The sequence below is a fragment of the Parasteatoda tepidariorum genome, chromosome 5, assembly GCF_982258835.1.
Source record: "Parasteatoda tepidariorum strain Cologne lab strain chromosome 5, Ptep-v5.0, whole genome shotgun sequence".
In the NCBI taxonomy this organism is placed as follows: domain Eukaryota; kingdom Metazoa; phylum Arthropoda; class Arachnida; order Araneae; family Theridiidae; genus Parasteatoda; species Parasteatoda tepidariorum.
This window is the reverse complement of record NC_141759.1, coordinates 4710143-4849842: the sequence shown is the minus strand read 5'-3', so window position 1 is coordinate 4849842 and position 139700 is coordinate 4710143. Positions and strand designations below refer to the sequence as shown.

At 29.8% G+C, this 139700-nt stretch overlaps 7 protein-coding genes across 17 annotated transcripts; all 7 read left to right on the top strand.

The window, feature by feature from the left end:
- The first annotated feature begins 14519 nt into the window (after positions 1-14519).
- LOC107446738 (uncharacterized) lies at positions 14520-30730 on the top strand. Of its 3 annotated transcripts, none has more exons than XM_087163189.1 (3): positions 14520-14830; positions 21901-22042; positions 28926-30730. In XM_087163189.1, the coding sequence occupies exon 3, from the start codon at positions 29203-29205 to the stop codon at positions 30286-30288; it is 1086 nt and encodes a 361-aa protein (XP_087019315.1). In that variant the 5' UTR covers positions 14520-14830; positions 21901-22042; positions 28926-29202; the 3' UTR covers positions 30289-30730. The 3 variants fall into 3 exon arrangements, 2 of the variants coding, with proteins under 2 accessions (XP_087019315.1, XP_042910650.1); XR_015433595.1 differs by lacking the exon at positions 28926-30730 and adding an exon at positions 23378-23703 and having other exon boundaries at positions 14527-14830; XM_043054716.2 differs by lacking the exons at positions 14520-14830; positions 21901-22042 and adding an exon at positions 25968-26367.
- Positions 30731-35626: 4896 nt separating this feature from the next.
- Positions 35627-46069, top strand: LOC107446733 (uncharacterized). 3 transcript variants are annotated; one of them, XM_087163184.1, is made up of 4 exons: positions 35683-35976; positions 38891-38978; positions 41210-41302; positions 44506-46069. In XM_087163184.1, the coding sequence occupies exon 4, from the start codon at positions 44949-44951 to the stop codon at positions 45891-45893; it is 945 nt and encodes a 314-aa protein (XP_087019310.1). In that variant the 5' UTR covers positions 35683-35976; positions 38891-38978; positions 41210-41302; positions 44506-44948; the 3' UTR covers positions 45894-46069. The 3 variants fall into 3 exon arrangements, with proteins under 3 accessions (XP_021000517.4, XP_087019310.1, XP_087019311.1); XM_021144858.4 differs by lacking the exon at positions 38891-38978 and having other exon boundaries at positions 35627-35976; XM_087163185.1 differs by lacking the exons at positions 38891-38978; positions 41210-41302.
- A 37306-nt stretch (positions 46070-83375) lies between these two features.
- LOC147808508 (uncharacterized) lies at positions 83376-91397 on the top strand. 3 transcript variants are annotated; one of them, XM_087163187.1, is made up of 3 exons: positions 83376-83522; positions 86501-86628; positions 89907-91397. In XM_087163187.1, exon 3 carries the CDS (start codon positions 90390-90392, stop codon positions 91269-91271), a length of 882 nt encoding a protein of 293 aa, XP_087019313.1. In that variant the 5' UTR covers positions 83376-83522; positions 86501-86628; positions 89907-90389; the 3' UTR covers positions 91272-91397. The 3 variants fall into 3 exon arrangements, with proteins under 3 accessions (XP_087019313.1, XP_087019314.1, XP_087019312.1); XM_087163188.1 differs by having other exon boundaries at positions 83445-83842; XM_087163186.1 differs by having other exon boundaries at positions 83452-83652.
- Positions 91398-93261: 1864 nt separating this feature from the next.
- Positions 93262-108707, top strand: LOC110282118 (uncharacterized). 5 transcript variants are annotated; one of them, XM_021144867.4, is made up of 2 exons: positions 93262-93698; positions 104204-108707. In XM_021144867.4, the coding sequence occupies exon 2, from the start codon at positions 104688-104690 to the stop codon at positions 106041-106043; it is 1356 nt and encodes a 451-aa protein (XP_021000526.2). In that variant the 5' UTR covers positions 93262-93698; positions 104204-104687; the 3' UTR covers positions 106044-108707. The 5 variants fall into 5 exon arrangements, with proteins under 5 accessions (XP_021000526.2, XP_021000524.2, XP_042910649.2 ...); XM_021144865.4 differs by having other exon boundaries at positions 93692-93922; XM_043054715.3 differs by lacking the exon at positions 93262-93698 and adding an exon at positions 93705-93844.
- On the top strand, positions 101915-103240 carry LOC147808507 (uncharacterized). Its single transcript, XM_087162590.1, has one exon. The coding sequence runs from the start codon at positions 101915-101917 to the stop codon at positions 103238-103240; it is 1326 nt and encodes a 441-aa protein (XP_087018716.1).
- Positions 108708-115726: 7019 nt separating the features above from the next.
- Positions 115727-117361, top strand: LOC147808506 (zinc finger MYM-type protein 1-like). Its single transcript, XM_087162589.1, has one exon. The coding sequence runs from the start codon at positions 115727-115729 to the stop codon at positions 117359-117361; it is 1635 nt and encodes a 544-aa protein (XP_087018715.1).
- Positions 117362-122609: 5248 nt separating this feature from the next.
- Positions 122610-128980, top strand: LOC107446735 (uncharacterized). Its single transcript, XM_043054713.3, has 2 exons — positions 122610-122982; positions 127537-128980. The coding sequence occupies exon 2, from the start codon at positions 127917-127919 to the stop codon at positions 128724-128726; it is 810 nt and encodes a 269-aa protein (XP_042910647.2). The 5' UTR covers positions 122610-122982; positions 127537-127916; the 3' UTR covers positions 128727-128980.
- The last annotated feature ends 10720 nt before the right edge of the window (positions 128981-139700 follow it).

Here is a 139700-nt window from a genome sequence, read left to right as displayed (position 1 = left end):
GACAATATGGGTGTCTTTAATTAATTGTTTTTGCTTTCACTTTAATCTTAACATTCAGTTTATTCTTAACTAATCACATGAGTTTTTGGCATGTTTGCATGATTTTTATTTCAAATTAGGCAATCGTAAATAAAATAAAGCAAAGATTTATTAGTTCTAATTTCTATTAAGTTGATAATAAATTAATTCGGATATGATTTTTTCTTTTCGTTCTGGAAATGTCAATTAACTGATTCTTTCACTAAGTTTTTCAATTAATATAACTAAAATAATTAATATAGCTTTTTTAAAAATTTAAATAATGTATGATGCAATTTTCAGTGGCTTTATGATATTGAAATAAGCAAAGCTCTTTTTTTGTAGTTCATACCATTGGAATAAAGTTCAAATATTTTTAGCACCATTTGGCATGATGCTATTGCTCTCTGATAATTTTAATTAAATTACAGATTCTTAATTTTTTTAGTATCGGTGATAACACCATTATTTTTTATTTATGTTAAATTGAAATCGTGACGCCATGTAATTTTGCGTCTCAATTTTAATAAGAGCAGGTGGAAACCTAAAAAAAAAAAAAAAAACTCTTATTCGAAAAATTTATCCCAAAACTTAAAAGAACCTGAGATCGTCAATATACATTTTTCCCGTAGCATATTAAACAGTATAAAACGTGAAACATCGTCATAAAAGACATTGCTATTCCATGAGGATAGCATCGATAGATTAGGGATAAATATGTTCCGTGTAAAAAAAATTATAATATTGAGAACAACCCTAGTTACTTCGGACTGAAAAATTTCCAATCCTAAAGGATTTTATTTACTTCATTTTCTTTTCCTTTTAAGAGTTACTGATTTTTCAGATTAAACTATTTGTATGTAAAATCTTCGTACGGTCTGGCGACGGTCTGGGAAACATCCCTTGAGGTTTGATCCTCTGCAGAGAGGATGGCACCCCCGGTTCGGTAGCCCGGTGACCTGCACGCGAAGTCGAGCACTTTATGGTAGAACAGTTTAACGAGGACCAATACCGCACACCCTCGGTCCCTACGCAGACTGATCCAAGTGGTCACACACCCGCACACTGACAGCAGCCAGTGATGTTTGACTTCGGTGATCTGCTAGGAGCCGAGTCTTAACGATCAGTCCACTACGGGACAATAATAGTCTGAAAACTTTTGAATCGTAAGGCATTTTTTTTTGTATCATTTTAAAGTATCTAATTCCACATGGAAAATACAAAATTTGAGCGAAATTGGTTGATTAGTTCTTGAGAAATTGAGTTTTATAAGTACGACTTTTTTAAAATTTAATTTCTCAGGATTAATCGATTTCGCTGAAATTTTGTATTTTGCCATGTGGAAAACTTACAATGTTTTGTTATTCAATTTATATGCGAACAAATAACTTGTTTTCATAAACATATTCGCTAACATAATACATAAATAGCGAAAATGACGATTAGAGATGGAGTACTGAAAGTTTTTGAAAGGGCCTCCGCCAAAAATTTTTGCCCCAGGGCCCCGAGGGGTGAAGTTACGGCACTGGGCGTAAGCATTTGTTAAAGTCGGTGAGCGATAGTGAACAGGAGATGCAGGCTTCAGATGGATGAGTTCCAGTTCATCGTAATGTTGACCACATGATCGTTTTTCACGAAATGCTGTTGCGGGAATGCCTTAAAATGAACGGAAAAAATTATGTCAGAAATAACTTTGACAAAAATGTAATTTGTATATGACTGAAAACTTTTGTGTTAATTTAAATGATAGATGTTGAAAGCACAAAAAATGTCTTTTGCAGTTAAAAATGCTTCATAAAAAATAAATATATAATATTTCATGAAACTGAAGTCGCAAAAATGTCTTAATATCCCTCAGAACAGATCTAATAGACCCAAATAAAAATTCTCAAGTCCTTGAAAAGTTTCTTTTTAATTTTGTTCTCAGTTAAATATATATTTGGCGATTCCAAATATATTTTTTACATTATTCGTTACAAGAATTTTAAGAATACATATTAATGATAGACTGTAATAAGCACCTTATCATAAAAATCTGAATAAATCCTATAATAAATAAGTTGTATTTAATTCTAGTCTCATTGAAAGAATATACAATTATTGCTCCATTTTTTTCTGGAACATATTAAAGGGACGAAAATCTGATATACCGAAATTTATACAATAAAAATGGAATTTACGGATGCTGCACCCAAAGTACCGATATTTTATACCATATTTTTTTTACCGTTTAGTAGGTAAGGCTCTGAATCATCAATGTGAAGAACTAGGTTCGATCACCAGGACTGCATAAAGCTCATCCATTTTCAAATCGACCATCATGCCTTCAAGTCTTAATCTCCGTAACTCCCCTGCCTAATCTGAGCTTTTGCTTTATTTTACCCGAGCAACACAAATATTCATAAAATATCTTAGTATCATTCGAACATTAAAATATCTATTTAATATCATTACGATATTCTACAGTCATTTGTGTTACTTGGGTACTTTATAAACAAAAGCGTGTTTTCATTATAATTTATTAAGTTACATTAAAAAAAAAATTCGTTTCTTTTTGTGCGTTTAAGACATTTTGTATTATTTCTTAATTTTTATTTTCTATATTCCAACCTTTTTAAAAAACAATTTTTCTGTTTATTATTATTTAATCTATTTATTTACATGAAGTGTTATTTAAATATAATGAGAAAATTTTTATATTATGTATAAACGATTTAATACTTTGTTATAATTCCTGACTCAAAATTGCACTTTTAATTACACAGAATTTAAAAGAATTCAAAAAAGTCCATTGAAACTGATACCTATGAGTTCCAAAGTGAAATCTTTAAAAATAAATTTTAATGCTACAAAAATGCCGAAATATAATTCACACGGAAAATATAATACAAGTATCTCTAGTATTGAATTAGTATCAAATTTTTTTTGTATTGTTGAAAGAACAAACTTTAAATATTAGCATTCATTTATTAGTAAGGTTAAGACTGCAAATGTAAAATTTGTATTATTTCCTCAGTATAATTATTAAGAAACGATGTAGAGTAAAAATTACCAAACAGATATAAGTTATGATTTTATTAAACTTCATTTTTTTTTGATATAATAGTTTAACATTCAATAAAGTATCAAAATTGATCTAATAATAATTATAATATAATTTTAGATCACCAATAAGTAATTTAATCCCCAATAACACAGTAATCAATCTTGTACCGTACGGCAGTGGACTGATCGTTAAGACACGGTTCCCAGCAGATCACCGAAGTCAAGCATCACTGGCTGCGGTCAGTGTGCGGGTGGGTGACCACTTGGATCAGTTTCCGTAGGGACCGAGGGTGTGCGGTGTGGGTCCTCGTTAACCCTTTAACGAGCCATTTATTTCTAGTAAAGGCAAATTAAAGTATTTTTGGAATTGAAATGGTTTTAAGAACAGTAATTGATATATAAAAAAAAATTTAGTTTATAAAAATGCCATTTTTTTTGGTGGTAAATATATTTAACATGACCTATTAGGAACTTACTGACTTTTATTTGTCTTTATTTATAAAATAAATTCCTTAAATGCTACAAACTTCAAAAGGAATTATGTATTCATAACTTTTATACGTTTTTTAAAAGTGACAAATGGTTACCAATTTTATTCAAATTCACTTCAAGAAAGCTGAAGTTACTGAAAAATGGAAACCTAAATTAAAAGTGGTAAAACGTGGTGGTAAGTATACTTACCACGGCCTTGAAAAGGGTTAAACTGTGCTACCGTAAAGTGATCGACTTCGCGTGCAGGTCGTCGGGCTACTGAAGCGGGGGTGCCATCCCCTCCGCAGAGGATCAAAATTGTGATGGCATGTCTTTGGATCATCCTCCGGGATGTTTCCCAGACCGTCGCCAATAGCCCATAGACAGGGACAGTGATGACGTATTTCACCCCGCCTCCTTCCAAACGCGTTCCAAACATCTTTTCGAACGAACCATTTCAATGGCATTTCCTATGTGAATTTTAAGACGGCAAGATTTTTAGTTTATTATTGAAATAAATAAATTTATATAGCGCTTCTAAGGGACATATTCCTAATTTAAGTAGTTTTCTTTATACGGAGTATCAGTAGATTTTACGAGTTAAGCGCATTAAATGCTATAAAAAAAAGTTTCAAAATGGTCAAGTTATCTTCAATTTTGATGTATAAAAATCTAAGCGTCAATATTTTTAACTCCTGTTTCATGTTTAAAATAATGTCTTATTTTATTTAGAATTTGTTACATATTCTTGACCTACATCTAATTTTTTTCTTTAGTTATGGATAGGCATGCATTGTTTTTAAACGTTTTGTAATTAATTTTTAATCTATAATTAGATTGTATTTATCAATACTAATATGTCTGTTTATTTAATTATGTCTGATGATAAAATTTGTAGTTATTGTAAACTTTGTTTGCTTAAGATTTTCTGATTATTGATGCTAAATCTCATAAGCTTTAGTTTTTAACTACTAAATAGGAATAAATTATGTAACTAACTTATTTAATTTTAAATCTGCACAGAGTTTTAGTTTAAGCTCAGATTTATTTTGACTTGAGATTTTATCTTGTTTATATTTGTCAACATCATCATTAATTAGTTTTTAACTATAGTTTTATGCATTAATTATTTGAGAAAATTAAGTTACCTTATTATTAGATAATAAGGTATCTATTATCTAATAATAATATTAGATTATTTCTTGACGTTAGTAGTGTAGTGCTATATTAATGTGTAGTGTTATCATAGTACAGTGTAGTGGTATGTTAAAAGGGTCAATATTATGTTTAGTTTCCAGAATTTTAATATATAGAATAGCTAAATTATTTTAAATTTCTAATTTTCATTTTAAAATGTGAGAGGAACAATTTTTTTTAGGTGTTATATATGAATTTATCTTAAAATCTCAGATTCCTATTTTATTCGATAAGAAAGTGCAACATGAATTTTTTTAGAATTCTTTAAAACATACTTATCCCATACATAAACTTTTATTTAACATTCATATTTATTAATCTATGTATTCACATAGATGTTTAAATTTTACTTATTTAATAATATTAATTTCGCATGCATTTCAAATAAATATAATTCAAATTTTTAAGAAATTTTTTAATTTAGAAACTTAATTCTTTAATGTATGTATGCATATTTAGTTATAGGGGAGAGTGGGGTCAATTGTAACAGGGTACGATTTTAACAGAGCAAAAATTTCGAGTGTCGGGTTCTAGATTTGGTTCCCTAGGTGGCGCACAAGGTGTATTTAATAAATCTACATGGACACCCCTGCTGGCAACCATTTTTATGTACTTTTGAAAGAGTTACTTCACAAAAGATATTTTCACGCTACGTAAGTACTTTTTTTTGGTATTAGAATATTATATTGTAACAAAGTAATTTTGTTTAAACAAATAAAAATTATTAACCGAATAGGTAAGTAGACACCTTAATTAACATTTCAAAAAAAAAGAATAGTTTTGTTAATTAACCAGCATTGTTTTTAACAAATGAAGCTGAAATGGCGTCTTGGGGACGATTGTAACAATAAGTAAAGGGACGATTGAAACAGCTGAAAATAAATAATCTTTTGTTTACAAACCATTACTTAACTCCTTAAGAACCACCAATAGTTTCCTATATCATTTATATTATGTTGCATGTGCAGTATTTTATTTGTCACCTTTCACAGCATGAATTAAAATTTTTAACGCCTTAAAGTTGAAAGTTTAACCCTTTGGGTCTCTGCTCATTATTATTTTTACTCCTAAAATATCACTACTATTTTGATCAATAAAAAAATATCTAACACAACTATGATAATATGTATAATTAACTATGTTTTAGTTGAATTTATGAACTGTTACAATTGACCCCGTAAGTGGGGACAATTGTAACAAGTGCACGACTGTCAAAAATTGTTAATAACTAATATAATAACATTTAAAACAAGGTATTTATTTTTTTCTCTAGTAGAGGATAGTCTACTTTACTTTTCTGTCAATTAATTCTAATAATATATTGGTTTTTTTGTCAGTTAAAAATAGTTAAGTAAAAAATGTTACAATTGACCCCACTCTCCCCTACAGCTTTTATTTTGGCAAATGTTACTGTTATCACTTTTTATAGAATAAAATTTGCATTTGACAGTCTAAATCAAAATTTTTTAAATTACCTTCATAGTAATGTACAGTCCGCAAAAAAAAAAACGAATCACCCTGAATAACTTTCGTTCTAATGATCGGATTTTCACGAACTAAGTGTCAATCTTAATGGTTCCTGGGGGTGACCTCAAATATGTTAATTAATTAGTGCTAACTATTAATTAAGTTACGAAATCAGACACAAAAACGTACTTTCTCTGAATAAACATATAATTTTTTTTACATATTTGGAATCTAGACCCTTGAATTAGTGGGGGTAGACAAAATTTTAAAAAAATTGGGTGGTAAATTGGGCCGCAATAAAGGTTTATATATTTGGCGATAGTCCAGAAAACCGCCAAAAAAAGTCGCCTGCGCAAATAAATATTTTAAGATAACCCATTGACTAATTCAAAAGAGGAGTGCTTAATTTTACTAGGTTGCTACGCAACCAAACTCTAATAGTAAAAAAATTGAAATAATGTTCAGTGATTGCTCGGAGGGGCTTAATTTATTGTTAATAGAAAATAGCTCGAAGTTTCCAGGCCATAAACAATTTTTTTAGGGGATTTCTGTCCAAAAAGCAAAAAAAATATTATTTTAATCTCCTTTGAAAAGTAAATTTGAATCGATTTATAAATTATTTATGATAGTTTTTAGAATTTAAATACATGAACTTTTTATCTGATATTATTTAGATTACACTGTTTTTACTATATTTATTCGAGGATTTTATACTAAAATAAAATGAGCATAACTTATTATAGCTATATACAAAATTTTAGGGATAATCATTTTTACAGTTTTAATCGAGTCTTCTAGGCAAGAAAGTTTGAGGAAAAAAAAAGTGCTTGAAAAATAAAATGTAGATTGTATAATAATTCTAATGCACATTCACAGGGCTTTCTATAATATACGATATTTCTTTTTTCTATAACTCAAGGAATTGCTGAATGCATTTAAAAACATGGCATTTTAAAAACATTGAAATATGTTATGTTTAAGAATAAGATATTGAAATAATATGTTGCAAATTGTAGGATTCATTGCTTAAAAAATCGCTTCATTCTACTAGATATTTAGGTTACATCGTTTCCTTTGGATAAAGATGATTAGCAAATAGCATCCTCATGTTTCGATACATTCTGAAACTTATACGTTCGCAAATTCACCATAAAATGTCGCACAGCATATTCTTCAATTACGATAAGCTACATTTACCACCAAATACTGCTACTATGGTTATTTTTGCTTTCTTATATATATCTGATGATCTCTTTTTAAACAGAGCTCGTAAGATCCTTAAGATACTGAAATAGGGGCACAAAAACTTAAGAGATAAAATATTTAATTTCATTAACTCAAAATATCTGGTGTCAAAATGTTAATTTTTAAGTTAAATATAACTTTTACAATATTGATGTTCTTACATTTTTAAAGACCATATGAATCCTGATAAAATATTAAAATGCATATGTTTACTTTAACTAGTGTAAAATCCTTATCAAAATAATGATCAAGACCCAAGTGTAAAACAGTATAATTGACGATAAAAACTCAACTGGCTTCAAAACATATGAAGAGGGAAGTAAAAGTCGACATGTTTTGAGTTTTCAAATATAATCGCCCATTCTCAAGACTTGTCAGGCTTGGATAACTTGTGACTTTTATTATTGGACGCTCAAAACATGTCTATTTTTATTATCATCTATTATTTTTTTTAAATCAATGAAGTTTTTATATTTTCGATTCAGTTTCTTGGGATTATCCATTTAGTTACACAACATATTAAATTATTTCACTCGATATTAAAATAAGTTTTACATATGTTATAGGCACAGGTTCTTAGATTGAAAAAATTATAATTCACTACTTTGTAAAAAAATTAATGCAGTAAAAAAAAATTATTTTTTTTTTGCTGCAAGCCTTAACATTTTAGTTTAAGGTCATAAAAAAATTCCGTTTACAATTGAAATTTCAAAAGTCGAATGTGAAAATGGAATGTCCCCTAGTACCAGGAATCGAAATTAAATAGTAACAAGGACAACTTTTTTAAACAAGTTAGCGTTTCCGTCCTACTCGAAGTTGTTTGAAAAGGTATTTTTTATATATCGATTCCAAAGTTTATTCTACATATATTTCAGGGTATAATTTCGGAGTATTTCGATCGAGTTTATTTTTACACCCTTATTTGCTTAAAATTATTAAATAATTTACTTAAAATAAATTATTCAAGCTACATGATTTAATGCATTTATAGTATAATAATAAACGGAGCTTCCGACGCATATCCTTAACCTTAATACCGCTATCATTAAATAAATGGAATAAGCTTGGATAAATAATAAAAGTTAATTTTTCCCTCGTCTAATTTTCAAGGAATAATATGTTTCGATCAAACAGATTTCATTCTGGAAATAGCGAAATTATTGAGTAGGTCTCTTGGAGCAATATCATTCTTATCCTCTTTTGACGAAATATAAGAAAAATTAGTTTTCACAGTTTCTGTAAAAAGTATGTTAGCCTACTTGCCACATTTTTTTTTTAAATTTTTTTTATTAAAATAAGGTCGGAAATTGTGTATTGTGTGCACAGCTTCGGAATCCTTACAAATTTCAATTTTTAGTATTTCCTGATTAACAAAATAAGGCATTTTCCTGATAACAAATTATACTACAATAATATCTTGGAAATCATGCTAAAGTAAAAAATTAAACTAAATAGTTTAGTGTATTATCAGAAAAAAAATCTACTTGGTATCATAAAGAGTAAAAGATATAATGAAATAATTAGTGAATCACACGTGGTCAGAAAATTAAAAATTTAATTTCACAACTAAGATAGTAGGACGACATTTAAGATACTGAGATATTTTAAGACACTAAAAAAATTGGCTACGTATTCCACAGCTTTTTATGTTCGGTATCTTTATCCTCTTTGTAGTGACTTATAAAACATCAACACTATTTTAGATAATCTAAGTTGAAGTCACAAGAAACAAAAAAAAAGACAATCAATAATTTATATTCTTTTTTCAAAAAAATAGTATGCTAAGTAAATAATCAGCTGTTTTGCATTAAATAATTTTAAACAGCTGAATGTTTTTAATTTCTTAACAAGGTTTTATTCTTAGCTAGCAGACAATAATTCTTTAAAAAAAACTTGACTATAATTTGAAAAGGAAACCTAAATTAAAGAAAATCTAAATTAAAGTTCTAAAACATTATTAGTATATTAATGAAGAAATAATAAACGTAAAATGGAAAAGAATAAGAATTTTAAAATGCTAAAATTTTATTAAATAGTTGGTAAAATAGATCTGCAATACACTTCCGGAAATTTCTTTTAAGATTAGGATGATATAGGGTAAACCAACAAATGAAGGAGCATTTCATAGATATTTCTTAGAAATAAGATTTTAAACGTTTTAATTTAGATTGATTGGTAAGAGTAGCTTACTACCTAACAATAGGAAGTTCTTTAACAATGCATTTAGTTCTCTGGTCTTTGAGTCTTCTCTGGAAAAAGTTTTGAATTTGTTAGTATCTGTTCAACGCCTTGTTTCTTTGACAAAATTATAAGGTCAGTGTTTGTTGTTATCCGTTTAAACTACAATTAATTGCATATAATAATGCTTTTTCTTTTCATTGTGAAAAAAAGAATTCAAAATATGGTCATTGAATTTACGTTTTATTTATTTTAAGCATCATAACATAAGCAAGTACTGAGATTAGGGGGTGTTTATTAACTGGATTACAGAACGATGAAAAACCAATGTATAAACAAGTGTTCCTTTACTGGGATTTCTTCAAGTTAATGAAAATAAAAGAAAAATTTTAATTTTCTTGTACCTTTTGTCATATTAAAAATCAAAATTATGTTAAAAATAAAAAAAAACAACTTCTAACCAGTGAAGGAACAGGCATGTTCCTTCACTGAGAATAGATTTCCCAGTGAATGAATAGTATGTGTGAAATATGATATTACTTGGATAATTAGTAGTTCAGCGACATAGAGGACTCCTAAAATTCAGTTAAATGTTGTATGAATAGTTCCTATAACTATTTCATTTAAATATGCAAATTTAATTGCTAAATTTATTTAAAGAATTATAATAATAATTAATTTATTATTTATCTTTATAAATGTAGTGATTAGTTATTACATCATACTTTAGACTCCTTAATAAACTATGTTTATTAACTAAATATAACAACTGAATATAATAATAAAAGCTTGAATGGAATCTCTGCAGGATTTTGTGCCAATAATTAGCTAAATTATTATCCTATTGCCGTCTTTAATGTCCTAACGGGAACTGGTAGGAAAAATCCATTTAAAGACAATTATCTAGGTGAAAAATGGGTGAAGTTTTTTTAAGGTGACATCCACCGATAACTCAGTGCAATGCGAAGATAATTTCAAAAGGCAAAACTTCCCTTAGAGAATAATATTCGAAATACTGGTTTTAAGAACTTCAGAGAATCTTTAGGAGGGAAGTAGCCCTGGCATCCTTTTATAAAGTGATTGCATTTACAATGCGAATGAAACAAGAGTTGAATACTGCCCTTAAGCGGGAAAAATCTGCGGCCTTAAAAATTATAAGGATTTATATTCTAAAGTACCTAGGAAAGAAAAAGTACCTCCATTGGTAGTTTTTCCTTACAGAGGAATTCGTAGAGATATTACAGAATCAGTCCCTGCTACATATTTCATTGGAAAAAGCTATTCATGAAATGAAACGATGACCGCAGCAACATTTTACAAATATATTGCAAATGTTTCTACCCATGGCTAATTAAAAATGCAATCAAATTCCTAATTTTGCTTCTTCTGAATAGGTATAAATCTCATATCAATTTGAAACTGAGCAAGTTTTGTTCCTGAAAACAAATTTTCTGGTTTAGTTTTCTACGTAATTCTTGGAAATCTCGTTAGATCTTGAAAACAAAAGAATTGTAAAACAATATGTCTAGAAAATTTCAGATCCATTTTTAAATAAGATTTGAGGCATCAACTGATGAAGTTAAAATGCTTTTATGAAATGCGATATTTTTTCATTCGATGTAGAAAACGTTGACTGTAACAAATGCATGCAAAACAGACACCAAGAGTTAATGAGCAAGACAACTTATCAACAAAACACATGCTTCGAGAGTAACGATGCGCTATTTCTTCAGAAGCTTGAGAAGGAAATCTCACAAGTTATGTTGCAAATTTTTAAAGGAACATTGACAGAAAAGTTTAATCTCCCAAATATCCAATAGCCTGCGCTTTTCTCAATATTGAAGAATTTATTTCAAAAAGAACAATTGTATAATCAAATTTTGGCTCTGAAGCTGAGACAACTAACATTAATAATGAAAGTATCTTGAAAACCGATTTTGAGATAAATCCTCTTGAGGCATTGTTAGTTGCAAAAACGATTGGTTTCATAAGTAACTACTAGATATAAGTCAATGAGAGATGGGTTTTACTCAAACTTCGAAACTCCTTTTTCTCATTTATTATCCAGTGAGGAATTCTTGAAATGGAACTGGAAAATCAAAAGAAATTTCGAAGATACATTTACATTGGCCAAAAATTTGGAAAAAGAGGAAGGTTAAATCAAAAGAAAAAGAAATAAATTACTCATGACGAAGAGAAAAAAATACTTAAAAAGATTTAAAAAAAAGCTTGAAAAATATGAGGAAAAGATTAAACAAAAAAATGATCGAATTATAATAATAATAAAAACATCATCAGATTACACAATGATAAACATTCATAATTTAGAACGGACTATTAAACTGTGAGAAAATTTTTTTTTTAAAATTATGTATTCAAACATATTTTACTTTCCATTCCATGACTGAAAAAAAAGTAAAATTTTCCACATTAACTATGGTTATATGTCGTAATTCCAAGAAAAATCTTGTTTTTAGACATTTGTGTGGACTATGGATTCCTAACGAGCATCAAACATTATCAAAATTAAGTGTTCATTCTTTGGAAAATTTAGTGCTTATTCACTGGTAAGAACTGTTCCTTCACTTGGTCATCTTACTACTTATTATTTAAACCACCAAAAGCTTAAAACAATATTATGTAAGTTATCTAACTTTTTTTACATAATTTGCATTTAATAACAAATATGTCGAAACCATCATTTAGCTAAAATTACAAATTTTGAAATTTTTATGAATTTTTTTTAAAGGCAAGCTAACCTTAAGTGTTCCTTCATTGTTTAGTTTACCCTATAAGATGTTGAGAAATTTGCGATGTTGGGAGAGATGTTTAAAAATGTTGACTACGTATTTTTATTAATATTTATAAAATATATATTCAAGAAATTGATAAATATATTATTCCAAATCTATGCATACGTATGTATATTATTGAAATTGTATCAGTTATTGAAAAACAAAGTAAAAAATAATCACATTAAATAAACACAATCTGGTGTATTCTATCAGAAGCACGCTTTTTTAAAACTAGACATTTGTTGAATAAAGTGTTTTTTATTCAAAATTCTTTACTAAATTGCAAATAAATTATTAAATGACTAAAAAAGAAACATCGTATTTTATAGTGTGAAAGAAATAAAAATAAAAAGATTAGCAAACGGTTATTAGCGAAAAAAATATGAATAAAATTTTACGCTACGCGCGCGAAGTCAAGTTCCTCCCAAGTTTATCACATTTTAATATTAATCGCCCCAATTAGTTATTTCTTTATTGTCGCCAAATTATTTTTTTAAAAATAATTAATTTTAATTTTTCTCAGCTTCTAATAAATAAAAACAGTTGAAACTTTAGATTTTTCAATTGAAAAATATGTAGATTAATATGGTATAAAAAAATTCATACCTTATAATTCAATATTTTTTCATCCTCACTTTAATTAAATAATAAAAAATAATAAATAATTATTAAAAATTATTTTTTGCATGAAATTATCTTTGGGTAAATGAGTTTTATGAGTGGGTGCAATTTTTTTTGAATTGCTTCATTAGTTTTGAAAATATGACTGAAAACGCAAAAAGCGAAATTAACATTAAGGGGTACGAACTTTGAATCACTCTCCTGACCAAACTATGGGGACCACATTTCCCAGATTGCGGCTACCCCCTATATTTTGAAGATAAGAAATCCAAATATGTAAAAAAAAATGCATGTTTATTCAGAGAAAGTACGTTTTTGTGTCTGATTTCGTAACTTAATTAATAGTTAGCACTAATTAATTAGCATATTTGAAGTCACCCCCAGGAACCATTAAGATTGACACTTAGTTCGTGAAAATCCGATCATTAGAACGAAAGTTATTCAGGGTGATTCGTTTTTTTTTTTGCGGACTGTACCTATTTGTTGCAGTGAACGTAACATTCAAGTCATCCATATTTATTTCATAATTTGGTTGTAAATATGTTTTAAGACCTGTCAACTCTTTTGTTTATATATATATATTTTTTTTTACTTCCTATCATTTTAGTAAATTTACCAATTAATTTGAGCTATTTTAAAAACGTGTATCTAAAATGCTTTATAATTTTCACTAATTTATCTGACTTTATTCATGCTTCTTACATAACTTTTTAATTTGTTTTAAAATTCTCATAATTATTTACAATTAATAAGTTGTCTCAATATTATAAAAAAAATTGATTTAATATGATATACATATTTTAAGAAAAATTAAACATAAATTAGAAATAACTTTTTCCAAATAATAAAATTCACAAATTTCCGATTTCCAGATTATAAATACAATTTATATGGAAAATATTAAATACAAATTCTCTCAATCATATATACGAAAAGTTTTCATAATCATTTGCAATTAATAAGCTATTCCAATTAATATCATAAAAAGAGATTAACGTAATATTAATATATGCAGCACTTTTTCTTGCCATGTCAGTGGTTAAATTCGACTCTATATTAATATATTCAAAGATTTAGTTGACCCACTTTTAACTACATGAGAAACGCCATATTGTTTGCTCCGTTCAAAACTTTGTTTAGAACGAGGAGAGCTAGTGACGTCGTTGATGACGTAGGACTAACCCTGTCTATTGTGCAGCTCTAGTGTGACGTAAATTAACAACAACAACAATCTTGTACCATAGGGAATAAAGAGAATATTTATTTTCGTTAGTTCTTCTCCATTATGTGGGGAAACGAAAATTATAGAGCGTTTTATATTCGCATGATAAATCAGGGAAATACACTCTAAAATCATTAAGTTATTTCACTTGCTAAATGTAAAACTACATTGCCCCGCCCTGGGAATCTGCAACACTTTTTTTTAAATAACAGTCAATAAATAGGAGTGGCAGTAACAAAACGCCATCTATGATTACCAAGTCTCAGATCAATCTTCGAAGTGCTAGGCGGGTAGAAATGGATAGCAATAGACGTAAACAAATTCTAATTCGAAAAATATAACCGATTAAATGTGTTATGTTTTAATAATGTTAAAGTTTTCGTTTTTTTTTCTTCCTAAAATTATGTGAAGTGGATTCATAGAAAGTATTTATTTTTTTTAAAGATGATATTATTTTATTACGTTATCTTCTTTATATTGAAAGAAAGCTTGATTATCATTGGAAGGAGGTAAAAGAAGGAAACAAATTCTTTGTAAAAGTGGATAGGATTCATGTTGCATAAGTAATTAGGTACATTAATTATGCTTTTCTCTTCTAACATTTAAATACTATGCAGTTGGTTAAATCTCCCCCCCCGACAAAAAGTGTTTATTACTATCTCATTGATGGAAATCGAAAAATGTGTCATCACATGCCAATAAATAAAAAGTCATTAGTTACCATACTATAAAACGGTATTTCTTGGTTTGTAGGGTGTAAACTCTGGTTTCTTTTTTAATATTATTTTATTTAGTTTGATGCGATTAAAAAAATAAATTTATAAAAAAGTCGATGTTTGTCTAAATTTTTTGGCGATTTTTCGCTTGCGCCATGCAAACCAAAAGTTCCGATAAAAGGAGATATTTCCGTATCTTGACCTGTCGCGCCAACTGCAATCGCCAAGGTGCCCAATAGATTTTAAACTTGCAATTTTTTAAAATGAAACATGCAGATGTCTGCTCGGTTTGGCTAATACTTATACCTTTCGAGTTGGTCTCTTTCTGTGAAGTTTTTTTTTAGTTTCTTGCGGGCCGCTTTCCGGAAGTTACCAATATGCGGTGATTTTTCTGCCACAGATCATGATATGTAAATCTCATTGGATAAAACATAGACACATATTTTAACTTATACTTTCTAATTTTTCTTTGTTTTTACTGGCAATAATTATTTGCTGTATAAAATAATTGTGATTCTTTATTTCAAATCATTGTTTTAAATTCGTATAACGCAGAACTCAAGTAGGTTTCGTATCAATTTCTATACACAAAAATGATCGCAAACTTTTGATGACTTCTGGGCCGTGACTAACAAGAAATTATAACAATTATCCCAGAATGAGGCATATTCAAAGGGTTAAATTCATGTGCAAGTAAACCTCACATTTTCATAAAAATAATTTTGGCAAGTTTAAAACCTCTTTGACGCTATAACTGCTGTAGCTAGTGGGAACTGATACTGTTACATTTCCTTGTACTATTCCTTAATCTGTGTCAAGTAAATTCTTTTTAATAACAACGAAATATTACTTTTCAACTGTTGGTATCATATTTTAATAATTTTCAACTCATTATTAGCAATATTTAAATTTAACTCCTTATTTACCAAATTATTTGAAATTATCAAAACTGTGCAAAAAATTTTTTTTTCCAATTAAGTAATGTCAATTATACATTTTCACAAATATTTTTTTATTATTCAATATTTCCTATTTATTCTAAAAATTTTAAATATGTGACTTACTACACTAGTGCATTATAAAATGATAATTAAAGTTTAACGTGTCATAATTTGTTTTAGAACTAATTGAAAATGTTTATGAATTAATAAAATAATAAAAGTTGATCAAAATCGAAAGCAAAAAATTGTAAAATGTCATTGTGGAATAATAAAATAACATGCTCGATAAACATACCAAAGAGTCAATAGACAATGTTCGACATCAAATAATCGTGGGTTGTTGCCTAGTAATGATAAACGGAAAAACTGAGAGATAAGTTACAAAAGGGTATTTTGTTGTTTCATTTTAATGCTCTGTAAAAAATCTCATTAGAAGGACTTAAACTTATCAACACATAAAGAGTTGACTAATTTTTCTCTAAAAATTTTTTTTTCCTTCGGAATATAGACTACCAAGTATTGCCGCATTGAAAGCGAAAAACTTAATTTTATTTCTTTCTATATTAATAAGATAGTTAAAGTTAGATTATAAATCAGTTTTATTAAAAAAAGAGAACATTAAGAAAGTAATTGATAATTTAAATCAGGGTTGGGTTTTTGACAACAAAAAGAGGTTTTTGACATGACAAGGGTATAATACTGGTTTAAACCTTCAAAAATGTCAAAAACTAAAGTTTGCCAAAAAAATATATAAACTTCAAAACTACCAACAGTTGCCATGCATTATATTGAAATTTAATTATACTATAGGTAAAATAACAGAGGTAAAATTAAGGTAAAAGGTAAAATTAAGGTAAAATAACAGATAATGGTAAAATAAGGTAAAATAACAAAATTAAGGTAAAATAACTATAGGTAAAATTAAGGTAAAATAACAGATTTAAAATCTTAGAAATTTATATTCAAATGCATGTGCAGAAAAATTTTGCACAAAATTTTTTTAAATAATTATATTTTGAAAAAAAAAATTTTTTTTTTGATACTTAAGAAAATTAAAAGTTTATTACTATGCATTTTTGACATATAAGGAACATGTAACTAATATTTATAAGGAACTTACAAGTTATGTTGTATAAATACAAACTTGATACAAGTGTATGAAAAAAAATTTTAATGTTATACCGAATATCTTTATTATCCAGTATGTTAATTTGAATTTAAAAGTAGTTATATTTGGGAATAATGATAAATATAATTCATATTGCTTATTATATTTATTTATAATTATTACACTTACCATTTTAAAACAATTTTTACCTCTTAATTTGTTTCCCCCACTTGTATTAAGAATACAAATAATGCATATCTTGAAAGCAAGAAGTAATTATTCAACAGCTGAATATTTAGATATTCAACAAAACTATGTATATAGTATTCAGCAAAATGAAATTCACAAGTATTTGGATAAACTAAATTTTCAGCATAGTAAATGAATAGGCTGAATATACTGTAAATCGACACTAACTACTCTGTGTATTTAACAGAAAGCACTTAAATTTGTATTGTCTTATGTTAAAAAGATTATTAAGAAGATTTAAAAGAATATTAAAAAGATTTTTCTTTAAAATATGTCTAATGTACAAAACTGCTAATGTTTATCTTTAAAAATGTCTAATTTTTAGTATAATCTATACCAGGGGTAGGCAACGCGGCGCCCGCGGGCGCCATGGCGCCCCCGATCGATTTTTAATGCGCCCTCGCTGGACTAATGTAAATGTATGATAGCCAGAGCGATTTACTTAACTCTTGTCAAACGGCGATATACAGCAAGTAGTCAGTTGAGTTTAGGATTGTGCATGATTATCTGTAAAATATGCGCCCTCGGTGATTTTCAAATTTAGTATTGCGCCCTTAAGGACAAACAGGTTGCCGACCCCTGATCTATACTATACACTAAATTTGGTTATAAATAAATTTCTTAATAATATCACTGCAGATTTTCAATAACACATGAAAATGAATACATAATATTACAAAAGATGTGAGCTTTCAAAAGTACAAGATTTTGGTTACTATTCAAAATATAAGTGTTTCTTCAAAATTTTAAATTTGTTTTTTCTAGAATATATTTAGAAACACTATCCTTTATAAAAAATATATAAATTTTATGTATTAATTAAATTTCACATATGAATATAGGTTTTTGACATTTTCGACATTTTTGACAGTGAGGTTTTTGACGTGACGGTTTAAACCATGGTTAAAATTTTAAACATTTACAAACATATGAACACAGAAAACATGAAGAACAACATGCTTCCTAATCGGAGTTTCAATCAATTCTCATCTAAGCCAGAGTGTCGGTGTGTGTGAGATGAAGCGGGATAAACCTTGAGCACGTGATAATTAAGTGATTACGAGTTGAAATGAAGTGAAAAGACTAATGAATTAAATTGGAATAATGAATGAATTCCTAACACATTTATTAAATTTAAAGGGGAAAAAGAAATGTCATATTTAAGATAGATACGTATTCATCTGACAATGTTTTTCCCGAGAGAAATGAAAATTCCCCCTTGTGGCTCATTCTTTGTCTATCACACGTAGCAGGCAATTAGAAGGACTGAAAGAAGAGGGAAAATGTCTGTCGCGCTAATTTTTTCGACTGCGCTGTTAACGTTCTCCGCCTATTGGATGCGGATCGCTGGGTGAAATCATCTCTGGTCGAAGGGAGTGGCTGTGGCGCTGCTTTTCAATCTTAAAAACAAAATGATTTAGCTAAGAAATCTCAACTTGACAGGGGTTGATAAAAATAAAAGTGCCATGGAATTGGGGTTTGATTAAAGGGTCTAACAATCAAAATGAATAAAATACATTCATGAATATAATAATTATTAAATCATTGGCCATATTTCAACTTAATTATTATCAACAATTGACTATATTATTTACACATAACTATATATATAATATATATCTATAATATATGTATATTAATATATACATATAATATGTTAGAAAATGTATTTAGAGAATTCAAATGTGGTTAAGAGCTGTCTAGATGCTAGAAATTTATGATATGTTTATTTTCTATTAATCTCACCCTATCTTGATTATTTTGTTTATTTCTATCAACAATATATATATACATATAACTTCGTTGCTGAGTAAAAGGATAAAAACAGGTCTTAAGCAGGGAAAGAAAACATAAAATTTATTTAATAATTATTAGACAGAGAGCAGTTATCAAAAGTGATACAAAATCGTTGTGCTCCTCAATAAAGGTTGAAAATCTTGCAAAGTAAATCCGTAAAATGTTTCATTTTAGGGAATAAGGGTTAATTGTAATTGGTCTATTAAATAGGTCCAGGGAAATAGTCTTTCACACAAATTAGTTAAAAGGATAATTGCCAAAATGGTAATTAATGCATACTTGAACTAAAAATAGATTAAAAGACAGGATGTGAATATTAAAGTGTGAGACGGAGCATTTCATTTTGAATAATAAATTAGGAAAAAGATTTTCAAAAAAAGAATAACATAAAAAGATTAGTTGAAACTTTTAATGTTACACAGACATACACACACACATATATATATAACATATAAATTTTCCGATAAATAAATCTGGAATGATGAGGAATTAAATTTTAACAAATTATAGTTCCCAACTAATGTTGACATTTTAAAATGTGTTATAATAAGAGCAAAAAATACTGGGGATAATATGATAAGTAGTTTAGCGAAAGGATTAATTGATATTAGGAATGCATATGATTGTTGCCAGATCATCACACCTTATAATTGAAAGAAGAAGAAGAAAAATGTTAGAAATTGTATAAATAGTAATGACTAATGATAGACAAGAAGAAAAATGAATGGCAGATTCTTGATGGAAAACTTTTCAAAATAGTTTTTTTTTCCTTTCAATATAGAGTAGGAAAAATATCAAGGAAACTAATCACTGCACATTCAAGTGACTTAGTCTTTGTTAATCACCAATAAGCTAAAAAAAAAAAGGAAAAAATAAACAGATTTATTTAAAATAACTTGAAACATATCTTGGCACAGTGAAAATAATACCAAAAAAAGTTGCTTACCTTAAAGAAAGAATTTACACTTAAATCTATATAATTCCAACTAACTATGAAGAAATTGTGAAAGGTAAGCAAGTGATAGATAAATCTCATAAATAAAGCTACAATTGAGGTCATAAGAGCTATAGCGTGCAATACATTAGCCATAAGCAATGAGTTTTTAAAAAGATGACTTATTGATAGAAGTGCATGAGAATAGATGTACTTCAGAGTGAAGAGTAGAGGCAAATTTTCAACAGAACAGATAAAGACCAGTTCAAATATAGGATAAAATATGACTGAAGTTAAGAATGATTCAAACTGATATTGGATATTCTGTACAGAATGATGCATGCAAAAATGAACACCAACAAATATTTCCGGCAATGATAGATGTTTTAGACAATGTTTTCTTTTTAAAAAAACCAGCTATTTATGAGTTATTTAATCATTCTTAAAAAAATAATATAGCTGCTGTGGATAGAGATATGTAATTTATGTTATATTATTAGAATTTAAAAACAATAACTACAACATTTTGAATATCTAATGGTCGTGTAGGTAAGGAAAAAAATAAGAGAATGGAGTTAAAATATGAACAAGAAACAGAGTTTGGACAATTTTTATGATATTCAAATAAATTGGTGTTTGGTGTCATCTTTCTGTGACATAGCATTATTTTAAGTGGTCCAAATTTAAAATCTAAAAAATAAAACAATTTCTTCATAGCAATGATCCTCTTCGCTGGTGTGGAAAAAAAGATACGCCCGCAGCTTGATATGATGGGCAAGATTATCTACTCACCAGCATTTGTGAAATCCCACATCTTATTGAAAAAAATCATTTAGTGATTGACGAAATTATTAAAAAGTACTGCACACAAAGTTATATTCAGTTTCCTTATCTAATTTTGCAAAATATTTCACTTACATATGTTTATATATACATAACAGAGTCTGTTTAGGCACATTTAACTTGTACTATTTCTTAAGTATTTTTTTAACACTAGAAAGACAAACTTAGTATACACCTATATTGCCCAAAAAACAATCAAAACAACTGGATTGGGAAAGAATAATTAATGTGTAAAGAAATTTGTTTAAAATTCATTTTATATTATTTACAGTTATGTGACAAGTTATTAGTAAATATTAACTATATAAAAAATTATATATTGTGCAAAAAGTCACAAAATTCTAAGAAATAGTGTCATTATATACATCATTGTTTTTCTAATTGAAATTAAAAAGCAGTCAAAATTACTTCCTTGGTCAATCTAGTGTTAAATATTCCAAAATTGAAATTGGTCTCTCGTCAGTGCAGATTGTAACAGGCGAGGAAGCTAAAATTTTAAAAATTTATGGATATTCTAGAAGAATATATATAGGCCGAAGCACTTTTTTAATGTGAGAATATATATATTTTTTATTCTTTTTAGCAGGGATAGGTTTACAGAAAACTTGTTTTCTTTTAATTATGAAAAATTTGACCATAATAAGGTACAAAAAATCTTTCTTAGGTTTAGAATATTTGAATTTAGAGAAAAATCTACATATGTCTCTTTCCATTCTCCATAAATATGCCACTGAAAACTTATTCAGTTGGTGGTAAAGTTAAAATCTAAATTCTTTGTATGCAAATTGTATTTTTTCCTTGCTTAAACTTAACCATTGTATGATATCATACACTTTTATATCTGTATTGCAAATTCATATGTAGTTAAAATCAAAATCTTTATAAATTCAAGGAGTAATAAGAAAACATGAATTTTGAAACCACTTTGAACAATTTAAAATCCTCCAAAAAAGTCTGAAAAAAATTGTCTGCGATGTTGATAAAAAAATATTTCATGTTCTAAAATATGCTATACATTATACAAAAATTGCATATTATTATTATTTTTTTCAGGGTTGCCCTTCTAAGTTGGATACACTGCCCAGTGTTCAATAAGTGTATGTAATTAGAATAGCCATGGAAATGTTGTCTACCATCTTAAAATTACTTTCTACGGCCACTGTATAATATTGCAAATAGGCTTTTTAATTTAAAGGTTGGCTATAATAATATTACATAAAATTTTAATATAATGCTTACATGTTATTCATTCATTCATTTTATTGTATAACTTTGCTGAATTGTTAATAACTTCATTACTTCTCTTAATTATTGCTAACAACTTAAATTCAACTTTCATGGTTTTTTAATATAATATTTAGTAGTATTTGCTTTCATCAATAAAAAAAAACTAAACTAACTCATAAAAACTAAATCAATAAAAAAAGCATTAGTTTTGTAAATTTTTTATTACAGTTTTTCTAAAATTCTATTTTAATCTGGCGTAAGAATTACAGTTTATGTAAAAGTCTTCAATAAGGTTATTAAGCTGTACAAAAGTTGATAAAGGAATGCAGTTAGTATGAGCTTAGAAGACAGCGAGTCGCTTAACATTCATGTTGATGGGAAACCTTATTCTTGTCGTGTATGTAATAAAAGTTTTTCTAAAAATAATAATCTAATTAGGCACAGTCACACTCATGCTGCTGAAAAACCATATTCTTGTAGTGTGTGTAATAAAAGTTTTTCGGATAAGAACTATCTAACTAAGCACAGTAGCACTCATACTGGTATAAAACCTTATTCCTGTAGTGTATGTAATAAAAGTTTTTCACGTAAGCAATATCTAACTTTACACTATCGCACTCATACTGGTGAAAAACGTTATTCTTGTAATGTATGTAATAAAAGTTTTTCATATAAGCAATGTCTAACTATGCACTATCGCATTCATACAGGGGAGAAACCTTATTCTTGTAGTGTATGTAATAAACGTTTTTCAAAATTAGGACATCTAACTCAACACAGTCGCAGTTATACTGGTGTAAAACCTTATTCTTGTAGTGTGTGTAATAGAAGTTTTTCAGATAAGAGCTATCTGACTAAGCACAGTAGCACTCATACTGGTGATAAACCTTATTCTTGTAGTAAATGTAATAAAAGTTTTTCACTTAAGCAATATCTAACTGTACACTATCGCACTCATACTGGTGAAAAACTTTATTCTTGTGGTGTGTGTAATAAAAAATTTTCACATAAGCAATATCTAGCTATTCACTATCGCATTCATACCGGGGAGAAACCTTATTCCTGTAGTGTATGTAATAAAAGTTTTTCAAGAACAGGACATTTAACTAGGCACAGTCGCATTCATACTGCTGAAAAACCGTATTCTTGCAATGTGTGTAATAGAAGTTTTTCAGAAAAGCACTGCCTAACTAAGCACAGTCGCACTCATGCTGGTGAAAAACTTAATTCTTGTAATGTATGAAATAAAGTTTTCAGACAAGCAATATCTAACTCTACACTATCGTTTCGTTCTCTAACTTAGCACACTCTTGTTCATACGGAAGAGAAACATTATTCTTGTGTTGTACATCATAAAAGTTTTTCAAGATCAGAAGATCTGACTATGCACAGTCGCTTTCATGCTGGTGGAAACCTTTATTCTTTTAGTAAATGTAATCAAAGTTTTTGCAATATTAAAATATAATTATATGTGACCACATTCATACTGGTGAGAAACCTTATTATTGTGGATTGTTTTAAAAAGTTTTTATTTTTTCCACGAAGGTTTATGTTAACTGTCAATAGTTTTGTTCTTACTGCCAAGTAACTTTACTCTTGTAATGGATGAAATAAAAATTTTTTGCATTATATAGTGATATAGTCTATTGTTCTTTTCATTGTGCTAGGAAGTATTTTTGCAGTTTATGTAAAAAGTAGGAAAACTAAATAATGTAATTAAACTGTTAAAAACAGTGATTAGGTCAAATACCTAATATTCGACTTCCAACAACTCACAGTAATTAAACACACACAAAAAAAAAATTTAAAGCGTATGAATAAATATACAGTGTATTATGTAATTTTTTAATATTTGGAACAACACTGATAATCTATATGCTGCCAAATTATATTGATGATATCTTGCAAGATTTATTGCATTATATTATTGAATATGTATCTGCTTTTGCGATTTGTTCAATATATTATAAATATCACACCAATTTGGCATCGTTTGTCTTAGCATCCTAGCCGCTGTTTTTTATTTATTTATTGTTTTATAAGTCTTCACCAATTGAAAATTTGTTGTTGATCTGATAGCTTGAGCATGCTTGTAGCACCGATGAAAATAAAATTCAATTTGAGCCCTTAGTATTTTATTCACTTGTTATCAAACGAACCAGCATGGATATCAATTCAATTAGTAACAAACTGTAATTGAGATTGCTAGCATAACGTCGAGTTACAAAACTTTGAATTCGGATGTGCGAGTTTTATAACTTTTAAAATAAATTTTAACAAAAATAAATTCAAGATTCAAATGTTGAAATTATTGGGATTTCAATTAAAACATTACAGAGAATAACTAAATTACTATATGCAGGTTAAAATCTCGTGGATGCAATTAAATATTTCCTTTCATTTTATATTAGACAATTACTGACTTCAATTGTATATTTTTATTTTATTCTGAATTTTTTTGGATAACATAAGGGAATATGCTCCTACTTCTGTAGTCACTTAAAATTATTTTTGTGAAACCAATTTTCATTTGATAAAATTTTGCTATATTTTGTTAAACTAATTTATAAGATAGATCAAATTTATTATTTAGATTTTTTCTCTGATTATTGGTTCCAAACTTTTGAATTTTTATGTCTGGAATTTTTCTTTCAAATGAATTATGAATTGAACCTGTCGATCAGTATTAGAAATACTTTGTTCGTGTATAAATCTATTGAAGACTTCTTTACGTTCTGCAGGAAGAAGTTGCATACATTTTCATTCCCATTAATCTAACTTGGTTGGTAGGGCACTGGGCCAACGTCCAGTAGGTCATGGGTTCGATCCCTGCCTGCCAAAGACTCTGAGTGTAGTGACTGATGTACGTTAAATCTGTCGGGGTCACAAAGTCCTCCAAGTTCCCATTAAAAAAAAATCAAAACCTCTGGGGGTACGGATCCAGGAGCTCCATTGTCTTCTGGATTGGGATCAAAATTACAAGGCTACGGAGTTGAACATTGGTAGTCGTAAACCCAGAATTGGATCGGCTGTTCAGCAACGGTTCTTAAAAATATTGCATCCTTAAATAGAGTGACTCTAAATATACTAATTAATGCAGATAATATTTTAAGTTACGAAATCAAACACAAAAACATTCTTTCTATGTATAAACATACCTTTTTTCCGACCAATTTGGATTTCTGAACCTTAAATTATAGCGGGTAGCCGCAATCTGAGAAATATGGTCCAAATTTTGAACCCCTTAATGTTAATTTTACTTTTTGAGCATTACGCTATATCTAGAGACCTTAAGTGAATTTTTGCACGCAATTAAAGAATTCGGTGATCCAAACACTAAACTATCCAAAGAATAAAATAACTTTAAATAAATATTTTTTATTTAATAACTGCCGAAAAAATTTTCATATGTAAGGTATAATTTTACATAGCAAAACACAGAGTTTTTGAATAGCTAATGAGAAATCGAAATTTGAAAATACAGCATTTTTAATTCGTTAAAAGAAAAATTAATATTAAATGGCTCAAACTTTGAACCTCTCTTCTGACCAAACTATTTCCTAAATTGCTGCTACCCCCCTCTTATATTTTGGGGGTAAGAAATCCGTCGATGAAAATGACTGCTCGTTCAGAGAAGTTCTGTTTTATTTCGTAATTTAAAATATTCTCTAAATTAATTAGCATATTTGAGATCGTGCCCTCACACCATTGAATGGGAAGATATGATCATTGGATCAATCATCAGATTTGTCCGCTTTTGGTGTAAATTATCTTGAAATCAGGTCAATTTTTTTTTCGCTAAGTGAGAATGGCTCTAAAATATCACCATAAAATGTACAGGAGTTGCAAAAAAAATTTACAGAGTAACGCCATCTATATACAATTACTAAGACTAAGATCAGCCTTTGAAACACTAGACGGGTAGAAATGGACAACAATAAACCGATTCCACTGTTAAAGGAATTATAAATAAAAACACGAATTCCATTATATTTTTGGAAATCCCTTATTATTTTTAACCAACTTTGCGTATCTTCTTAAAAGATATTTTCATGGTGAAGTATTTAAGCAGTTTATATCGTAAAAGTTTAGAAATTATAAGTGATTTGCTTATGTAATGTTGAAAAATGCACTTATTTGGACAAAAATAAGAAGAATGATCGTGGAAAATATTCATTTTCAGAAAGAGTGTTCTACTTTAAAGCACTGTCTTTTTTATATCGAAAGAAAGTCCTATTCTTAACTGGGTGCTTCAAAAAAAAGGAGACATCTGGTTGATAAGATTTAGGTTGCGTAAGTAATTAGATACATTTAATAATAACTCATTATACTTAATCTAACATTAAAAATATGATAAGTTTTTTATGCAATGTGTGTTCAATATTCCCAGTCAGAAGTGTTGGTCCCATTCATGGGAATCTAAAAATGTATCACATGTTAATAATAACCTTAATTTTAAATTCTAGTTACTAATTTTTCTTTGTTTTTCTAACAATAAATATTAGTAGTATTAGTCGATATTGAAAATAATTGTCTACCATTGATATCCAATTTTTATAATTGTGTTACAATTAATATTTCAATATGTCACCACAATATTGTAATTACTTTGATATCATTATTTCAAATTTCTATACCATTGAACTCATAGATTTCCTTATTGATTTCTACATCAAAATAAAATTGGTGTCTTCCAAAATGAAATGCGATGGCAATTACAGTTGATGGGAGCAATATTGAAATACTTTATTTTCCTCTTTAACCTGTGTCAAACAAATTATTGTTAATAAAACTAAAATATAATTTTTCTTTATTTTATATCATTCTTTAATAATTTTCAAATCATTATCAGTTTCTAAGTTTGACTCATTTTTCTCTTAAGTGTTCTCATGCTGAAAAAAAAATCAATTTTCTTCTTGTTTTCCAGATGAATAATTATTATTAGTAAGTGAGGACATTAGAAAAGCAATAAACAGTTTAATGTTTTTTTTAAAAGAAATTCTACAAATATATATAATGGAATTTTTTGCGAAAATAATAAAGTGAGGAAATAAATAGTTTATGTAAATGAAGATGTGAAATAATAAATAATATCTTAATTGGAAAACATGGCAGTAATGAATGTCTCAGCTTACAGGTTCAATAAGATGGCATGAAAGGGTAAGATTGATTAATTTATCTGATGGCCTTTTTTTTCTCACTGGCCGATTATTAAAAAGAATTTATTTTTCTTAATTTAAAATAATATTATTAATTTTGTAAAATATTATTGAAAAAATATTATGACTATAAATGTAATAGTGATTTGGCTGAATAGCCAGTTACCAAATACTCAGCCAAATACCATAAGCACGGCTCGGTTGTTGTAATAAATAATATTAGTTAAAAACAGCGGATTTTAAAAGCCATGGGGAAAATCAATAACAATAACAGAAATAAAATTCGACAGAATCATAGTGTTAAAAAGTAAATACACAAACTTGTGATGCGAATTTTTATATATAGTCTAAAATATGTCGGAAGATTTTTAAAAAAGCATGAAAGCTAACATTGATAACTGCCAAAAATACAATTAAAGTTGTGCATAGGTTATCGATACTATCAATGTAAATTTATCTCATCAAAAAGTGATTATTTAAATGCGCAAGTCAAAATTTTATGTGAGAAATAACTGGAATTTTAAAAAACCTGAGGAAATTTGTAGCACTAGCAATAACTGCAAATAAGGCAAAAATCTGGGTTTTTTTTAACTTTTGAAAGAAGTGTTTTTAAAATTGTTATATCAGTGAAATAAGCGACCTCGAGTATAAATTAGGTAGGCCATTCAATTTTGTTTCTGATCCTGACTCTAAACTGAAATAAACCTTATTCTTACCTATCAATGCATAATATGCACTTACAGTACGGAAAATAAAAAAGATATACCCCTGAATATTTCAAAATCAAAATATAAAATTTTCACGTAGGTAAAGCCGCTTATAATGGCTCAAAAGCTAACCTTAAATATGTTAATTAAGTTCAAGAATCAAGCTGAAATAAGTACTTCCTCTTCATAAAGTAATGTTTTTTCTTCTTCATATTTTGATTTTTGACTATCCAAATATGGAGTTATTTTATAACCGATTTTGAACCACCAACCCAATTTTGGGTTTACTACTACTAATGTTCAACTCAGTAGCCTTGTAATTTTGAACCCAATTCAGAAAACAAAGGAACTTCTGGATCAAGAATTGGGAGAAATTTTGCTTTCAGGATTTTTTGATGGAACTAACTCGCATTTCCGTTATATAGACTGGAAAACCTCCCACAGTTAACCTGACAGCAAGTTGACTCTATCCCATGATCTGTCTACCACTGAGTATATTTTACGTTAGCCATGTGGTCAGTACAAGCCGGATGCAGAATTTGTACCGACCAGCTCTTTCTGGGATTTGATGGAAAGTGAACGCTTTATCCCCTGAGCCATCAGAGCTCAAAATTTGGAGTCAGTCTCAATCTGCAAAAATATGGTTGCAGTAGTTTTGTCTGAAGAGTGGATTAAAAGTTGAACCCTCCAATGTTAAATTTTTCTTTTACCCATGTTTCCGTGTTTGAGCAATTTATTTAAAAAATCAACAAAAAAATAATTTTTTTTTTTCATTTTATAAATTTAGTTTGTCCAAACCATTTAAAAAAAGTTTTTAATACTGACTTGACAGGAAAAAGTCAACATGAATTGCAACCACTATACATAGAACAATGCATTGCAGCTACTTTAAAACTTAGGTCTTGAAAAATTCATCTATACTTATAAAAAATACTTTTTCTTTAAGTACAATATGCTATATATTAAATTAATGTTTTCTTTTCAGATTTTTTTCTGCTGAAAAGCATACACTTCCCAGTTTTTCATGACACTTGAACTTAACCAACCATAATAGCCACAAAAAGGTTGTCTAACATCTTACAAATAGTTTCTACTGCTACTTGTTGAAGTAAAGAAGTTTCATTGCAAATGACTAATAACAATGAATGGTGCTTTAATATGATGTTTCTATGTTATTCATTCATTCCAATGTAAATCTTAGATGCATTGATAACTTAAGATAATTTATTTTACACTTAAGTCAATATAAGTTTTCAATCACTATGAGTTTAAAAGTACTTAATGCTCATGCTGATCCCAAACCTTATTCCTGTAGTGTGTGTAATAAAAGTTTTTCCTTTTGGAGTTATCTGACTGAGCATATTCGCATTCATACTGGTGAGAAACCTTATTCTTGTGGTATTTGTGATAAAAGTTTTTCATTTAAGAGTAATCTGACTGAGCATAAACAGGCTCATGCAGGTGAGAAACCTTATTCTTGTAGTATATGTAATAAAAGTTTTTCATTGAAGACAATTCTAACTAGACACAGTCGCACTCATACTGGTGAAAAACCGTACTCTTGTAGTATATGTAATAAAAGCTTTTCATTTTGGAATCATCTCACTGAGCATAATCGCGTTCATACTGGTGAGAAACCTTATTCTTGTAATGTATGTAATAAAAGTTTTTCATTTAGAAGTGTTCTGTATGAACATAAACGGTTTCATACTGGTGAGAAACCTTATTCTTGTAGTGTATGTAGCAAAAGTTTTTCAAAAAATAGTGATTTAACTAGGCACATTCGTACTCATACTGGGGAAAAGCCTTATTCTTGTAGTGTGTGTAATAAAAGTTTTTCAGAAAATAATGATTTAGTTAGACACAGTCGCATTCATACTGGTGAGAAACCTTATTCTTGTAGTGTATGTAATAGAAGTTTTTCATGTAGGAGTAATTTGACGAAGCATAAAGACGTTCATACTGATAAGAAACCTTATTCTTGTAGTGTATGTAATAAAAGTTTTTCATGTAGGAATTATCTGACAAAGCACAAAGGCGTTCATACTGATCAGAAACCTTATTCTTGTTGTATATGTAATAAAAGTTTTTCATATAGGCGAAATATGATAAAGCATAAAGACTTTCACACTGATAAGAAGCCTTATTCTTGTAGTATATGTAATAAAAGTTTTTTATCTAAGAGTAATCTGACAAAGCATGAAGGCGTTCATACTGATAAAAAACCTTTTTCTTGTAGTGTATGTAATAAAAAGTTTTCATATAGGCGTAATCTGATAAAGCATAAAGATGTTCATATTGATAAGAAACCTTATTCTTGTAGTGTTGTAATAGAAGTTTTTCACTGAAGAAAATTCTGACTGTTCTCAGCTGCGCTCATATTTGTTAAAAACCTTGTTCTTGTAGGGTATGCAATAAAGATTTTTTTATTTAGGAGTAATCTGACTCAGGAAAGTCACACTCATATTGGTGAAAAACCTTATTCTTGAAGTGTATGTAATAAGACTTTTTTGCAGAAGCCGCATTTATGGGCATAATCTCATTTAATCTGGAGAGAAGCCTTATTCTTGTAGTGTGTGTAGCAAAGTTATTTGGGAATGTTTACATTATCTGTTTACAGTTTTGTTCATACTGCTAAATAGTTTTATTTTTATAAAAAAGTGTAATAATAGTTTTATTTAACATTATAATGGTCTAGCTGTCCACATTCCTTTTCATTCTGCTTAGATATCTCACTCTTGTAGTTTTATGAAGAATGTTATGTGATGAATAAAAATGTTTCAATTGAAACGTTTGAATGTTTAACAATCTTATTTTTTAAGTTGGTTTTATGAAACACGATTAATAGGAAAGATTCTATTCAATCAGGGTTAAGAAGGTAATAAATACTGAGTATGCCAAATACCGAACATTGGGCGTCAAGCTGATGCTGAGTGTTCTGAATGGGGGGAAAAACATTGTTAAAATGCCTAAGCATTTACGTATACTATAACTAACTCGACTCAGCGGCGTCAGAGCTGTTGAGAGGTCAAGATTTATTATCGCCCTTCCCCTCCCAGCTTTGAGGTGCATGAGCAAATGCCTCTGGTTTGTTGTCAGTGGAATGCGAAATCCCCAGTGTATATTCCAAAAGCATGTGTGGTACTCATCTTATCGATCCATTTATGGAAGTCAACCGTACCTCGCCATACGATTGGCGATCGCAACGCTCGAATACGCCATCTGGGGAGAGATGTGCAACTCGGCTACGTTTTGCAAAAGATTCTCAATTTTCGGCCTTTTTTTCCGCTCTATGAAATCGAACCGAAACATTTCTCGGAATTTTCGCTGATCAAGGGGATCAAATAGCAAATGATAACTTTATTTCTCTTGCTAATTTCGTCGTAGGTGTAGTGGCTTCGTCATTGGCTAGCTAATGGCCTTCTCGCCCTGTTCTATAGGTTCCTCAGCTATATAGTTATATTCCCCAGTTGCTTAATCATTGAACTTAGCTTGGAGATCATTCACTAATTACGTATTTTCATATGGGTCTCCAGAGAAGTCACAAATCATAAAGCTTCTTCACCTCAAAATTTCAATCAAGAAGAAAGTTCTTTGTCAGTAAATAGTTATTTTATCATATGATCATATTAAGTCCTGGATAATTATTTTACCTTTTTTCAATGTATACCTAAAGAACTCAGCAATAGGACACAAAAAAAGTAGTATTAGAGCTAATATCGTAATCAGTGGCGTACGCAGAATTTTTTCAAGGGGGGTGTTCATAATTTTCTGAAACTACTAAAAGAAATTCGAGTTTGTAATAAAGCACTATTATTTCCCTAATTTAGACAGCTAGACAATTTCGACTTTTTATTTAGACAACATTGTTTAGTTAAAGTTTGATTTGATTTTTTAAGTTTAAGAACGTAATGTAATATCTTCTAAAAAAAGTCCAATGTCATATGGGTGGGAAGTAACACTTTGAGGGTCACTTTCACATTCATCAGATTTTGTTATGCCAGAAACGTTTTCTTCAACGGTATCACATTTCTGTTCAACAGAAAAACTTACATTGGTACTAGATGCTGTTACCTCCCTAATTTCAGGTCGCGGTTTATTATCAAAATAATTACAAATTGTTAAATTCTTGCGTTTTGACATCCTAAAGATCCAAGAACAGCAAATATATATATATATATATGGATTGGTACAGAAATATCCGCTATGCCACGATCTCAAAGTTTCGAGCTGGAATGAATAACTTCAACGAGCACTTTATCTCCAATGGTATTGTTACTGATTTCTTCACTAGTCGAAATAGTGGCGACGACGGGTTCGGCGATTGAATGAACTTTTTGTTGAGATAAATCAAAACAGATTTAGCGACAAGCTCCGAAAGACAAGCGGCAAAGATAACTCTTAGTCTGACTAACTCCACTGTACTCCGTTCCCACTTTTACATAATTTTTCACCGCATCTCCAAAATTCTCGAATTGTCCCAAAGATGACTAAACGTCTAGGATTCCAGAATCATTGCGTAAAGACCTCGCGAATGACAGCCAGTCTCGAAAACTATACTGGTAGGACAGAAAGGAACCAGTCAGTAACAGTATCACGTGAATTTGGTTTCAAAAGTACAACCCTATTGTAGTAAATGTTTTTTCAGTATTCTGAGAAATACCGTGAGAAAAAAAAAGTAGGCATAAGGCAGATAAAACTATATGGTCTTAAAAAATAATAGCTCGCATAATTTCTTCTAAAATTTTTATTTTTGCCATTTTGTCTGAGCTCAAGGGGGGTGTTTAAACCCCTAAACCCCTCCCTTGCGTACGCCACTGATCGTAATTATATATTTTATAAAATGCCTAAAAAAAATTTTTGAGTACTTAAAATGTGCTTATTTTTGATGAAAAATTTGGCTAAGCATCCTGAAAACTTAAGAAAATAAACAAAAAATCAGATGTGGAAAATATCCAAAAATTTATGATTTTGGGAAAGGTTTAAAAATAAATCTATGGATATTGGGAGGAATGTGGGATTTCTCCCCTGAATGGGTGGAAATTTTATCTCTAGATCAAACGAGATTTTTTTCCTTTCAAATCTCTATTAATGCCGACCGGCTTGTGTAGAGGTCAGGGAACCGACCTTGCATCCGGAATTTCCCTAAGGAAAACGCCGAAAAATTCGAAAAAACTCTCCAGAATATTGGTAAATCTTTCAGAAACCAAACATTTGAAGAAAAATTCCTCAATAATTTTTAACTTCTATTATCAACAAACTTGCAACTGATGACTTCAATTTCGGGATGGCATGCTGTTACAGATGTGTGTAATACGGTAAAATAAATTTTTTCTGTCTTCTATTCATTATACATCAAAGTGAAGTCAACATTGCTTTCTTCATTGCAATGAATAAATGTGAATTCAGAACTATAATAGTTATAGAATATTCTTCGTTATATAATAATATATATATTTCTTTATCAATATAATTCGGAAAACAATAAAAAATCAATCCAAATTATTTGAAATAGTGTCATTTGTGCTGATTATTAAAATTTTTTTATCGTTTTCTTGGTAAGTATTTTTTAGTTTTGAAAGAATAATTTCAACTAGAATTCAGCTATTCTGTTTTTAAGCTACATACAAAAATTCATTCCTAGAGATCTTGCTGTGTGGTGTGTTATCAAAAAGTAATACAGGGATAATCTATGTAGATATAATTTGAAAATAAAATTTTAAAACGAAAAACATTTCATTTGGAATTCTTTGGATTTATCAAGAAGGTGAGTGTTATGATTTTTATAATAAAAAATTTGCTTGCAATTAGTTTTTTGGTCCCGCAGTGGACTGATCGTTAAGACACGGTTCCCAGCAGATCACCGAAGTCAAGCATCACTGGCTGCGGTCAGTGTGCGGGTGGGTGACCACTTGGATCAGTCTGCGTAGAGACCGAGGGTGTGCGGTATGGGTCCTCGTTAAACTGTTCTACCGTAAAGTGCTCGACTTCGCGTGCAGGTCGTCGGGCTACCGAAGCGGGGGTGCCATCCCCTCTGCTGACTGAGGATCAAAATTGTGATGGCATGTCTTCGGATCATCCTCAGGGATGTTTCCCAGACCGTCGCCAATAGCCCATTGTGCAGCTCTAGTGCAACGTAAATGAACAAAGCAATCAATCAATTAATTTTTTTCCTTATTTGATGATAGTGCTCTACAGAATGGTTTTTTCTAAAATTTTTGAGACAAATCATAAAATAAAACACTTTATTTAAAATCAAAGTAGTCTATCGGATTTCCGTGGGAAATGGGCAGATATGAAGTTTAACATAGATTCAAAACAAACTCTTATTTTCGCTCACCTGATGATGTCGTCATAACTCTAATAATGAGATAACATTTCCAAAACGTACGTTTACCAAGATAAAGTTTCAAGTCATGGGAATTAGTACATTTTTGCTTTTTTGGTAAAATATTTCGCTCCTGAAAGAATAAAATTGCATCTTGTTTTGTTTTTGGCAAATCCCAAAGACGAATTTTCATAGCATTAAAAAATGGCGACAGAAAAGAATTGTTTTTGTTTGTTTCGTAAGCATTCTTTATTTTACGTTTCTTAGTTTCTAAATAATGATTTTCATTGAAACTTGAAATTTTTTGATAAAAATTGTTGTCAAACTTTTTTTACGAAATTAAATTTCATAAAATTATGAGGCTTATGTATACTTTTTTTTCATTTTAATTTTTGAAGTAATATGATTCTTAAAACTATGGAATGTAAAGTTTAAATAGGCCTTTCATGTTATATCATTAAATTTAGTAAAACTATTTCTAGGGCATTAAGTTTTAACTCTTATAAGAATATACATATTTTTTTCTGTTTATGTACAAATATTTTTCCGATGTGTTTTGGATGTTCCTCCTCTAAAAAGAAGAAATACCATTTTGTTTTCGTTTGTATAAGAAAGAGTGTCAAACATTTTTCTTTTTTAAATTGAATAAGCCGCAATAAAGAAGGATTGTTGCAATGCTACACGCTACATTAAAGACGTATCTAGAGTGACTAAATGACTGTGCATATAGAAATCGTAGGTATTCGTCTTATACAACAAGCCCCCTATAGGGGGCTTGTTGTATAAGACGAATACCTACGATTTCTATATATAGTTCGTTGCGATCGCGAATCGTAAATATCACCATTGCCGTCATTATTCGCACTAAGAAAAAATTCTTTGCATAGGTTTTAATAATAAATTAAAATAAATATGCTTTAAAAAGATGTTAAATTTACCAGAGTTTTGCCTTTTTGAAATTTTAGTCACCAGTAGCAGCCAGTTAAATTAGATTGGCGATTAAAATGGGCTGCAGGTGGCGTAAGGCAGCCCTACCTATGGCAACACTTCGCATGCTGTCCCCATTAGCGTGTGGAGAGTCATAAAGGAAGGAAGGAAGTCAGTTTCTCTCTTTATTTTCATATAGATTAAAACCTTTAAGTTGGAAAACTATATGGAACTGAAAACTACATTAAACATCGTTCTAAAGAAAAGCATTACAGAAATTTTAAAGAATGTTTTTATTAAATAAAAAGGGAAAATATCGTAGTACATGGCATGAACCGGTCTGTCCCCAGATGGCGTATTTGAGCTTTGCCATCGCCAATTCCTCTTATCATGTTTGAATTCACACCCGCATTATCTTGCGTGAGTGAGAATGACTCTTAAATTTGCAGTTAAAAAGCGCCACCTATGATTACTGAAGCTTTAATCTTCGATATGTTAGTCAAGTAGACATGGACAAAAATTAGCGTAAACAAACTGCTATATTGGTTTACGTTATTATATCTAACTTTTTATTTGTTATGTTTAAAATACTCTTAATTTTGACTAAAATGATGAATAGTGTATTCATAGTTCAATATTAAGTTCATTTTCATAAAGAATGTCTTATTTTATTGCGCTATCTTTATATTCAAAGAAAGCCTCATTATTAACTGGGAGAATAAAAAGCAGCAAAAGAAGGAAACATTATCTTCGTAGTAAAAGTGGATAATACTCATACTGCGTAAGTAATTAGTACATTAAAAAGACCCTTTTTTTCCTATTTAAGATCTAAATTATACCATTTAAAACCTAAGTTATGTTGCAGTGCGTTTAATCTTCACTGACAACTGTATTTGTTACTGTCCCATTTATATGTCATCATATGCCAATAATCAGAAATTCATAAGTTGACATATGATAAAACAGTACCTTTTGGCTTGCAGGGTTTAATCACTATTGAGTTTTTAAATTTATTTAATTTTTATTTTTAAAAATTAAAATGATATTTTCTTTTTTTTTTAAAAAATGGGGTATAAATTTGTGGTGACTTTTCTTTTGCTAACCAAAAAGTAACTATGAAACATTGTTAGGAGTATTTAAATTACACTTACAAATTTTTCTTTATTTTAGCTAGCAATAAATATTTACAGTAATTAATAAAATTTCGAAATAACACCTACAGATGTTACTCCCCTTGAGTTTTCTGTGAGAACTTTTTTTTTCTTTTCAAATTTGTGTACCATTCAACTCTGGTAGATTTCGATATTGATTTCTGCATTGAAATAATCGCCAGGTTTTGATTACTTTAGACAGTGACTCGCTAGAAATTATAAAAATTCCAGAATGGGGGGGGATTTTTGTATCATGATCTGTTGCAAATGAGTCGCCAAGTCTTGGCAACTTCTGGGTCCTGGCTACAAGAAACAAAAAAACAAAACGAAAACACAGAAAGGAAATTACTTAAAAGGTACAACTCGCAACCACCCTCGATTAAATATCTACACTTTTTTTTAACCAATTTCCAAGTTTAAAATCTATTTGGAAGCTTGGCTACTGTAATTGGAGTGACAGATTATGCTACAAAAATGTTCCCCCAGAATGAGACCCATTAAAAGGGTTAAATACATGTGCAAGTAATCCTCAATTTTTTTTTCTTCAACATAATTTTCTCAAGTTGAAATCCTTGTATCTGTTAATCTTTGTCAAGTAAATTCTTAATTAAACCAATATATAATTTTTTATCATCTAGTTAATATCATTTTTTAAAATTTATTTCCAATTCATTATTAGAAGTTTTTAAACTATTGTAAAAACAAAATTATAAATCATTTTTATTGAAAAAGCGTACAATAAAAGATTAAGAACTGCATTTGAAATTTCAATAAGTATAATTTTCAAGTATAATTGTGGAAATATTGATGATATAAAATTCAAATATGTGTTATTAGTTAGTTTAAAATGATTCAAAAATATATATTTATTAATGTAACGTTTTGAATTATATTATGCAATATTCTGTAACAAATAACTTAGGTACAAGTTAATAGATTTAGAATTTCATATAGTAATTTTTTAAAAATGTCTAGATTTTTATATATATATATATCAGGGGTCTGTCCAAATCCGAATTTACTACCGTTTAGCGGTATCTTCACAAATTCAGCTTTAGGAAAAATAGTAGTTTCACAAAATATTTTTCTTAAAACTTTATTTTTGTATCCCTTAAGAAACGGCAAATCCATATTGTGAGCATATTTTTGTGTTGATTTTTTAATGTAACTAATCGGCTGCGCCCCCTGCTCGCTAACGCTCGCCAACCCCCGAAAATTGCTACGCAATCTTATATGGTTTGCTTCGCTCGCGACTAACTTAGCTCCATTGCAAATGCACAAAATTCTAAGAATTCTCAACAATCATTCAAATCCATATAACAACTTTTTTTTGAAAAAAAAGTTGCATCTTTTTAATAAATACTAAGTCATTAAAATAAATTTGAATTCAAATAAATGACATGTAATTCGTTAAACCTATTAGAAATGTGCTGTAATATAAAATCTTAAGATAAAATTTCTGAAACTGATATCTCTTTAAAAAGGTTAAAATTTTGGCTATAATTAAGTCTATTAAAAATTGAAATAAGTGAATTGCAATGGAAAAACCTACATAAACGAATAAATTCTAGTAAAAGAAATAAATTCGTGATATAAATCAAAAATCGTCAAATAAATTCGTAATATATAAATTCGTGAAAAAAAGCGCTTTCGACAAAATACTAAAATAGAGATCTATCGACAAAGACTACTCACTTCTGCCTAGCTTATGCTATCTCTGGTTATTTCAGTTTCCTCTTTTAAAAGCGCTATCTGTTGAGCCATCTCAGCTAGATTTGGCATGTGACATTTTTAGCGGCAATCATTGGTCGATTTTCTAGCGTTGCCGTTCGGGGATTTGTAATGAAGCTTTTTTTTGTCGCCGTGTGAGAGAAATATATATATAGATTTTTAATTTTTCACAAATTATGTCTACATTTTCACTAAATAGGTACCTCTCTGAAAAACCTAGACAGACCCCTGTATATGTATATATATATATGAGATATTTGATGATTTTGCAGTTCTTTATGCATTCAGTTTATACTTTAATCACAAATGTAATAAACTTAAAAGTTTAAATTTAGAAATTAAAGAAATTGCAAAATTAATAATTTATTAAAAATGCTTATTTGTTGAGTTTTTTTTTTTTTCAATTATAGTTGCTAACCAAATTTTTAATCTTTATATATCTGTCTTTTTATGAATTTTGATGAATCACAATAAAGAATAATCAATAACTCATAAAAATGAGGCTAAGAATTAAGAAAGAATTAAGGTTTTCATACAATCTGGCTATTATAGCTTGCAGTCTGTCAAGAGTTCCTCTAAAACTATCTGTTCGTCATTTCTCTTTAATTACGTCACATTATATATTTTTCTTTGTTCCGAATCAGAGCATAGGGCCTCTATCATTGCTCTCCATCTCGTTCTATTTGTGGCCAGATATTTTGTCTCTCTCCATGATTTTTATATTGTCCTGAGGATTCGAATCATGAACTTGAATTTTTCAGGTTTGCGTAGAACATGAACAATATATTTCCTTTTGTGGTTTTTAATTTCCAGATCAATGGGTTTCTGTATTTTTCAAAGGATTTCTGTTTTACGAATTCTATAGAACCACTTGACGCAGAAGATTCTTCATAAGCAGTTGGTAATAAATACTTGAAGTTTTTTCATGTTATAAATATTGCAGTGCCCTGTCTCAGATCCATGTGCAGGGGTCTGTCCAGGCTGAATTTACTACCGTTTGGCGGTACCTTCACAAATTCTACTTTAGGAAAAACAGTAGTTTCGCAAAATACTTTTTCTTGAAATTTTATTTTTGTATCCCTTAAGAAACGATAAATCCATATTTTTACCATATTTTTGTGTTGGTTTTTTAATATAATTTTTAATTTTTCACAAATTATGTTTAAATTTTCACAACCTCTCAGGAAAACCTAGACAGACCCCTGATATAGTAAGAAAGATTTAACATTAGTATAAAAAGTTCTACTTTTTGTTGAATTTGTTATATTTTTCCAGAATTTATTGAGAATAGCATAACTGCTTCGGGCTTTGTTTTATCTATTTGGCATATCTTCATAAGTTCCTCCTTTGTTGTTAATCTTATTTCTGAGATAGGTGAAACTTCTTTTAATTTTTTATTTTCCAAGAATAAATAATTTAATTGTTTAGTATTCATTTTCAAAATTTTAGTTTTATATTGGTTGTTAATGACCAATTTTCTTTGCCTTATGTTTAAAATGTTTATGTTAATTTTTTTTCATGTCTTGAACGATGTTGGATTAGTAAACATAAGTCATCTGCAAAATCAAGATCAGAAAGATATTGTGCATGGTTCCATCTCGCTATTATAGCTCACAACATTCTAGCATCAAACAATCTGGCTATTCTAGCTTGCAGTCTATCACGAAATCCACTAAAGTTATATGTTTGTCATTGCCTTGCAATTATGTTTCTCATATTACATAACACAAAGCTGTTTATTTTTGAAATGATCTATCCATTACTCGTGAAAAAATTCGAAAATTGGTGATAACTAGAAAATATTGCCATCCATCAGACAAATTTTAATTCTTTATTTTACAACTTAATGGAATCATAATGAAATGTAATAGAATCATAATGAAGTAGCTGTGTAAAGATATTTTAATAAGCATTTTGCACTTGTGTCTATTTTCTTAAACACGCATTTTTAATTATGTCCAGAATAAAAATATAACTATCGTTATTTCAATTTTAACATTTCAACTTCATTTTCAAAAAGAAATGCACATCTAGAAATAAAAATAGAAATTAATAAATGGCAGGCTGAAATTAAAGAGTTGCCAATCATTTCGAAAAATAACTGTTTAAAAAATATTAACAGTGATTTTACTTATGTGTAATAACTTAGTCTTATTTGATCACCAATGAACAAGAAAAACAAAGAGTTTAAAAAAATAGTTAAAAAATAAACAGGTGATATAAATTTGCATCTGATACTATCCATGTATGACAGTATTATTTTAAGCTGTTCAAATTTAAAATTAAAAAAAAGAAATTTCTCCATTAGCAATGCTTCCCTCTTCCAGTGTGGAAAATAAACGTGCCTGTTGAGTTCTGTGAGCAAAACTGTAACTAAGCTTTAAATATGAATGTATAAAAATATTTATTTTTTTTACTTTCTATTTGCTGAGGGAAAAAACTTTAATAATTTTGATTAAGAAAGTACAGTTTTACTTGAAACAGGTCTCTGAATCAGTCCCGATTAAAGGCGTTAAGTCCTTTATCAGTTAAAAAAATAATTAAAATGTATTTCAGTTTGCACTAAAGTTTAGTTTCCTTTTCTGTTTTTGCAAAATATTTCATTTCTTCAATTATACATAGTAATGAGGAACCTGCATGCGTTGTTTAATCGCAGAATGTTGACTATTTTAAATAGTCTATATCTTAAAACTCTCTAAATCAGTTTAGAATTAAAAAAACCTGCCCCGAATTTTAAAAAATATTTAACTTAAAATTAGCCCAAAACGAAACTAACTTCAAAATGATGCGGGGTTTGCTTATGATGTCAAAGTGAACGGGGAGGGGGGGGGTGAAACCAAACTTCCTATCGAGCAAAGCAAAAGCATTTAATTTGATTTGTATTTTTAATTTTTTTAAATTTCTTTCATGTTTATATCATATAAATATAGTTTAAATATATATTTAGTGTATAACAGTTGCATCCTCCGTCTTGCGAGAGTTTTTGTGGGTACCTTTCAGCATAATGAAATAAAATTGAAGAATGAAAAAATAAATTCTGAAACTACTTTATTTTCAATAACTTTTGAAGTAAATTAATTTTTCTTTATTTATACTGGTTCATTTTTACTAATATTTATCTATTTATTAAAGGTTAAACTGTTGTGAAAGTTTTCATTTAATGAGTTGATCCCAATTAGAGGGAATGGAATGAATGGTATAAGACCTGGAATTACAAGTTTTTAGGTAACTAAAAAATTTTTAAAAATTATTTTTTATTATTAACTTCTAAAATATGGTCTTGAATTTTTTTTTGGAAGAAATGTAAATAATGCTATACCCCTATCATTTTTTATTTTAACTTTGCTAAGTTTTTCTTTTAGATAAAATTAATTAATAAAGGGTTTAGCTCAATACCCTTCAACATAATGAAATAAAATTGAGGAATGAAAAAATAAATGTTGAAACTACTTTTTTTTCAATAGATTTTGAAATAAATTCATTTGTACTTATTATCTGTTAACTTCTATTTGTTACTATAGTATCAACTTCTGAAATATTTTATAATTTTTTTTTTTGAAAATATTTAAATAATGCTGAAAATCCCTGTCATTTTTTTATTTTAAATTTCATAATTTTTTCTTCTAAATAAAATTAATTATTTTTTAACTTTAAAAACTCTTGTATACCACTGTTCTCTAATAATATAATCCTTTCATTTTAAAGAATAAAAAAAAGAAAGAAAGTAAGTGATCTGAACAGCATTTCATGAACATTTTAATTCAGTATATTTAACTATTCATTCAGAGAAGAATAGAATTAAATTAAGTAATTAAGTAACCTACTGTAAAATGGTCTTCGCAGCAATATAATGCAGTAATTGCAGACAATTTGCGATTTTATTTCATAGCGTTTAATGGCTTTTCACCAAATTTGTCTTTTTTCTCCTTTTATTGCACTAAAAATTATTTATTTGGCGTGTTTAACGTAGAAATATTGCAATTTGGTACAATGCAACCATTATAGTTTTTGCTTCAAGCCTTTTTTCAGAATTCGTACTCAGCACAGCACATACTTTCGTTGTTTCTAAACAGGACGAGAGTCGTGGTTGTACTATATTGTGACGTCATCAGAGCCGATTGGAAATCTAACAGCGATTTACGGGGCGGGGTTCATCGAGCAATTTTAATTATTAATAACAAAATAACTAGTTATTGCACTGGCCTGAAACAGGGTGTAAATGATTTTAATCAAATGATTAAAATCATTGATTAAAATCATGATTTAAATCAAATGATTTTTTTAAAAAAATCACTGATTTTAATCATATTTCCGAAATCATCAAATAATTAGAGCTAAATACAATGAGCTTAAAGGTACTGGATTAATTCGGCCAACTGAAGTGCGCTGGAATTCTATGTGTGATTCATTAGAAAGCTACATCAAGAATTGATCAACTTTCATGCAAGTTTGTGAGGATAATAGGGATGATATCGACACCAATATCAGGTCAAAAGTCATGAATATGGCAATTAAAAGAAATGCAGAAGATATGCTTTTAATGTTAAAACCCATTTCTGTAGCATTAGATAAAATGCAAAAAGATAATTGTAGTTTATCAAATATTGTCAACATCTGGAAAAATTTAAAGGAAATTCTGAAAGATTCTAATAATAATTGCTGCAAAAATTTTTTTTACTAAACGATATGATCAAGTGTTAACACCAGCTCATTTCCTAGCTTACCTCTTGGATCCTAATTCTGAAGTACAATGTTTAACACTAAATGAAAAAGATCAAGCTGTAAACTTTGTTAAAGAAAAGTATGGAGAAACCTCCTTATTAAGTATTTTGCTAAAATTCATTGTACGCTCTCCTCCGTTTAATGGAACTTTGTTTGATAAAGAATCTGTAGAATCTTTAAACATCTTGGAATGGTGGAAATCAATTGCGCTTCTAAAGAACTGTGTAGGTCAAAAAGAGTTTGATGCAATACAGTTGTTATGTACTGCAAAAGGAACAACTGCAGGGATAGAGAGGATGTTTTCCACTTTTGGACTTGTACATACTAAACTACGGAATCAATTGGGTGTAGAAAAGGCAGCTAAATTAGTCGTTATGTTTAAATCTTTAAATAAAACTAATTAAATGATTGTTTAAATAATTTGATATTGTAGATGTAGAATTAATAATTATCACATATTGTTTGATAAACAATTTCTTTCTTGATTTGTAGTTTGAAATCACTTTGTTATTGTTTATTTCTTATTTCACCTTTTGCTTTTAAATTATTAAGAAATATTTTGTTGATAATGGTTAGTAATGTTTATTTCCAATGTATACCATAAGTAACAATAGTAATACAATACAACTTTAAATATATGTTACACAAAATTGATTATATTCCATAGAATTGAAATTATAAAAAAATCATGATTAAAATCAAAAAAATCCGATTAAAATCAAAAAAATCCGATTTTTTTGATTTTTTAAAAAAAATGATGATTTTTATACACCCTGGTCTGAAATTGGTGTCTGTCTTAATAAAATGGCATGATGTTTCATCTTAAAACGCAAAAAAAGGCAGGGTCCCCACGCATCAGGGAGAACAAAAAAACCTGGAATTGTCAGGGAATTTTATTCCAAATATCAGGGAAAGTTGCAATTTTTTTTTACAAAAACCTGGAATATTCCTGTATCATACCTGGAATTTAACCAGTCTTAAAATTGTCAGTAACAGTAATCAGTTACTGAGATTACAGTTAAATAATTCTTACATCTATTACAATTATTTGTTATAAAAATTTCACATTTTAGTCAAACTGAAATGTTCCCATCCTTATTTAATATTATTTTTTTACACAGAAAATCTAATATTTTTCGTATTAAATTTTTAAAGAAATCAAAGTGTTCTATTGAAAATATGGTCTTAATTTTCATTGAAATTTACCTGATATACCTAGAAAACTCAGGGAATTTATTTATTTATTTAGTGGGAACCCTGTAAGGGAACAAAATTTCTTTTTGGGGCTTACAATATCAATAATAATTTAATAAAAAAGCAATTGAATTTTGAGAAAAATCATGGGGTGCATATCTCTCTTTTCACTCCCCCCCTGAATAAGCCACGGATTACTTATTCACGGTTGGTAGTAAAACGATAACCAAAATGTTATTATTTGACAAAATATTTTTGTTTGCATTTTGACATCTTTTAACTTTCTATTGTATGATATCATACATTTTTGTAACTGTATTTTAAATTTATATGTAGTGGTAATCAAAAGCATTATAAACTTAAGTTGGGGAAAAACAAATTCTGCAATTACTTGAAAAATATTAAAATCTTCCAAAAAATCTGAAAAGAATTGCTTGCTTTGATATCTGACAATAAAAAATTACTTTTCAAGATGTGCTATACATTATATAAAAATTAATTTTTTTTTTCAGGGTTGTACTTCTAAGCTGGATACACTGCCCAGTGTTTAATAAGTGTGTGTTAAAACAACAGCTACACAAACGTTTTCTAACGTTAGTTTCCAAAAATTGTGGAACGGCCTTTTAATTTAAAGATACATAAAAGCAATGTTGTATAATATTTTTGCATGACGTTTCTGTGTAATTCTTTCATTTCTTCCATTGTATAACTTAAATACTTTTGTTGCTTAATTATTGCCAACAACTTTTAATGTTATGTATGTGAAGTAATATTTGCTTTCATCAATTACTAAATCTACATTAGACTTTTAACCTGGTAAAATGTATATTGCAGTTTTTCTAAAAATCTAACCTTAACCTAAGTCTAATTTTAACCTGGTATAAGAATTACAGTTCATGTAAAAGTCTGCAAGAAGGTAATTGAGCTGTTCAAAAGTTGATACAGGGTGGCAGTTATGATGAGTGTAAAAGACAGTAAATTGCTTACTGTTCATGCTAATGAGAAACCTTATTCTTGTAGTGTATGTCATAAGAGTTATTCACAGAAGACCTATCTGACTAGGCACACTCGCATTCATTATGATGAAAAACCTTATTCTTGTTATGTGTGTGAAAAACGTTTTTTATTTAAGCATCATCTAACTCTACACTTCCGCATTCATACCGGAGAGAAACCTCATTTTTGTAGTGTGTGTAATAAAAGTTTTGCAAGATCAGACAATCTAGTTAGCCACAGTCGCACTCATACTACTGAAAAACCTTATTCTTGTGGTGTGTGTAAAAGAAGTTTTTCTGATAAGACCTATCTAAAAAAGCACAGTCGCATTCATACTGGTGAAAAACCTTATTCTTGTAATGTGTGCAATAAAAATTTTTCACTTAAGCGATATCTAACTATACACTATCGCATACATACCGGGGAGAAACCTTACTCTTGTAGTGTATGTAATAAAAACTTTTCAAGGTCTGAACATCTAAGTGAACACAGTCGCACTCATACTGGTGAAAAGCCTTTTTCTTGTAATGTTTGTAATAAGAGTTTTTCAAATAAGCAATATCTTACTCGACACAGATTCACTCATACTGGCTTGAAACTTTATTCTTGTAATATATGTAATAAAAGGTTTTCATTTAAGAGAAATCTGACAGATCATGAAAGCGTTCATTCTGATGAGAAACCTTATTCTTGTAGTGTGTGTAATAAAAGTTTTTCGCTGAAGAAATTTCTAACTAGACACAGTCACACTCATATTGATCATAAACCTTATTCTTGTAGTGTATGTAACAAAACTTTTTCATGCGAAAGTACACTGTCTGAACACAGTCACGTTCATACTGGTGAGAAACCTTATCCTGTAGTGCATGTTATAAAAGTTTTTGCCGAAAAAACATCTAACTAGAGACAGTGGCACTCATATCGTTACAAGATAGGAATCAGAAAAAAATCTTATTCTTGTTACACGTTTTAAAAGAGTTTTCAGAAAGTTTATATCAACTGTCCACGGTTTTGTTCAAACTGCTAACTAATTTTACTCTTGTAATGGATGTAATAAAAGTTTTTTACATTGTTTAGTGATATAGCTGTCTCTTGTTATTTTCATGGTGCTTAATAACCTAATTTGTAGTTTATGTAGCAAAATTTAATGAATTATGTAATTAAACTGTTACTGATAAATCACCACTTACTACTGAAAATTATCACAACTTAAGAATCTTTATGTTGTAGACATAATTTACATGAGGCTTAAATATGTAACAAATAGTGGTAAGGTTAAATACCGTATATTTGACTTCCAACCAACTGACAGTAATCAAAATAGAAAAGAGAAGAAAAAATAAAAACCTGGTTAAATATCTAAGTTTTCGATTATACAGTATATTATTTTTCAAAAACTACTTATTTGAAATCTCAGGAACTATTTGACCGATATATCTCAAATTTTGTATTTTGCCTTGTAAAATTATATTCTTTAAAGTGACATAAAAGATTATATACCTTACACTTCAAATTTTTCCGACTTAAAATAAAGTAATAAAGAAAGGTAAATATTTACTAAAAATTAATTTTTGCTCGGAATTATCTTTGGATAAGGTAATTTTATAATTGAGTGTAAAAAATTTTCTATTCGCTTAAGAAGCTCTCGAGATATGGCGAAGTGAACAAAAAGTGAAATTAACAATAAGCGGTCCTAACTAGTCAGTTCTCCTGACTAAATCATTGGGATGTCGACAGGGTCATTTCATCGACACATCATTTCGTCAACATGGTTATTTTGACGACAGGTTCATTTAGTCGACAAGTCATATCGTCAGCATGGTCATTTCGTCTACGGCAGTGTTTCTTAACCTTCTTGATATAATGGACCCCTTTTAAAAATTTTTAAGAAGTCACGGACCACCCCCCCTGTGAAAAAAATAATTGTAAAAAACATCAATTATTAGAAAACATTTAATTTTATTATTTTAATAGTATAAAAAATGTTTAAAATTAAAATTTTTAATGTGAAGGTTGCTGCTGCTTTTCCTTAATTAATAAATTGAATTGGGGGATGGTTATCGATAAAGCAACGTGCGTATCATGCTCAACATTCAATCGATTTGGATGTTATGTTTTTATTGTCACAAGTGTGGAAAGATACACTATAACAAACGGAATTATAGCTGCCATAGCTCGCTTTACAAGCAATGGGTAGGCTTCCAAACGTTTTAAAAATTAGGAGTAGTCAGCGGACCCCCAAGATATAACTCATGGACCCCTTAGGGGTTCATGAACCACAGGTTAAGAAACCCTGGTCTACGGGGTCATAACTTTGCCAGGGTTATTTCATCGACATGATCGTTTCATCGACAAGGTCATTTCGTCGACAGGGTCATTTCATCGGAACATTTCGCTGACAGGGTCATTTCGTCCAAAGGATCATTTCGTCGACAGGTTCATTTAGTCGACGAGTCATATCGTCAACATGGTCATTTCGTTGACAAGTCAATTCGTCGATAGGGTCATTTCGTCGACAGGGTCATTTCATCGACAAATCATTTCGTCGACAGGGTTATTTCGATGACAAGTCATTTAGTCGACAGGGTTATTTTGTCGATATGGTCAATTCGTCGACATGGTCATATCTTTGCCAAGGTTATTACATCGACAGGGTAATTTCATCGACATGATCGTTTCATCGACAGGGTCATTTCATCGACACATCATTTCGTGGACAAAAATGGCGCATAAAGAAACTATGCATAGCGTTCTATTTCACTTCTGATCCCCGCACGAAACTGGGAGTTCTGATTCAATTCGCTTTTCGTTATTCAACATAACGAAACTAACATCGTCTTCGTAACTAGACGCTATCAACAGCTCCACAGGGGTCGCATTCACTTCATCGACTAGGTCATTTCGTCGACAGACCCTTTCCTCGACAGGGTCATATCTTTGCCAAGATTATTACATCGACAGGGTTATTTCGTCGACATGATCGTTTCATCGACAAGTCATTTCGTCGACATGATCATTTCGTCGACAGGGTCATATCTTTGCCAAGGTTATTACATCGGCAGGGTAATTTCATCGACATGATCGTTTTATCGACACATCATTTCGTCGAAAAGGTTATTTTGACGACAGGGTCATTTCATCGACACATCATTTCTTCGACAAGGTTATTTTGATGACAGGATCATTTCGTCAACAGGGTCATTTCGTCGACATGGTCATTTCGTCGACAGGATCATTTCGTTGACAGGGTCATTTCGTCGACAGGTTCATTTAGTCCACAAGTCATATCGTCAACATGGTCATTTCGTTGACAAGTCAATTCGTCGATAGGGTCATTTCATCGACAAGTCATTTCGTCGACAAGTCAATTCGTCGATTGGGTCATTTCTTAGACAGGGTCATTTTGTCGACAATGTTAAGAAAAGATTATTTTGTAGGCAAAGTCACGTGTAATTCATTTCGTGTAAGGTCATTTCGTCGACAGGGTCATTTCATCGGAACATCATTTCGCTGACAGGGTCATTTCGTCCAAAGGATCATTTCGTCGGCAGGTTCATTTAGTCGACGAGTCATATCGTCAACATGGTCATTTCGTTGACAAGTCAATTCGTCGATAGGGTCATTTCGTCGACAGGGTCATTTCATCGACAAATCATTTCGTCGACAGGGTTATTTCGATGACAAGTCATTTAGTCGACAGGGTTATTTTGTCGATATGGTCAATTCGTCGACAGGGTCATATCTTTGCCAAGGTTATTACATCGACAGGGTAATTTCATCGACATGATCGTTTCATCGACAGGGTCATTTCATCGACACATCATTTCGTGGACAAAAATGGCGCATAAAGAAACTATGCATAGCGTTCTATTTCACTTCTGATCCCCGCACGAAACTGGGAGTTCTGATTCAATTCGCTTTTCGTAATTCAACATAACGAAACTAACATCGTCTTCGTAACTAGACGCTATCAACAGCTCCACAGGGGTCGCATTCACTTCATCGACTAGGTCATTTCGTCGACAGACCCTTTCCTCGACAGGGTCATATCTTTGCCAAGATTATTACATCGACAGGGTTATTTCGTCGACATGATCGTTTCATCGACAAGTCATTTCGTCGACATGATCATTTCGTCGACAGGGTCATATCTTTGCCAAGGTCATTACATCGGCAGGGTAATTTCATCGACATGATCGTTTTATCGACACATCATTTCGTCGAAAAGGTTATTTTGACGACAGGGTCATTTCATCGACATATCATTTCTTCGACAAGGTTATTTTGATGACAGGATCATTTCCTCAACAGGGTCATTTCGTCGACATGGTCATTTCGTCGACAGGATCATTTCGTTGACAGGGTCATTTCGTCGACAGGTTCATTTCATCGACAAGTCATATCGTCAACATGGTCATTTCGTTGACAAGTCAATTCGTCGATTGGGTCATTTCTTCGACAAGTCATTTCGTCGACAGAGTCATTTCTTAGACAGGGTCATTTCGTCGACAATGTTAAGAAAAGATTATTTTGTAGGCAAAGTCACGTGTAATTTTGAAACTAGTTTTATGATTTTTTACATTAGACGTTATGCCTCTTGCACTTCATTGTAATTTAGTATATTTATGATGAAATTTTTTATACCTAGCCTGATGATGCAAAATCTTAATAGTATGTTGAAGTTGCCGGAAAAAAAGCATTTTATATGAAAATTGCCTACTCCTCTATTCACATCACGTTACAAAAACGAAACATTAATTGTATTTTACACATCTAAGTTGTATATAACACAATTTTTTTCCTAGTCATATGTAACGCATTTATTTCTAAGATTAATTTTTTATGCACATTATTGTAGATTATCATCATAAAAGCAATTGCAATAACTATTGTGAATGATTGTTGATGTAGGGAGTGAATGACGGGTGAAATTAGGAAGGAAAAAAAGACGGTATATAATGAATCTGTGAGATAATAAAACCATGTGGTCGATAGGTAATTTCAATGACAAGCTCTTTTCGTTAACAGGCCATTTGAGCTGCAAAAATTTTCTGTCGATAAAAAGAAAATTATACTTATATAATGTTCCCCCACAATGAGTAATACGCATTAATACAGTTTAAAATCTTGTCAAAAAAAAAAGAGAAAGAAAAGGAACAAACTTTTACAATGATAGCAATGGTGATGTTTACAAAGAATTTAATCTGAAAAACACAAATCTTTTAGATAGTTAGCTAGTAAAATTACTTCTTGTTTTATCAAAAATTTATATACTCCCGGCGTTTAGATATTTACTTTTTTGATGATCGGTTGATTTTTTTTCATATGCAAATAATCGCTAATTTTGTTACTATTGACATGTTAATAAAGTTTTCGTACATAAAATTTCAATATTTATATATTTTCTCTTTAAAAATAATATCGATAAAAGGAAAAAACAAACTAAGTTGTATGAGTGGCTATTAAGAAGGTTAGTGAGCGAAGAGAGAAAGGGGCAGAACTTCCTAGTCTATTATATATAATTCTCTTACGTGGCTCCCAAAGTTTGGCTGTATTTCTTTTCCGCCGGTGGCAACGTTTGCTTTGTTTTGTTTGCGTTTTGAAAGCACCAAAGCATTCTGCCTTTTAATGATGTGTTTCTGATCTAATATATATAATTCTCTTACGTGGCTCCCAAATTTTGGCTGAAGTACTTTGTACAGCTAAATAAGATTCTTTTCACCACACTTAAATATTTACTTTATTTTCTTCATATATCAGTCGGCAAAGAATTCTGTTAGGTTAAAAAACATTTCGCTAAAAAAATAACGAATTCTAAAAGAAATAAAAATAAACAACTTAAAAAATAAAAATGCTGTTGCCAGCCATAGAATTTTTTGAAAGTTAACTTAGCAACATAACTCAAAATGACATAGAAGCGTAACTAGATCAAAATTATGATACATGAGCGCTTGACGTGACAAATCCTTCAATTCTATAAGTGTTGTATCGCCAAATGCCCAAATTAACAATTGTGTTTTTAAAGAAGTTCTATAAAAAGTTTTAAATAAACAACCTACTTCTACAACTGTTTCTTGAAGAACTTGGCTCATTGATTAAAAATATTGTTTTAATTTTACAGTACTAACTTTACTTCTACTTTTATTATTGCTATGAGCCTGTTTCATTACATTTTACAACTTCATGCTAAATTTGAGGACTTTAAGTTGTTTTGTGGTTGAATACTGACGTTTAGAAATGTGTTCATAAAAAAAGTAATATTTAAGGTCTGGTTTCTTAGGACAAGCGCCTTATCTGGGCGTCAGCGTGACGTCAACGTCCCGCTGACGCCAACAAAATACTGGTTTGTTAGCTCAAGGCCTGGTTTCTTAGAACTAGCGCCTTATCAGGGCGTCAGCGGAAAGTTGACGTTGATCTGACGCCAAAAAAATACTTTTTTGTTTGCTCAGCGTGAGCAGTCGGTCCAACGCAGACATTATCTCTCATTGCGCATGCGTTAATAACGTAAACAAATATTTATTTTGAATTTATATTGATTTTGTTATTGTCGACCAGTGTTTTAGAGAGCAAATAATGACTTTGTCCAAGAAAAAACACATTATAGCTGAGCTAAATGAAGAGTGCTATGTTTAATGAAGAAGCTATGTTTAATGTCAAAATCAAAATCTTGGCTGATTTCAATGTGCTGTTGGATGTTGTCCGCCATTGCTTCTGTGGTTAACGTCACGTTGTAATCCAACTGCAGTTGAGTTGGACGGCAATTGTAGTTCAAGATGAGCGTTCGATGACGTATACTATCAAACTCACAAATGGACCAATCAAAGGTTAGCGCTGATTTCCAGCTGACGGCGTCCTGTCCTAAGAAACCAAGCCTTTAGAGGTTAAGAGTTGCCTCAGAAAAATTTGAATTGTTGACATTGAACTTAACAATGGAAGCAATCGTTTTTGTGAAAATTAAATTGTATTGTTGGCATCAAAACTAAAAATATTGTGTTTCAACTTAACAATACTACCTTAATTTATACTTTAGAATTGCCTCGGATAAATTTGAATTGTTAGAAATGACTTAAACAAAAAGTTTTATTTTAACTGACAAATACTATATTATAATTTTAACTTTTTCTATGACTATACTCATTTTCTTACTCTTTTCTTTGTTTTTTATACATTTTATATTTTTGTGATAAAATAAAAAACTTATAGTTGTTCTGCTTATGAACACTGATGAAAACACAAAATGATGGGCTTCATCAACAATCAAAAATATCTACATTTATTTTACAAAATCCATATTATTAGGGCGGCGCGCTTCAGAGAATTAAAAATACAAAATTATCTTCATCAAAGCCGATGCTTTACATCCGGCGTTCAGTGACAGACTACCATTTCATATTGTTTTACAACACATGGCTTTAGCCCTCTGGTGGGAAAGACTTTGAAACAAAACTTACAACAGTTACTTTCCTCAACAACTGAAATTTAGAATAGTGTGATTAAGAAAAATATGTGAACTGCTTGCATTTTCAGATTAATATTGAAATGTACGGGTTTAGAACTTTCCACAGTGAAAGGTTTTCGGAACTTCAGTATTCAAAAAAGTATGCAAAAGCTAGACGTTAAGAACGTATCCAATGAGCGAGCAAAGCGAGCTTTAGATTGCGAAGCAATCCGAAATGAACTGCTAAAGCAGTTCCGAGGGTTGGCGAGCGCCAGCGAGCAGGGGGCGAAGCCTCCTAGTCTATATATATATTTCTCTTACACGGCACCAAAAAAAAGCCTCATTACAACTCCCCGAATGGCAACGTTAGAAAATCAACCAATGATTGTTGCTAAAAATGTCACATGAGGTGGCTCAACATATAGCGCTTTTAAAAACGGAAACAATAACCAGAGTGAGCATTATCAGGTTGTTCAATTCAGATTCATGCCCTAAAAACATGATAATATTTAATTTAAACTGGCTCAACATATAGCGCTTTTAATAACGAAAACAATAACCAGGGTGAGCATTATCAGGTTGTTCAATTCAGATTCATGCCCTAAAAACATGATAATATTTAATTTAAACTCAATTAGAAATTAAATAGGCTGGCCTTCTCCATGACTATGAATAAGTCACAAGGCCAGACTTTTGAGAAAATCAGTTTAGTATTGAGTAAACAAGTTTTTAGTCATGGACAACTTTATGTTGACCTGTCAAGACTTAAGTCATTTGACAGCCATTCAGTAATTGCTCCAAGATGCCAAATCTATAATTGTGTTTTCAAAGAAATTCTAAATGCTTAGTGTTAATTTCTTAAAGCTTTGCAGAAAAAAATGTTTTTTGGAAAAAAATTAATTGAATCTTCTATTGGCGATCGAAATGGGCTGCAGGTGGCGTAGAGCAGAACTCTTTTCCTATGGCAACACTTCACATGCTTTCCCCATTAGCGTGTGGAAAGTCATAGAGGAAGGAAGTACGTTAGTTTCTCTCTTGATTTTCATATAGATTAAAATCTTTCAACTTGAAACACTATATGAAACTGAAAACTGCATTAAACATAGTTCTAAAGAAAAGTATCATGGAAATTTTAAAAAATATTTTGATTAAATAAAAAGGAAAAATATTAAGAAAAGGGAAAATATCGTAGTACATTCCTATGCAACTGAAAAGAGGAGGAGAGGGAAGGGAGAAGGGCTAAAGGCATGAAACTGGTCTCTCCCCAGATGGCGTATTCGAGTGTTGCGATCGCGAATTAGCAGTAGGCAAGGGGAACTGCCAAAATCAAAACTGCCCGATTAGAAATGCAGTATGGCGACCTCCACGTGGTATTTCTCGGGTAATGCTAACAGCCATGTATTTTAATTTATTGTATGTAAAACATCCTTATTTGAAAAGAGCGGGAGTTTCGAAGACTGTCTTATCAGAAACGAAACTCCCGCTATTGGAGTTGTTCCAGAGAATACGACAATCTGTCTAGAACTCATCGAGCCCTGCTCGAAAAAAGACCACGCGAATAAACTCAAGGAAATTGGGATGAAAACTATCGACTCTCTATCTGGCCTCAATCATGTCAGGGCTTTTACTGATGGATCTTCTGACTCCACCTTCACCAACGGAGGTGCGGGAGTGGTACTGCTCCTTCCTGATGATCAAAGACGAGAATTCGCAACTGGTGCTGGAAAAATCGCATCTAATTTTACAGCAGAATTGATAGCCATTTCTACGGCTATCGAAACGTACATCAATCTTGAACCTTCGGAGCAGCTTAGTGGTATCACCATCTTCAGCGACTGCAGGTCTGCCTTACAGGCCCTCAGCAAAGGTACCTCAAGCCTTGTCCTGAATATCATAGAACAACTTGGACAACTTCAGCGCCTCCGGAAAAATTGCTTCTTGCAGTGGATTCCCGCCCATGTGAACCTAGAGTTTAATGAAATAGCTGATTCCTTGGCTAAAAATGCCAGAGATCTAAATCAAAACTCAATCCCAACCACGTTGGCAGATGCAAATGCTTATGCAAAATCAAAACTATTCACCCCTTTAAAAATCAAAGCCCAAGATCAAATAACTAATCTTGACATCGATAGGAAGACAGCCACTACTCTCATCAGACTAAGAACAAAACATCATAAAAACATGAAAATTTCTACAGATAAGACTAGAAAATATCAAAACTGTGGCAACTGTCTTAATGTGGAACTGACACCATATCATGTTTTTAACTGCCCTGCAGTCGCTGCAGGCCTTCACCTTTTAAACTACCCCACAGAAGAGGATTTGTATTCTTTTAATGCCATAGAAATAACAAAAACTATTCAAGCACACCATGAAATATGATTCTATAGAGGATACGACACCAACCAACCAACATCCTTATTTTGTTCTAAAATGTTATGTACTTTATCACAAATGTTAATTAATATAGAAATTGATTTCAATAATGATGATCACCAAAAAATATTTCATTTGGCGATAAAACAAATTTTTGTGTTCTTGAAAATGAAAGACTTTTTGAGGGTTATTATCTCACAAGGAAAAGTTAAGGTTTAAAGTTTATATTTTTAAATAATAAATTTTTTTCTAAAACTTCCAGAATTTCTAGCATTAACTAATTTATTATACACATTTAGTTGAATTTAGGTGAGTAACTGCAATATTTGATAATTTAGTTTGCTAATATGTTTCTCATTTAGCTAATGTTTTGATTTTTTCACCATGTACAATCTAAAGAGCTATTATACTTTTTTAAAAGCCAATAAGAACATTGATAGAATTCTTCTACCTAAGTACAATACCATGTCTTTGATGATAAAATACTATGTCTTTGATAATATGCAATGTCTTTGTGCTAGAACATTGTGTTCATTGGCGAGCGAGCGCAGCGAGCCATGGTTCACGGCTTGAACCACATAGGATTGCGTAGCAATTCTCGGGGGTTGGCGAGCGTTAGCGAGCAGGGGGCGGAGCCTCCTAGTATTATAAAAATTTTGAAAAAAAATGAAAATCCTACTTGGAAAACCTATTGGGAAGTATTGTTGATAAAAAATTTTGTTCTAACCCACTTCCTCATGTCTTTGTCAGCTATGCTGCGGAAGAGGGAAGTTTCTGACAATACTTATGAAATTTAAATGAAATATTATTTGAAGCAAAAATCTTGTTCTCGCATTTCCAGTTTATTTTATTTCTTATTTAATTAATTATTTATAACGTTTTGATGTTTAATAATTTAATATGTATTTTATCCTATGTGTTCCCCAAACATTTATAAGTTCTTTTACCTTATAAAATAAACTTTGTTTATAAAAAAAAAAAATAAAAAACCCGCAATGACTCCACATCCTCGTTATGCGATGCAATCGAAATGATATAAAAAATGGTTCCAAATCAGAGGAGGGGAGGAAACCTGTCAAATGGGTTTTTATGATTTAAAACATTTGGGAAAAAAACGCAATTTATTACGATATAACAAATAAATTGACTTTTGAGTTTATAATTAAGGAGAGGTATCTATTTGCATCTGATTTTATTCTCATTAAAGTTTTATTAAAATAAGTTTAGCAAACTTGTTTTTTTACTCAAATATTAAAATGTTTTTCTTTTCGATTTGCCAGAGAATAAAAATTTACTTAAATTAATAAAATTTGCAGTGAGAGTATATATTTTAAAGGCGAGAACTAAGGAAAGTCCTTTAAAAAGTGTAATCGGAAGTGGAAATGTTTTTAAATATCATGTTTGATATGTGTTCTGAAAAATAAATGTGAATTTTTGTTACCAAAACGAAAAAAAAGGAATTTTGAATGTTGATAGAAATTTATTGTGAAATTTGGCCCTTGTAGTTTTTGCTATGATTGAAAATTTTTATAAATTTTTTTCTCATTTGTAGTCTACTGGACAAACTTGATATTTTAAATATATATACATTTTTTCTACATTTCAGTTTTGAGCCTCCTGGCTTGTTCAGGCCGAAAATAATCAAAATTTTGATTTGCGATAAGTCGTGCTAATAGTGGTCAGTAAGCGTTTGAAAATTGTGTTTTCATCCTGAACAGAAAAATCAGTTAAAAATTTCAGCAACTAAACTAGTAAAAAATTGGTCAAATTTTAATTGCAAGATTTTTCTTTTCTTTTCTGTAGAGAAAGAGTTATTTATTCTTACGTTTAAATTCCAGGCTTGCAGGGCTGATTGTGCTCCGGAAAAAATCTGGATTTCCGGAATTTTCGCTGACAGTGATCCGGAAGTTTCCGGAAATCGAAGGCCCTGAAGTTTCAAAAAATCATTGATCACAGAAGTTTCCGGAAATCGAAGGCCCTGAAGTTTCAAAAAATCATTGATCACAGAAGTTTCCGGAAATCAAATTTTCAAAGGTGGAACTTAGAAACAAAGTTTATTTTATTTGTTTGTAAGGGAGAGCCAGAGAGATACTTTAAAGCTTATATTCATGATTAATATTAATTTTTTATCAATAAATAGTTGTTATAATCATAAACTGAAGAAAGAAAGACATATTTGTAAATTTTAATTACTTCTCCAGGTCATCCTAAGTATGTTAAAATGGTATAGGTATGTGTAAAATTTTAAATATAGTTTAAGTAAACTAAGAAATATTGAGAAAAAAAACCTTGCTTAAATTTTTTCTAATTTTTCAATTTAAACCGTTTTTTTTTTTAACTCGAGAAATTTTCCGGAATTTTAACTTGGGCTCACAATCACCCCTGGGCTTGACTTTTTGTTAATTTTTTTTTTAAACAAAAACTAATTTAAATCCTGCAATTAAAAAATGAATTAATTCATCATTTATTTACTACTATTATTATTCTTATTAAATTATGCTAAATAATAATTGTATAATCCAAAAAATAGTATAATTTGATAGTATTAGATCAGAATTTAATAATTAATACTATTATTAAATTCACTATTCAAAGAAAAAACCTATTTTGGGAAGAGCAAACACTAACACGCTTGCAATGTTACGCCTGTGCTTCTAAACATTTTTGGTAAGGTCAGTAGCACTTTAAATATTGTAGGAATGTCGACGAAATGACCCTGTCTACGAAATGGCTTGTCGAAGAAATGACTTGTCGATGAAATGACCCTATCGACGAAATGACCCTGTTGACGAAATGACTTGTCGACTAAATGACCCTGTCGACGAAATGATTCTGCCGATGAAATGACCATGTCGACGAAATGACCCTATCGACAAAATTATCCTGTCGACGAAATGACTTGTCAACGAAATGATTTGTCGATGAAATAACCCTGTCGACGAAACGATCATGCCGATGAAATTACCCTGTCGACGTAATAACCTTGGCAAAGATATGACCCAGTCGACGAAATGACTTGTCGATGAAATGACCCTGTCGACAAAATAACGTTGTCGATGAAATGACCCTGTCGATGAAACGATCATGTCGATGAAATTACCCTGTCGATGTAATAACTTTGGCATAAGTATGACTCTGTCGACGAAATAACTTGTCGGTGAAATGACCCTGTCGACGAAATGACCCTGTCGATGAAATTACTTGTAGACGAAATGATCCTGTCGACGAAATGACCCTGTCGACAAACTGGCCTGTCGAAGAAACGGCCTGTCGACGAAATGGTCTGTCGATGAAATGAACCAGACCCCACCGGACGAAATCAAAATCGCCTCCGTCAGCGCTGTGACAGCGTTAGCGTAGGCAAGGATTCGCACATGTTAAACCGCGATAGCGTTGTCTTACATGACGATGGCTTAAATCAGATTTCTGATGCATCGCCTAAAACGAGAGTCACTCTCGGCAGCTTAAATCAAACTTCTGATGCAACGCCTAAAACGACAGTCATTATATCGGCCTGCCAATATATGCATTAAATCGATATATTTCCCGATACATCGATTTATAGCCCAGTCCTAGTTAGGACACTATGTGGAACTGATTAAAAGAAAGCACCGTGGAAATTGAAAGAAAATATTTTTAACAATTAAATACGAAAAGTATTAAGAAAAGGAGAAATATCGAAGTACATTCCTATAAAACTAAAAGAGGAGAAGGACCAAATACACATACAACCGGTATTCTCTCCTGATGGCGTGTTCAAGCGTTGAGATCTCCTATTTAAAAAAAAAAATAATAATATTTTATTGCACATTTATACAAGGAGTTTGATGAAAATGTGATCCCCTTAGTAATAATTTCATTATTGTGAATTAATTATAATACTATTGTGATAATAATGCCCAGATTGTGACTGTCCCTTATACTTTGGGGGTCAGAAAATTCTGAATCCATCGGAAAAAAAGGTATTTTTATTCAGAGAAAGTACGTATATGATAATTAGTTAAATAAAGGGTCGAAGGAAACAGTTTAATAATTTCTGAAAATTTATCCACATAACAATTACAAAGTACACAGAAAAGTTACAGAGCTCTAAGTCTTTACCTTTACAAAAGAATATCTTCTAAGTGTTAATAGAGGATGCTATTTGTGTGTTGGGTAGTGAGTGAGAGGTCTGACCATTTAGGCAAATTATCAGGTGTGATTTTATTCCGGGGTTTTCATATCATTCTTTTGGGTCTAAAAATTAGAAATCGAGCAAATGATTTTTCTCGAAATTCCGCGTATCCCAAGTCCATTATTTCTCAGACTTCCGTTTATCAAAACCATAATCCGACGAAATCTTCCCAAAATCCCACTATCTAAGATTTAAATTTTGAATATTTCGCTAATTCCGTTAACGAAACGTTTACGTACATAAGATTTTGGCGGTTTCACGGATCTTCGCCATTTTGAATAATTAGAACTGCACCGGAATCTGTTATTATCACGATTCTTATTCACGTGATTTTAAGTATCAAACGTTGATTTCCGTATTTACCAAATTTAAAAGCTACACGTTGCGATTCGTATTCACGCGATTTAAAAGCTCACTATCGCGATTTATATTTAAGAGTGTATAAAATCAATTTCGCGATTCGTATTGTCTCTGTGTTTAAATATCCAGTATAGTGATTTGTATGCACGCGAGTTTAAAATCCAATTTCAGTAATCATAATCGCAATATTGGATTTTACAACAAACATCGATCAAATTGGATTTTTCATCAAACATCGATTTTCGTATTTATGCGTGATTTAAAAGCTACGCATTGGAATTCGAATTCACGCAATCTACAAATCCAATATCGCGACATTTATTCTCCCTATTTTAAAGTACGATATTATGATTCATATTTATGCGATTTTAAAATACAATATCGCGATATTCATATTCACGCGATTTCAAAATGCAATTGTGATTCTTGTTAGAACCAAGAATTTTCGTAAATTACTTTCTATAATGGTGTGATATTTTTTGTCGGTAGATAAATTAATTTTAAATCATATTGCAGAATATTGTGTAACATGCATGCCCTTACGAAAATTTAAGGTATATTTAAGGTTGATTTGAGGTATTTTTGAGGTATTAAGGTTGATTTGAGGTATATTTAAGGTTGCACAGAAAACAGCAATAAAAATTATACCTCGTAAAGGTTGTTATTAAGGTGGACGAGGTAGTTTTATATACACTTCAGCTTACTTTGAGGTTGTTTAAAATTCACTTCAAATCAACCAGACTGATAAGATGATTTTTGAGGTATACCACTGTTATTGTTACACTTGTAACAACAGAGGTATTTTTGAGGTATAAAAATTTTTACCTTGTTTCAACTAAAGAAAGTGAGGTATTTATTGAGGTATTTGAAGTCATTTTATTTATACCTAAGCTTATTTTGAGGTAGTTTTAAAATCACTTCATACCAACCAGACTGATAAGGTGATTTTTAAGGTATACGAGGTTGTTTTTCTTACACTTGTAACAAAAGAGGTATTTATGAGGTATAAAAAAATCGACCTTATTTCAACTAACGAGAATGAGGTATTTACGAGGTATAAAAAAATATACCTTATTTCAACTAAAGAGAGTGAGGTATTTATTGAGGTATATGAAGTAATTTTATTTATACCTAAGCTTGTTTTAAGGTTGTTTAAAGTACACTTCATATTAACTAGCTCACTTCCCAGAGTTCCGTGCGAGCTGGCAAATGGCGTATGTGTTGACAATCGAAAGTGTATTCGAAATTCGGTAAGTGTGCTTGACATTTATTAATTTGGTTTTATCACTTTTAATTAAATATGCTTCGATTTTCAAACTTAAATTTTATTATTTTTGTTTTAAAGATGCTTCCTGATCTTAAATAGTTTAAGTTGGGGGATATTCTTAGAAGCTATTAGTGTAGGCTTAGCAATAAGAGAGAACAATCGAAATATTTCTCGTCGCTGTTTAGGGTAACGTTACTGATGAATCGTTACAGCAGGTTATGCACAGTATATTTTATTGTTTGTAATTTATTCAAATATAACTATTCTTTTATTTTGCTTAAATGTATATGTTTCAACGCTGCAGTATTCAAGCTGATTAGTTGAGTAAAATGTTCATAATTTCTCTTATAAATAAATCATTGAAAATTGAAATAGCTTTAAAATAGCAATTTTGCTTTGAAATTCTACTATAGCTGTATGCTTATCGTTTGCTCGGATATCTGTTGCAAAGTTTATATTGTTGTTCATGAGTCAAAATATGTATAATAACACTGTATTTTAAATCTGATTTTTTTTTTGTTGTTAAATGTGATTAACGTGCAATTTCTTTTTCTTACATACATGTATATATATATATATATATATATATATATATATATATATATATATATATATATATATATATATATATATATATATATATATATATATATATATATATATATATATATATATATATATATATATATATATATATATATATATATATTTACAGAGCTTATCCACTGTTCCCTGATATTGCTCAGATGACCTAGGCTGTAAATAGCACATGTGCAACAGCGATGAAGAAGTGACTAGCAAGTTACTGCTCAGCCTTCTCCTAGGAAATAGTTCTGAATTCATACCATAAAGAAAAGTAATCTCTCCTAATAAACTACAGCATTTATTCAATTGTTGATAACAATAGTTTGTTAGATATTTTATAATTGAAAACTAGTAACTGTACTAGCTCACTTTTTTATGTTTGATCACACTGCTATTTTCACTACGTGTTATTTTTTCTCAATTTACCCACGTTAATTATTTACTAAGCAGATTGTTATTACTTATTAAAATATTGAATAGAATTAAATTTAACTCGATTTCAAGTTTATATGACAATTTGTTTCAAAGTTATGAGCATTTTTATGCAGCTGTTTATAGTTCACTACTTCAAAAATTAGCGACTTTCGGAAATCTTAATTGTTTTAGAAATAAGCCAGTATAGTTTCTTATGCAATTTTAATGCTGAATTGAATAAAATCAATTGCAAATAAAGACATTTATTGTTAAAAGTAATATGCAATTTTTTGAATTTCGTCTTATGAGATGTGTTTTTATATTTAAACAAATGTTTGTAACAACTAGCTATTAGTTTTATTCTGCTTGGTATTATAAATTATATAGGAGATATTATACTCAACTTATTTTAAAAGTATTATTTAAAATCATTCTCTCTTAGACATTTTCCTCACATAAAATTACTCACAACTTTAAAATAAATACTCCTTATCAACTTGTAATTTGTTCTATTCGATTGAGTGTAAAAAAAAAATTTAAATTGATACATAACTTTAAAATTTAATTTATTAGACGATTGTTGAATTTTGATTACATTTATTAAAAAATATTAAAATAACTATTTTTTAAGAAACTCTGATGTGATTGACAATAACGTAAGTCCTTTTCAGAATCAGCGTCTAAAATTTATAAAAAAGCTATTAGTTTCATAAAATCTGACAAAAAGTTTAAAAATATATAGACTAGGTTTATTGAGTTTAAGGATTTGTAAGAAAAGAAAGAAAGAAAATATAATTATCAAACTTACAAGTACCATAATGATACCAAATGTATAGAAAAATACAAAGTGTTAAAATTGCATATTAAGATTGGAATTATATCTTTGAATTTCTGTAAATGTTGTTAATGGGAGTACTGACTTCAGTGTACTTTATTTTGTGACTGTGGTACCTGTCATGCTTTTTAGCTATGAGGATTGAATAGAAATGGCAGAAGAGTACTACTATTTATCTGAAAAAGAAAATTAACTTCATCCAGTTAATTTAAATCATAAAAAAAATAATTTCTAGTATTTTAATAGTTCAAAACCTGCCACTATTATTGTAAATATGACTTACTTACTAATTCATTTTTTTTCTTTTAGGTTCCAATAATTACAAGTTTCAACAGGTAGACGGAAACAGTATTTAAAATAATTTTGTTGATTTGTAAAAAAATTAGTTTTAAATAAAAGTATTTGAATTTCAGCTGACTAATTATTTAAATTTGTAGTTTTATAGCTTAAGAAATTCAAGCACATTAGACAACTATTTTCTAAAAGCATGAGTTCCCATAAATAGTTTTTACTAATTGTAGAATTTGGATAAGTGTTATTTTAAGATGATTTAATTCAATCTATTAAAATTACAGAAGAATTATGTATTTAAAACCTTCTTTTATAATTTGACAAAAGAAGCAATTACTACCGAAGGTTTAATATTAAAAACTTCAGATTGATAAATGAAGATCTCTACTAGTGAAAAAATGTAATGACATACATTATTCTTCATATAATATAGATAATATCTTTATATATATATTATATTTTTTATATAGTGATGTTAAAAATTAATCAACTAGGTGAACACCTCACATTCGTAAGTACTGAAAAAACAGCTTTAGGTTGAGCTACATAAGCCTGAAGTGTAAAATGTCGCATCTTTGGTTGATAAATTAATACTTCTAAAAATACAAAAATATATACTTCAGGTTGCGAAATAATAACTAAAGGTAGAACATGAAACACATGACGTTAATAAAAAAATAACCTTTCCAAGTGTTGAAAATACACTTCAAGTTGATTTATAACAACCAGAAGTGTAAAACGACGCCCTACAGGTTGATAAATATATACCTCTACCCTCTACAAACATAAAATTACATACCTGAGGTTGAAAAATAATCACCTGAAGTAGAGCAAAATGCACCTGAGGTTGATTTATAACGACCAGAAGTGTAAAACGTTGCACCACAGGTTGATAAATATATACCTCTACAAGCATAAAATTATATACCTGAGGCTGAATATTAATTACCTGAGGTAGAACAAAATACACCTTAGGTTGATTTATAATAACCTGAAGTGTAAAATGACACACCTTAGGTTGTTGAAAAAATACTTCCACAAGTGTAAAAAAATATACTTCAGGCTGATAAGTAATAACCTAAGGTTGAAAATGAAACACTTTAAGGTAGTAAATATCTACTTCTCCACAGAAGTAAAATTAAACACCTCAGGTTGAAACATCTGGAGGTATATTTGAGGTTGATTTTGAGGTATTCATTTGCACCCTTTTCAACCTTAACGACGTATTTAAATAACAACCTCCTTTATACCTTTCAAATATACCTCGTTTATACCTCGATTTTTTCTTAAGGGTGGTATATAAAGCGATAGCTTGCACATAAAACTTTCCGGAATAATTACAGTCAAATTTTTTTAAGTTTTAATGCATTCAGACAGAGGCGTATCTATGGAAAGAAGCGCCTATGGCAAATCTCGCCCTTGCGCCCTTCCTAAAATATTCATAATGTCTTAAATAAAAGCATTGTTTGAAGTATTTAAGCCTTTTTGGCAATATTGCAAAAAGAGCCGTGGTGGCTCAAGGGATAGAGCATTCGCCTTCCAACGAGGTGAGCCGGGTTCGATTCCCTGCAATGATTGCTCGACACGAATTCCGTATCCGGCTTGCACCTACCACAGTGCTGACGTAAAATATCCTCCTTGACGGATCATTGGTTACCCTTGCCGTCAGACTAAGCGCGGGAAGCTTTCGTGATCCTCTTCTCCATGTAACGCAAATGCGAATTAGTTCAATCAAAAAATTCCTCCGCGAAGGCAAATTTCTCCAAAATGCTCGATACAGGAGTTCCCTTGTCTTCTGAATTGGGTTCAAAATTACAAGGCTGCGAAGTTGAACATTAGCAGTCGCAAATTCAAACAATTCGATCGGCTGTTCAACAACGGTTATAAAATTTTCCAAAAAGATTGCATTGCATTTTTTTAATAGATTAATAAATAAATAAAAATTAACTATAACAATAAAATTATCTCTTTTTAATTGTGATGCATTCACGTGTGTTCGAAATTAGCATTAGTTAGGAATAAAAAAAGTCTCCTTTATCATATTTAAAGAAGATTCTCTTGCGTTTCTTCAACTGTCAATAAAAATTCTAACAATTTGTTTAATTAAGCAACAAATATAATTAGGCAACAAAAATACTCACACGCAAGAAATGTCTCTGGGTTAAAGAAGAACTGTAACATAACCGGATTATTACCCATTATTTCCAAAATTTAAACTGAATGAAATTGATTGTTTTTAAACATAATCATGCTTTGATAATACCAAAACAATAAAATCATCTTGATATAATAAATTCATTAAAGATCACAGTGTAAATAATTGCGATTTGTTATGACAATTACAAATAAAATAGCTACAATCAAATTTTATAATTTGGTTAGTTTTTTATTTACAAAAAACCGATGCTCTTAATATAATTAAGTTGTACAAACATTATATAATAACCGATAATAAGAAAAAATATAAATATAATTAAATACAGAACTCTAGACAAAATAGCGACAATAATACATTCTTTAATGAGAAATAAATTAGAGGAAATTGTCGTCTTAGTTTAAGAATATCTAGAAATAATTGAAAAAAAAAAGGCAAAAAGTTAAGAAGTAGACCAAAAAAAAAATCAAATTATGAAAAATTCTCTTCGCATCAAAATGGAACAAATTAGAGAAAAAGCAGAAAAAAAATTAAACAGATTTGAATTATAAGTTTTAAGACGTTCAGTGCGCGAAAAAATAAAATAAATAAACGGACTACCCTGATAACTTTTGATATAATAATCAGATCTTCACGTTCTTCTCATGTCAATGGTTCAAGGAGGTGACTTAAAATATGCTAATTAATAAATGCAGGGACAATATTTCAAGTTACGAAATCAGACACTAAAACGTACTTCTTCTGAATAAACATGCCATTTTTTCTACTGATTTGGACTTCTGTACCCCTAAGTATTGGGGGTAGCCGCAATATGAGAACTAACTCGAAAGCTTTCCTATAGAATTTAAAAAAGTTTCCCAGAATTATAAAGGTCGTTTGTTAAAAAATAACTTTTCGTAAATATTTATTATTTTATTTATAATCCTAAAAAAATTAAATTGTAAGGTATACATTTTTTACATCGTTTTAAAAAAAGGTAATTTAACAAGGAAAAATGTTATATTGTAGAAAAGGTAATTTTACAAGGAAAAATACTGTATTGTTTTAAAAACAGTATAACAGTTTTTTTCAAGTAATATAATATGTAGTGATATAAATATAATGTAAGTGATATGTATTGTAAAAGACTTATAAAATTTTTAAAAAATTCTTTAATCTCTTTTTTTTTTTTTTTTAAAGGAAGAAAATTATAATCTGAAATAAAATGAAAGATATAGGGGAAAGTATAATGCATTAGTTTAAATATTTAGGAAATGATTACTTACAATCAAAGAAAATCCTTGTAGTACACGTTGTTCTTTTAAATCAATGAATCAACTATAAAAGCCCAGAAGCTGCATCAAAATAGATTATAAAAATTTAAAGACTTCAAATATTTGATTTTCTTGTCCTAAATTTTGAAACATTAACTAAAACGAGCAGCATTTTTTGTATGAGCGCCTAACTACTTATAACGCCTGTCCTTTATTTTTCAAAATAGTGGGGTGTATTCATTATTAAATCGTTTCATTGGTTTAAATTATTTGTTGAGCGAGGCAGAGGAACCTCCTATTTTCAGTATTTCACACTTTAGTGGAGGTGATTCCCACCATGGGTGGCAAAAATCTCCTGTTGTGGAAGGATTTACGCTAATTTATAGAAGGGGTTCTATTTGAAATCTATTCAGCAGATTCCGAAAACGTTTTTCAAAGAGATTTTAACCCCTGATAAAATTGAAGATTTACAAGCATTTCACTACAGAATAATTAGTCTAAGCTAGACTGGGACACCCCATGGTTTTCACATCTCTCAAGTCATCCCTCTGGTCATCTGGTTTTTCTGCCTGAAGGGGTTCCATCCATTTCCTCCCCAGAAATGGATGGCTCTCCTTTAGAACTTCCAAAGTTTCTTTCGTTCGCCTTTCATTTTTTTAGTCTGTTGTACTACTAATTTTTTTCATATAGATAAATATTTTAAATTTAAAGATTCAGCTTATATTACTATAATTTAATTTTACAGATAGCATTTTCAAATACATAAATAATATCAAATAACCTAAGTAGAAAAGCATTTTTTCCAAGTAAATTATTTTAAATTTAAATGAATGTCTAAGTAAACTAGTTTAAATAAACGAAATCAATAAATATTATTTTTAGGATTTGTTTTCTGTTCTTATTATAAAAAAGGACACGATTTTAAATAAATACGTTATGTATTGCCGAGGAAAAAGGCAGTGACTTATATCAATATATTTCTCAAGAGTTATAACATCATACATAAGTACTACAATACACATTCAACACAATTCTACAATATACATTCTTAATGCTAGTACATAATCTATACTTTTGTAATCTAAATTATGTTATTTAGTTAATTATTTTATTTTTTATATATAACCATGATTTTTTGTGGCTATTTTAGTGGTTTTTTTTTTCATTTGTGCAATATTATAGTTTGACTCTGAGTTACAGTTTCAATAAAGTCTTGTAAATAAAAAACGGATCACGAAAAACGGATCTTTCACAAAATGTCTGGACAGACCCCTGGGTTAAAAGTCTTTTTGTCAAAGGATTTTGATGGACATTAAATGTGAATTGCTTAGGAAATTCTCTGATATTAAAAATATTTTTATTGGAGTATATCAAAAAGTTAGTAAAGAGAGTAAGAGTTGTAATTATTAAAAACTCTGCATTATTCTCTAAATTACGATATTATAATTAAAATTTGGCTTTTGCCGAAATCGTCGTAAATATAATAGTAGAAAAGAAAAAGCTACTTTTTATTACTGATTTATTTTAGTATTTATCGTGAATGTATTCATGAACATTAAAATTTTTTATTTATTGCGAATTGTTGCTTAACTTGAAAGTATAATGAAAGAAAGTGTCTAGTGAATGAATGCAGAAACGTGTATGAATTGTTATCACACAGACGTCAAGTCGTTCAAAAAGAGTTGGTATGTGGAATGTTTTTTTATTCTTATTTCCCCCATTTTTTTTAATGTTGAATATAATATAACAACCGAAGGAGATTTCTCGCGCTTTTCGAGTTATGCAAAAGAGCTGGAAACCTTGGCCCTGCTATTATCCCTAACTGAGGTGGTCTATGAGTTTTCAAACGAAGTTATGAAAAAAAATTAAAACAGTGGGAGACTAAAACTGTTTAACGCTCGTCACCTACTTTGTTTTTATTATTAGCGGTTCCCTTTCATACTTCACTCCCCCAGTTACAAAAAAGAGTTCCTCAAAAGATCTCGATGTCTTCTTTTCGAACCCACGAGGAAAGGTTAAATGTTGTATGCTTTTTTTTTAATTCTGCCATAACTTGAAAAAAAAAATTACTGAAATTTTTAATAAAAAAATAATCGTCGATGTTGATTGATTTTGCGCCTTTTCGAAATAATGCGCCCATGGCATTCGCCATACTTGCCATACCCTAGATACGCCACTGCATTCAGAATCCCTCAAAACTCCCAGAAAACATTTTATTACTTTTCTAAGAAGGCTATTTATTTAGTTATTTCCAATCAAAAAACGCTTACTTTCGTTTTCGCCTGAAACGGGGAGTCACGTGATTATTCACGAACTGACGTCACTCGTGTCCATCTGCCGTTCACTTACAATAGCCGTGCTGTGAAAACCAATACGTTCTTGCTTTCGTTTAAATTTTCTAATTAAATCCAACCGTTTTAGATGGTCTAAAGCTATCCGTATAAAAAATTGCGCCTTAATATCGCTTAATAAAAATGTGGATTTGATATAACGTATTTTTATAATGTTAAATTTCAGTGGTACCCACTGAAACATTGTTAATACTTGACGAAATTTTGTAGCTCAGAATATTTAAGATTTTTTAGTTCAATAAAAAAAGTGCATGGTATTGCTTATAAATGATGTGTTATAAATACAAAATAACTTCGTTTTTTCATTTTTAAACTATAATCTTAATTTTAATGTATACTTCAAGTTCATTTAGAAGATTTATTTTCATCTTAAGTGAAAGAAATGTTGGATCAATTTCTTATGTAGAATAAATAGTTTTAGATTTTAAAATGTAGGACAGCTTAAGTTATTGATAATTTTTATCTATTTATTCTAGCGTGAATTCAAAGCATGTAATTGTATTCATAGCAGTAGCCTCTTAAAAAACTTGTGATCCCAGCAAAACTTTAAATTCATATATATATATATATATATATATATATATATATATATATATATATATATATATATATATATATATATATATATATATATATATATATATATATATATATATATATATATATATATATATTTCTGCAGATTTTATTAACTTTACTTTAATTGCCTTAATCTATGTTATAAGAGCATTTGAAATCAAGCATATGCATTTATTTAGTTCTTTATTGCAGAAATAGGAATGAAATTTTATAAATGCATATAAAAATAATTTTTCGCCATAGCAAAATTCCTATTTACTCAAAGAATAAAAATATTGAGAAAAAAAATCAACATTACTGTTCATTTTTTAATTATTTAATAAATAATAAAGAATGTGCATTAGAATTTCTTCCCATTTTGTGTAAGTTAATTTTTTATTTTTGTTCTCTAGCTTTAGTGAAACGAAAACTTCCAGCTTAATGATATTCGCTGAAATTTTATGGATAAATAAGTTTATTAGATATAGATAAATGAGAAATTAAGTGAAATTTTAAGTATAACTAGATTATGGTGATGATGATGGTCAGATATATTTCAATGGACTAGATTCTTGAAAGTGTTGATACGTTTTCGGCTATACCGTATGCATAACCTGAGATTTTTTTTAAACTACTTTATTAAATTTTTTTTAATTAAAAATGTATAATGTATTAACTTTACTATTTTAGAATTCTTCATTGCAAGCACTGACAAATAGCTTGCAGAAATAAGGAGAGAAATTAACAATAACCATACTTTATTAATACTATATTGCAGAAAAAGGAATTAAAATTTATAAATTTAAAAATAAAAATAATTTCGAACTGTAACGGAATTCCTATTTAAGCTAGGAATAATAAATATGAGCGTTAATGTGCATTTAAATATTTAATACATAGTGAAACAAACAAAAAAAGATGACATAAATTGCATAAGTAAGTATTTACCTAAAAAGAAAATCCTTCAACTCTAGTAATAAATAAATAAATTAAAGAAGCAACATTAAATTACATTATTTGAATTTTTGATCATTAGCACATAGATTGTAACGATGATGGACTGATATTTTTCAATGGACTAGATTTATGAAAATACTGATTTGTTTTAATGCAATTACGAATTATAAAATCATCCATCCTATATCAAAATGTATAAAATTTCTATCCAATCTGCGACTTATTTTAATTAAGTAATTAGGTTGTAATGAAGCATTAATTTAATTTAAAAGTAAGTGGAATGAAATAATATTTTCTATGAACTTTAACACTTCTGATTTCAGCCGAAAAGAAATGTTGATTCGCTGTAAAGAGCTACATAATCATTTCTTCAGATATTTTAATGATAAATAACAACATTTGAAATTTTAAAATCTTTCTTTCATTTTGCACACACTCTCAGAACCGTAAATTTAATTCACAAAATTTTTACTGATAATTTACAAAGGATGTTCATACGGTATACGTGATATCAAAACTAAAAGAGCATTGAAATAGCCTTAGCGGATGAAGACGGCACGTTTCCCTTCGGCACATTTGACGTCATAACCAATCAGGGGTCGTTTTTGATTGCATCACTTACGGAGGCCTTTTGGGGCAATTTAAATGTTTAATAACTAAATAAATTAACATTTGCCGAAAAAAACAATCAGATTTTCGGTTTCAGGGGAGAATTTCCAATAAGTTAGGTATGAAAATAAAAAAATTTATGATATGCTGTAATTGTCCATTACCCCTGAACTATTCATTACCAACTCCCCTCAGTTTACAATAAACGTCCCGTATTTTCATCACTTTTTCTTGGATGACCTCTCTTTTTCAGAGGTGCAACGGGAGTCTTTAATCATGAAATGCGATATGCTTCATCAGGCGTGTTAGGATTGTCCAAACTCGTAACTTCATAATATACTGGAGATCTTTGAGTTAAAATGATAAATAAGGCCCATCACGCTGCGGCATAAATTTTGACGTTTTCTTTCTATGGGCTTTGCTGCCCTAATGAAAAAATCGAGGTATAAATGAGGTATAAACGAGGTATATTTTAAAGGTATAAAGGAGGTTGTTGTTTAAGTACGTCGTAAAGGTTGAAAAGGGTGCAAATGAATACCTCAAAATCAACCTCAAATATACCTTAAATATACCTCCAGAGGTATATATGTTTCAGCCTGAAGTATATTTTTTTTACACTTGTGGAAGTATTTATTCAAAAACCTAAGGTGCGTCATTTTACACTTCAGGTTATTATAAATCAACCTCAGGTGCATTTTGTTCTACCTCAGGGAATTAATATTCAGCCTCAGGTATCTAATTTTATGCTAGTAGAAGTATATATTTTTCAACCTAAGGGGGGCCATTTTACACTTCTGGTTGTTATAAATCAACCTGAAGTGTATTTTCAACAATTGGAAAGGTTATTTTTAATTAGCGCCATGTGTTCCATGTTCTACCTTAAGTTATTATTTCGTAACCTCAAGTATATACTTTTGTATTTTTAGAAGTATTAATTTTTCAACCAAAGACGTTTTTTTTAGCACTTACGAAGCTGAGGTGTTATACGGACCACCTAGTTTATTAATTTTTAGACTCACTATATAAAAAATATAATATATATATATAAAGATATTATATATAGTATATGAAGAATAATGTACATTACATATTTTTTCACTAGTAGAGATCATTTATCAACCTGAAATTTTTAATATTAAACCTTCGGCAGTAATTGCTTCTTGTGTTAAGCTATAAAAGAAAGTTTCAAATGCATAATTCTTCTATAATTTTAATAGATTGATTTAAATCATCTTAAAATAACACTTATCCAAATTCTACAGTTAGTAAAAATTATTTATGGGAACTCATACTCGCATTTTTAGAAGATAGTTGTCTAAGGTGCTTGAATTTTTAAAGCTATAAAACTACAAATTTAAATAATTAGTCAGCTGAAATTCAAAGTACTTTTATTTAAAACTAAAATTTCACTTTTTTTACAAACTAACAAAATTATTTTAAATACTGTTTCCGTCTACATGTTGAAACTTGTAATTATTGGAACCTAAAAGGAAGAAAAAAAATATAAATTAGTAAGAAAGTCATATTTACAATAATAGTGGCAGGTCTTAAAATATTAGAAAGTTTTTTTTTTATCATTTAAATTAACTGGATGAAATTAATTTTTCTTTTCAGATAAATATCTTCTGCCATTTCTATTGAATCCTCGTAGCTAAAAAGCATGACATGTATCACAGCCACAAAATAAAATACACTGAAGACAGTATTGCCATTAACAACATTTACAGAAATTCAAATATACAGGGTGTTTATAAAGTCTCGGACCCATTTTGATGTTTAATAACTCATAAAATAATAATGATAGATTAAAATTAATAACATAAATGGTTAGATAGACTCAAAAACTTTCATGAACCTTGTCAATGAACTTCCACGTGTGCCCCCTTCGTCGCACAGAGAATATCAAGTCGATAGTCAATTTCACGCCAGGTAGCGGCAAGCATGTCGGCATCCACAGAGGCTATTGCGGTTGTAATTCTGGCTTTTAGGCCATCAATGTTCGACGCGATCCTCCTGTAAGCATTGTCCTTTATAAATCCCCAAAGAAAAAAGTCCAGCGGCGTTACATCAGGTGATCTGGGTGGCCAAGGAATTGAACCTCCTCGCCCAATCCATCTTCCTGTAAAATGGCCATTCAAAGAACTATGAATGATGATACCCCAATGAGGTGGTGCACCATCTTGTTGCAAAAAGACATGTGGCTGAAGCTCTTCTAGTTGTGGTAATAGGAAGTTTTCCAACATGTCTAAGTATACGACTGATGAGATTGTCTTTTCTGTAAAAAAGAAAGCTACCTCTCGTGAAATTGACTATCGACTTGATATTCTCCGTGCGACGAAGGGGGCACACGTGGAAGTTCATTGACAAGGGTCATGAAACTTTTTGAGTCTATCTAACCATTAATGTTATTAATTTTAATCTATCTTTATTATTTTATGAGTTATTAAACATCAAAATGGGTCCGGGACTTTATAAACACCCTGTATAATTCCATTCTTATTATGCAATTTTAACACTTTTTATTTTTCTATACATCTGTAACATTATGGTACTTGTAAGTTTAATAATTAGATTTCCTTCCCTTTCTTTTTTAAAAATCTTTAAACTCAATAAACTTAGTCTATATTTTTCTACTTTTTGTCAGACTTCATGAAACTAGCAGCTTTTTTTTAAAATTTTTGACGCTGATTCTGAAAAGGACTTATGTTATTCTCAATCACATCAGAGTTTCTTAAAAAATAGTTATTTTAATAATTTTAATCAATGTAATCAAGAATCTACAATCGTTTAATAAATTAAAATTTTAAAGTTATGTACCAATTTTTATTCTTTTTTTACACTCAATCGAATAGAACAAATTACAAGCTGATAAGGAGCATTTATTTTAAAGTTGTGAGTAATTTTATGTGAGGAAAATGTCTAAGAGAGAATGATTTGAAATAATACTTTTAAAATAAGTTGAGTATAATATCTCCTATATAACTTATAATACCGAGCAGAATTAAACTAATAGTTAGTTGTTACAAACACTTGTTTAAATATAAATACACATCCCCTAGGATGAAACTCAAAATAATGCATATTACTTTCAACAATAAATGTTTTTATTTGCAATTGATTTTATTCAATTCAGGATTAAAATTGCATACTATACAGACTTATTTCTAAAATATTTAAGATTTCCGAAATTCGCACACTTTTGAAGTAGTGAACCATAAACAGCTGCATGAAAAAGCTCATAACCTTGAAACAAATTGTCATATAAACTTGAAATCGGATCTAATTTCATTCTGCCCAATATTCTAATAAGTAATAACAATCTGCTTGGTAAATTATTAACGTGGGTTAAATGCGAGAAAATAACATGTAGTGAAAATAGCAGTTTTGTGATCAAACATGAAGAAGTGAGCTAGTACAGTTACTAGTTTTCAATTATCAAATATCTAGCAAACTATTGTTATCAACAATTACATAAATTCTGTAGTTTATTAGGAGAGATTACTTTTTCTTTTAGGTATAAATTCAGAACTATATCCTAGGGCAGGGATGGCGAACCAATGGCACGCGTGCCATTTATGGCACGCGACACAATATTTTGGGCACTCCACCCGAATACAATTGTTGTTACACTATGAATTTTTATTACACAAATGTTTATGAAGCATATGTAACAATTAGATTAATATTCACGGAAAACAAACAAAATAATAATCAATTATTGATAAAAAAATTAAAAATTAATACTAAAAAAAACAATTAATAACCGTTAAAAACAAGCTAACAATAAATAACTAGGAAAAAAAATCATTAGTCCTGCTTAAACTAGCATCTTACAACCTAATATAAGTTATTTGTCATCTAATCTGCAATAACATAAGTCACACTGATGTTACTTTAAGTTGAATTACGCGTATAACTGAGACATTGCAAAATGTATTTTTTTTCAATGTAAATAAAGAGATTTGAGTTGATAGTATTTAGTATTATTATTTTCCCAATAATCACGAAGTCAAAGTAATTTGACCCCACGTCTATGACCTCATTAAGCAATTTTTTAGAGAGAATGGCACGTTGGTGTATAAAGGTTCGCCACCCCTGTCCTAGGTGAAGGCTGAGCAGTAGCTTGCTTGTCTCTTCTTCTGCGCCGCCGCGCATGTGCTATTTACAGCCTAGGCCAGGGATGGCGAACCAATGGCACGCGTGCCATTTATGGCACGCCACATAATATTTTGGGCACGCCACCGATCACAAAGTTCACTGTGAAGCAATTTACCAATTAAATTAAAATTCACAAAAACAAGCATAAAAAATAAACAATTATTGACAAAAAAATTACAATTAATGCCAAAAAACAATTAATTACCATAAAAAACAAGCTAACAATAAATAACTAGCAAAAAACATTGGCAGACCTGCGTAAAATAACATCTTACAACCTTTTTTAAGATATTTGTCATCTAATCTGCAACAACAGAAGTCACACTGATGTTACTTTAAGTTGAAGAAGTTGAATTACGCGTATAACTGAGACATTGCGGAATTTATTCTTTTTCATAGTAAATAAAGAGTTTTGAGTTGATAGTATTTAGTGTTATTATTTTCCCAATAATCACGAAGTCAAAATTGTTTGATGGCACGTCTATGAACAAGTTAAACAATTTTTTAGAAAAAATGGCACGTTGGTGCATAAAGGTTCGCCACCCCTGGCCTAGGCCATCTCAGTAATATCAGGGAACTGTGGATAAGCTCTGTAAATATATATATAATATATATATATATATATATATATATAAACAATAATATAAACTTTGCAACAAATATCCAAACGATAAGCATACAGCTATAGTAGAATTTCAAAGCAAAATTGCTATTTTAAAAATCTTTCAATTTTCAATGATTTATTTATAAGAGAAATTGTGAACATTTTTCTCAATTAATCAGCGTGCATACTGCTACGTTGAAACATATACATTTAAGCAAAATAAAAAGAATAGTTCTATTTGACTGAACTACAAACAATAAAATATACTGTGCATAACCTGCTGTAACGATTCACCAATAATGTTACCCAAAACAGTGACGAGAAATATTTCGGTTATTCTCTCTTATTGCTAAGCCTACAACGATAGCTTCTAAGAATATCCTCCAACTTAAATTATTTAAGATCAGGACGCGTCTTTAAAACAAAAATAATAAAATTTAAGTTTCAAAATTGAAGCATATTTGATTAAAAGTGATAAAACTAAAATAATAAATGTCAGGCACACTTACCGAATTTCGAATAGACTTTCAATTGTCAACACACACGCCATTTGCCGGCTCGCATGGAACTCTGGGAAGTGAGTTAGTTAATATGAGGTGTACTTTACGCAACCTTAAAACAAGTTTAGGTATAAATAAAATGACTTCAACACCTCAATAAATACCTCACTCTCTTTAGTTGAAATAAGGTATATTTTTTTATACCTCATAAATACCTCAATATCGTTAGTAGAGAAAAGGTATATTTTTTATACCTCGTAATTTCCTCACTCTCGTTAGGTGAAATAAGGTTGATTTTTTTATACCTCATAAATACCTCTTTTGTTACAAGTGTAAGAGAAACAACCTCGTATACCTTAAAAATCATCTTATCAGTCTGGATGATTTGAAGTGAATTTAAAACAACCTCAAAATAAGCTTAGGTATAAATAAAATGACTTCATATACCTCAATAAATACCTTTTTATCGTTAGTTGAATTAAGGTAAACATTTTTATACCTCAAAAATACCTCCTTTGTTACAAGTGTAAGAAAATAAACCTGGTATACCTTAAAAATCTCCTTATCAGTCTGGTTGATTTGAAGTGAATTTTAAACAACCTCAAAACAAGCTGAAGTATATATCAATCAACCTCTTACACCTTAATTACAACCTTTACGAGGTATAATTTTTATTGCTGTTTTCTCTGCAACCTTAAATATACCTCAAATATACCTCAAAACAACCTTAATACCTCAAAAATACCTCAAATCAACCTTAAATATACCTTAAATTTTCATAAGGGGTGCTACAAATCACGGCTGAATTCAACACTGGCCGTGATAGATGCGTGTCCCAGTGGACAATCCGTCGGAACATGTGTGCTCTCGGGTATGAGAGCCGCCGCCTCACACGTGTGCCACTGCTAACCCAGCGTCATCGGACTATTCGGCGTGCATTTGCCACCAATCACCATGGATGGACACTGTAACAGTGGCGTAACGTGATCTGGTCTGACGAATCACGTTATCAACTGTTCCATGCAGATGGGAGGCATCGTGTGTGGCGCACACCGCACGAAGCGATGGATCCAGCATGCCAAGTGGGCACAGTCCAGGCTGGTGGCCTATCAGTCATGGTGTGAGGTGCATTTTCGTGGCATGGAATGGGCCCCCTGGTCGTTCTGGATGCCACATTGATTGGTCAGCGGTATCTTCAACTGCTTGGAGACCATCTCCACCCTTTTGTCATGTTTCAACACCCTGATGCTGTGTATCAAGATGACAACGCAGCACCACATCGCGCCAATATCGTCCGTGCCTGGTTCGACGAGCATGCAGGTGAGATCCAACGACTGAATTGGCCACCTCGAAGTTCTTATATGAACCCCATTGAACATATCTGGGATGCCCCCGACGTCAGGATCAGGGCATTGAATCTTCAACCCACGAACAGCCCTTATGAAAATTTAAGGTATATTTGAGGTTGATTTGAGGTATTTCTGAGGTATTAAGGTTGTTTTGAGGTATATTTGAGGTATATTTAAGGTTGCAGAGAAAACAGCAATAAAAATTATACCTCGTAAAGGTTGTAACTAAGGTGTACGAGGTTGATTTATATATACTTCAGCTTGTTTTGAGGTTGTTTAAAATTCACCTCAAATCAACCAGACTGATAAGGAGATTTTTAAGGTATACCAGGTTTATTTTCTTACACTTGTAACAAAAGAGGTATTTTTGAGGTATAAAAATTTTTACCTTATTTCAACTAACGATAAAAAGGTATTTATTGAGGTATATGAAGTCATTTTATTTATGCCTAAGCTTATTTTGAAGTTGTTTTAAATTCACTTCAAATCATCCAGACTGATAAGATGATTTTTAAGGTATACGAGGTTGTTTCTCTTACAAAAGAGGTATTTATGAGGTATAAAAAAATCAACCTTATTTCAACTAACGAGAGTGAGGTAATTACGAGGTATAAAAAATATACCTTTTTTCTACTAACGATATTGAGGTATTTATGAGGTATAAAAAAATATACCTTATTTCAACTAAAGAGAGTGAGGTATTTATTGAGGTGTTGAAGTCTTTTTATTTATACCTAAGCTTGTTTTAAGGTTGCTTAAAGTACACTTCATATTAACTAACTCACTTCCCAGAGTTCCATGCGAGCCGGCAAATGACGTGTGTGTTGACAATCGAAAGTCTATTCGAAATTCGGTAAGTGTGCTTGACATTTATTAATTTAGTTTTATCACTTTTAATCAAATACGCTTCAATTTTGAAACTTATATTTTATTATTTTTGTTTTAACGACGCGTCCTGATCTTAAATAATTTAAGTTGGAGGATATTCTTAGAAGCTATCGTTGTAGGCTTAGAAATAAGAGCGAATAACCGAAATATTTCTCGTCACTGTTTTGGGTAACATTACTGGTGAATCGTTACAGCAGGTTATGCACAGTATATTTTATTGTTTGTAGTTCAGTCAAATAGAACTATTCTTTTTATTTTGCTTAAATGTATATGTTTTAACGTAGCAGTATGCACGCTGATTAATTGAGAAAAATGTTCACAATTTCTCTTATAAATAAATCATTGAAAATTGAAAGATTTTTAAAATAACAATTTTGCTTTGAAATTCTACTATAGCTGTATGCTTATCGTTTGGATATTTGTTGCAAAGTTTATATTATTGTTTATATATATACAAAGTTTATATATATATATATATATATATATATATATATATATATATATATATATATATATATATATATATATATATATATATATATATATATATATATATATATATATATATATATATATATATATATATATATATATATATATACAGAGCTTATCCATAGTTCCGTGATATTACTGAGATGGCCTAGGCTGTAAATAGCACATGCGCGGCTGCGCAGAAGAAGAGACAAGCAAGCTACTGCTCAGGCTTCCCCTAGGATATAGTTCTGAATTTATACCTAAAAGAAAAAGTAATCTCTCCTAATAAACTACAGAATTTATGCAATTGTTGATAACAATAGTTTGCTAGATATTTGATAATTGAAAACTAGTAACTGTACTAGCTCACTTCTTCATGTTTGATCACAAAACTGCTATTTTCACTACATGTTATTTTCTCGCATTTTACCCACGTTAATTATTTACTAAGCAGATTGTTATTACTTATTAGAATATTGGGCAGAATGAAATTAGATCCGATTTCAAGTTTATATGACAATTTGTTTCAAGGTTATGAGCTTTTTCATGCAGCTGTTTATGGTTCACTACTTCAAAAGTGTGCGAATTTCGGAAATCTTAAATATTTTAGAAATAAGTCTGTATAGTATGCAATTTTAATCCTGAATTGAATAAAATCAATTGCAAATAAAAACATTTATTGTTGAAAGTAATATGCATTATTTTGAGTTTCATCCTATGGGATGTGTATTTATATTTAAACAAGTGTTTGTAACAACTAACTATTAGTTTTATTCTGCTCGGTATTATAAGTTATATAGGAGATATTATACTCAAATTATTTTAAAAGTATTATTTCAAATCATTCTCTCTTAGACATTTTCCTCACATAAAATTACTCACAACTTTAAAATAAATGCTCCTTATCAGCTTCTAATTTGTTCTATTCGATTGAGTGTAAAAAAAGAATAAAAATTGGTACATAACTTTAAAATTTTTAATTTATTAAGCGATTGTAGATTCTTGATTACATTGATTAAAAATTATTAAAATAACTATTTTTTAAGAAACTCTGATGTGATTGATAATAACATAAGTCCTTTTCAGAATCACCGTCAAAAATTTAAAAAAAAGCTGCTAGTTTCATGAAGTCTGACAAAAAGTTGAAAAATATAGACTAGGTTTATTGAGTTTAAAGATTTTTAAAAAAGAAAGGGAAGGAAATCTAATTATTAAACTTACAAGTACCATAATGTTACAGATGTATAGAAAAATAAAAAGTCTTAAAATTGCATAATAAGATTGGAATTATACAGGGTGTTTATAAAGTCCATTTTGATGTTTAATAACTCATAAAATAATAAAGATAGATTAAAATTAATAACATTAATGGTTAGATAGACACAAAAAGTTTCATGACGCTTGTCAATGAACTTCCACGTGTGCCCCCTTCGTCGCACGGGGAATATCAAGTCGATAGTCAATTTCACGAGAGGTAGCTTTCTTTTTTACAGAAAAGACAATCTCATCAGTCGTATACTTAGACATGTTTGAAAACTTCGTATTTCCACAACTAGAAGAGCTTCAGCCACATCTCTTTTTGCAACAAGATGGTGCACCACCTCATTGGGGTATCATCGTTCGTAGTTTTTTGAATGACCATTTTACAGGAAGATGGATTGGGCGAGGAGGTCCAATTCCTTGGCCACCCTGATCACCTGATATAAGGCCGCTGGACTTTTTTCTTTGGGGATTTATAAAGGACAATGTTTACAGGAGGATCGTGTCGAACATTGATGGCCTAAAAGCCAGAATTACAACCACAAAAGCCTCTGTGGATGCCGACATGCTTGCCGCTACCTGGAGTGAAATTGACTATCGACTTGATATTCTCCGTGCGATGAAAGGGGCACACGTGGAAGTTCATTGACAAGGTTCATGAAAGTTTTTGAGTCTATCTAACCATTTATGTTTTTAATTTTAATCTATCTTTATTATTTTATGAGTTATTAAACATCAAAATGGATCCGAAACTTTATAAACACCCTGTATATTTGAATTTCTGTAAATGTTGTTAATGGTAATACTGTCTTCAGTGTATTTTATTTTGTGGCTGTGATACATGTCATGCTTTTTAGCTACGAGGATTGAATAGAAATGGCAGAAGATATTTATCTGAAAAGGAAAATTAATTTCATCCAGTTAATTTAAATGATAAAAAAAAATACTTTCTAATATTTTAAGACCTGCCACTTTTATTGTAAATATGATTTTCTTACTAATTTATGTTTTTTTTCCTTTTAGGTTACAATAATTACAAGTTTCAACATGTAGACGGAACTAGTATTTAAAATAATTTTGTTGGTTTGTAAAAAAAGTGAAATTTTAGTTTTAAATAAAAGTACTTTGAAATTCAGCTGACTAATTATTTAAATTTGTAGTTTTATAGCTTTAAAAATTTAAGCACCTTAGACAACTATCTTCTAAAAATACGAGTATGAGTTCCCATAAATAATTTTTACTAACTGTAGAATTTGGATAAGTGTTATTTTAAGATGATTTAAATCAATCTATTAAAATTATAGAAGAATTATGCATTTGAAACTTTCTTTTATAGCTTAACAAAAGAAGCAATTACTGCCGAAGGTTTAATATTAAAAATTTCAGGTTGATAAATGATCTCTACTAGTGAAAAAAATGTAATGTACATTATTCTTTATATAATATATATAATATCTTTATATATATATTATATTTTTTATATAGTGAGTCTAAAAATTAATAAACTAGGTGGTCCGTATAACACCTCACCTTCGTAAGTGCTAAAAAAACATCTTTGGTTGATAAATTAATACTTCTAAAAATACAAAAATATATACTTGAGGTTACGAAATAATAACTTAAGGTAGAACATGGAACACATGGCGCTAATTAAAAATAACCTCTCCAATTGTTGAAAATACATCTGAGGTAGATTTATAATAAGCTGAAGTGTAAAATGACACACCATAGGTTGAAAAATATCTACCTCTACAAGCATAAAATTAGATACCTGAGGTTGAAAAATAATTACCTGAAGTCGAACAAAATACACCTGAGGTTGATTTATAATAACCTGAAGTGTAAAATGACACACCTTAGGTTGTTGAATAAATACTTCCACAAGTGTAAAAAAATATACTTCAGGCTGAAACACATATACCTCTGGAGGTATATTTAAGGTATATTTGAGGTTGATTTTGAGGTATTCATTTGCACCCTTTTCAACCTTTACGACGTATTTAAACAACAACCTCCTTTATACCTTTAAAATATACCTCGTTTATACCTCATTTATACCTCGATTTTTTCATAAGGGAGGCCACAATTGGCTGCCGCTCTGCAGGATGTGTGGTGCCAACTACCTCCGGACGTGTTCCAGAGCCTTGCAGACTCACTTCCACGCCATATCGCTGCACTCCGCAGGGCCCCGACCAGATATTAGGTGAGTATCCCATGAGTTGTGCTCCGTCAGTGTATATATATATATATATATATATATATATATATATATATATATATATATATATATATATATACATCAATGTTACGTTAAATGCAAAGGAAAACCACGAAAAAGTCTTTTAGATTACTGAACAATAATAACATCACAGCTATATGTTCATTATCGCAATGAATTATTTTTTCAACCATTATTTTTTTTATCTTCCTTGACAGCAATTTGTCATCTTAGTGGATGTTATGAAACACTTTTCTTATATTTTTAACATGACCCAGAAATCAAAGTAACTTGCAATTTAAATAAAATCATATTTATAAAAGCTTTTGTAGTATTCTATATATTATTTAAAATTAAATTAAAATTTAGACAATTCAAATGTTGCGTTAAATGCAAGGGAAAACCACGAAAAAGTCTTTTAGATTACTGAACAATAATATCATCACAGCTATATGTTCATTATCGCAATGAATTATTTTTTCAACCATTATTTTTTTTATCTTCCTTGACAGCAATTTGTCATCTTAGTGGATGTTGTGAAACACTTTTCTTATATTTTTAACTTTTAACACGACCCAGAAATTAAAGTAACTTGCAATTTAAATAAACTTATATTTATAAAAGCTTATGTAGTATCCTATAAATTATTTAAAATTAAATTAAAATTTAGACAAATCAAATGTTGTGTTAAATGCAAAGGGAAAGCACGAAAAAGTTTTAGATTTCTGAACAATAATAAATTTACAGCTAAATGTTCATTATTGCAATGAATTATTTTTTCAACCATTAATTTTTTTATCCTAGTTATTTTGTTATTTATTATTAGAAAAGGTGACATGGTTGCTAGATTTTGAATAACTCGCTTTTTTGGCAGTCTTGATTTGGCCTCTTTCCATAAGTTTATTACTGTTTGTTCTTGTTGCTAGCTGTGCACCATCTTACGTTAGTGTTAACACTTTTAGCATTGTAAGCACAAGCATTGTTAGCAATGTAAACACAAGTAATAAGTTATCAAAGAGATTGCTTGCAAGGATCTCAAAACACAACGATGCCAAATGGCTTTAAAATTCAACGGAAACAGTAACCCGGAAATTTAGTCGGTACCGAGCTTGCAGCGTTCCCTAAGTGTTGAAAACACCATCCATAAAGAATCCCACAATTTAGCCGAAACTTACTATAAAGTTTATTAGAACTCTATTCAACGCGAAAATTGACCATTAATATTTAAAAAAATGACATCAAATATTTGAAAATGACATCAAAATCCCACAGACTTATACAGACCTCGCCACCCAATTGATTGTAAACAAAGATCGTGACGTCACGCGCCAGTGTTCCATTAGTTAACACAAGAGGAGACAAAGAGCTCGCCGCACTCTTCTACATTCTACGAAAAAAAAAAAAAAAGCATTGAAAAATGAAAATACGCTTATAAATTTTTTTATAAGATTTTATAATAGTAAGTGAAAACTTTTTTTTCATTAGGTGTAATATTCGTATTTATAACCATCTTTGCGTGTTCGTTATAAAAGACATTTTTACGGTGAAATATTTAAGCAGTTATTATCCATAAGGATTAGAAATTAAAGGTGATTTGCATTTAAAATGTTGAAAAATACCCTTATTTGGACTAAAATGATGAGAAGAGTATTAATAGAAAATATTCATTTTCAGAAAGTGTGTTTATAGCACTGTCATCTTTGCATTGAAAGAAGCATTATTAAATGGGTGAAGAAAAATCATAAAAGTTGATAGGATTCCTCATTCATGTGTTGTTAGGTACCTTATTAGGTGTTATTAAGTAGACCATTCATTAATTAATTGTATTAGGTGTAATTGATTTCTACACCCAGGGGTCTGTCCAGGCCAAATTTACTACCGTTTAGCGGTACCTTCACAAATTCAACTTAAGGAAAAACTATAGCTTCACGAAATACTCTTTCTTAAAATTTTTATTTTTGTATCCCGTAAGAAAGGATGAATCCATATTTTTGTGTTGATTTTTTTAATATAATTTTTAATTTTTGCAAATTAGGTCTAAATTTTCACAAAATAAGGTACCTTTCAGAAAAACCTAGGCAGACCCCTCACACCAAAATAATTTGGTACATCCTTCTTAAGTTTGATGGGCGCCGGTTTGTTGTTAAAAGCCAACCTTAATTTTAAATCTAATTGCTAATTCTTCTGACAAACATTAGCAATATTAGTCAATATTGAAAATAATATTTTACCATTAGTATAAAATTTTTATTCTGTATACAATTAATATCTCAAGATTTCACCATCCTATTGTAACTAATTAGACATCATGATTTTAAATTTAAGTACCATTGAACTCTGATAAATTTCTACATTGATTTCTACACCAAAGTAAAATTGTCGACTTCCAGACCGAAACACCTTTGGTGCCATGGCTGGCAGTTATAGTTGATGGGAGCAGATGCCTATACTAAATTACTATATTTTCACCTGTAATCATTCAACTGTATCAAGCAAATTCTTCATAATAAAACTATAGTAAAATTTTCAAGAGTTATTATAATTCTTTAATTATTTCCAAATAGTTATATTAGCAGTTTCTGAATTTAACTAGTAATTTTTCTCTCTAAAAAAAGACTCATTTTTTGATATAATCGATTACAGAATGTTGTCATGCTATTTTCTTCCTCTTTTGCAGATGAATGTTTTTTATTGTTAAACGAGGATGTTAGGAAAGCTATAGATAGTTTTAATATATGCAGAATTTATTATGTGGAATGTTATAGGTTTACAAGTGGGGAAGATAAATATATTTAGATGATATGTCTTGTTCAATATTTAGTTTATATAGATGAACATGCAAAATAATATTTTAATGGGAGGGCATAGCATTACTGAATGCATCAGCGTATAAGTTCAATAATATGGCACGTAAAGGGCAAGATTGGTTAATTTATCTGATTTCCAGTTTTTTTTCACTAACCAATTTTTGCATTAGAAGTGCCCTAATAATGATTTTGATTCCTATAAAAAATATTCATTTTTCTTAGTTTAAAATATTATAAGATATTATTATGAAAAATATTATTATTATAACTAAGGATATAATGAATAGTGATATGGCCGAATACTTAACAAAAAAAAAAATTGGTCGAATAGCTAAAGCCTACTGTGCCCATCTCAGTTTTCTTGGGCTCTGGGGTGCATGAGCAGATGTTCCGGTTAGGTGGTCAGCCGAATGTGAACCCCCAGTGTTTAGTTCCCAAGCATGCTTGGTACTCATTTATCGACCCACTGAAGAGATGAAAGGCTGAGTCAACCTTACCCGACCCGAGGATCAAACCCAGAACCTGTGGCGTGGGAGCGGTAAGCTCTACCACTCAGCCACTAAGCGTTGCATTCATGTACTGAATTCATATTTCCATTCATGTATTGAAAGTATAATTATTCATCAATAATATACTTTTTGCTAATTTAGAATTGGATGTGCCTTCAGATTTATGTAGGCCAAATTGTAATCAAGGTTTAAATATGTGTGTAAATAAAAAAATTCTTTTCCTTTCTCATTAATAGCTAAAGGAAAAAATCAGAATAATTATGATTATGAAACTACAACATTGTTTTTCTATGATACAGGTCTTTTATCATTAAAATCATTGATAGTCATGAAAGCCAAAATTTCTGCCAATCAGAATCACTGAAAGCGATCATCATTGAAGAAAAAAAATCATTTATTGATTAAAAAGTATTGGACAGTAACACATTAGCTTCACTTTGTACTAAGTTATATTTAGTTTTCTTTTCTGTTTTTGCAAAATTTATCACTTCTTCACTTACAGAAATATTTATATATATGTTACGAACAAATTCCATTTAGACGCATTTCATATGTACTAATAAGTAGTATTCAAAGTGGCCTTTCTTTTTTTAGGAATTGTTTTATTTACCGTTTTTTCTCATCATGATGAAAAGATTGAGTATAATAAGGAAAAAAAAGTTCTTTCTTAGGTTTAGAATATCAATAATTGTCTAAAAAATAGAACATTTAAATTTTTAAAAAAAATCTTGGGACTATATAAATCTTTGGACTCCCCCCCCCCCTGAATAAGCCATTCATGATTTATTCGTAAAATAGTAAAATGATAACCGAAATTATATTATAGGCAAAAATATTTTTTTATTTTGCCATTGTTTAAACTTACCTTTGTATGATAGCTTGCTCTTTTAAAACTGTATTATTCATTTGTAGTGGTGATCCAATGCATTATAAATTAAATTTATAAATTCAAGTAGGAATTAAAAATTAAAAAATATATGAATTTCACAACCACTTTGAATAAATAAAAATCTTCCAAAAATATCTTAAAGAATTGCCAGCGAGGTTGATAAAAAATTTTTTTTCATGTACTAAAATAGGTTATACATTATATAAAAATGTGTATTATTTTTTTCTTCAAGGTTGCTCTTCTATATTGGATACACTGCCCAGTGTTTAATTAGTGTGTGTATGAACAGGTTGTCTAACATATTAAAATTAGTTACTACTGCCACTGGGAGATACTGCAGACAAGCCCTTTAATTTAAAGGTTGGTTATAATAATATTGCATAATGTTTTAGTATGATGTTTCCATGTTGTTCATTTACTCATTCCATTGTGTAACTTAAATGAATTATTAATAACTGAATTGTGTTGCTTAATTACTGCTAACAAATTAACTGCTGCTTTCTTAATAATTTTATATAATGTGTAGTAATATTTGTTTTCATTTATCACAGAATAAGCAATAAAGCATTATTCTTGTGAAATTTTTATTGCTGTTTTTCTAAACATCTATTTTAACGTGGCATAAGAATTGCAGTTTATGTAAAAATGCTCAATAATATAATTTAGCTGCACATAAGTTGATAGGGGAAGGTAGTCGGTATGATTTTGAAAGACAGCGAATTAATATTTATGCTGTTGAAAAGCCCTATTCTTGTAGCATATGTTATAATAGTTTCTCAAATAGAAGTCATCTAACTGAGCACAATCAATCCTACTGGAGAGAAACCTTCCTTATTCTTATATGCACATCATAAAAGTTTTTCAAGGTCAGGTACTTAACAGTTGAAAAACCTTATTCTTGTAGTGTGTGTAATGGCTTTTTTCAAAAAAGGCTGATCCAACTAAGCACAGTCGCTCTTATATTGGGGAAAGAGCTTAGTTTTGTAGTGTATGCAGCATTGCCACAGACTACTAAAATGCAACTATTTTCGGTCTTGGGCGACTTTTTTTGCCTGAAAAGGATAAAAAAGCAACTATTTTCAGGAATAGGCGACTATTAGGAGACTTTTTTACTCTTAGCGAAGTTTTTTCTCAAAAATAAACGTTAATAAAAGAAAGCAAACTTTTATACAATCATTTATGTCCAAAAAGCCAAAAATTTAAATTTCCATTAGATTTAATAAAGTACATTATTTTTTCTCTCTGAGGGGCAGTTTTGTTATTTTTAATTGTTTTTTTTCCTTCTATTAACATTCATATTTTATTGTAATTCGACTTTTATTTAGGTACCTATTTTCTAATATGTATACGTTTTATATTTGTAAAAAACTTTTTTTAAATTGGAGCATAGTTAGGACTGGGCGATAGATCGATGTATTGCAAAATATCGATTTAACGCATATATCGGTAGGCCGATGTAGTAACTTTCGTTTTAGGCGATGCATCAGAAATCTGATTGAGCCACCGGAATAAGACTACAATTGCGGTTTAACAATTTAATATGCAAGGATCCTTGGCTAGGCTAAAGCTGTTACCTCACTGACAAAGACGATTTTGATTTCGTCTAGCTGCAGAGATGTAGATAGCGTTTTGCTATTAAGATGATGTTAGTTTTGTGATGTTGAATGACGAAGAGCGAATTGAATTAGAACTCCCAGTTTCGTGCGGGGATCAGCGTTGTAATATAGAATGCAATGCATATTTTCTTATGTCCATTTTTTTTGGAATTTTGCGTTTTTTGAAGATTATTTTCAATGAGACTTAAGGCATTTTGCGATCGTTGTGCATTTAATTTCGTCGGAAATAACTGTGGGTTTTCTTGTATATTATTTTCAGTGAGACTTTTGCTACTTAGCGATCGTTTCGTTCTGCGTTATTTTCTGCATTTATTTTTTGCATTATTTCTGCATTTGTTTTTCCTGTCTGGATATAACAATTCTTGTCAATTATTTTTAGTAGACCTTACTGTTACTTTGCGATTGCTGCACAATCGCTGTTATCTTAAATTTTTGTTCTGAACTTAATAGATCAATGAAAAGAAAATCTAAATAAAAAAAAAGGATTCTTCATTGATTCTTTTCAATCATTGCTTTTCATTTTAAGCAATACAGTTTAATTTGGGTATTTTGTATTTGACTTTCTTATAAAAAGTTAGCTTTTTTAAATTTATTAAATGTAGGTAAGTATAATAATTTGATTATTTTTAAACCAATAAATGTTCAGTCGTTTTTAATTATAAAAAAATAAAACAAAGCTTACCTTTATTTAATTTGCTTTTATTTTTGAGAAAAGGAAAACAAAGTTTTAAAAAATTTGGCTATTAGTTAAAACAAATAATTTTTAAAAAAAAATTAAATAAAGAGTTAAGTAATGTTTTGACGCTTTTTAATAATTTAACTTAAGTATTAAGTACTTAAAGTAATTCTTTTTAAAAAATTTTATTCAAATTCTTTCAATACATGTTTGTTTTATAGTTTGTTAGATAGTCAGTGTCATTTTTAAACAAATAAATCTTTAGCCGATTTTATTTTCCAAAAAGAAATAATAATAAATAAGTATAAATATTTTTACATTTATTAAGTGCAGAATTTGACCATTAGTTAATACTACTTTTTATTATTTTAAGTAATTAAATAGAAAAAGAGTCTAATGATGTTACAAAAGCGTGGTTTTTTTCTCAACAAATAATTAAAAAATTTTTTTAATTTTTTCAAAATCCGGGCTCTATTCATTATATAATAGAAAATCAAGCAGTTTTACTAATTAATTTTCATATTATATTGATTTTTTCAAAAGCTTAAGAAATCGTGAATATGCTCCGATTTCTGTTGTCTCATTTTTCTGAAACCAATATTCATTGTTGCTGTTCTTATTAAACTAATTTATCGTTGTGTGGATCAAATTTATTAGTATTTAGATTCTTTCTGAGTGTAACACTCAGAAATTTTTCAAACTGGAATTTGTCTTTTTCAAGAGTTATGAATTGAATCAGTCGATCAGCACTAGAAGTACACTATTCGTTTAGAAAACTGTTGAACACTTCTTCAAGTTCTGCAAGAAGAAATTGCAGACTTGAAATTCATGATAAAAGAGGCATTTTCTTTCCAATTAATCTTTCAAAACTGTTGCTTAAATATACAGTCTTAGGTTCCTGAAAAAATAAATAAAATATTCTTAAATATTGTCAACTTTAAAAGAATTACCCTAAATTCCCTAACATTTTTGTGATTTTCCAATTTTTTGTTGACAAATAGAGTAACTTTCTAAAAAAGTATTTTAAAAACATTAAAGAAATTTTAATTTTAGGCAAAATGAAATTTCGTTTTATATTGAGGATCAAGATAATAAGGAAATGCATGTCACGTCTTTGCATAACACCACATGGTTATTGTCGGTGACAATTATCCCTGCTTTGAACTATAAAAGCAATATATGTTGGAGAAAGTATTTAAATGTTTCTTTTTCTTTTCCCTATGCCAACTCTACTGTTTTTACCAAGAAACTTTCGTATTGATGACTAGTCAAATTTTATAAAAAATATTTTTACTTGTACAAAAATTTGTTATATGTTACATAAAAATGTGTTTTATTTTTTGCAGATTTTATTTCTGAGTTATAAACACTACCCAGCGTTTCATGACTCTTGAACTTAACCTATGATAATAGCCACAGAAAAGTTGTCTGTAATCTCAAAATTATCTTTGACTGCCACTGTAAAAAATTGGCGAAAGGAATTTTCATTGCCGACTGACTCAAATAACGTTCAATGATATTTTAAAATGATGATTCTATGTTATTCATTCATTTATTCCATTGTAAAATATCTACGTATGTATTGACTATAACTCAATTACATCTATCGCTTATATACTGCTTTAGAAATATTTTAATGTAAAGTGTGGTAATATTTGCTTTCATCAGTTTGCTCGGGAGAACATTGTTCTCGTAAAATGTTTATTGTAACTTTTCTAAAATTCAATTTTAACCTGGCAGAAGATGGTAGAACCTAATAAAAACTTGCTATTATAGTTCATGTAAAAGTTTTCAGCATAATTTAGCTACTCTTAATATATGCAGTCAATATGAGTTTGAAAGACAACAACTTACTTGATGTTCATGCTGATCTGAAACCTTATTCTTGTAGCATATGTTATAATACTTTTTCAGATAGCAGTCATCTGACTGAGCATAGTCTCACTCATACTGGTGAAAAACCTTATTCTTGTAATGTATGTAATAAAAGTTTTTCTCAGAAGAAAACTCTAACTAGACACTGTCGCATTCATACTGGTGAAAAACCTTATTCTTGTAGTGAATGTAATAAAAGTTTTACATTTAGAAGTAATCTGACTGAGCATAGTCGTCTTCATACTCGTGAAAAACCATATTCCTGTAGTGTATGTAATGAAAGTTTTTCATTTAAGAGTCTTCTGACTGAGCATAGACTCAATCATCCTGATGAGAAACCTTATTCTTGTAGTGTATGCAATAAAAGTTTTACGTTTTGGAATAGTCTGATCGAGCATACTCGTGTTCATACTGGTGAGAAACCTTATTCCTGTAATGTATGTAATAAAAGTTTTGCACTGAAGAAAACGCTAACTAGACACAGTCGCGTTCATACTGGTGAAAAACCTTATTCTTGTAATGTATGTAATAAAAGTTTTTCATTTAGGGGTAATCTGACTGATCATAGTCGTCTTCATACTGGTGAAAAACCATATTCCTGTAGTGTATGCAATAAAAGTTTTTCATATAGTTTTCTTCTCACTGAGCATAGTAGAGTTCATACTGGCGAGAAACCTCATAGGTGTAATGTATGTAATAAGACTTTTTCACAGAAACAGCAACTTACTAGACACAATCGCACTCATACTGGAGAGAAACCTTATTCTTGTAATGTATGTACTAAGACTTTTTCACAGAAGCAGCATTTAACTAGACATAAGCTCACTCATGCTTGAGAGATACCATATTATTGTAGTGTGTATAATAAAGGTTTTTCTTGGATGTTTGCATTATCTGCCCACAGTTTTGTTTATACTGCTAAATATTTTTATATAAAGTGTAATAAAATTTTTTTAGCATTATAATGGTCTAGCTGTCCACATTCATTTTCATTGTGCTTGGAACTTCTTAATCTAGTAGTTTCTGTGTAAAAAGAGTTTTGTGGGGATTGTTATTTATCTGTGTGCAGGCAAACTGAATAGTGTATCTGTTAAAGAATCGTATTTTTTAAGTTCGTTCTTTGAGACATGATTAGTATGAGGTATTCAATTAAGACTTGGTACCGCCCACATTTAATTGAAATGTGCTTCTTCTATAATTCTTCGAACCTATTCGAAAGGGACCTTTTCCCTATTTCAACTGTAATATTAAATCACTATCTAAGTAAAATGATTGCCTGTGAAAGAAACTTTTTTTACTTCTGAAGGTCACATGCTATATTTTTTTCCGCCGATGAAAAAATTCTTACACGTTATCTTAACCATGGGCTGGGGGAGAATTTTCACCCCCTGCTTGCAACGCTTCGATCTTATAGATGTTTGTGTCCGTAATCACATGTGATAGTACTTAAACTCTTTAAAAACTAAATATTAACGATATTTTTTTTTTTTTTTTAAATTTCAAAATTTAACTGGATAATTTTAGATAGAAAAAAATTATTTTAAATGATTTTGAAAACACTAATGGATGGTTTTAATTTTTATGTTTTATATATTAAAAATGTGTTAAAAGTTCTTTTTACATTCGTCTTAAATAATAATTCGTACAATTTCAAAATATTAATGCACATGGGGATAGCGTGAAAGTAATTTTTAAGGCTTTTTTAAAGCTATATATATACATAATATTTTTTTTTTAAAGTGTAATAATTTGCCGTTGTTTTTTGCAAGCTGATAATCCAAATTTTCAAAAGTTTTTTTAATAAGGATCGAAGTTCGATCAAAAGCTGTTCAAGGTGGCCCGTTTTATTTATTTTTTGCACACTACTGACAATCTTAAAATATTATCATTTATGATTATATTTTAATTTATTTTTATTTATTTAAATATTATCTTCTACTTTTTTTGAAAATTTTTTCTAAATGAAATTCTAATTTCTTTAATTTTTCCACGACGGTGTTCGAAAGTGAATCCAGTGAAAATAGTTCTTAATTAGCAGTACTGCCACTGGTGACTATAAATGTAAGAAGTGAAAGTAACCCAATTTATTATAATGTTCTTCATCAAAACGGCATCTGAGAAGTCTGGTTCCATGCCTTGACCCGCTCCTCCTTGAAGTTGTATAGGAATGTACTGGGATATTTTCCCTTTTAATACTTTTCGTCTTTAATTGTCAAAAATATTTTTTAAAATTCCCACGACGCTTTCTTTTAAGACTATGTTCAATGCAGTTTTCATTTCCATGTAGTTTCCTAACTTAAGAGTTTCTAAATTATTTTAAAATCAAGGCAGAAACTACCATACCTCCTTCCATGATTCTCCACACGCTTATGAAGAAAGCATGCGAGGTATTGCCATGGGTAGAAAGTTCTGCTCTATGCCACTTGTAGCCCGTTTCAATCGTCCACATTTCATCTATTTCATTGATATTCGTTTTAATTATTCATTGATCTATTTAATTATCAAATATCGATTACATTGCAAGTAATTCAAATCAGGATATAAAAAAAAATCTTTAGATTCACTTTCCATTCGCTATCGCAACACTCGAATACGCCATCTGGGGAGAGACCGGTTTCATGCCTTTAGCCCTTCTCCCTTCCCTCTCCTCCTTTTTTTAGTTGTATAGGAATGTACTACGATATTTTCCCTTTTCTTAATATTTTATCTTTTTATATAATAAAAATATTTCTTAAAATTTCCATGATGCTTTTCTTTAAAACTATGTTTAATCTAGTTTTCAGTTCCATATAGTTTCTCAAGTTAAAAGATTTTAATCTATATGAAAATCCAAAGAGAAACTAACGTACTTCCTTTCTCTATGACTTTCCACACGCTAATGGGGAAAGCATGTGAAGTGTTGCCATAGGAAAAGAGTTCTGCTCTACGCCACCTGCAGCCCATTTCAATCGCCAATAGTTAATGGAAATAAATATGCTTGGGAAATTGTTAATGTCAATCTTTTTCATCAGATTCTTGCTTTTTGTAAGTCTCTACTACTACTACTACAGTCTTCGTAGCAAGTCCGTTATATTAAGCTCCGGTAGCATCTCTGAATTCACATTCGTGATATCTAGCGTGAGTAAGGCTACTCCGTGAGTAAAAATGGCTTGGAGTTGTAGTCAAAGTGCGCCATCTATGATTGCTAAGACTTTCAGGAATCTTCATATTGCCAAGGATGGAACAACTTGTCCGGAGCCGTTGTGTTCCCGTTATCGTACTAGGTGGGTAGAAATGGATATCAAAAGACGTCAGCAAATTCTAATTCAAAATATATGAAAAATTAAATGTGTTTTGTATTTAAAATGTTGAAAATATCCTTATTTTCACTGAAATCATGTGAAGTGCATTCGTAGGAAATCTTCATTAGGTCTATTTTCTTAAAGATCATCTTATTTTATTTCGTTATCTTCTTTATATTAAAAGAAATTCTCATTATCATTGGAAGGTAGGCAAAAGAAGGAACATCTTCGTTGTAAAAGTGGATAGGATTCATGTTGCATAAGTAATTATGTACATTATAAAGACATTAATTATGCTTTTGTAAAAATTCATAAGTCAAACTATCTATATTGATTTTTTTTAAAAATTATTTTATCTAGTTTTTATGTGCTCCCAGTCACAGATCACGATACGGAAATATCCCCCTACAAAGTGTTGTCACGTTAGAAGAAAGTTCATTTTCTTCCCTCTTTTTTTAAAATAATAATATATAAGTAAGATTAAAAATCATTTTTATTGAAAAAAGAGGACATTAAAAAATTGATTGATAGTGAAAAAATGTAAATTATTAATTGAACGTTATAAGTGTTTAAGATAAATACTTATAGATGTTTTTTAATTTTATTTCAAATGGCAGATTAAGAACAGTTGCAGCACAAAACATGTAAAAAGAATGTTCATGGAGTACAACAGAAAAATGCTGAAAGCGAGATCATTAATCTAACATATCTCTAGCCTCATGTTAAAATACTTATAGATCTATTATGTTAAAATACTTATAGATATCTTGTTCAAAAACTGAATAGTTTTAATAACCGAACAAGCAAAATAATAAGTAGTATTTTAATAGAAAGGAGTAATAATATAGAAATATTTTATTTAATTTTTTTTTATTTGAAATTTTACTAAACTATAATTACGGAAATATTGATGTAAAATTGAAATATTTATGTTATATGTCTTAAATTATTCAGAAATAAATATGTCATTAATGTAACTTTTCATTTGAAATTTATTATACAAAATTCTTATATGCAAGTCAATAAATGTAGAATTTCATGATAGATAATATGCACATGAAAAAATAGTAGTTCTTAAAAAATATTCAGAAAAACATATCTTTGACATTTGAGAACTTTGCAGCTCTTCTTTATCCATTTATCACTAAACATGCTGTAACTGGTCAAAATACAGGTCTTAGTATGTTGCATTCTAAATTGTTTGTATTAAAAGTGTTAGTTTATTCTTTAATTACAAATTTAGTAAACTCGAAACTTTACAATTTTAATTTATAAAACGAAGAAATTTCAAAAATTATAATTTAAAAAAAATGCTTATTTGCTGAGTTTTAAGTTAAAGTTCCCAAACAAATGTTTTTTTTTTTAGTTATATATCTATTTTTTATAAATTTGATGAATCAGTTAATAAGTCTTAAAAATATGAGGCTAAGAATCGAGTTTAATTAAAGATTTTCAAACAATCTGCTTGAAGCTAACTAATTTTATTTTATTCATTAAATACTATCATCATTGTCTGTGTTTTCATATGTTAAAACTAATATTTAACACCTTTCACACTAATTTAGACTTTAATGAAGGAAAGCTAACCAATCGTTTATGAACTTGCTTTTATTTTTGGGGGTTACTTATACATTCAATATAGTGTTACCATTCAATATATCTTCTACTATAAAAATTTTGTTTGATTACTTTGATGAATAATACAAAATTAGAATGTTTAAGTGCTATTTGCTCCAGTTTGATGCATGTGGCTTTTATAGCTAGCAGTCTGTCACGAGTTTCACTCAAGTTATATGTTTATCGTTGCTCTGCAATTATGTCCACTGAATTATGTAACACATTGGTGTTTATTTCTGATAGGATGTACCACCCATAAAAAAATTAGAATATTGGTGTCAACTAGAAAAAAATTTCAGCAATAAAAACAAGGTTTATTTCTTTATTTTACAACCTAATATAGTTATAATTTTATTAATGAGTGTACAAATCTAAGTAAGTTATCAGTATATTTTGGGGGAAAAATAAAAAGAGTTATATTTTGGGAAGAAATAAAAATCCTCCGATAATCAATTCAGTTTTACATAAAGAAATTAATTTTTTTGTTATGTGTGCAGTAGAAATCTCTGGAATCAGTTCAAGAAATAAGTTAAATTAGAGACAGCAAACTGTCATGCAGATTTTAAGTTGTAATAACTGCTTCTACCTCTGGGTGCCTTAATTGTGTATATGTGTATACTTTTCTTACAAAAATTTTATGATATTTATTCTTTTTTTCCCCTGCCTTTATCTCAACAAAGTACTTTCTTAAGCACAAACATAATTATTACAGGGCAAAGTCTTGGTTTTCAGTGTCAATGACTCTGGGTATGTTTCAGATGAAACATTTTAAGATTCGCATTACTACCTTTAATGAATTAAATGCCTATTACTATTCCAAATTAGGAATAAACATAATACATAACGTTTCAAGAACATTTAATGTGAAATCATAACTGGTATATATTGCAGTTTTTCTATTTTGATGACTTTAAAAATCCATAAAATTCCCTATGTGTAAGATATTGAGTATATTTTCCAACAATTATCAAGAACTTTATATTATTTCGTAAAATCTACTGGATTTTTTTCCTGTACATGTTGGCAGTTATAGAAAAGTGTGCCAGGGATTAACTTTCAAAAATTAACTCCTAGACTTAGTGGAGAAAATACCACACAGGAATGTTACTACCAAATTGAAATTTGGCATGCTGAAAGGACCCTATTTGCTTATTCCTATCCGCTTATTCTTTTATTATTTTTCCTATCCATGTTGGAAGCTATGGTAGTAGCAAATCATGTGAGATAATCGGTGCATACCCCAATCCACTTATTTCCCAGAACTGTCTTCAGAAAATGTCCCAGGAGATCTTTTCCAATTTGATGAAAAGACGCTTTTGCTAGTAGTATAGGCATCAGTTTGCAGGAGGTAATTGTGGAATACTTTTTCGTCTTTCACCTTTTTTGCAATGTGACACATAAAGTGAAACACTTTTGTAAAGACGAGGCCAATAGAATCTTCTCCTATTTAGTGTTTTAATGAAACCAAGGTGTCCTGCTATCAGTGCATCATGAAATTGTTGAAGAATTTTCTTAAATGTAGAGGAATTATTGGTAACCATAGTTGACCCCCATAATCATAGTTGTGTTTTCATAGAATTTCATTCAATATTCTAAAAGGTATTCTCCTGGTCAACATTGTCTTTTATCTGTACAATCTCCTAGTCTCTATCTTGATATGATTTTCTTCCTCATGTAAAGGGGATTTATGATGCTCGATCCTCACATGTTCGCCCTTTTAATGCTCGCACAACACATCATTCAATATCTGTGACTCAACTACACAATGTGTCGATAACCCGCTTATTCCACCTTGGAACGTTTCACAATATCATTTTCATTCTCCATTCGATGTATATAGTTAGTCTCATGTTGCATCTATCATTTTTCAGCAACTATACAAAGCTGATCATCATCAATATTGTCAACATGTTCCTGTTTTCACAGATGGCTCAAAATCTCCTGGCTATGTAGGCTGTGGTATTGTTATTGCTGTCGACACCCGCAATTATAAAATACCAACTATGTGTTCCATATTCACCGCTGAAGCCGTTGCAATTCTGTTGGCACTAAGGCTTATTTCAGCTAATTTGAATCGGAAATATTATTTAATCTTAATAGGAATGGTGTCGATATTTTGTTTTGCAGGATTCCAAGTTACGTTGGAATCCCAGGCAATGATTTGGCCGATACAACAGCGCGATCTGCTACTACTGCTTTAAATTTATCTATACCATTCTCAGATATAAAAATACATATTAAAAAGTATATAAAATCTTTATGGCAGTAACAGTGGGATAACCAAGTGAATAATAAGTTGCACGCTCATAAATCAAATTTGGAACCCTTTCCTGTGTTGCGACTACGTTGTGCAGATGTTAAATTTACCCGGCTGTGAAGCAGACATACCAGACTGACCCATCTACGTTTGTTGTTTGGTGAACCACCTCCTCAATGTAACATTTGCGATGTTTTACTTTCGATTCATCATATTTTGATCACTTGCCTGTGTTTTAACAGACATCGTCTTGCCTTTTTTGGTAGCTGTGATTTATCTATGGTAGATTTGTTAGGTGACTCTCATCATCCTAACATTTGTGCATTTTTACGTGCTATTGGCATTTTAAATTGTATATAAGTTTTACTTTATTTATGATTTTATTTACCTTTTACCATTTTACTTGTCCCACAAAATTTTACTGTGTTTTAACTTTGCTATGATATCAGCATTTTTACATGTCGTTGGAATTTTTAACTGCATATAAAAGTTTTAACACGTCTACTGTTTAATGCACTTTTGTAAATATCTTATCACCTCCTTACATTCTACTTACTGCATGCATTTTATACTGTACTCATACCTTATATCTGATTTTATTCTTACCTTTTATCTGATTTTATTTAAATTATTAATCTTGTCTAAATCACTTACTAAGTACTGTTTTATCAGTTATAATCTTGCTACAATTAAATTTGTATGCACTTAGACTTTTAAACTATTTTACCGCACTGTTTGGCGCAGCATGTCCTCATTTGGACCTTGTGTCACTAAACCCTACATTCAATTCAATTCCTCAAGTGAAGGGTACCTGGATAAGCAAGCAGCATCTTTGTGCTTGCGTCCAGATTTATATAAGATTCTTCTGTTGTATTCTTGAAGCCCAACAATGCCCGATGGATCTTTCAAATCAGAAGGCCAACTTAAAGAGTGGTATCTGTGATGACATTAAAGCAGGGATCTGTCTAGGTTTTTCTAAGAGGTACCTATTTCGTGAAAATTTGTAAAAAATTAAAAATTATATTTAAAAATCAACACAAAAATATGATAAAAATATTGATTTATTGTTTCTTAAGGGATATAAAAATAAAATTTTAAGAAAAAATATTTTGTGAAACTACCATTTTTCCTAAAATTGAATTTGTGAAATTACCTTTTTTCCTAAAATTGAATTTGTGAAACTACCGCTAAACGGTAGTAAATTCGGCCTGGACAGACCCCTGTAAAGGCACATCCAAACAAATAAGGTCAAAATTTATTTATAGCCTATATGACGGCAAGACACTTGTGCTTTGTAGTTGAATAGTTCTTTTCAGCTTTACTTAGTACCCTGGAGGTATATGTGCTGATTTTCTTTACCCTCTTGTATTCTATGACTCAGAACGAGTGGGCATGGCCGAGCGACTAAAGCACTCACCTGGCGAGTCGGAGGTCCTGAGCTCGATCCTCCAACTACTCCCATTATCTAACGAGACTTTAGAAATATATAAATATGTATATAAGTTGTTTAAGATTTCAGTAATTATTTATGGAATGTTTTAGAATATTCTCTTTCGTCGTTTCCGGATTACACTGTTTATAAGTCCGGACATCCTATATATAAATGGTTGTTACCGTGTTATGTGTATTCTAGATGTTGGTAAAAAAAAAAGCTTTTCTACTATCTAGCATAAATTCTATTCGTTCCACGCGACAATATAATAATTATTAAATCATTGGCCATTTTACAACTTAATTATTATCAACAATTTACTGTATTACTCACACCTAACAATATACTATATACATAATATGTTGTGTGTTGAAAATGTATTTAGTGAAATCGAATGAGGTTAAGAGCTGTGAAGATGCTAAAAATTCATGACATGTTTATTTTCAATTAAGCTCACCCTACCTGAACTATTATGTATATTTTATCAGCATAGATATATAAAATTTCCATAATAAGATTATTAAAGTCTGGAATGATTAGGAATCAAATTTAAAAAAATTAAAGTTCCCAACTAAAATTGAAGTTTAAAGAAAACACATTAAAAGATTCTGGTACATGCAAGTTCATTTGGATTAGCTACCCGCTTTATAGATTTTGTTAAGTGTTTTGTTCTGCATTTTCTTTACATTTTAATTTCTGTTTTTTGCTTGATATATTTTTTACTTAATGTGTTTACTATTTTTGTTTTAATTTTTTTTGGGTTGCCCCTCACACTATTGTATTGACATATTTTGCTTCGGCTATATTGAGACAATATTAGAAATCATTATAATCATGCAAACAGATGAAGAGATTGTAACTTTTAATTATTATTTTTTGTTTTGTGGCTTTTAATATTTTTAAAAATATTTTTGTAATTCTTCTTTTCTTTTTATTAATCTTTATATTTTTCCGTGTTTTATTAATCTTTATATTTTTCCATGTAGTTTTTTTAAATATTTCAAAATTGAAATTGGCCTTTTACAGTGGAGGTTGGTAACATGCAAGGAAATTCATTCATGCAAGCAGGGTTGGTAACATGCAACTAAAATTAAAAAAAAAAAAATTATAGGTATTCTGGAAAAATATTTATGTTGCGCTGTTGTAAAATGTTTCTATAGCTGTTAGTGTTGTCTGTGCTGGTGTTTAGGCAGAAGCACTTTTTTAGGGACAGAAATACTTTTGTATTTAATACTTTTCTATTCTTTTTTCAGAAATTGGTTTATATAAAATAATTTTTTCTCATCGTGACGAAAGATTTGAGCATCATAAGGGGGGGGGGCAATCTTCCTTACATTTAGCATATCAATTATAATATAATAAAAGAACATTTGAATTTTGAAAAAAAATTTGGGTACATACTCTTTTTCCACTCCCTCTGAATATGCCACTGATGACTTATTCAGACTATGGTAGTGAAGTGTTAACCAAAATTCTATTCTATGCAAAAATATTTTCGTATTTTGTCGTGATTTAAACTTTCCATTTATATGATATCATGCATTTTTATAACTGTATTATAAATTCATATGTAGTGGTAATGAAACTCTTTATAAATAAGGAATAAATCAGGAATAAAGAATTATAATGTAAGAATAACAAAAAATTAATTACAAATAATAATTTTCAATAACAAAAAAATTTTGAAAATACTTTTGATGAATTAAAATCTTCCAAAGATAATCTGAAAAGGATTTCCAGCTATGAGGATTAAAAAAAAATTTTTTTTTCGTTTACTAAAATATGCTATCGGGTGACACGGGGTAATTCACGATCACTCTGTTTCTGGGGTAAATAATGATTATCTAAGTTTTATTTTAAAAAAATTATTTATTTTTTTAAATTTGAGACATGGACAAGAATGCTTGTACACTTTACTAAAGTGTAACTACATTTACTTAATAATAATTTTTGTAACAAAATAAGTATCTTTTAAACTGCTTTCTGCATTTTCCTTTTCAAAGATGGGTTTCAAAATGTGCATATTTCTGCAAAGATCCCCCTCATTCTCTTAATAATAAATATTTTAAGTTAGTTTCTTTTTCTTTGATATAAAAGTAGTGTAAGCTTTTGTTTAATTGTTTCACATCAACTGTAAACATTATAATTGATTATTGGAAACTACATCAAATGTTGCCCCCTACAGATGGGGTAATTATTGATCATTGGGGTAATTCCTGATCATTTTCATTTCTTCTTATAAATACTAGTATATAAAATAACTTATAAATAGCTAATTGTCTTTTCTTAAATAACAGTTAATATTTATTAAGTGGAATTTTTGTTTTGAACAAAATTTGTTTTTAACTGTATACAAGACTGTATTCTGATTTGCACCATTTCTGATTTGTCTTACCTTGCTTCTATCTTAATTTTATGTGTGTACATCGTTGGAATAATTTTTAAGTTTATAAATCCTAGTGTAAATATGGTGAGAAATTATAAGCCTAAAAAGGATACTAAGCTTCTAGAAAACGAAATTAGTGAATTTCTTTTAACAATAGAAAATGAAAATTTCAGTGTGAGAGCTGCTACCAGAGCTGTTGGCATACCTTACTTAACTTTACACTTTCCCTTAATGAAGTTAACTTATTAACTTGCCAACTTATGCAAAACGCTCTAAGTTATGTAAGCAAATGGTGCAGGGAGAGGAATCTGGACATAAATCCACAGAAGACCAATCTAGTACCATTCACTCGTAAAATAAAAAGGGAAGGCTTTTTTATCCCAAAACTTTTTAACGTTGAAATCAATATTGCCTCTGAGGTGAAATTTTTAGGCTTAATTCTTGACCAAAAACTCACCTGGAATAAACATGTTGATTACAAAATCAATCAAGCAAAAAAATGCATAATGATGTGCAGACGCATGCTTGGTAAAAACTGGGGATTACAACCAAAAATGATGTTTTGGATGTACACAGCAATTGTCAGGCCTGCTTTCACATATGCTTCAGTGATATGGTGGTGTAAAGTGGAACAGAAAACTGTGAAGGATAAGCTGGGAAGTCTGCAAAGACTAGCCTGCTTGTGTATCACAGGTGCAATGTCCACGGCCCCTACCAGAGCACTTGAGGCAATTCTGGACCTGACTCCTTTAGATATCTTCATGTGCAGCTCTGCCAGAATGACTGCATATAGAATGAAATTGCAATATCAATGGTATGACAAACCCTCTTCTGGAGGTCATACCAGTATTACTAAGAAAATTTACCATCCAACTCTCCTTATGCCTTCTGACTGCATGGAGAGAAGGTACGTGTTTGAAAGACCATTTGAAGTAGTTTTTCCTACCAGAGAAGAATGGGATAACAACACGATCGATACAAAAAATGATGATCTAATCTGGTATACCGATGGATCAAAGAAAGGTAACCTCTCAGGACTGGGTGTCTGTGGCTTGTCACCAAGATTCAACCTTTTTGAAGGTCTTGGGGAGTATGCTACTGTCTTTCAGGCGGAGGTACTTGCTATTGTAAACTGTCTGCAGATAAATATTAAGAAAGGCTACCATGGTAAGCGGATTCTTATTTTCAGCGACAGTCAAGCAGCCTTGATGGCTCTTTACTCATTTCAAGTAAAATCAAAAATTGTTCTGGAATGCAAGAATCTCCTAATAGAACTGGCAAAAAGGAATAAAATCATTCTTATTTGGGTACCAGGGCATATGAGAATTGATGGTAATGAAAGAGCTGATGAACTCGCAAAACAGGGATCCTCTTTCAATCCAATAGGAACGGAACCCTTCTGTGGAATCAATATGAAGACTACAAAGAAGGCTGTCCTAAAATGGGAAAAACAGGAGATGAACAAAGTTTGGCGCAATTCTCCTGGACAAAAACATGCTAAAAGCATGATCAGCAGCCCTTCTGCAAAAATTGCTTCTGAAATTCTTAGGCTCCCAAGATTGAAGATTCAAACAATTGTAGGCTTCATCACTGGGCATTATCATTTCAGGAAACATCTACATAGATTGGGACTTTTCGAACAAGAACCAATATGTCGGAAATGCCGTGAAGAGGTAGAATCAGCACATCACATCCTATACGAATGTGATGCCCTCGCCCTTACGCGCCTCACTACCTTAGGCAATCCATATCCTAAAGAGCTTCACCTTAATTCCATTAAGGGACTGTCAGACTATATTAATAAAGTAGGCGACCCGAGACAATGGAACTAGGAAAAATTGGGCTTGGAGTATGGTACAAAATGCAACATGTGCAGAGGTGCCACATATCTGACAAGCTCAAGCAAGAAGAAGAAGAAGAAGAAGTTAAAAAATCCACAAAAGTAACCCATGTGGGAGCTCTCTTATATTTTAGAAGAACATGAGAATGAGTTGGCTGATTGCCTAAAATGTATGGCACGATGCAAAGATTTTTGAAAATTTAAAGCGTTAATCCTTCTTCTTGCTTTTAAATAAATTGTTTTATTAGCTGCTATTGTTTTATAGCTGCATATCTATTTGGTTTATTTTTTTATCTTGATGTCTTATTTGTTAATTACCATGATATAATTATTTTCTAACAGCCCCTTTACAATAAAAACTGGTTATCAGTAATTACCCCAGAAGTGATCAGGAATTACCCCAGAAATGATCAAGACCAGGGGTAATTCCTGATCACTAAATATTTAAATTCTAATTAGATTTTCAAACAAAAGAAGTTGGCATAGGACTCATTTCATATAGCCTCAAACTTCCAGTAAATATTAAAATTCTATTTTGAATAGTTTTTTCACAAAATAGATGTTTGCGTTTTTTGATCAGGAATTACCCCAGGTCACCCTACATTATATAAAAATGCATATTTTTATTCCTTGTCGCCCTTCTAAGTTGAATACACTACCTATTGTTTAATAAGTGTAATGTAATAAGAATAGTCATAGAAAGGTTGTCTAACATCTTGAAATAAGTATCTACAGCCACTGTAAAATATTGTAGATAAGCTTTTTTATTCAAATGTTGACTTTAATAATATTACATAGTATTTAGTCTCTCTTTTCCATAAGCCAGCTCTAATGATTTTACCGAGAAACTTCTGAATGGACGACTAGTCAAATTTTATAAAAAATATTTTTTCTTGTACAAATATTTGTTCTACATTATATAAAAATGTGTTTCATTTTTTTATTTAATTTTCAGATTTTTTCTTCTGAGTTGAATACACTACCCAGTGTTTCACGACACTTGAAGTTAACCTATGATAATAACCACAGAAAGATTGTCTAACATCTTAAAATTAGCTTCTACTCCTTCTGAGAAAGATTGAAGAAATGAATTGCTAAAAGACTGCAATAACATTGAATGTTATTTTAATATGTTTCTATGTTGTTCATTCATTCCATTTTAATTCTTAGACGTTTTGATTATAACTTTACATATCTTGCTTAAATACTGCTAGCTACTGTACTTCTTTTGAAATATTTTAATATTGTGTGTAGTAATATTCGCTTTCATCTGTTCCTCAGGAAAACATTACTCTGGTAAATATATTAATTAAAATTTTTTTAAAACTCTATTTTAACTTGAGATAAGACAGTTCACTCTTATCAATCCTTACATAGTTCATGCAGAAATCACGAGTACAACGTAAATTCACTTAAGTTAATAAAGGTTTGCAGTCAGTATGAGTTTAGAAGACGGCAAATTACTTGATGTTCATGCTGATGAGAAGCCTTATTTTTGTAGTGTATGTAATAAAAGTTTTTTATTTGAAAGTCTTCTGACTGAGCATAGTTGCATTCATACTGGTGAAAAACCTTATTCTTGTAATGTGTGTAATAAGAGTTTTTCAAGGAACTCAACTCTAACTTATCACAGTTGCATTCATACTGGTGAAAAACCTTATTTTTGTGACATATGTAGTAAAAAATTCACAACAAGTCGTCAACTATCGCTTCACAGTCGTGTTCATGCTGAGGAGAAGCCTTATTCTTGTAGTGTATGTAATAAAAGTTTTTTATTCTGGAGTCTTTTGACTGAGCATAGTCGCATTCATACTGGTGAGAAACCTTATTCTTGTAGTGTATGTAATAAAAGTTTTTCATTTAGGAGTAATCTGAATGAGCATAGACACGTTCATACCGGAGAGAAACCTTATTCTTGTAGTGTATGCAATAAAAGATTTTCACTGAAGAAAATTCTAACTAGACATAGTCAGACTCATTCTGACGAAAAACCTTATTCTTGTAGTGTATGCAATAAGAAATTTTCAGGGAAAAGTAATTTGACTCAGCATAGCCGCGTTCATAGTGGTAAAAAACGTTATCCTTGTAGTTTTTGCAATAGGAAATTTTCAAGTAGAAGTTATCTCACTGAACATAGTCGCATTCATACTGGTGAGAAACCTTATTCTTGTAGTGTATGTAATAAAAGTTTTTCTCATAAGCAATATCTAACTGTACACAATCGCACTCATATTGGGGAAAAACCTTATAAGAGTCATCTGACTGAGCATAGTCTCTTTCATAAGGTTGAGAAGCCTTATTCTTGTAGTCTATGCGATAAAAGTTTTTCATCTAAGAGTAATCTGACTAAACATGTTCGCATTCATACTGGTGAGAAACCCTATTCTTGCAATATATGCAATAAAAGTTTTTCAGTTAGGTATAAACTAACTTTGCATACTCGCATTCATACTAAGGTGAAACCTTATTCTTGTGACCTGTGTAATAAAAGTTTTTCAATAATGAGTGAACTGTCCAAACACACTTCTGTTCATAATAAAGAGAAACCTCATTCGTGTAGTGTATGTCATAAAAGTTTTTTATATAGGAGTAGACTGACTGTCCATAGTCGTGTTCATAGTGGTGAGAAACCTTATTCGTGTATTATATGTAATAAAACTTTTTCAAATAAACAACCTCTAACTAGGCACATGCGCACTCATACCGGAGAGAAACCTTATTCGTGTAGTGTTTGTAATAAGGCATTTTCACAGAAGGAACATCTAACTAGACACAACAATATCACTCATGCTTGAGAGATACCATATTTTTGTAGTGTGTATAATACAGTAGGGAACTGATTATCCGGAACGATCGGGACCATCTATATTCCGGATAACTGATTTTTCCGGTTTTCCGAATCGCTACAAAAAGCCGTTTTTTTTATAGTTAAACCCAACTAAAAAAAAATTGGAAATAATCTTGAAAAGAAAAAAAAAACGATGAAGTAATACACTAATGATTATTTCCAAAATGATGGTAAGGTAAATATCTTTCAAAAAAGAACGAAAAATCCTAAAATCTTATGAGGAAAAATTTTTTTTTTTTTTAAATGTCGGGAAAACTAATCGAATTTCGTTCCGTTTTTTTTTTTGGTTTTCTGATTTCCGGATAACGGGTTCTGTATTGTAAAAGTTTTTCTCGAAAGCTAACATTATCTGTTCACGGTTTTGTTCATACTGCTAAATAGTTTTATTTTTATTTAAAGTGAAATAAAAAAATTTTAATATTATAATGGTCTAGCTGTCCACACATTCATTCTGCTTGTAACTCTCTCTCTTGTAGTTTTTATGTAAAAAGAGTTTTGTGAAGATTGTTATTTATCTGTGTTCAGGTAAATGAACTGAGAAGTATTACTGTTGGAGAATCTTATTTTTTAAGTTGGTTCTTTGAGACATGATTAAGACACGGGGACACATGCTTCTTCGAACCTGTTTGATTGCTATTCGAAAGTGACCTTTTACCTAATTCAACTGTAACATTAGATCACTATCAAAGTGAAAGGGTTGCCCGTCGAAGAAATTTATCTCTTTCTGAAGGTTATGTGTGCTGTATTTTACCACCAGGAATGGAAAAAAAAATCATTCACTGTGTGTTGGAAGAAAATTTTTTAAGCTCTGACATTTGAATTACCGTCTGCTCGCAAAGTTTAGATTTTATAGATACAGAGGTTGTACAAAATAATGGAAACCCCATTCTTTGATCTTTCTCATAAAGGAATTATTTTAGAACAAAAGTGTCATGCGATTTCTCATACATATCGATGAAGTTTTCGAGGCATTAGCGACCGACAATAAATTGCGAACGAAAAATAATGTTTTTGAGCACCCTATGCCAAAAACTGTAACTATGAATAAGCAACTGGTAACAATTGTTTTGGTTTTTAATTGCACAAAATCTCGTAAACGTTGCGTAAATAGTTATGGTGATATGGACATTTTTATTTTAAAAAAAAACGTTCTTTTTTTGTTTTGCAATTTTTTAAATTTACGAAAATGTTTTTTGAAACTGCTCAAGATATGAGTAATTAAAGTATTTCTTTTATACTGCACCCATCCGAATGAAAAAAATTTCATTTTGAATATATTAAATAGTTTCAAGCAGTTTTCGTATTTTTAAAAAGAAAATTAAAATTTGGATTTTTCCACAAATTTCATTTTGTAAAGATTTATTAAAAATGACGCCGGCATTTGTGAGGGATCATCTTCAGAAAAGTACTCATACAGTCCCATATTAGTGTAGAAACGTTTATTGTAAGGTGTTATCATTTGTTATTTAATTTAGTCTTATCAGGGCTCCCACGGTACTTGAAAGTCCTTGAATTTCGTTGAAAAAAATCAGGGCCCCAGAAAGTCCTTGAATTCTGCCATAGGGTACTTGATTTTTTAGAAATTAAAATACTGCTAATTTTTCTTGCTAAAAAGTAATGAAAAAAAAAATATAAATTCAAAGGAAAATTATAGAAATTCTAACTATGCAATTTTTAATGCTTGAAGTGAAAAGGGGTTAAAGAAGATGCAAAACTTTTCTCTCCTAGATTTTTCAGACCAGATTGTTCATATCTCTGATCAGGGTGCGTAGCGTTTGTAAAAAGTACTTAAAGGTGCTTTTTGGGAGATTTCGTTTTTAAAAGCTTTTAAAGGTGCTTTTTTCAGCTGGCGTTTTTAAAAAGTGCTTTTTTCACAAATTTTTTTTCCCTTCAGTGATATCTGGCGGATCCCCTGCATTTCACGAAAAATGGGGTGTTTGCCACGTAATCATTCACACGGACTTCATGTCGTACCCACGTTATGACTTGCGCTTGCGCGCACACTCGAAACTGAAACCCGAGTGCTCCAATTCGGATAGAGTCAGATCCTTATTAAATGTTTTTCTTTTTAATTTATAATTTTATTCTTGTTTATTTTATTTTACTTCTAACACTTTTTTGATGTAGGGGGTAAGGGTACTTTTGTTCAGAGTCAAGTTGAATTCACTCGGTGATGTGGGAAAGTACTGATTGTTTCGATTTACGTCCGTTTCTTTTTGAGTTTTTTTTAATGCTAAAACTGTTCATAAAAAGTTTTTGTTTTTCATAATATCATTGATTCAGTATGAATTTTTTGAGTGCTTGAAAAGTTTTGTAAAGTGCTTGAAAAGTTTTTAAAAAGTGCTTATTTTTGATTCAAAGATTTGGCTACGCACCCTGTCTGATGTTTTGAAAGCTGAAATTTCTAGCAAATTTTAGGTTTTTTAGTCATAGTTTTGCGAATGATATATAGGGTTTAATTGATTTAGAAACATGTTTAATGTGTTGACTTCATTATTACGACAGGTTAATATTGTTGTCCTGTTTGTTCTTTTAATTTATGTAAGAACGATAATTATTTTTGTATCATTTACATTCAGTTTTTACTGCTAATAAATAAAGTTTAGTCCTACAGGTTTCATTGATTATGAATAAACATCGTGATTCACATTAAACTGATTCTCGATTTATGGATCAGAAATTCACATAAAATGTTCTATGAATTGTGGTTTAACTGAAAGTGATCAATGAATCGAATATTACTTTAAAGTGATATGCAAATTACTCATCAGGATTTGTATGAAGGTATTTTATAAACCACATCATGATTCACATTAAAGTTATTTATCAATTATGCCTCACGATTCTTATTCTAGTAGTTTACAAATCACGCATTGCGATTCACAAAAGAGAGATTTAAGAATTACCACCCACAATTCTCTTCAAAATGATTTTAGAATCACTCATATCTGTCCTATATTAAGCACCTTTCAAAACACAAATTGCAATTTGTGAAAATTAGGCATATTCACAAAATTTACATTTTATGGATATGTTTTAAAGAAATAAATCTTTGTAAGTCTTAGTTATCTGTGAAATATTGTTCTACAATAGATTTTATTATGTTCAAAATACATTACTGATATTCTTAAGTAAGAACATAAAAAATTTGATATTAAAATTGAAACAGATATGTTAAATAGATATATTTTGATAAATCTAATTATAAACATTTCCTGTAACCTAAAATTTGATCTAACATATTAAAAAAAGTATTTATATTTTAAAAACCGTGCAATTACGCAAACTTTATCAATTATTTACTATGCTTGTTTAATGTAATATGCATTACTTATTCATTCAGTTTCATTAATTCTAATTCATTTGTCATGAAAAGTTTCACTGATGCTAGTTTTAAATGTTGGCTAGTATCCTGCGTCAATTGGATTTTTTTTTTTTTTTTTGGTCAATTGGAATTTTTTAAAGTAATTTGAAACAGCAATGTAACTATCAACCATTCGTATTATTAGCTGATAAATTTTATAAATATTTTTTTGTTGTTGTCAAATAAGCATTATGATTTAAAAATATACAATTTCTGCTTCTACGTAATTGTAAAATCTGGTTGACATGTACTTTAGCGTATAACAATAATATCGAATAGGTCCTTGAAAAATTTGATTTTAGGTCCTTGAAAGTCATTGAAAATTCCTTGAATTTTTTTTTAAAAGATTGAGTGGGAACCCTGCTTATACAAAATATTTGTAGAAAACCCCTTTACGATTAAACTCATTTATGGATCCTTCTATTTTGCTGGTGGATTTTAATGGTTATCGTGAGTTGTGGGGTAGTTCCGCCGACAGACTTTGCCGGACAGGGGGGATCAAACAAATTAAAACGTATTTTATGCTTCACATTTTTTTTCAAATGTGTTTCTAAGAAGCTAAAATCACTAATTTTGGTACCATAATGTGCAGATTCATTTGAATGTAAATTTTAATCACTTTTTTTTATGTTTGTAGTGTGTGGTGCAATTTACCACCCTACTTTATGCTTGTAAGTGCAATTTACCACACATTGTAAGCTTAAAAATTATTTCTGTAGTAAAGAATAATTGTTGCAGTCACCGTTATTTCAGAAAATTTTTACTCTCATAAAGCCGAAATTATTCGATTATAAAAAAATTGAAATTTCGTGTGCATTTAACAAAACGTTTAAAGAACATTTTGAAATGAAAATTTTATTTTTGTATGCATCGATTGGCTTTTGAATCCTTTAAATATTAAATTCAATTTTCTCTTCAGTACATCCTGCAATAATTCATTTTTTGCTGATAAAGTTATACAAATAAAGTACAGTTTTTGCTAATAAAGTTATAAGTACATTTTTTACAACCACGTATTCTATCTAAAGATATTATGCCCCCTTTTGTACAAACTTCGAAATGCCATTATGTCCATTAAATTGTAAAATTCGATTTTTCTTTTGTTTTTAATTTGTTTGAGAAAAAGAAGGAGTCCTCCCACTTAAAATGTAAAATTCAAGCAATATAGCTAAAATTTTTAATGATTTTTTTCATTTGCAAACTTTAAATTTGCGTCTGAGAAACGAATATTAACTTACATTTTAAAAAAAATGCTGCTATTTGTCTGATTGTGTTTTCTTTCCTCTGCAGAGCTGAAAGACTTTCCACCAAGATTTCTGTAAGCTCTGCGGAGGCTTTCTACACATTGGCATGCGCCTGCATTGAATAACCTTTTACACAGCTATAGTTTGTCTACAGTAATAAGTCCCTCCGATACCAAGCCTGCTGCTATGGAAACAAGAATAACTCATTTCAGGGAGGGTCGTAGCTTCTCTTCACCCTAAGGCTAAGGGGAGACTATTAACAAACTATAATTAATTATTGTTTACCAACTCGAAACATTCTTTCCGCTACGATTTAAATTGACTTTTGCTTTTGTAGTTATGAATTTTAAGTCACAAAAGAGTAGTTCGAAAAACATGAGTTTTTTTATTTCTCAGGAGTAGGACTGGGCTATAAATCGATATATCGCGACATATCGATTTAACGCCTGTATCGGCAGGCCGATACAGCGACTTTCGTTCCAGGCGATGCATCAGAAATCTGATTTAAGTTGTCGAGTAAAGAAGACGAGCGATATAGCGATACAAGACACGAAAGGATCTCATACGTTCCGATGCCAACTCGCGCTGGGGAAGAGATGTACGTATCGTTATATTGAAACGGCCTTGATTGATGAGCGGTAGAATCAGAATCAGTTTTGAGAACATATATCGTGATCTCGCATGTTCGTTTCCGCACCTCTTAGTTTTATTCTTCTGCTTTGTCGCGACTTGATATCGTTTCTTGTAGATTATTTTCAGTGGGACTGACTTTGTGATTGTTACCTTGTTCTGAACGTAATGTATTATTTAAAAGAATATATAAAGAAGTGTTTCTTAATTAATTAGGTAAATTTTTTTTTGAAACAAAACTTACTTTTTTATTTTTAAATGTGAAAATTAATTTTGATATTATATGTTTAAGTATTATTTTACATTATTGAATTTATTACAAACGGAAATATAATTTAAGGTGCCCATAAGGAATTAAATTAAAAAGTAATTAAATTTGTTAGGCTATTATTTATTTAAAGGGTGGAACCCCTTTAGATAGAGAATGACCAAAAGACAGAGAAATGGGAAAACCATGCGGTGCCCCAGTCGCGATTTTCCCTAATATCGACTCCCGGGCACCTCCACTCGCCGCAGTTTTATTTGACAACTTTTTCACCGCCTTATCTAGTTGAGAGGCAACCTTACGCTCGCCTCAATACACCACACGCAAAAGTCGTAATCTTCGCGCTCATGGATATTTTTAAAAGTTGTTTGCTGAATTAAGTGAAGATTTTTTCCTCGTTTAAGACTAGAAAAATTCAAATAACGAGAACAAAATACTTCGTCCTTCTATAAAGAAAGATGAAGAAAAATTTACATACACACAATTATTTCAGTTAATTACATAAATATTTCGGTTAAAATAAATTTTGAAATAGAAACTATTCCTGAAAATTAAATAAAAATTTGGAGTAATAAAATATTCATATCTTCAGAATAATCAATTTCTTCTGAATACCTTAATTAATAAACTATAGTTTATTAATTAAACTTAAAGTTTAAATAAATAATCCCCTATATAAATCATCACATTATTAAGTGTTCATATTTTTAAAGAAAAAAGTATCACAGATTTTTTTACGCAGTTTGAAAAATAATTCTTTTCATTTCCTTCATTTTTACCAGGTTTTTTCAATTATTTCTATTTTGGAAAAAATATGCATTCTTCAAAATGCTTACAATATCTTGAAAGAAAATTGCATATATTTTATATTGAACAACTTTTGATTGACAATATTTTCTTCATAAGAGAGTCTTTAAAAAAATTTGAAAATATTTTCATTAAATTTGTTCAAATGTTTTCTGTTAAATGCGTGCTATTATGAAAACAAGGGGAAAAAGTATTTTTAGTAAAGCCATGACATAAAGAAACAAATCTATGACATATTCACTACTATTTTCGCATATTTAGTTTTCGTATAGTATTTTTATAACATCAAATTATATTTATTAAAACTTAAAATTGTGGCTGCTTAACTTTTTTTAATGTTTCTTAAATTTGTCAGGGAAAATTCCGATATTTTCCATTCCAAATTTTGTATAATTTAACACTCGAGACAAACAAGGATCAAGAGATGTCGCTTTCTGAATATCCTCTTCTTTTAGAATTTTAAAATCCGAAAAGAAACATACAAAATGTATAAAGTCATCAATGGGAACATCATCTTTAGATGGTAGCCTTGACATAGCATCAGCAAGCAACAACTCTGTACCCTTTTTATATCTCATTACATAATCATAATTTGAGAGAATAATAGACCAATTACAGATCTTAAAATAGTGCTATTGTTAATAAAAAGTATTGGATTCTTTACATGTTGAAAATAATTATTACTGTTTACTTTATTTGATAGTTTCAAACATTGATTATATTTTTTTTAAACGGGGGAATTTCATTTATTTATAAAATTTCTATCTCTTAACATATTTTTTTAGTAGCAGTCAACAGATTTTCAAAGCACATACATTAATTTATCTTTTCTGATTTGTTGGCTTCATTTTTCTAAAGTATTAAAAAAAAAACATCACTTAGTAAAATGTTCTAAATCAGAGAATAACAACTTCTTGCCATGAATAAAAGTTACTGTGCATGTTATAATTCTCGTTATTTTTAAAAATTTTAACTACATAAATGCTAGTTATCAGAGGTGTAAGTTGAAAAAAACTGTATTTTTAAAACTTAATTTAGAAAAAAAATTTCACAGCCATTTTTCACTTCATTTTGTTAATGGTGATGAAGTTTTAGTGTGAATTGGTCAAAACATTTTTTATTTCAACAAAAATATAAGCGAAAATTAATTTGTTAAAGACTATATTTGTGCTTTTGTAACACTAAGTGCAAAGATATTTACTAGACTAACTTAATAGAATTTTCTTAAATATTTATTTACATGTCTCTAGCACAGCTTAAATTGACTAGATGAAAAATTATTTTCATTACCGCAAAATGAGATAGCAATAATTTTTCGTTCATGCCATACCAAAATTTTTCTTTGGACTGCTTTTTGAGCTATGTTAAATCACATTTTCATTTTTTAAATTTAATTGACTGAAAGTCATTTAAGATGTTGAAAACTGGTTCGTCTTGGCACTATCAACTGAGTTTGACAAATGTGCTGCATTAAAATTTTTTTCCTGTGTATATTGTCAATAACCAAGAGATAAACTTTTAATGCTATGGAAACGAGTGATTCTTGTCCTGTAAGAGTGGCAGAAAGCAGTTTGTCTGTTAAGGGAAAATAGACTATTAAATGAACTAACACAATTCTGGGATATTTCCGTAACATGATCTATCAGGCCAACTAAAGTGCCAAATGAATTTTAAAATGGCAATTTTTCTACACTTTTGCAACTGAACACGTGAACACCTCAATATGATTCTTTGAAGAGAGCTTGTTTTAGCTAAGTATAATGTTATTGATTCCCTAATAAATGCAGACGTGCTCATGTTTTTATTATTCTACATTTTTGAGATATATTTAAAGAAAAAATATGAGAAACTAACTTTGTATATGTAGTCAATGATAAAAGACAACAGATATGTGACATTGGCTGGCTTAATAACTTTATTCCATGGAATTAAAAATTAAACACCATAATATATTCATGTTGGTTTATGTTCCTGTAAAAATATTATTCGTACAAAAAAATTTTACAGATCAAATAATGCTTATGTTTAATAATTAAAAACTATAATGCAATTTAAAAAATAAAAAAAAGTTTAAAAAAAATCTGTGTTATATAAATAGTATGTATGTAATATATAGCATTTTATATGTTATAAAAAATTACAGATATCAGCATGATGATAAATTTAGTAGTAAATCGGGTTAGTAAGCCTGAGAAAAAGTGGAGTGGAAGTCTTTAATTGTGCTCCAAATCGCCAAACCCTGGAAGCCGCTTCACCACATCACATCACTTCTTACCTACCCATATCTTTCACAAGAGTTATGTGTAAAGCAATGGAGAGCATCATTCTTAAATGTTTGGTAGCACATCTTGAGCGGCAAAAATCTCTTCACTCATACCTCCATGGATTTCTTCCCTGACGTGGATGCAGTGGCGTACCTAGAGGGGGGCGGTGGGTGCGGTCCGCACCGGGCGGCACTTACCTTGGGGCGGCATTTTTTATATTTACTTATAGTTGTAAAAAGCAACTTATTCATTTCATATTTATTTTCTTTCTTGAATAATAAATGATTATTATGATTATTATAAGTTTAATATTTGGTTTATATAAATTATGATTAACTATATGATTTCGAATATTATTCCTCGGTGTATATAAATGCATTTTAGTGTAAATTTTGAATTCTAATTCAAGAACAAGATAATAATCTTATTTTATAGTATTCATTAAAATTCGTTGAATTCGTAAAAGGATCTTTACGATTTTGTTCGGCAATTTTTCCTAACTAAAATTTTTTGATATCAGTTTATAAATGTCATTTCTTTTGAAAAGTTTATATGATTACTTTGAAGTGATATATCAATATTTTTTAAATCATCTATTTTTCTTTTGAAAAGCAGGGCCGGCGGAAGGCGGAAGACCTAGCAGACCGCCGGTCTGCTAGGTCTGCAAAGCATTAGGGCGCCGGCATAAGAACTATCTTTTTTAAACAACAAAATCTAAACGAGACAAAATAAAAATACTGACGAAGTTACAATTTCAGGAATCGCAAATAGATAAATATACTCAGTCCGTTTTGAAGAATTGTATTTGGAATGATAAATTGCTTATAAACCATTTTGTTCATTCGCGATTCAATCTTTTAACAGTGAAGAGTGAAACAAATTATTAGGGTGCCAGTGCATTTGGAGAGTTTATTATAGGTAAGTATATTATATTACGTATTATAGATATAGATGTTATTCTAAATGCTATTCAGAGTAGTAAAATGACTTTGCCGTTTTCTATACATAATATACTATTTATTTCGACAAGTTATATTTTTATTATATATCCCTAGGATGAAACGAGTAAAAGAAAGTGGTGCGTCATTTAGAAAGAAAAGGAAGAGAAGGGAGGAAATACAGACTAAAAATACTGGAGCACTACTCAAATATATCTCCCATAAGTCAACTTCTAGTTCTTTTAGTATTGTTGCCTCAAATACGGGCGAAGAAGCAGCCCTCGAAGGCGAAAAAACATTTTCCAATGTTGTTCAAGAGGAAAGACCTGCTTCACACACTGGCGAAGAAGTAGAAAGTTCATCAAGTTCTGATGAAGAATCTGCTGCACAAATTATTCCGTCTATTTCTATGAAAGATATTGGATTATGGCCTAACAAAATTGACGACAATACAAGAGTATTTCTGGTACGTCAAGGTCCCTTTGCAATTCAAAATTTTGACGCCGACTTCAGCGAAGGAGTAAAACGTCCTAATAATACAATCAGAGCCAAAGGTGAAACAAGAAAACTGAGTCAGGACTGGTTTTTTAAAATTTTGCCTAATGGCGAAAAGCTCTTAAGATCGTGGATGGTATATTCACCATCGATGAAAAGTATTTATTGTTTCTGCTGCAAACTGTTTGATAATCTTTGTCAAGCAGGTTTTAATACGGAAAATGGTTTTAACAAATGGTGGAAACTTAATCCCAAAATTAGTCAACATGAGGTGAGTCCACTGCACATTCGATCATATTCCAAATGGAAGGAATTAGAAATAAGACTTGGACGTGGCGCAACTATTGACAAACTACAACAACAGAATATTGATAAAGAAATAAAAAAATGGAAGGAAATTCTAACAAGAATACTTGATATAATTAGATTCTTAGCAAAACAAAATTTGGCGTTTCGAGGACATCGTGAAAGTGTTCATCAGGAAAACATCGATTCAATGGAAAATAGAGGAAATTTTCTTGAGCTTGTTGACTTATTGGCTAAGTACGACCCAGTATTACGAGAACACGTAGTAAAAATTAAGATGGGTAATAAATATAGTATCTTTTATTTGTCGCCAAAGATCCATAACGAATTCATAGAGCTATTGGGAGGCGCAGTCAGAAAAACAATTATGGATCAAATAAAGCAGGCTAAATACTTTTGTATTATATTTGACAGCACTCCTGACATTTCACACAAAGATCAAACCAGTCAAATTATTAGATATGTAGTTATTGAATGTAGCGAAGTTAAAGTTGTAGAATCGTTTATTGACTTTGTAGAAACTAAAGGAAAAACTGTTGGTGAAATCACAGATATGATTTTAACGAAATTAGAAAATGACGGTTTAGATATAAAAAATTGCAGAGGACAGGCTTACGATAATGCTGCCGTCATGGCAGGAAAGCACAGCGGTGTTCAAACTCGTATTAAAGAAATAAATCCAAATGCAGAATTTGTAGCATGTACAAATCATTCTTTAAACCTGGCATGTTTACACGCAGCTTCTACAGCTATCAATTCCATCACATTTTTTGGAACTATCGAACAGTTGTTTTCTTCTTCCACTCATAGATGGAATGTTTTACTTTCTGTCACTGGTCAAGGTGTTAAACGCAGTGTAGAAACTCGCTGGAGCGCTAGAGCTGCCGCGGTAACTATAGTAAAAAAAACATTTTTTTTACGTTTTAAGCGCTTTGGAAAAATTGACATCTGAAGAAGAAAATAGTAAAACGAGATCAGATGCTGGAGTATTACTCAATTCTATGCAATCTTTTTCTTTTCTATGTTACCTTCATTTATGGGAACCCGTCCTTTTGGAAATTAATGACGCTCAAAAATACCTGCAAATAAAAGGGTTAAATGTCTACCAATGCCATATAAAACTAAATTCTTTGCAAACACATTTCATGGAACAAAGAGATATGCTAGTACAAAACGCTGTTATAGCAGCCAAAATAATTTGTGAAGAGTTGGAGATATCGACTGAGCGTCGAGTTAGAAGGAGAAAAAATATGAGTGGGGAAAATTCGCGAGACGTGGGGCTATCCTTAGAAGAAGAAGTACGAAGAGAAATGTTTTCATCTATGGACAGAATTATAAAGGAAATAAAAGAACGCTTCGATCAGTTGCATGGCCTTGTAAGAAAATATTCGTGTATAATACCGTGTAACCTACTAAATGAAGAATTTGAATGTCAAATAAATGACTTGATTGACATTGATAAAGAACAGTTCCATATTGAAAGAAAAAGGATCCAGGTTTTTATGGCTGTACCTACACTAAAAGAAGAGGCAAAACATTGGAAAAACGGGGAGAAGGGCCCTCTTGATCTGCTAAAATTTATTCAGCAGTATAGGTTGGAAAATTCTGTTCCCAACATTGTAATTTTGTTAAGAATTTTTTTAACAATTTCAATCAGTGTCGCTAGTTGCGAAAGAGGCTTCTCAAAATTGAAGTTGATAAAAAATTATCTTCGTTCTACAATGAGTCAATTAAGACTACAAAATCTTGCAATATTGTCAATAGAACAAGAAATTACAAATAATATAAATTTTGAGAGCATTATACACGATTTTTCTAGTATGAAAGCTAGAAGAGTAGATATTATATAAATATGTTTACGAGTGCATACAAATATGTCTAAAAAAATTTAGTCTGTGTATTAATTAATATTGATTAAATAACTTAATAATTTATTTATGTGTATTAATTTATAAAAACCACTATTTGATTGACTTGTAATAGAAAGGGCGGCAAACTGGAGATCGCCCCGGGCGGCAAAAGTTCTAGGTACGTCACTGCGTGGATGTGATAGCCTTTTCTGGTATTTTCATGAAATGTTTGACAATACAGATTTATTTTTTTTATAACATAATGCATGATTCATAGAAATTTTTTAAATGGTAAGAAAAACGGTAAATTTTATGTGTGGAATTATTATTTAGAAATTCAAAATAAAATTATCGTTTGCTTTCTAAAAAATATGAGGTCGAGTTTCATATGCCTTAGTATAAATTTTAAAACAAATTTTAATAACTTTACTCATATAAATTTTTTTATTGTATGCACAATGTATGTGTATATTGTAATTACATATATTTAAATGTACGCATGTATTTGTACATTACTTGTAATTATGTAAATATATACGTTGTATGTACATTGTGTATATAACTATTTTTTGTACATCCATGCATTACATGCGCATAAGTATTAACAAAGTATGTAGTTATGCAAGTACATACGTAAGTTGTACATAAGTACATACTTTGCGTGCACATGTATCGATGTACATATAAATTATAGTAAAATACATATAAATATAATACGCATTTTATTTACACAACTATGTGCATATATTGCACCTTTAAATAACATTCTTACATATTGTACGTAAATACGTACAATTTTATATACATACGTACATTGTATATACGTGCTATTATCGTAAATTTATACAATATATGTACTTAAGTACATAAAAGCATGCAAACGCATAAACATTATTTTCATATACGTTCATACATACATTGTCTATGTATACAAAGATACGAAACATTGCCTTTTTGTACAAACTAACATACATGCGTACATGTAACATAAATGCATAATTATATGTACTAAGCATATGCGCATTGCATTAAGCATATTACAATATAATTATGAATATTGTGCGTACAAACAACGTTTATGCATACATTGTATGTATAGGAATCGCAAATTGTACGTTCATGCATGCGTACATTCTATGTACATAAAAATATGTAAACACATGAATACTTACATGAAAAATTTGACTATAGTATACAATCGTAATAACTTGTAATCGTATAGTTTGATTACAAGTAATCACAATTACATGTAATCAAATTACATGTAATCATGATTACTTGTAATCATATATTTTGATTACTTGTAATCATAATTACTCGTAATCGTTTTTGTTGTGATTACTTGTAATCGCAATTACTTGTAATCATGATTACAAGTAATTGATTACTGTAATCAAAATTGTAATCATGATTACAGCTGTAATCAAAATTTTTTGAAAGTTGTAATCACGATTACAAGTAATTGATTACTTGTAATCGTGATTACAAGTAATTGATTACATAGCTGTAATTATCTGTAATCAATTACAGTTGTAATCGATTATTGTAATCAACGGCCAACTCTGGAATTAATTGCATCAATCAGGATAACTTAAAATATTATTTGAATAAAACCAAAAAAAAAAAAGCACTAGTACAATAATGACTAATGAATAAAGCAGAATATATTAGTTAGTATTTAAAAATTAATAATACTTAGCTAATATTTTTAAAAAAATTCTCAAAACAGAAAAAAAAAAAAAATTACGCTTGATTTTTCTTCTCCCTAAAATTTGTAATACTAACAATAAGTATTTTCAAAAGTTCAAATGTCAAACAACAGTTCAAGAAATAACTAAAAAGTCTTCTTTAGTCAAGCATTTTTTTAGTACAATTACAACAAAATTTTTAAAACAATGTGATTTTTGAAATTTTTTCATGTTCATTTTAACAAATTTTATTCTTAAAATATTACTTAATCTTTAAAAAACAAATTTTCGAGTATATTTCGGTATTATAGTTATAAGACTAGAAATATAAAAAAATTTTTGTTGGAATATTTAGAACGGAAAAATTAAGGGGGGTAGAAAAATTAAGAAAATAAGTAATGAAAAGATAAGAAAATAAATAATAAAAAAAAGGTTTCTTAATTATGCATCTAAATTTACCAGCAACTTTATAATAATTCCAAAACAATTATATTGAAAAAGTTTCCTTTCCTTATATTCCGCTCGTTTTATTACGCTCTTATATTGAATCCAACTCAGAAGACAAGGGTACCAAGTCGTAAGAGCTTTGTGAGAACTTTTGGGAGTTAAAACGTTTAGTTATACAATTTTATTGCTGTCGGTCTAGCCACAATGATTATTCATGATTTTATTTTATTACAAATTCGTGTTAGTAATTTAACATGATGCAAATATCAATCAGTTTTCATTGCACTCATTTTTAATAGCAAAGTTCTCTCAATTGTTTTTCTGATTGATGCGGGATATATATATATTTTTTTTTTCTTATGATTTTACCATTCTGTATGAAAATGAATTATGCAAAAGTAATTCAAAAGAAATTCTCTTTTTTTACACGTCACATAAATTCGTAAAAAACTTTTTGAAGTAGAATTAATCGCATACATTAAGATAATCTGAAGTATTATTTGGAAGAAAAAAAAACAACTATCGCTAGTTTAATAATTACAAATGAATATAAGCGAATATTTCTAGAATAACTTTGCTGATATTTAAGAGAGAATCTTAAAACAGAAAAGAAAATTATGCTTAAGTTTTTTTTTTCACCCTAAAATTTGTTATTTACCATATTATTAAAGAGTAAGTATTTTAAAAAGGTCAAATATCAAACAGAAGATTAAGAAATAGCTAAAACGTTTTTCTTATTCAATTACTTTTTTAATGTTATTTCTAACAAAAAAAAATTTAAAAATTTTATTTTAGAAATTTTTTAATCATAATCTTAACAAGCTTTATTCCTAAAATAATACATAATTTTTCAAAAAATAAATTGTCGAATATATTTTGGTATTACTGATATAAGAGTAAAAATATATCTTTGTCTTAAAAAATAAAAGGGGAAATTTTCTCATTTTCAAAGATGAACAGAAAAATAAAAAAATAATTAAAAGGTTTCTTAATTATGCATCTAAATTTATCTACAACTTTATAATAATTCAAAAACGATTATATTGAAAAAGTTTCCGTTCTTCATATTCCATTCTTTTTATTACCCACTTATATTCTACCCAACTCAGATGACAAGTGAAAATAAATGAAATTATGTTTCTTAATTATGCATCTAAACTAATCAACTAATAAATTTCAAAAAAACGATTATATTGTAAAAGCTTCCGTTCTTTCAAATATCTAATACAAAATTGTACAGCGGATGGAAAATAAGTATACAATTTATAATAATTCTTATTTATAATATATGCGAATTAATTAAAGTAATCTTATTTATTTATTATGTACTAATCTCAGTTATAACTCACTAATTTTTTTTAAAGAAAAATTGCAAAATTTTACTAAAAAACGAGTTTTCTTTAAACTGTGCTGCCTTTTTTTCTCTAAATATTTTGAAAATATTAAAAGGTAGTTAGTATAAAAGTTAATAAAAACACGGCAATAATTATACTAAACATATTATGGCTAAGAATACGCAAAAATTTGGAGCAAAATCTTTTTTTATGTTTTATTTAAAGTTGTGCAAGATTATTATGGATTTTATTATAAGTTCTGCAAGAAACTAATTATTCAATCGATTTATTATATGAAATAATAGATTTGTGAGAGGAAAAATTATGTCTGAAATGCATTCATAAAATATCTAGATAAATGATAATAAAAAATCATAAAATATCTGGGGGGCCGTTCAAAAAGTACGTACATCCCGACGGAGGGGGGGAGGGGATTTGCTATTTTGTACGGGTTTGTACGATGGGGAGGGGGGGGGGAGGTATTATACAAAGTACGTACATTATAAGCATACACCAAATTTACATGTATTAAATACATATACATGCACATACACATGTATTATACATATGTTTGTTCTTGTATTTTTTTTCACACGGCAACCACTTGTTAGAATGAGTAAATCAGTTCTCAAAAAAATTGTCTCGCAAAATGTCACATAATTTTTTATGAAAAAGGGGGGTAGACTAATAAAATGTACGTACTCGGGAGGGTAAGACCTTATGTACGGTAATGTACGAATGGGGGGGGACTAAAATTTCTCCATTTTTGTGTACGTATTTTTTGAACGGCCCCTGGGTAAAAATGATCTTGGAAATCGGAAATCTAATTTAACACCAGCCTCTTCAACTTTAACTTCTGTAATCTTCATATCTTTTACCCTACAATAAGCGAGCTATAAGCGCAATTAAGCAGAGAGCTCCAAATATGCCCGTCAGTGATCATCATCTATTTATTATTGTTTATTAAAATCACAGAGGAATATAAAATCAACAAGGAAGATTAAAAAACTTTTCTAAGATATCTTCTCGCTTCTTAATTATAATTCATTTAATCTAAATTCCTTGTCGTTCAACCTTACCATATATATTGAATTCGTTTTCATTAAGAGTATCTTAGTTTAAGGCATTATCCTCTGTATATTGAAAGCAAGCTTCAGTCATTCCTTAAAAGCTGAGTGAAGAAAAAGCAGCAAAAGAAGGCAGTATTATCTATATAGTTGAACTGAATAGAATTTATGCTGCTTAAGTAAATAGGTACTATAAAAATTCACTTATTATGTTCATTCTAATATTTAAAATATATGTAATTTATGCTGTATATGTTAAATGTTTCAAATTCACATTGTTTCTAATTTGTCTACCACTGCTCTCTAGTGGATTTTCTCATCTATTTCTGCACAAAAATAATATTGTCGGAGCAGTGACCCTTTAGAATCTCAACAAATAATCCGAGAAACACATGTCTGGGAAAACCTAGACAGTTTTTTGATTAATTTTTGAAAATTAAAAATCCCTTTGAGGCCATAGCAATTGTAGTTGGTGGAAACAAATAACAGCTGCGATAAATATTTCTTAATACTCATTAATGCGTATCAAATATATTCTTCATAAAAAAAAAACTGAGTTAGAATCATTCTTAAAACATTTCGAAAGCAGCCTTAAATCTCGGCTAATTTTACTGTGGGTTTGGGGGGGGGGTGGAATTAATGCATAGAGCATTGAATTTAAAGTGTTATCGCACTGAAAGAGTTAGTTTTCTTTAAAAAAAAAATTCAAATGCATTATTACCTAATTATAATTTCAAGAACAAGATTATAAATAAATTTTAATGAATAAATGTTATTTTTATTAAAAAAGTAATTGATAGTGTGAATTTAAATTGTGTACTTAAAGAGGAACAGTGCAAGTTATAATATGAATGTTATTGATTTATAAGTGTAGAAGATAATTAACTAAGATTGTGTTCAATAAATAAATTGTTGATGTAGATGAACACGCAAAATACTGAGTATTATTTTAATTGGAAGGTAAAGAATTACACCTGAAATTTCGATAAGTGTGATTATGGATTATATTATCTTGCATATTAATGGAAATACTCGGTCCTTTCATAAATGTAATTCTTAGTATTTAATACTTTCGTCATAAATGTATAGTGAATTTTGCAATTTCAATTTTGAAATAAAAGCGATTGTTGTGTTAATTATTTAAAAAGAAAAATATTTGTAGTGTTTTAAGTTACAGTTCTTCATCCATTTTTTAAAAAAAAAATCTATTTATCCATATATTCAATAATTTAAAGAATATTGCCGCATCATTAAGAGAATAAATCATAAAATGAGACAACTTATTTGAATAATTTAACATTTTCAAGCTATCTGTCTAAAACTTATTTATTAAAATTCTCATATGTCTTATATTTTATATCTTCTAATATAAAATTTAGCTGATTTGAATGAATTAAGGTTTTAAATATTCTTTTATCTTTGGGGGTCATCTCTGCTTGTAATATGGTATAACTATTCCTTTGTTATAAAAATTGAGTGACATCATTTAGATTAATTATGTTGATAAATAACACGGAATTGTTGAGCTTTACCAAATCTGTACCTCAATTTTTTTAAAGTCCCGTAGTTATAATGAAAAAAGTGTAGGCGTAATCCCCATTTTTTTTCCAGAGAACTGTTTTGTTTTTTTTTAGTTTATATCCCCTTGACAGAATGTTACAGGGCTCTTTCAGAATAATTTTTCTTTTAAAAAGTAAAAAGAAATTACTTTTCCAGGGGTCTGTTCAAGCCAAATTTACTACCGTTTAGTGGTACCTTCACTAATTCAACTTTAGGAAAAACGGTTTCACCAAATACTTTTTCATAAACTTTTATTTTTGTGTCGACTAAAGAACGATAAATCCAAATTTTTGTGTTGATTTTTTAATATAATTTTAATTTTCACAAATTATGTCTAAATTTTCACAAAATAAGTACCTATCAGAAAAACCTAGACAGACCCCTGTTTTCTTTTCTGCATAAATTTACATGTAACATTTGAATCATGCATTCAGATAATCACTTTTTGACGCGCTCGATTTACACCGATAGTATCGTAAACCGATGTAATGTTTCGTTGTATCTTCGGCAGTCGTTAATTTTCATGTAGATTTTAAATATCCCAATATATTTCAAAAACTATGGAAAATTCGAAGCCTTTGAGTAGTTACTTTCTAAGGCAATAATTCAATTGAGTTATTGGCTGTCATTGCTATTGATTTTTCCATAGTTTTTAAATCTGATATTTTTTTATACACTATTATTTTCATTGATCTTTTTTACGACAATTACTGCTACTGATTTCATGATTTTTTTATTATTCTTTAATTGTGATGATTATTTACAAAATGCAAAGAAGGAAATAATTTGTGTGTCCCCCCTTCCCAACAAAATGTAAGAATATCACCCATAGTATTGGAATAAAAAATTATTACATTTTCAATAAAATAAAGAATTATATAGATTTTTTTTTTTTTGTAAACAGAGGACTTTTATTAATTTAAATGAGTAGCATATATGTTTGTTATTAATAAAAGTATCTTGCTAAAAGATATTAGTGCTAGTGAGTTTTGTTGCAGATAGCTCCAAAAAATCCATCAAATAAAAAATAAAAAAAAGATTCCTGATTTGGAAAATCATCAATTCTAATAAAAATAGAAGTGAAGTAAGTAGAACATATAAAACCGACTTATGTGAAAGAGATGCCAATCTTTTTGGGAAAAGGATCAAATGAAAAAATACGGAGATGGTTTAAGGAACTAACTAAATTATGTCAATTGTTATGTCAAAGGAAATTCTAAAAAGTAGAACTAACAGCATTTAAACTCACCATTGTATTATTACATGCACTTTTATATGCCAGTTAATATTTATTGACATGCAGTGATAATCAAAATCAATATAAATTAATTTTACCAATTCAAATAAGAGAAACACAATAGGAATTTTACTACTACTTTTGTCATAAAATTAAAATTTTCTGAAAAATTTGAAAAAGTTGGAATTTCCTAATAAAAATTTTTTTTTGTTTGCTAAAATAATTTGTACAAAATCAGGGTGGCCAAATACCTTGAAAACCTGTAATTATCAGGAAATTTTTTTGTACTGGAAAAAGCCTAGAAAAATCAAGGAGTTTTAAAGAAAAGCTTGAATTTTTTTCCTTCAATTTTATTAATTTATTTACTAATTTTCTTAATTTAAATTATTTTACAATCTGTTATACCCATTTTTTGTTGGAGAAAGCCTCAAAATTTGCCCCATTATACCAACACTTCCTAGAAGAAGTAAGGCCTCAGCACGGATCAATTTAGTAGTCCGATCTAACGAAGTTAACTGCGCAGTAGATGAAAAATAAGAAAGATGTCGTTTCGTTGAGTATACTAAGCTGCGCAGTAGTTGAAAATACGAAATATGTCATTACTTTGGACTACTAAAGGATATTTATGGTAACCCGTGCTAAGGCCTACTCTTATCTAGGAGGTGTTGATTATACCCCTGTTATTATCAGCATGTGGCATTCTAGTTTATCACTAGAATGCCACATGAAACTTCTCCATGAATAGAGAAATCTTTGGGCATTCATTAATCATTTACCCCTTCCCAACTGTAAAATGACTCTTGATTTAAATTTGCATTTCTAAAATAGTTTAATTTATAGTACATTTGTATTTTGGCTTAAAGATTTCTATGGGAAAAATTTGTTAAGATTTGCTTTGGCTAATTGTTTTGAAATTAGTTGTAACACTTTTGAGAATTTGCTAATTTACTGGCTAGTTCTGGAAATAATCCCAATGTCGAAAATTAGTAACTGTTTCATGCATTCTTTTTTTACCCTAAAAAGCTGACAGAGACTAAGGAATGTATGGGAAATCTGTTAAATGATGCATAAACGTGGAATGTAAATTTTTTTATTCATATGTGTTTATTAAGACGAAGGAAGGTTTTTTATTTTTATTTTGCTCTGCACTGTACATGTACAGGTTTTTAGTAGTAAAAACAATTAACTGATATAAACTTAAAAACCATGTGGTTAGATAGGAATTCTTTAAATATTTCAATTCCAAATAAGAAGAAGAAAAAAAAGACGAAAAAGAATAAAATTTAAAGAATTTGATCTAGTTTTTTTCTGTAGAGTATGCAACAAGAAATTTGACAGTTTTGCATTTGCAACATTCATTTTTTAATCTATCTTAAAATAATAATGTTAATTTAAAACAAACAACATTATTTAAACATTTGACATTAAATTCGTTTAAACAAAATATGATCTGTGAATTTTATAAAGAGTACTGTTTAGATAAAAAAAAAAAAAAAACAGTGTACAATGGCTTCATATTGAATTTCAAATAAATATGAAAATTTATTTATGTAAAATCACCTGAAGTTTTCTTTTGCTTATTGAAAATATATTAAACAATACTTCTCCAAGGTTTTTTTGACCACTCAGTATTTGCCATTTGGTACACTTAGTGCAAATTCTACTTATATTTTTTTTTTCAATGACAACAATATATTCTAAAGCTAAATAAATTTAAGATAATTATTTTTTTCCAAGGTGATATATTAAAACAATAGCATTTTAAATAAAATACCTTATAAAATTGACACGTTTCTCATATCCATTCTACACTTTATAAGGAAAAAAAAACACAATGACCTGGAAATTTTAAGACTTACCTGAAGAAAAAAAATCAAGGAAATTTAAAACCTGATTTGAATGGCTACTCTGAAAATATAAACATGCATATATTTTTTTTTCCAGGGGTTTTCTTAAGTTGGATTTACTGTCCTGTGTGCCATGACACTTGAAGTTAACCTCTAATAATAGCCACAAAAAGGTTGTCTAACGTCTTAAAATTTGTTTCTACTGCCACTGTGAAAAATCCAAGAAAACTATTTTCATAGCCTGAAGACTAAATTATTGTATGGTTTTATAATATGTTGTTTGTTTGTTAATCATTCCATTGTATAACTCAAGTTCATTGACAATAGTTTAAATACGGTTTAAAGAGTCTTTTATACTATCAAGTAATTGGCTATTTGACAGTACACCCTTTTTAAACCTTTATAAATAATGTTTATGTAAGAGTCCTCAACAAAATAATTTAGCTATACATAATTTGATAGTGTGTGGCAGTTAATATGAGTTTAAAAGACAACAACTTGCATAATATTCATGTTGATGAGAAACCTTATTCTTTGAGCTTATATAATGAAAGTTTGTTGGATAGAAGTCAATCGACTGAGCTCAGTCGTGTTCATACTGGGGATAAACCTTATCCTTGTAGTGTATGCAGTAAGAGTTTTGCAGTTAAGAGAAGTCTGATTCGGCACTTTCGTATTCATACTGGTGAAAAACCTTATTCTTGTAATGTGTGTAATAAGAGTTTTACAGAGGGAAGTCATCTGATTCAACACATTCGTCTTCATACTGGGGAGAAACCTTATTCTTGCAGTGTATGTAATAAGACTTTTTCAAAAAAGATAGCTCTAACTGTGCATGGTCGCACTCACACCGGAGAGAAACCTTATTCCTGTAGTGTATGTAACAAGCGTTTTTCAGTTAGGGGTCATATGATTGAACACAGTCGTATTCATACTGGTGAAAAACCTTACTGTTGTAGTGTGTGTAATAAGAGATTTTCACAAAAAAGACTTTTAACTGTGCATGGTCGCACTCACACCGGAGAGAAACCTTATTCATGTAGTGTATGTAATAAGAGTTTTGCAGTAAAGAGTATTCTGACTGAGCATAGTCGTCTTCATACTGGTGAAAAACCTTACTGTTGTAGTGTGTGTAATAAGAGTTTTTCACGAAAGGAGCATCTCACTAGACATGATCGCACTCATACTGGAGAGAAACCTTATTCTTGTACTGTATGTAATACGAGGTTTACACTATTGGAAAATCTAAATAAACACAAGCGCCGTCATATTGAGAAAGAGTCTTAATCATTATATGATTTAGATTTTCTGACTAAGCACATCAGCATTCGAATTGGTGGAAAACCTTATTCTTGTAGTTTTTCACAAAAAGAGCATCCAACTAGACATAGTTGCACTCATACTGGTGAAAAACCTTATTTGCATGATGTGTGTTAAAAAAATTTTTTTTTAGTGGTTTATTTTAATTGTCCACAGTTTTGTCCATATTGCTGGGTTACTATCTTGTAATGGATATAATAAAAAAAAATTGCAGTGGTTTAGCTACCCATAGTTATTTATTTCATTGTGCTTAGAAATCATATTTTTGTTCTTTATGCTAAAACATTATCGTGAGGAATGTTAATTGCGTACATGCAAATTGAAAAGTGACTGTGTTGAAGAATCTTATTTTTGTAGTTGGTACAATGAGGCACGACTAATATGAGGCATTTAATTCTGATGGTGCTTAGAGAGGTAATAAATAGTGTCCTGACCAAATACTTCTATTTAATATGATGTTTTCCTGATATAAATTTAAGATTAAAAATTTTGAGCTGTGAAAATGATTGAGATTAGAAATTAAGTATCACTTTTACAAAAAAAAAAGATTAAGTACTGTATAATATTTTTTTAAATACTATGTATAGAATTAAAAATGTATTTCTCCTGCATTATATACTGAACAATAATGTAGCATTGCTTCTAAGCTGTGTGAAGTTATCCCCTGCAAATTAGGAAATAAAAAATTTCAACAGCATTCATTTGACTGAAAATGACCACCTTTTATTTTTTTTATACCATTTTTTTATTTTTGCTGTTATTCTAAAAATATGGTTTTGGACAGTGGGAAGTTAATCCCGAAAATCAGGAAACTCAAAAATTTCAACTGACCACAAATGACCACTTTTTAGTTTGTTTTTTAACCACCGCTGATTTAGCTGTATGCATAAAAATATATATCTTTTTATCGAAGTTATGCTTATGTTTACGTACTTATCAGGATTTTTAACTAAGCTAAATAATCGTTGTAACTCATTATTACTCCCAACGAAATTAGTCGCATTATCTGAGTACAGAATACTGTTTTTTCCTCTACGCGAAAAAAATCTCTTTAATGTAGCTATAAATGCTTGAGAGCTCAACTCTGTCACAAGCTCCAAATGAATCACTTTTGTGACGAAACATACAAAAATCGCGACATAAAATTTTTTGAAAAGTACCTTTCCGTTGGTTCTTGTATTTAATTGTAAATGGACCGCAAAAGTCCACACCTGAAATGGCAAATGGAAAGTTTTGACTCACACGACTTTTGGGTAGATCACCCATAAGTTGATCACAAGTTATTGGTTTAGCTTTAAAGCACGACAAACACTCACGAACTACTTTTCTACAAATAGATCTGCCATTGATTGTCCAAAATCTTTGCCTTATAATAAACAATAATGTTTGAGGTACAACATGTAAATTCTTAATATGATTACTAATAATTATCAATTGTGTTAATTTATGTTTTTCTGGTAACAATAATGGGAATTTTTTGTCAAAGCACAATTCACTATTGGACAAACGTCCACCTACTCTTAAGAGGCATTCTTTATCAATGCAGAGACATAAATTTCTTACCTTACTCTGCTTTGAAACTGCACCTGTAATTTCTAAATCTCTAATTTCCTTGCTGAACTCCCGTTTCTGCACTAAACTTACCAATTTCAGTTCAGCTCTTTTAAGTTCATCTGGAGACAAAGACCCAGTTGATGTGTCATAAGTGCTCCGACAATTATCGATGAACCTATACACAAAACTTAATACACGAATGAGTTTACTATAATTATTACTAACTTCCAGAAAATTATCAAGAAAATTACTATTATCACTAATAAAACAATTAAAGTCACTAGATGGTTTAAATTCATTAGAAAATTCATCTTCAATAACTCTGGATGGAATGTCTCTATTTGGATATTCACTGTTACACAAGAAATTTGGTCCTTCAAACCACAATCTACATTGTGAAAGTTTATCAGGATCGAGACCTCTGGAGATAATGTCGGCAGGGTTCTCAGTTGATGGTACATATCTCCAACTGTCAATGTTAGTTAAGTCTTGAATCTGGGATACACGATTATCAACGAAAGTCTTAAGTAGAAATGACTCCTTACGTATCCAAGAAAGCACAATTATGCTATCACTCCATAAGTAGATGTTAGATATAGGAAAATCGAGAACTATTATCACTTTTTTCACTAATTTGGCTAGAAGCAGTGAAGCACAGAGTTCTAGTCTTGGGATGGTTACTCTTTTTCAAAGGTGATACACGACTTTTGCTAACAGTCAATTTGATAGTCGCTGCTTGACCATTTTTAACACACTTACAGTAAACAACAGCACCGTAAGCAACCTCTGACGCGTCGGCAAATCCATGAATTTCAATCATGTCAGCTCCCTCTGTAAGTATACATCTATCAAATTCCATGTTGTTAACACTCTTTAAAGCTTCGACAAACTTCTTCCACTCTTGGATCTGTTTCTCAGGTAGTTCTTCATGCCAGTCCAGTTTTAAAGACCATAGCTGTTGCAAAATTATCTTTGCTTTTGACACTACTGGTCCAAGCAATCCAAGGGGGTCGAAAAGGCGTGCAATTGTGGATAAGACACAGCGCTTCGTGACTTTCGAGTCTTTTCTTTGTGATGCACTACAGATAACTTTAAAATAAAGACTATCTTTCTTCAGACTCCAGAAAACTCCTAGCACTTGAGTTCCATCACAGTTAGTAAAATTATATATTTCTTCACCATCAGAAACTAACGCTGCGCAGCTGCTATGCCATTTGTGGAGTTGCATGCCAGCATTTCCTAAAATACCAATTAACTAATTAAGTTCCTTTGCAGTTACTAAATAATCAGAGCCGGTCAACGCATCATCGATATAAAAATCATTTTCAATGACTGGAGCAGCAAGAGGATAATTTTCTCCGTCATCAATAGCTATTTGTTTTAATGTACGAGTTGCTAGAAATGGTGCACACACCGTACCGTAAGTCACGGTATTCAACTCGTAGGTTTTGACAGGTCCTTTCTCTTTTTCTTTCCAAAGAATACGCTGCAATTTTCTTTGGCTTTGGTGAATTAAGATCATTCTGTACATTTTCTTTATGTCTGCTGTGAAGGCATAGACATATTTACAGAACCTTGTCATGATGGAAAATAAATCACTCTGAACTATGCCTCCATTTAATTGCAAAGAAATTAAGGAATTACCAGCTGAGGTAGGATAACTTGCATTTAAAACAACTCTTAGGACAATTGATTGCCTATCAGGGCGGTAAACTCCTAAATGGGGAATGTAGTAAACGGCTTCTTCCTCCACATCATCCGAAATTTCTGACATGTGTCCCATCTCTAAATATTCATGAAGGAAATCTTTATATAAAGATAAATAATTTGACTCCTTAATTAAACGTTTCCACATCAGATTTAATTTCTTCAACGCAAACTCTTTAGATTTTCCCAAATGCTTAGGATCTTCTTTTAAAGGCATCTTTACTATGTACCGTCCCTCAGAATTTCTAGCACAGTTATTTTTAAAATGTTCTTCACAAATAACTTTTTCTTTACTCTCAATTATTTCAGTTTCGATATTTTCTATCTCCCAAAAACTTCTAACAGTTTGTTCTAAATCAAGAGTTTCTTTAACTAACCCAAAATGGATTTTATTATTCTCCATATTTGATATGCTTCCACTAACTAAATAACCAAACACAGAATTTTGTAAGATTAAATTCGAGATAGGATGGTAAATTTGCCCAGGTTTTATTAGCTCAAAAAGGGATTCCGCACCAATTAATAAATCAACTCTCTGGGGAATGTGAAAATACTCATCAGCTAAGTTAATGTTTTCTAACCCTTCCATACACTTGTTTACTTTTTTTGAGGGTGTGAGATCCGTAATTCTAGGAACAACTAATAAATTTAGATCTGCGTTAAAAGTTCTGGCTTTATTTATTAAAGTAGCATTAACTTGAGACCTAACAGAAATAGCTGAATCATTCAACCCAGACACTACTATGTTTATTTTATTCTTTCTCAATTGTAGGCGATCTGCACATTCTTTACTTATGAAATTAGACATAGATCCCGAATCTAATAAAACACGAACTTCACTCTCATTTCCAAAAGAATCACATAAATAACAAATTGCAGTACTCAAAAGAACTGTTTTGTTTTTATTCCAGGCATAACTACTCGAGGCCGAAAAGATATTGGCGCCTGTGTTTTGCTCTTCGCTTGCTGCAGGTGTAAATTCAGAAGCAAGTGGAGAGAGGGTGGGGGGATTTCCTCTATCAATTTGTTTTTTATTCGATTCTGAATTTAATGTTCTCCTCTCTTATTTTGTGATTGAGCTGAATAATTACGTTCTCGATTAAAGTGTAATGAAATATGATGCCTTTTACCACATTTTGCACAAGAGTATTTTGATTTGCAAGACATCACTTTATGTTTACCAAGACAATTAAAACAAAATTCATTATCTTTAACAAATTGTATTTTCTCTTACACAGATAATTTCTTATAAGTAGAACACATATAAAGGGGTGGTTTTCATTACATAAAATGCACTTCGAACTCTTAAAATCAGACAAAAAGGTTTTAGAAGTATTTCTTTCATTATGACTTTTATTATAAGAGCTCTTAGTTAAAGATTTTCCGCGAGATGTCATAAATAAATCTATTTCCTTTCCTAGTTTAATTGGTTCAAACCAGGTGTTCGATTGTTTTACACTTATATAAGTAGCGGTTTCCCTGTCCAATGTTTGGAAGAGTTTATCAGAAATTATTAGCTGATTTAATGTTTTGAAATCTGTCACATTTCTTAATTTTAAATAGTACTCCCAACTTGTTGTTAAACGTGACGCAAACTGAACGTGCGTTTCATTTAACTGTCGCGTGGTTGTTTTGAAATTGTTCAGACAAGATTGAGCCGTTGGCTGAAATTCTCTAAGTACTATTTCTTTCACTTTTTCATAATTAAGATCATCATCACTTATATATGTGATAATATTAGACGATCTTTCACCAAGCAGATTAAAAAGAATCTCAGATTTATCTGGTACACACTTAACTATAAATGCTCGTTCTAACGATGTAAAAAAGAATCCCCAATTTTCGGGTTTACTCGGCACTTTAATGGTCAATATTCCAATGCTCTTAATCAAAGAATCTAGGGAATTATTAGATTCAATTAGCTCTATATTATTCTCTTTTGGCTCAGAACGAATGCGCGCAATTTCTAATTCAGTTTTTGTTCTCTCGACCTCCTTTGGCTCAGCACGAATACGTGCAATTTCTAGTTCAGTTTTTGCTCTCTCGAGCTTTAAATTCTCTAACTTTAATTGTTTTGATTCTTCAGACTTGCGCTCTTCTACTATTAAATTTACAAGATCACTAACAGTTTCAGAGTCAGTTTTATATTTTTCATAACTTTTAATTATATCAATTAAGTTTACCACAATCATATCATCACTAATCTCTAGATCTAGTTCACAGGCAATAAGCCTTAAATCATCTTTTTTACAATTCTTAAACATTGTAAATTAAAGTATTTTATAAAAAATCAAAACCTACTTTGAATGGGAAGGCACGAATCTCCTGGTGAGCTGACCACTCATCCTGTCGACGCTCAGGTAAATATGAGCTCGCTCAATAAACAGAAATAGTGGACTGTATAATTATGCACAATATTTATTTATTATTATTTGGAAGGGAGCTTTTTTGTAGCTCGTTACAGCCTCCTTCCACACACACTCTCTCTAAGTGTTACAAGTTATACTAGGTGGCGCTACAAATCCGTGCGGATACACTGACGTATATCTTTCTTCTACGACTCTCCACACGCTAATTGTGAAAAAATGCAAAGTGTTGCATTTTGCTGCACCACCTATATCACATTTCGATCACCAATATGGAACTGAAAACTACTTTCAGAACAAAGCGTCGTGGAAATTTCATAAAATATTTTTGGTAATTAAATGCGAAAAAAAAATCTTAGTTCATTCCTATTCAACTGAAAAGAGAAGGAGGGAGGTTCAAGACATGGATCCGAGCTTCTCACCAGATGGCGAACTCGAGCGTTGCGATTGCAAATATAAAGACTGTAGCTGAATTAAGGAGCTCGTATTATTAAGGAGCTCGTGCTCGGGGTCTCTATCTTTTAAGGAATTGGTAACTAATTTTAAACCATAGTTTCTACTACAGAATGGCAACAAGGAGATGATAACGTCGGATCAAAGGGCTTTTCGCACTGTGATTGGCTGTTGAGTATCACTCATGGTTGCAAGAATTTGAGAAGTTATCGCGTTTATTGTGAATTAAAATAAAATTTTCAATAATTTTGTGCACGCCTGTCTTGTGTTCTCGCGTAATCTCGTACTTGGTGTGATGAAACAATTGGTTCATTGATGGATTGTGTTTACATTTATTTCGTAAACAGCCACTGGAAAAGAGGAGATTTGTGCTTAAAAAAGAAATTAGGCGAAAATGTTTTCGAATTTTTCGATATTTATAAATGTAACAATAAAAATGAATGTTTTCTTTGCTATGTTTATTATTTGTTTTTAAATAAAATTATGTCATTTTGATATTAAGAGTATGTTAACGGGTGCTCTTAAATACTTTTAAATTAAGTATTCTCTTTTAAAAGCTTAGCTGCAATATTTATATAATTTTCTTACGTTCTGTTGTAAGGAAAAGAAAATTCGGATCTAAATTAAAAGAATAATTATGCCATGTAATGTCTAATCATCCTATGCATATTTCCTAACATTTGTACTTAATTATTAAGCATTGTAATTGTAACATAAAAAATAATTCTGCAGTAAAGTTCAAATTGATGTTTAAGTGTTTATATATTATGTTTATTCGACATTAAAAGTGTTTCTACTTCTAACATTTTATAAATGAATTTGTAACCCGCAGTTTTAATAAAATAAAATTATGGCTAGTTAATAAAACTATGGCAAGATTTAAAATTTATCGATTATTATATATTTATTTGGAAGTAATGAAAAGTAATAATATATTTGTGAATCTAAGCACATCATGATAAACAATAATATTGAAATGATAAAAATTCTGTGGAAATAACAATAATATTGGAAATGAAAAAAATTCATGTTACATGAAATTTATTTTCGAAATAGTTGACTACTTACTTTTATGATGATAGATTAGATTTTTGATTACATATTTACTGCTGTGTATTAAGAGTTAGGTCAAATGTGCATCAAGTGGCTAGTATAAAAATGTTGCTTTTTTTAAACTTACCACTGCCTTATTAGAAAAACAATTTTGTAACAATCAAATAATAAATATATAAAAATCTATATTTGAAGCATATAAGAGTAAAATTTTTTATTTTTTGATTTAGAAACTATCAATCAAAAAGATCCTTTAAAATTTGAATTATATTTATATAATAAGTAGAAGGAAATATTAGCAAAGGAAAAATTTCATCATGAGTCATTCCACAACAGATCAATCACTTTTGAACTGACCCCCCTACTATTTTAATGAAATTTGGTGGAGCATGCACGCATGATAATGTAAACAATTCGAACAGTTTTTAATTTGAAATTTGTCCAAGTTATAAACACGTGAAAAAATAAAATTTTCATTGAAAAAACCACTAACTTGCATGCATATAAATAACTGCAACTTTTTTTTTTTTTTACTTAAAAAAAGTTACTTTAAGAACTTTACTTTATAAGTTACTTTTTTTTACTTTAGAAGAAAGTAAATGATGTTTAAAAAAAGATTTGAAACACCATTGCAATAGACCTTTCATTTGATACTTTTCTGAGGCTAGGTCAACTTTCAAAGCAACCTGATTAGGCCTTTGACCTGTGATATGTGATCTCAAAGAATTACGAAAGAAATATTTTTTATTGACTGCAACATTCTTCTACACCTTTCAAATTTGTAGCATAGAAATTGAAATTTAAAAAAAAAAAAAAAACATTAATTATTGCAAACCAAAATTTTTATTAATTGAAAGTGGTATGCTGTACAACTTTTTTCCCCTTTAAGACATTTCATACAATATACGTAGAAAACTGAGTAAAAAGCCTAAAATTCTTAAACCAATATATAAATCAATGATCATTCATACCAAAAGTAATATTTATCCCATACTTTTGGCTCCTAAAATGTATCGAAAATAACATTTTTATTTTTAGCTAGTGTATTATATTTTTCTTATTAAAAAATAGTTTACCTTTTGATATGCAAAAAATATTTAAAATAGTTACAAGATATGAATAACATTTATTTCATAGAAAATAATTTATAAAATTATGATTATTAACTCTGTTACAATATGTTATGAACAGAATTAGTAATTTTTTAAACATATAAGCATTATAAAATTTTATGAAAGTGTTAGGAATGATGTAGTGCTATTTTTTTGTTAATTATTTTTATCTCATCAGACGGTATGAAAAAGTCTTAACCTGTTGTTGTTAGTACTTCAACCTTCTAAATGATCCGTGATTTATTTACTTTCAATATCAAAGGCTTCCGTGGGTACGAGTATGACAGTAAGGATCCATGAGGCTGTAGAAAACGTATCTTAACTTCTTCGTAGTTTTTATTTACATCTAAAATACATCGTATCCACCATTGACTGTACTGCAAAATAACAACATACCCTCTAATATCTTCTAAGAGCAGTTCTAAAGGATGTAACACCACTGACTGGATCTTACTTTCAGATGAATTTGAATACATTTTCGTTTTAATTGATGTGTGGCTTTCGTGTCTGTTTTAATTGATTTTTTTGTGTACCGTAGATTGTGTGGCTTTTCTAAAAAGTGTCTCTATTTCTCACAATCATAATATGATTTTATAATACACAAAATTTGTTTATTGATGACAATATTAAAAAGTGTAAATAATTTACTCTAGTTTTTATTTCATTAAAGTTTTTTTTAAAAATTTTTTATAGGATTGTTTTGTGTTGGATGAATATCTAATTTAAATTGGTCTAAATGTTGCTAGCATATATATATATATATATATTTTTTCTGAAAAAGTTATGTATGAATGCTGAAACATGAAGGAAGAAATTTTTTTTACAGTACAACTGTCTCGTTTTATGTTAAAAAGGCATTTATTTTTTATGCTTTGTTTAGAAACATAAAGAGACCAAAGAACATCTTAAGGGATTGTGGATCTCATTTCAAATCAACTTAAGTAAATAGAATTAAATTGTTCGTTATTATTTGAATTAACAGTATTTGTTTATGCTTACATGGTTACTGCTACTTTATAGCCTAAAATAATAATTTTTTGTTTTGTAATCAAATGGAGAAGTGTATTATTTCTTCTTAGTCTAAATCAACTACAGTTTAAATGGTCATAAAAAGTATATTAAATTCTTAATTTATTAACCATTTGTATCAATGTTAATGTACTCAAAGTTTGGTATGAAATAAAACCTAATATAAAAAAGAAGCTGCTTTTTTACATAGTCTTAAAAAAAAGATACAAGTAAAGTAAAGTTTCATTTTTTCATAACAGGTTACACATATATAATTTTTTTTTCATTTTTTTATCGTGGCTAAAATAAATTTTTATACATTTAATACAGAAAATGAGATTTGTTAAATATTTAGTTAATTTTTTACGCATGAAAAAAATATATATATAATTTTTATTTTATTTGCATGTATAGAATTGGCATTTTATTTATAATCTGCACCAAGGTTCTTTCTCATACTGTTTAGCAGTTTTGGAATTTTGACATTTTTTTCAAAAAATTATTGGATATAGCTTTTCTTATTTTATTTATTTTTGTCGTTTCTTAGTTGACCCTTTGACTATTCTTGGGCTGCAACCCGCAAACAGTAAGCCTATACTTATCCCCATGATTCATGCATAGAATGAAAAAGCATTACCCCATTAATTTAACAGTACTTTTTATTATTTATTTTTAATTGTTCATTTGTAAAATCGCTGTTTGAACTCTAATGCACCATTGAAAAAGATTTTCCTTAGAGCATGAGTGGTGAGTTTTCATTGCTTATTACTAAGGAAAATAGTGAGGTTAACTGGTAATCAATAAATAATGTTTCAATTTTGATTTGCTACATTTTATATATGAATTAATTGTATTTGAAGAGAAGTGTGCTTAGGATGGAGCTCAAACTGGGCCGACTCTTTCTATATGAAATTTCATTTATAGTTTAATGACAGCATTACCAGAATCGACTATACTGTTCCAAACGTCAATGATATTAAAAACTCTAAGAAAGCTCATCAATATTTGCAACATGCCTGATAAACCTAGTATGAAACACAAGGATAAAAGCAGCAGAATTTTATTTATTTACTTTTTTTTTTCCCTAAGTGCCTTCGACATTCTAAATGCTCCTCAATATCGTTTGAACATTAAGTTGTTCTTTTTTTCGTAAGATCTATGCAACTTTTTGCAATAGCTCATTCTAAAGAGCGGTCGAAAATATGAGCACAAATGCTATGACAATTCGCATTTCAGTTGTATCTATGAAGTTAAATTCAACAATTTAAAAATATTTTTACATTACAGTAAAATTCATTTGTCCAAAACTAATGTTGAAGTTCCTTTAAGAATTAAATATTATTTGTATTTTATTCATTAATGATTATAAAAAGAAGTATATTTTAAAAGGTATGAAACATTTTATATCATTCTTAACATCATAAATTTTCAACATAATTTTGAAAAGACGTAGTAATTACAGGAAGTTAAAAAATTATATTTTTAAATTTTAGGTATTAGAAAAACTATTTATCTTATTAAAATTTAAATTTGATTGTGAAAATTACCTAATTAATAATCACGTAAAATACTGTACATCATACAGGGTGTTCTGTAATTACATCTAACACGTTGTAAAAGCTGCAAATTGATATTTCATAGAGGAGAAAAAATGACAACGTCATCGTATCAGTTAAATTAATTGTTAA

Bases quoted from the DNA above. Each gene is read 5' to 3' on its own strand.
- LOC107446738 (XM_087163189.1), top strand. From the start codon at position 29,203: ATGAGTTTAAAAGTACTTAATGCTCATGCTGATCCCAAACCTTATTCC.
- LOC107446733 (XM_021144858.4), top strand. From the start codon at position 44,949: ATGATGAGTGTAAAAGACAGTAAATTGCTTACTGTTCATGCTAATGAG.
- LOC147808508 (XM_087163187.1), top strand. From the start codon at position 90,390: ATGAGTTTGAAAGACAACAACTTACTTGATGTTCATGCTGATCTGAAA.
- LOC147808507 (XM_087162590.1), top strand. From the start codon at position 101,915: ATGATGTGCAGACGCATGCTTGGTAAAAACTGGGGATTACAACCAAAA.
- LOC110282118 (XM_021144867.4), top strand. From the start codon at position 104,688: ATGAGTTTAGAAGACGGCAAATTACTTGATGTTCATGCTGATGAGAAG.
- LOC147808506 (XM_087162589.1), top strand. From the start codon at position 115,727: ATGAAACGAGTAAAAGAAAGTGGTGCGTCATTTAGAAAGAAAAGGAAG.
- LOC107446735 (XM_043054713.3), top strand. From the start codon at position 127,917: ATGAGTTTAAAAGACAACAACTTGCATAATATTCATGTTGATGAGAAA.